This window comes from Rosa rugosa, chromosome 1, assembly GCF_958449725.1.
Source record: "Rosa rugosa chromosome 1, drRosRugo1.1, whole genome shotgun sequence".
In the NCBI taxonomy this organism is placed as follows: Eukaryota; Viridiplantae; Streptophyta; class Magnoliopsida; order Rosales; family Rosaceae; genus Rosa; species Rosa rugosa.
Genome location: NC_084820.1, coordinates 51715093 through 51832004, shown reverse-complemented (window position 1 = coordinate 51832004; position 116912 = coordinate 51715093). Strand labels below are relative to the sequence as shown.

Here is a 116912-nt window from a genome sequence, read left to right as displayed (position 1 = left end):
ATCTGAGTCTGAGACAGATTCTGAAGTAGAGTACTTCGAATCCAGACAAATGAATGTTTTGAAAATCAAGAACTGGGAAGAAAGCAAGACAGAATCTTTAATGTCTTCTATCAGGTGAACCCTGGTACATTCGTTTGTGACTACTGCCTCTGTCACGAAAAGGATGGTCTCCCTATGTTTTGTGAAGAGTCAAAAAGGACTTATCACAAAGAATGCTTCATAGCTGAAGCAAGAAGAAAAACCAAGAATGGTCTTGTCAGCCAGTTGGTTGAACAAGAGTATGAAGAATATTTCTCTGAGAAAAAAGAGAAAAAAGTAGAAACTTTGTTCCAAGAAATCATGGAACCTTCTTCCTCAAAAATAGAAGAAGAAAAAATAATCATCGATGAAGAAAAAATCGATGAAGATATCGAACTGGTTGAAATACCAGAAAATGTAGAACTGGTGAAACCACCAGAAACTGTTCATCTCTTAGAAAGACAAGAAGCGGCTACTGAAACATGGGATCTACTTGGCCAACCCTCTGGCAAGTTTGATTATAAAGTCAGATATGACCCTCCGTCATGGTTCAGTAATCCAGACAGCAAAGAGAAAATTCCTACAGACTGGGATGATACAAAACCTTCTAGTTTTGATAAATCTCCCACTCAGGAAAATGTTCCAGAAGAATGCAAACCATTCATTCCAAAGGAACAAGCTCAAGAAAAAGAGCTTCAACAATCGAAGGTCGTCTCTACTAGTAGATACAGCAACTACATAGAGATTGGACTAAAATTCCCTGATCATAAAAAGTATCATTTACATGCTTTTGTAGATAATGGATCAGGATTTACTGTTGCAAAGAAATTTGCAATTCCAGAAGAGCTCTGGAAAGAAGATAAGAAAAGATCTGCTACTGGTGTAACATTTGACGGAAGTCACCTCACCATGAATAAAGTAGCAAAAAATGTTCATATCACCATTGGTGGAGGAACATTTATCATCCACAATGTCTGGCAATCTGAAGGCCAAGGCTCAGATTTCTTGTTGGGAAATGATTTTATTCTCCAACAGAGATTTATTCAGGATGAAGAAGCGATAGGCTTCAGAAAAGGAGAACGGGTGTTCTGGGCAGATAGGCTTACTCAAGCCAAAAGTGTGGTAGGACCACACTTCACTACCCAATATCAGAGATCGCAACAGAATAGTAGTGATCTTACTACCTACAAACCCAAATTTGAACCCATACTCCAAATCAAACAATAAGAAGAATTGCTTGTTGAAGAATCTTCTGAAGAAGAAGAAGAAGAAACTAGTGAAGAAGAAGAAGCTAGTTTCATCCATGAGCATAATCTCAAGCACTTTCAGAATAAGCTTGAGTCTCAGAAAATTCCCACTCTTGAAAAAATCAAGAAACTTCTTGAAGAGAACATCGACACAGATCCTCAGAAGTTTTGGGAAAAAGACCCAGTGGTCTGTGAATTGAGATTACATGACATGAATGCTATCTGTCATGTCAAAGCCATTCCTCAGTACAAAGAGGAAGACCAAAGAGAATTCAGAAAAGATATTGAAGATCTCCTGAACAAGAGATTAATTCAACCTTCCACTAGCCCTCATCATGCTCCAGCATTCTACGTGAGAAATCATGCAGAAACCCTTAGAGGAAAAGCTAGAATGGTTATTGACTACAGAGATGTCAATAAGAAGACTGTCAAAGACGGCTATCAAATTGCTCAAGTACGAGTATTGATCAACCAGCTCAGAGGAGCCAAGGTCTTTTCAAAATTCGATGCAAAGTCGGGGTTTTGGCAAGTCAAGATGCATCCTGAGAGTGTACCTCTCACTGCATTTGGAACACCACAAGGACATTACGAATGGCTGGTAATGCCTTTTGGTCTCAAGCAAGCTCCCTCAATCTTCCAGAGAAAGATGGACAACATCTTCAAACATGTAGCGGAGTTCTGCGTCGTCTACATAGATGACATTCTGGTCTTCTCCAAAAACAGAGAAGAACATATGAAACACCTCTACGAGGTTGTAAAGCTGATAGTTCAGCATGGAATTATCCTAGGAGAAAAGAAAATCTTCTTTATCCTCGATGAAGTCGATTTCCTAGGAATAAACATCAAAAATGGGGTAATAAAACTCCAACCTCATATCCTTGAGAAGATCTGGAAATTTCCAGATAGAATTCCTGATGCTAAGAGTCTAGAGAGATTCCTTGGTGTCATAAATTATGGGAGAGATTTCATTCCTAAAATTTCAGGGTTAACAGCAATGTTATCTCCTAAGACGAGTTCCAAAGGAAAATGGAACTTCACAGAAGATGATGAAAAAACGGTGAAGCAGATAAAAAATCTCTGCAAAAACCTCCCACCTCTTCAACAACCAGAAGAGAATGATGAAATTATCCTCCAAACAGATGCGAGTGATAATTACTGGTCCGGTGTGGTTCTTGCGAAAGCGCTTGGAACTAACATTGAAAAGATCTGTAAATTTTGTAGTGGCAAGTTCAGCCCTGCAGAACTGAATTATCCCACAGGGGAAAAAGAAATTTTAGCTGTTAAGAAAACAATTTTAAATTCTCCAGCTTTTCTTGGAAAACCCTTTACTGACCGCACCGATTGTGCCAGAGTAAAGAATTTCAAAAATTTCAAACTTGATAAAGCTGCTGATAGAGGAAGATTAGCTAACTGGCAATTATTTCTTAACCAATAGGATTATGTTGTTGAATTAATTGCAGGAAACAAGAACTATCTTCCAGACGCCTTAACAAGAGAATTAGCCATGTTCAATAGAAGAGATGATGACGACGAAGGTCGCAATCCCAGAAGCAGAAGAGCTGGGAAAGAACATGAAGACACTGAGGATCACAAAGAAAAAATCCTCAAAAGATTCTTGCTAAGTCCAAAAGGACTAGCCACAACTGATCAATCCCAGGGTAAAGGATTGGCTAGCCCGTCTCAAACGGCAGACGGTAAAGGCTTATCAAGACCGTTGATGGCTGTTGCTTTGCCAAAAAGCAAACCTACTCCAACTGGAGTAATAAATGTTTTCAATTATGAACTTCGAACTTTCGATACTCCTGTGTTCAGAACTGGCAGGAGACTTGCTTATCACCAGAAGGCAATTCTGGACAATCTTTTATTTGCCTTTCAGGAAAGAAGCAGTAGTCTAATGTTCCCAGCCCTCTTTGCATTAGCTGAGGAACTCTATGAAAATGGCAGGCCACAGTTCGAAGAAATACAGCAGGGTGCTGTCAAGAAAGAAAAAATTAACTTCCTTGAAAATCCAGAAAGTGCTAGGGTCCCTATCATGGCACTCAATGAATCAGATTGGCATGAATTCCACAATCTGATAGGAAGGCACAATTCAGAAGACCTAGTTCCTCCAACTCTCTTCATTGTCTCAGGATCATATGTTGGAAGATACTTGGTAAATGTTCAGAGTGAACACCCCCAAGAACACAAGCTTTGGCTTGTTGAAAATGGTTTTGTCCATAATCTGTGGACTAAAACTAATGATGATCTTAAAGGTTTGCCGCCCATTATCGTCAACACTGTCAAAAATATCAGAAAAAATGACAGTACACTTCGACTGAAGTTTAGATCCACTCCCCCAGAATGGATCCGAAGGGCAAACAGAGAGGTTGAATATATTTCTCCATACCACTATGTGAGAATTATCCAAAGAGAATATCTACAACCTGCCTGTGTTGGGTACAATGGTCAACCAAACTCAAGCATCCCCTGGATGAAGGCCATGGCCCTGAAATACATTAAGAAGATCATCTCTGAAGATATCAGTAACACCTTCCTGGCAGCAGGAGAAAAAACTATCATCACTGCTTACGATCATCCTGACGTAGTCAGCAGTGACCTATTCCTATCTCTCACCAGAAAAGAGATAGATTCAACGATGGCATGCATGCAGTGGGTGGAAAAACTTGAAAATGACAACCACTACAAGATGTACGTTGATACAGACGTTGAAGATAATGCTACAACAGTTAGAATGGCCCAGGCAGACAATAACTCCTTTGTCTTTGGCCACAACTCGGAGACTGATGATAACATGTAGCAGCTGGTGAAGAAAAAGCCCCAAAACAAAAAAGCAACTGTTTCCTTTTCAAAAAGATACTTTTGCTTTTCAGAAAAGAAGAAGGTGAAAAACATTTCACCTAACAGCTTTTGCTTTTCCCTGACCGACCTCCATTATCAGGAGCACTCAGAAAAGCAGGAGAGCACGGAGTTATTCTGTACATTTTTAGTTTTGAATTCTAGTTTGAGTTCCGCTCTCTATATAAGGAACTTTAGTTTCATTTGTAAGGCATCGAAAAATCACCACACACCAAAAACTTCCACCATCTGTAAAATAGCTTAAGAACTTGAGCAGAAGAGTCTTCTCTCAAGAAGTAGCAGTGTGATCTTTCTTTCCTGTCTAGTGTGAAGAGTGCTTCTATTTACAAGTAAGTACAAGTACTGTAATCATTCTTATGGATAGCTAAACAGCTTTTTAGCTGTTTACCTGAGAATGAGGCTCTGAATTCTTGGCTTGTAATTATGTTTAAATAAATATTTTCAGTGTGCTCATCCACTTCGTCACGTCGTTTTATTTACAAATTATATGTTGTTATTTATGTTCTTGCCTTTATCCTATAAAACCTGTAAGTTCAGAGTTTCTGTTTCTTAGGAAGATTTGCCTCAGCTTAGGATAAAAACAAACAGCAGTGATTCCGCCTGTTAAAGTAACCGTTAGGTGAAAAACTTAGGCATGTTGAAGGCTAGTTTTGTTTTTTTCAAAAGTTTGAACAAGTTTTTCAAAAGAAAAAGTGATTTTGGACCCAAAAGTCAGCATAGGATATCCTTGGCACTACCCTAAAAAGAACTACCCTTAGGAGTCTTTTCCCCTAAAGTTTGTGTATTTGGGCAAAATACCAACTTGGTTGACTGAATGGGCAAAATACATCTTATTTTTGGGCAAACGGGCTTAACCCCTATTATTAATAAGTCTTTAATAGCCTTTTGGTGGGCTAGGGAGGAAATCACCTGTCCCTAAAACCCCTATCCCAACCCAGTCACTTGTTTAATATGCTGACACCTGTCAGTTAACCTCATAACATTCTAACTCCGTTAATATTAATTCTTTTACTAAATAAATAAAAGAGAAAAGCTTGTAAATAGAAATCTGATGTCTGAATTTCTCTTTCTTCACCTCTTCACTTTCCTCTTATCTGTATCTTCATCTCTTTTTCCAGATTTGAATATTCATGAGTCATTAATCCTAGCTATACACTTCCCCTACTCTTCAATACTCCACAACGTACTTTTTTACATTAGTTATTCTATTTGGGTTTGTGGGTTCCAATTAGATCAATTGGGTTTCATTTGGAAGGAAAGCAAAAAGACGTTTCCTTGGTTTTTCAATGGCAGATCGAATTGTTGGTATCCAGGTATCAAGGGAAACAATTTGTTACGATCTATAACAATATTTTGTGTTTCAAATCATCTTTGCTGCTCTACTTTACCGAAATCAGATTGGAATTGAAACCATGAATTCTCCAATGAGAACCAAAAACGAGGTTAAACCCCTCTTTTCTTTCCTCTTCGTAAGGCTTCTTCGTTTTTCTTTAGTCCGCATCTATGTCTCTTTTGCATCGATCTGTCTATTATTATTTACCTTTGCAATCTCTTCAACACCCCAGATCCTCTGGTGATGGGAGTTGTATTTGACTAGGGTCTTGTTCTCAAATAGTGTGAGCACAGGGATTTAAACCGATTTCATCTCTGACTCTTATTGGTATTTGAATGATAACTGATCGGGTAGATCTGGTGGATACCTGTGGAAGATTTCTGCTAATAGCTAGCTTGAGGAGAAATTGAAGTGCCTCCACTAAAACCCAAATCAAGCATTGATAGATACAGAAATATAGCAAGGAAGAAAAGCGTGATGAAGAGAAGAGGTTTTTGTAAACTGAAGATCGACGGGACCGATGACTCAATGAGCAAAGCAGCCATAGACAGAGACCTACAAAATTTAGCATTATAATTGAAAAATCTGACGTGGGTTTGATGGTGAGGAAACCCTTGTTTGGATCGTTTGGATTTCCAATCTTCCATGCCTAAAGCCTTAAAGCTTTGTTTGCGTTAGGTGGATAAAACCGAACAGAAGGAAAGATAAAGTCATAAAACTTTGTGGTTTAAGATTGAAAATAATATTTGATAAAAAAAAATTTTAAATGACAAACTTAACAACGGTGTTAAGTCCCCGTTAGTGAAAAAATAGGTGGCGATGAATTATTGGCGAGACAGAATAGGGATAGGCATTTTGGGGACAACAAATTTCAACCCGGTTTGGGATGCTAAGAGTCTAAGGGTTGTGTTTGAAGCCTATAAATATGGTTATCTATTGTAAGCCAAATCAGATTGGAATGAATTAAAATTAAATTTTTTTTGAAGGCTTCTGCCTTGGTTTCTCTCTCCCTTTACCTCTCTCGCTCTATTTCTCCCTTCTATAGCTAAGAACCCTCTGTTTCTCCCAAAATCATTCTGCTTTCTTATTCTCTCAACACTCCCAAACCTCTGGTGGACATACTCTCACCTCCTGTTGCTCTCTGCTGCATCACTAATCATTTCCTCATTTCAGCTTGATCCTTAATTCTATTAAAGAAGCATTTGACGTGGCATATGACAATGTATGTGCATTTCATTTTGCCCAGAAGTCAGCAGAGAAAACTGTTGAGAATATGAAGGCAAGTCTATATTTTACTCCAATTCCTTCAATGTAAACAGATCCTTGAAGTATCTCAAAACTTTTCAGGGTGTCAAATGTAAACAAGTGGCAAGAAGTATTGGTTCTGTAGGTCTTTATGTTCCAGGAGGAACTGCAGTTTTACCTTCTACTGCTCTGGTGCTTGCAGTTGTAAGTTGATTGTATTTCTTAAAACTTTTCTTTTCATAGTGGGTCATCTTGTGATGTTTATCAGGATTATCAATTATGAGGTTACAATGATTTAATGAATATCTGCTTTATTATGTCCACCAGCCTGCTCAGATTGCTGGATCTAAAATCGCTGTACTTGTGACTCCCCCAAGTCGGGATGGCAGTATATGCAAGGTATGATTCTTTACTTTGGGGGCTATGCATCGTGAGGACATTCTAATTTGAGAGCTGATTGCCTTTTGTTTTTACCCCTGTGGAAGTACTCTATTGTGCTAAGAAGGCTGGTGTAACTCACATCCTTAAAGCTGGTGGTGCTCAGGTATACAAACACTGCAAACTTTTTACCTAGATATTTCATTACATAAATTAGTACACTACTCTTAACTATTTTCTTCTTACAGGCGATATCTGCTATGGCTTGGGGTACAAAATCTTGCCCAAAGGTATTAGTCTCCCTCTCCCATTATCTTTGTCCTTAGAGTGTCACTAAGTTATTAACTCTTATATCCTAAGCTCATGTTGGCTTTAACAGTGATTTATGATTTCTTGTAACAAAACTGAGGATCAGTACTATAGAAAAAAGCTGAAGACCAAATTATCTATGTTGTTGTAATTTCTTCAAATCATGGTGATAGGAGCATTTTAATGTGATATTTTAGTAGTTAATTCCTCATATTTTGCTTAGTTAATTCCTTAACAGAATCGATTTTTAACTTAATTTCTATTTTCAGGTAGAAGAAATGAGTGTTAGGTCCATAATTATAATGGAGAAACATGGAAATGCACTAAAAGGTCAATTTTACACATTTTCGTACTCGGGTTAGGAGAAACCAAGTCAAGCAAGGAGGAAGAAGCGGCTGCCTGATCAAATGAACTCCAAATGAGCTGAAACATTCCAGATCTATTCTAGACATCCTAAGGAACATTTCTTATGCAGAGTGAAAGAGCCAGATAGGAGTGTAAGGCCTTCAAAAGATTAGTCCAAATTTCTGACTAAATGACGAAAACTGCAAATCGGACCTGAACGTATTCTAGAAGAATTTTCGGCCAAACCACTGTTTCAAAAGCTCTGAAATTTTACCAGAATGATCTGCATTCATGGAGAAACATTTTTTATGAAGAAGTCAAGGGAAAAATCTGAACTGTCGGTGGATATAAAATTGAAGTAAGAAATGAGCAGAAAATCCACCATCATCATCACCCAAAAAAACCTAATTCCATGTTTTAGGGTGTAATCATCATGTTCTCTCCATATTACCCAAAAGTCCACCATCATCACCCAAAAACATTCCATATTTTAGGGTGTAATCATCATGTTTTCTCCATCATTACTTACCCTAATTTACTCCATCTTTTCCATAACTTTTTCCCTTGTTTTAGGGATCCATTACAACTATCCATATTTTCTATAATACTTGGTTTCTCTCTTTTTCTTCCATTCATCATTTCACTCTTCTTTCTCTTCTCTATATAAACACCTTTTCCTCTCACTCTCAAAGTGATCTTCCTTCATACATTTCATCTTCTTAGTCTCATCATTTCCTCTCCATTTTCTTTAGTTCTTAGTTTTTCCTTACCCCTTTATTCTCAAAGTTTCGACCCCTCTCCATTGTTCAAGACTTGAAGCCGTGAAGCAAGTTCCATCCTCCATTCATCATCCTCGCTGTGAGCCTCATCATCCTCCACCACCTTTGAAGACCTTCTTGCGTTCTTGAAGCATCTTTAAAAGTGTAACCATGACTTCTACTCTTGTATTTTTGGGTTTTATGTTCTTGTAACTTTAAAAACAATTTCAATAGCATTCTATGTTTTTGTTTTGAATGGATGTTTCAACAATTTGTGAGAATAAAGTTTGTGTATTGATGTTTAGTTTCCAATAACCATGAAGCATGATAAACGTCATAGGTTTCTAGAAATCATAAATTGCGATTTCTATATGTGATGAGTTTAGATTGTTTATTTTGTGCTTCAATCCCACCTTTTATGTGTTTTGTGTTCTTTGGTTGCAAACTTAGAATATGGAGCATGTAATTGAATCCAAATTAAGATATGCTAGCGTTCTAGGTCTTAATTGCTAAGAGGAAAACCTATAGTTCTTTAGGTAAATTAACAATGAGTCTCGCATGCTTGATTAGCGTTCTAATTTGTGTGCATGGCTTAAATGAATCAAACATTCTTTGATCTTTATGTGTTAAATATGTCTTCTTAGTGAGTGTTAATGTTTAAGATTTAGCGGTAGCTAAACCTCGGTTAACGCTGGTTTGAGGGGAGAACCGCTACTTGTGATATTCTTGTTGTTCCCGCTATCTCTCAAATGAAATACAACGGGCGTCAAAGGGAGACTGCGGTTGGCGGTCTTCTCTTCTCCGATGCCTAAGTCAGTCAATGTATTTGTGTTGACAGAATAACGGTAAGTAGTAAATGCGTAATTAATGAGGAGAGAGAAGTGGACGTTTTATAGGTGGGGAAGAGGCTGACCTCTTCCTTGTTTTTCGATGTGGAACTGATATGCTTCAATTCCTAGCTTCTGATGCTTCAGCGAGGCGATCTTGGCGTGGCGTGTGGCGGCGCGTCAGCGGTGATATGGTGGTGAGTCGGGGCTCCGGTGATAGCCTGTTTGGCTGTGTTTCCGTAGGTCACACCGTTGATGGTTGTCTGTACCGCTGACAGTAGTATGAGCGTGGCTCATTATAGCTAATTATGCTTGGCAAATGCTCATGTAAGTACAGTGAGTAGCGTTCTATGACTAGCACTGCATATTTAATAGGATTAACTATGGTGCGTTCATCTAGTTAATTTAATTAAAGGAAGTAATAAGGACCTTGTATGCGTTCATCTCTGTTCTTGATTGATTTCTTTCATCTACATATTTTGATCCATGGTTTATGATTAGATTACCTGTTTTCGTGTTAATGGTTGTTAACTTCATCTTACATCTTTTCCATCCCCTCTATCTATCTTGATTCATGGTTTGATTGATCATTGTAATTAGTTAATTAGATTAGAATACAAACTTTTCAAACCCCCTTTTTTTGTGTTTACTTGTATATATTTCTTTTCTTTGTTTTATTTTTGTAAATAATACTTCTTATTGTTTAATTTCTTTATTTGTTTATGCAATTACAGGTGTACCCTCAATCCCCGGCTTGAACAATCCCTACTTATTCTATACTGACAACTACATTTTGCAGGGTTAAATTGCGCGCTTGTTTTTAGCGTATCACATGGTTGCTTAGAGATGTAATGGTCTGTTTTGGTGCAACTTATTTATATCTTGAATTGGTTGGTTAATATAGGTAACAAGTTCGATTCGATCTGCAAATGATTTAATATTTGTTGAGATTGGATTATTAAAATAATCATTCTATTGCAACTGCCAAATTGGTTACTTACGTTGTGTTTATTGAATATAGAGGTTATATTGCAAAGCTCTTACCAAATGATGTCATATAGCTGACCCTAAATAATAACAGCTTTATTATTATTACGTATTATTTGTGAGGGAGGTGATGATGCCATGATATGGTGGACACAAAAGGTTTAGTTAGATGGCCTATTTATCTCTTGGTGGAAGCCTATTCATTCTGAATTTGAGTGATTAAAAGCTGAAGATATTAGTATTAGGTTATATATTTCCAGAAGGCATGTAGGTATGCATGATCTGGAGTATGAGCTGAAACTTAGAACCAAGTCTCACTATTTGTTTCTTTGTGGGAGCAGGGCATATTTTATTCCCTGTAGAGCTGATCCAATCCCAACAGTTGATTGGAGAAAATCCATCACCCATGAAGTACGTTGCTACCTCTAACATACTCCCAGTCCCATAGGTTTAGCATCAACAAGTATTCTGCTTTTGAAACTGTTGGGAAGCTTCCATGGGTATTACCCTTTCTTGTATACTTAATGTATAAACAAAATTGATCACATAGTGCAGTCAAGTAGTTGTTAGTTTCTAGATTGCTTCATGACCTTCTCTGTTGTATTAGCCTCCATTTTGACACATTACATATGATTCTCCTCATTGGACTGCCATTTTATGCAATGCTTTTTCCGTCTCTTACATTACGATGCTTATTTGCTATATTTGCATTTCAAGGTAGAAGAATATTGTATAGATTGAGACATGTTATTTTTGACATTTGAGTGTATGGTGTGATTACTAGAAAGATTCTTTCGGGTGTTAAATTGTATCTTTTCCTCATGTTTTTGATTTTGTCTTCAAAAATCCTCTGCCCCGCTTAAAGAAAAAGAAGCATTGGTGGATTGACCAAATGTACTCAAATATAGAGTACGCAAATACTTACAAGTATGATTAGAGGAGTCAAGCTTTTCCTTACAAGCATTGGTCTTATACCCTAGCTTCATGAAAGAACTGGTCACCTTAATGGCTGAACATCTGCTTTATTATGTCCACCAACCTGCTCAGTATGCGTTACATGAAAGAAATTGTGGAGGACAACATGCATCGAACTTGGAGTTTGGTATTAAGGTAAGACTGATCAACTGCTTTCATATGGACTTTATTGTTTAATGATATAGTGCATGCCCCGTGCCTATAACTTTCATATTTAATTTACTGCATTCCTTGTTGCCCTTGTTGCAGTGGGAAACGAGGTCAAATATGGTTTACACAGACAAGGAGATTGACGAGATCCGAGAGGAATGGGCTAAACATGTTTTGAAGTTCCCAGAAAATTAAGTATCAGACTTTATATAGCTGCTTCTGTTTCTGGTAGGATCTGAGCAGTAGTGTTTACTGCTTTTGTGCATTTTGACAAAACTGATGGAAAGTGTTGAACAATATTATGCATGTAGTTGCTCTATCTACTCTATGAAGCCTACTAGGTTTTTGCCTTAGTTAGATTAGGATCAAGATATTATGCTGATCGATCACAACAATTGCAGTACTTGAAATTGGCTAATGTAAAAGCTAGCTGCTAGCTAGTTTAGTATTATGGTACTGATGGGATTGTATTTTGGTGGGTTAATTGATGCAATGAGAAATTTGCTGATTTTAGGTTCTATAATATGCCTTTGATGACTATTCAGAATGGATGAGGTTTGATATGATTCAAATCCAACACATGCAAGTTTATGATATGTTGTACCACAAATACAGTAACAGCAAAAACGAACAACTGTCTGTCGTTCCTACATACTTGTAACAACATAAAACTGAAGTTTAATTCATTATCAAACAATAGAAATACTTCTAATAAACAACAGAAAAGCGAAGTTCATTTAATTATCACACAACAGAAAAGCTCGATACAAACAACAGAAGAGTGAGTTTCTGACCTTAATCAAACTACACAAGTAGTTTATTACACATAGTTATACTATCCATCTGACAACAGAAATACTTAAAACAGTGGTTGGAACACAAGACAAAAGACATAAAACTAAATTCTTAAAACTATTTAGACAACAGATGAAGCATAGTTTACCCAGTTTTAATTGAATTTCAAACAACAAAGTACATGTAGAATTGAGGTTGGAAAAACCAATCTAACCACCGTGAGTAAATTTTGTTGTTGTTCAAGTTCTTTCAAACAACAGAATTCGATTTCGTAGTGACGTTGTTTTCAGCTTATATCAACAATTAAATGTCTTTAAAAATACATTCAAACAACAGATTGTTGAACAAACCTTTATTTTGGTAACCTCAGACAACATATAAATGTGTTCTTATTTAATTTCAGACAACAGCAGTTTTATTAAAACTGTAGTGTGTAATTGATTTGAACAACATTAATGTGTCGATGTATATGATTAGTAACCACAGAAAGTCTCAAATCCTTCAAAGTTGGGTTGTTCAGACAACAGAGCCTTGCGAAACTTCTGTTGTCTGAAGAAGGTGAGACGACGGAGGATGTCTGTTGTCTGATGCTGTAAGAGACGGCAGTCGGATACACAACAGAAAATTTGCATATCAGACTACATATATCATCTGTCGTCTGAAGGCATTATTAGCATAGTGTATGTTGCTATCCCTGCTGTACTAATAATCGAAAATCACACAGAAAACACAGATTTGTTTACCCAGTGAAAACCTCAATTTGAGGTTAAAAACACTGCGGGGCTCTAACTCTTAAGAGCCCAAATGAAAAGCAATCCACTAATCACTACTACAGAAATTGAAACAGACGACGGGCAAAAACTGTCGTCTGATATGGATGCTGACCGTCGTATATCGAGGCGCCGTCTGATGAAGGTTGATTATAGGGAACCGTCGTGTGAAGGGATCGGCAGCATGTCGGCAGCATGCTGGCAGTCTGTCGACAGCATTAGCTGTTGTGTGACTATTCTTCAGACAACGGGCGACTTTAAAAACTGTTGTGTGATTGCGATTCAGATGTCGCTTTATTTTATGGCCGTTGTGTGAGTTTTATTCACACAACGCTCTTTACAAAGCATCCGTTATCTGTTTTGAGTTCAGGCCACAGTTGTTATTTTGTGTCCGTTGTGTGACTTGTATTCACACGACTCTTTTTTTATAAGCATATGTTGTCTGTTTTGAATTCAGACGATGGTTGTTTATTTTTGTGCGCGTTGTGGGACTTTCATTCACACGACTCTTTTTTTATAAGCATATGTTGTCTGTTTTGAATTCAGACGATGGTTGTTTATTTTTGTGCGCGTTGTGGGACTTTCATTCACACGACTCTTTTTATAAGCATTGCATTGTCTGTTTTGAATTCAGACGACAGAAAATTAGCCAAATGTAGGCTTTCACACGACACGCCGAAATCAGAAATTACCAAATGAACAGTAATTAGATTAATATATAATTTTATCTAATATTGTTATAATCCACATAATTGTACCTAAATGGATTAGACAATGCAAAATAAGGAGCACATCTATATATGCTACTCCAATAGCAAAAGAAGGAGCACGTGCATCTGTATATGCTACTCCAATAGCAAAATAAGTGAAGAAATGTACTTTAAATTGTCACTTCAGACCACAAAAACACATTTCTAGCCTATTTCACTTCTGAGCTTCTAGGCCATGAGCAACTGCAGACTACAACTTGAGGATGTTCTTCACCACATAACTTGCGAGCTCATTACGCACTTCATCAATTTCCACTTGACAATAAACATGGTTGGCTCTCCTACCCCACTGTAACAGTTTAAAAATTACAAATTTAAACTCATGCCATGCCATTTGATAAACTGAAACAATACTACTTTGAAAACTAAAAGCAAACATGCAGACTCTGTCATTTTCAAAATGAAAAGTTTCATGAGTTACCTTATCTGCAAAACCCAAGTTTGTATCATATATGATGTCCCTCATATATCTCATCACAAAATAGCCGCACTGTTTGTCGTTTGGCTGTGATGGAATACCCTAAAAAAATACACAACGTGCACCATCAATCAACAACATACATATATATACTAATTATTGACTGAATTATTATTCAAAAGGAAATAAATATATTTAACACATACTGCCATGTTCTTCCATTGAATAGAACCCCGTCCTTTCTTGTTGCGGTCCCCTCTAAACATTGATATGGCACTATATATAAGCAGACCAACATTAGAAAAGACCAACAATATATAATTAAGCTGACCAACAATAGAAAGGACCAGCATATATAGTGGAACAAACTTCTAGTGAACAATTCAGTTTCGAGCAACTTACGTGTCAACAATATCTTTCCATTCTCCGTTACCCCCAAGGCGTCTTTTTAATGGATCCATGTAATAGACAGTCTCATTGTCCGGATCAATCACAGTTAATATCCAATGAGCACTACAATTCATTCAAATCATTATAGGAAAATATCCATGTGCATGTAAAAGCGGCAATCATATGAATAACAAAGGTTTGGTTTAAGCACACATACGATGCATTGTAAGGCAACAAGAAAATCTGATTTGGAGAAGCACTTATCAGGCGATCTTTTATACTTCGGGACCTCGTTGTTGCACTCCCACACCCTATCTCACCAATCAATGCTGGGTCAATGAAACCAACCATGTCTAGCATCATAGACTCTTTTAGTACATCATATAAGTACCTAAAGCACAGGGAACATGCATACATCACATACTAATAAATTAATAACCAAGAAAGGTTCTGAACTTGGGACAACCATACATAAATATCATGGAACTTCATGTTAAAAAAATAAATTTACCTCATGTACAACACTATAAGGGTTCCTGTTACTTCTGCCATGTTTGCAAGCCTCTTAACATCCAAGTCAAGTAGATAGCTCTTAGCATTAATACCAAATACCCGCTCTTCTTTATAAAAGCAAACAGCTTTCCTATCTTTGAATCCTTCTTTTCCCCACTGACATAACTTCTGCAATGCGGCTGGCAAGCTTAATTCGAGTGACTGCAAGTCAAACTCTTCTTCTACATCTTCCGTAAACTGATTCCTTTTCTGCTTCCTACTTGCTTTACCACTTGCTTTTTTCTAAATGAAGAAACAAGACAGTTAACAATGGAAAAAACCTCACATTATCTAAATAAAAACTCACTGTTCATATACAAATATATTTACCTTTTCATCAAATATGATCAGGTTTTTCGGCCACATTACCCAGCTCCCCATAGCTTGCTTTACTGTCGTAATCTCATCTTCTACAACAAATGGAATCACAGCCTTTTCCTCCAAAGCAGCATAAACAGAAACACGTAATCTGTCATCTCCCAATGGAGTCCCATGACAAACTTCTAATGGACCATCGCTTGTCATAACCGTTGCAAGAGCAACAATATGGTCAGCTGAACCCAATGCTAACTTGCATTTCTTCTCAGTAGGATTTACCTACACCAACAATAAGTAAATAATAATACACATAATCATATGAACACAATGATATGCAGAAACTTGTGCAACAATGAAAGAACAATCAGTTTTGAGCATGAGTTGTCAATCTACAAATTTTGATTGCTAAACAATTCAACATACATACTATAATCGAAACCTAGCCACTAAATTACTGATCAAGGATTGAATCACACGTACATACAACTAGAACAATATGTAAATAATAATGCAACTAAATATACCTTTGTTCTTTTATCTAGCAAGGTCAAATCCACCGATTCCATTTCCTCATTATCATTTATCACCCCATCAACATGCACCTGATTCTTTCCGGCATTATCTTCATGGGCAACTTCTTCAATTGCTGCTTCAAAATCAATGTTGGACTTCTTGACCTTTGAAGTCTTCTTCCTCTGATTTTGCAGCAACTGTCTCTCCATCACATCCAACAGATTTGTCATTGCACCATCTTCCACAACATTGTCTTGTTTGTTAGCAGCCTTGAGACATGAATCTACCGCATGTGAACAACTTGCTTGCCCAGATGTGTGGTCATTGACTACAACTTTTGCTTCTCCAACAGTGGTAACTACCTCATGGCTCCTTACATCAACTCTTGCTTCCAATTGTTCAATCCTAGAAAGCAAGAATGCCTTTTCAGATGCCATTATCTTTTCCCTCTCATGGGCTGCTATATTTTCTCTCTCTTCAACCGCTATCTTTTCCCTCTCATGGGCTGCTATCTTTTCCCTCTCTTCAGCCGCTATCTTTTCCCTCTCTTCGGCCACTATCTTTTCTCTCTCTTCAGCATATATCTTCTCCCTCAACTCATCCTCCAACTTCTGTTTCTCTTCTTCAATTATCTTCCTCACACTTTGTCTCATTGACTCATTAACGCTCTCCTTTCTGCGTTTTGGGAGGTGGAAGTATCCATTTGGGTTACAAACATAACCCCCTATGCCTCTAACTCTGCCCCTGTGCTCTGGAGTCCCCAAAGCTAATGTCAGCACATCGGTACTTCCATTTACGGTCAGTTCGCCATCGCGTTCCTTACGTTTCAGTGTCTCCTACCATATGCAATATAGGTTTCAGGTTAAATTTAAGAAATTCAATAATGACACCAAACTAGAATAGCAAAATGAAACAAGTATAAGGTACATACAATTTTTTCAGCAGTATCTTTAATCACATCATGTTTAAAAGTTCCTTGTTTGGTTTGGCGTCCTTTGACCCAAAGCGTTGCTCTATCGATTTCCTCTTCTGGCACAGTTTTAGACTATATATATATCAAAAAAGCTCTATCAGTTTTACATTAAAATGATATATGATGTAGCCTTACAATTAAACATATCTGACACTTGTACTAACCAGCTCTTCTCTCAATCCCGCGTATCCCTTACGCGACATATGGTGATCATACACATTTTTGTGACGCCTTGCCTTTTGTTCCTCATGCATTTTCTGCATTTCATTTACATAAATAAGCACACATAAATACAATCAGTCTTTCTGAAATACAGTTAAAAATGCGATCAGTAAACTTACCAAAAATGAATCGCTTGTCCTTTCCTTTACAAAAACATTCCAATCATCAACAGTTATAAACCTATAGTCATCGGGGGGAAATTGTAAAGATTCAGGAGCATCCAAATATGGCAACACATACAATGTTGTGAGTCTTGACTTAAATTCTCTCCATTTCGTTCCAGCAGATTTTAAAACCATCTTCTTGCATTCAGGTCCCAATACGAATGACGTCTATATAAAAAGAACCATCAGTGCATAAATAATATTAGAACATGCTTCTAACATGAATGTGAATTAATAAAAACAAGCTTCAGTTGCATAAATAATATTAGAACATGCTTCTAACATGAATGTGAATTAATAAAAACAAGCTTCAGTTGCATAAATAATATTACAACATGCTTCTAACATGAATGTGAATTAATAAAAACAAGCTTCACTAATAATTAATCAACCCTTACCAGAACGGTCTCCCAAAGATTGCTTTTTTTTGTCTTCGATACTTTAGGCCAAGATACTATTGAAATTGGGATATTAGTCCTTGCCAAAACACCGATGTAGGATTGCAATGCATCTGCATTATTCCCTATTGGATCCCCATTCTTATCAAACTCGACTATAAGTCTCTTCTTTAGAATCCTGCTCGTTGTCATCCTTGACATTGTAACGCGGTGACGCTTGAGCAACTTAAGCCCTCCAGTACATCCATCATCCTCCTCCTGCGTCTTCTTCTTCCCGCGCTTCTTTGATTTACTCACACTTGCAGCAGAATTATTTGAAACAGATTCCCTATCCTTGGTCTTTGAAGACTTCGACTTCCTTACTTTATGTGTTTTTGAAGTCTTCTTTGTTGGATTTGAGACAGCCTTTGAATGCACCATTATCTATACCAAGCAAAAAACAATCAGTTGTAACTTAGCAACAATCCATTTTATATGCTGCCACAAAGTTTAAGCATTCAACAAAATATCTTATCAACCCCATTAAATTAAGCAAGTTCAGATAATCAATTGTAGAGTTGAATTGACTTACCTTGTTTTGCAATTAAAATTTTCCAGCAGCTTTTTGAGCTCCCTTTCTCTCTCACCCTTGCAATCAACCACAAGTTTCCTGCCAAAATGTAACAAAAGGGGTACTTTAGTACAAAAGTTAAGCAAAATGGACGCTTACCTACTAATCATTTTAATAAAAACAAATCAGTCATCATCCAAGTACATTCAAATTTCATACTAATCATACTAATCATCCAAGTACATTCAAGTAAAATCAAATCAGCCATAATCCAAGTATATTAACTTCAACATAAACATGAACAAACAACCATAAAAGGCACCGTAATATGAAATTCCTTACATTAACAAACATAATCATTCTTCAAATAACATTACAATGAGCAATTCTATTATTCATTAACCAAAATAGTCTCATTGTCTGCTCTAATGTATCCTATTTCTCCATCTCCACTCTCAATAGATGGCATTCTATCAGTAAAGGGCTGGTGATCAATTATAGTGTCCCCAAGCTCATCATCATGAGCCAAGTCATTGTAATCCCTTTGTGGGACTCTTAGAACAACTGACCACCTAGGATCTACCGGATCTTGGACATAAAAAATTTGATAGACAGATGTAGCCAAAGCAAATATGTCATTTAGATGGCCTCTCCTATTCAAATTCACTAAAGTGAAACCAATGTCGTCCACCTTGACACCCTTTGAACTCTCAACCCAATCACACTTAAAGAGGGGCAGCCTAAACTTAGCATAATCTAGCTCCCAAATTTCATCTATCACCCCATAGAAGACCATATCGTCATCTACAGGTTTTCTGTCCCTAGCACTAGCAACAACCATAGCTTCAGCCTCTAGGTAAACGCCACTATTCTGACACACTCGAACATTGTCAAGTGACTTTGTGTAAAATTGAACTCCATCAATTTTGTAACTGTTGAATTTTGCTACTTCATGGCTTGGTCCATCTGCAATCCACCTAACTGTTTCAGATATGTTGCTTGCAGGATCATCCAGTTGTTGCCCCACCTGTAAAGATAAATTATTACTAAGTCAGGTCTACATAAACAAGCATCATTTAACTAATTGAAAGCAACTAACAAGATGATATAGAACTTGATACATCCCATGACTTACCCTTATCTTCACCCAATCTGCAAATGAATTGTTTTGTTTGTCCTTAAGCCACTTCTTATTCTTTTTGAACCTCGGAAAAGCTCTCTTCAAATATTCCGTATGCTCGCTGCAAACAAAAAGCCAAAGAAAAGTTGCAGGGTTACTTAGTGCTTATGAAGAGATTAATATTAAATATATAAAAGAGAAAAGCTAAACAAAAAGTTGGACTTACATAAAGTAGGTTCTGAACTCTTCGGTGTTTTGTAGAACACAAAGATGCGCTTGGTTGAACTCACTGCCATAGATAGAGGAGACTTTAGCACCAGAAGTCGGTTTGCACTCCTTAGAACGCTGTTTTGGAATTCCAATAGTTTGGTCGGACAATAAGCGTTCGGCTAAAAACTCCACAGCTTCTTCTGCAATATAATTCTCTGCTATACAACCCTCAGGCCGATTTCTATTGCGAACATAACCCTTGCAAACCTTCATGTATCTTTCAAAAGGATACATCGACCGATAGAAAACTGGTCCACATAATTCAACTTCTCTAACTAGGTGAACCGTCAAATGTACCATTATATCGAAGAATGAAGGAGGAAAATACTTCTCAAGCAAGCACAATGTCTCAACAATATCACTTTGAATTTTGGGCAGCTTAGATACCTCAAATGATTTGCTGCAAATCTCAGTGAAGAAAAGACATAATCTGATAACAGCAACTCTAACCGGTTTGTCTAATACAGCCCTTAATGCAACGGGAAGGAGTTGTTGCATTAACACATGACAATCATGAGACTTCATCCCACTAAGCCTTAGGTCATCCATTGAAACCAGATTATGTATGTTAGAACAGTAGTTTTGAGGGACCTTCATACAACAAAAACAACCACAAACTGATTTCTTCTCATCTAAGGTCAGATTCCAACTCGCTAATGGCAAGCGATTTTTTTTCGAACCATCAAGATTAGGTGCAAGTTCAGTTCTAATACCCATCTCAACCATATCCAAACGGGCCTTGATGCCATCTTTTGTTTTTCCTGGAATGTTTAACAATGTGCCTAAAAGACTGTCACAAACATTTTTTTCAATATGCATCACATCTAGGCAGTGGCGAACCGGAAGAAATTTCCAGTATTCAAGTTCAAAAAAGATCGACTTCTTCTTCCAACAAGGTCTATTTTCATCCTCATCACCCTTGTACGGAGGAGGAGGATGTTTCTTCCCAAACGGCCAAATTAACACTTCTTCTTCCATCTTTTTTAGAACTTCTTCTCCACTCAATGGAACAGGAGCAGCTTCAAGTTCTTGCTGGTTATCAAAAGCAGCCCGTTGCTTTCGGTAAGGATGATTTCTTCCTTTCCACCTTCTATGCCGTATATAAGCCATCTTCCCTCCATGGACCAGCCTCTTTGGTAATGTCTTTTCAAGACATATTGGGCATGCATTATACCCTTTAACAATGCTCCCAGACAAGTTACCATAGGCTGGAAAATCATTGATTGTCCAAAATAGTGCAGCCTTGAGAGTAAAATACTCGTTGCTGCAAGCATCATAAACTCCCTTTACTCCCTCCCAAAGAACCTTCAAATCATCGATTAATGGTTCTAAATAGACATCGATGTCATTTCCAGGTTGTTTAGGCCCGGAAATCAACAACGTTAACATCATATATTTTCTTTTCATACAAAGCCAAGGAGGGAAATTGTAGTTGACAAGAATGACTGGCCAACAACTGTATTTGATGCTTAGGGAACTATGAGGATTAAACCCGTCTGACGATAGCGCAAGCCTAAGGTTTCTTGACTCCAAACCAAACTCAGGCCACTTCTCATCAACTGATTTCCAGGTCAACGCATCTGCCGGGTGACGCATTAACCCATCTTTCGGTCTATCAGTGGCATGCCAAGTCAAACTACTAGCTGTTTTTGTAGATTGAAACATTCTCTTAAACCTAGGAATTGGTGGAAAATACCAGAGTACCTTAGCGGGTACACCCTCTCTCTCCTTCGAATTTTTTCCAACTTTCCACCTAGAGACACCACAAGTAGGACAATTGATATTATCTGTGTACTGTTTTCTATACAAAATGCAGTCATTAGGACATGCATGTATCTTCCTATAATCCATCCCTAGTGCCCCCAAAGTCTTCTTGGCCTCGTACACAGATGTAGGAATTTCATTACCTTCGGGAAGATGCTCACCGAAAGCAATCAGCCAATCGGAATAAGCTGCATCGCTCATTCCATGTTTAGCTTTTAAATTATACAACTTCACCAGCACACTCAACTTTGTGAATCGTACACAGCCAGGGTACAATGGCTTATTTGCATCCTCAACAAACTCTTTAAAATCATTGCACTCTGATGAAAACTCATTGTCATCATCAGACCTATCCATTGTACAATCTACCCCAACATTCTCATCCACTGATTCAGATTCAATCGAACCTGAGGCTGAATCTTCACTACTACCCGAAGACGTATCTTCTTTCTCCCCATGCCACTTCCACACCTTATAAGTTTCATCAACCCCATTATAATACAGATGAGTCTTAATAACAGAGATGGGAAAGAAATCCATATTCCCACATTTTGAACATGGACAAGCGACATTGTTAGGATTTTTCGCATTTTCTAAAGCAAACTTCAAGAAACTTCCCACCCCTAACTCATAAGCTAAAGATCTTTTATCCGCATGCATCCAAGACCTATCTTCCATCTAAGCAAAGAAGACAACAATAAACAGACTATATCATTATGCTGTCCCTCTAAACACATATGCAAATACACAGCCTTCAAAATCCAAATCCATCATTAACCAAGCAAAAAACAATAAGTTGTATCTATAGTACTTATACTTTGCACAAAATATATACAAAAAATTCTTATCAACAACCCATTTTATATGCTGCCACAAAGTTTAAGCATTCAATAAAATATCTTATCAACCCCATTAAATTAAGCAAGTTCAGAAAATCAATTGTAGGATTGAATTGACTAACCTTATTTTGCTATTAAAATTTTCAAGCAGCTTTTTGAGCTCCCTTTCTCTCTCACCCTTGCAATCACCACAAGTTTCCTGCCAAAATTTAACAAAAGCGGTACTTTAGTACAAAAGTTAAGCAAAACGGACGCTTACCTACTAAGCATTTAAATAAATCACACTTATTGGACTGGAAGACAGTAATGACACTCATAGATCAACAAAATATCTAAACTTCTTGAGCTTACTTATAATAAGATCATTACTTAGTAAGAGCAGTATGCAAAACTGATGCAAATCACTATAAAATTGAACCAATATCAATATTTGATAAGCAATTTCAACCAGTAAGTGCAATGAATACATAGGGTTGATGTATCCTCATCAACTTCTCATTGTTCAATCATTAACCAACCAAATGAAAATAGAAAATCATGACCAGTAAAGTTACCGTGTTTAATCCCAAGCCCAAGGTACCAATACTCCATCTAAGCCTCCAACTCTTGCTGCACTTGAGAAAACCTACAAATAGAACAACAATCAAGTATCTTAGTTAGAATTTCAAATAGGAGATCAAAACGACACCTAAAGATGAACTACATGTGATCTGAACAATGTTCCTAAATTCCCCGTATCATTCAATCCAAATTAATAAAGCAACAAATATCAACTCATCTAGACCATAACATGCTCATTAGGTTGCTAAATTAATAACAAACCTCCAATAATAGACCCTCTCTACACTACTACAATCAATGAGATCTTTGAGGCTTGTATTAATCATCCATTTAAAATTCCCCCAATGGCACATTACATCTTTACTGAACAGAACTTTATTTTTTCGTAAATCTTTCCCCAAACTAATTATATTTTAAATCAGATAATTTTTTTTTTTTTCAAGCCATTAGTAACTTATCTTTCAAAAACTGCACTGTAAAAATAAATTAAGGTGTATGATCGAGCAGAGGTTCAATGTGGTTCAATAAAGAAAGAGACAATTAAAGATGGAGTGATGGAGGCAGACACTTTAGCTCAGACTTTCATAATGAATCCCCACACAAAAACATATCCAACTCAACTCATCCACCTGTCCCAACAACCATCATGCAACTCTTTAGTTCCAACCCCATCAAAATTTAAGCATATATATGCAGCTTTTTCATTCCTAGCTTAGCTAAAACCAGTTAATCAGACTCTTTGATTCAAATCAATCCAAACACGTGTAACCTTTAAATCCTTTACTTTACCTCTACATAACAGTAACAACTAGCTCTTACGAGTTGGAGAAGAATAAAATTCTGTGTTTGCATGTGTATGCCCGAACTGCTAGCCCAGTATTATAATAGCTCATACGGTGTTGTACCAGTTAAGAACAACAACTCAGATGATGAAATCAAATATTCAAATCTGCATCTCATTATCATCACCGCATGTATATACATATAAACAAAAATTTAAGCAACCCAGAAGATAATTAAACAGAATCAACATGGAGGAACAGAATCAAGCATATTCACAGATTATTAAAAAGCCGAAAGCTTAGCCCATGATAATTACACCAAAAAGATCAAAACTTGAGAGGACCCAACTGAAAACAAGGCGTAATAATCAAAACCCAGTTACAGAATCGAAGAGAATCAATCAAAAGAAACGATTTTGATACCTGAGGCTGCATGCGACGGGAACCAGTCCGAGAGGCTAAACTGGCCAATAGTGCTTCGCTCTAAGGGAATCGGCTCGATCCGGAGAGGCTAAACTGGCTCAATCTCAGTTCACCGGCTCAATCCCATTCGCAGAGAGATGAGATTGGTTAGAGAGAAGAATGAGGGTTTCGGAGAGTGAGGTTTTGGCTAGAGAGTGAGGATTTTCATTTTGGTTTGGGTCTGTCGAGATAGAGAGAAGAATGAGGGTTTGGGAGAGTGAGGTTTAGGGTAGAGGGTGAGGATTCTAGTTTTCGTCTGGGTCTGTCGACAGTGAGGTGACCAAGAGGAGGGCTTTGTTTTTGGGTGTGTCAATTGACAGTGAGACGGGTCAATTAAGATAGAGCGAGGCGCTAGCTGTCAAGAGAGGGTTTTGCTATTTTGTTATATTTTTTGCTCCAAGTACTTGTTAGGGTTTCAGCTAGATTTGTGAGGCCCTAATGCCCTATCAATTTGGAAAAGGACTCACACAACAGATTTGTGTAAGAAGGTGGTCTGAATGAAGCCATTTAAATTTGGGGGTTGTATCCTATTAATTGGACTTCCCTCCTTCGGGAGTTGGAGAAAAATTGTGGCGTGGGAAATCTCCCTCCTTCAGCCAAACATACTGATCACACCACAGTTTTGTTATTTTTCGTCGTCGGATTAATACATGTTGGGGGGAAATTGGGGGTTTCAGATGGGGTTTGGCACCACTTACATGGTGGGAAAGTTGCCGCTCAATTTTTTAAGCGTCACACAACGGTTTTTTCCTTAAACGCCGTCTGAACTAATTCACAAGTCCATATCAGACGACAAATTTTGTAAAAACGACGTCTGAAAAAATAAAAATCAATCAGACGACGGAAAATTATGATACGTCGTGTGAGAGGCGTCGTCTGATTGAGTTTTTGTAGTAGTGAATGGTGAAGAAAGAGTTTCTTTACAAACATACAATAGCACTAACCACGGTTACAATCACTAGACTATCTAGATGATGTGTTTGACTCGAACTTCTTATGTGTTCTTCACATGAAAGCTTCTTGACCTTCAATCTTCTTGCATCACAGACTTCTCCACTGATCTCGAGGGAACTATGCAAGTGTATGAATGATGAAACACTTAATAAGGAACAAGTGTTTCTAATGAAGCATGTAAGAAACTCTCTAGCTAAGCAAGATACTCAATAATCTCACGCAAGAGCTCAGACTCCTTGAACGCATATTTTCAGAATATATGGAGGAAGATATTCCTACTCAATCAATGTTTCGAACCTAATTGACTCCTATTAATTAGGAAAAAAACCTTTTAAGAAAAGATTGTCAATTAGAAAAAAACGATCCTAAATCAATTAAGACTGATATACTTTAAATGATACGAATTAATCAGCTGGAAAATATCTTGGCAAAATATTCTTTGAATAACATAAAGATACTTTTCGAAAAAAGACAAGCAAAAAACCAGGACAGACTCGAGGATCGCAACACAGGTTGCAATCCCAGTGCCTTTGCAGATACATTAAATGCATTTACCTGAGACATCTCTAAGATCAGTTTTGAGGTACTTTTCCTGCTTCTTCAGTGATGAATTGTCATGATATACTTCACTAGCTTTGTATGGGAATGCCAACACAACCATGTACAAATCTTGTACTTGCAAATTATCAGTCTTGCATTAGTACCTCGCCTCTCATCTAAAGAAAAGAAAAGTTTTGAGATAAAAAGAATAGATTTGAGTTTGCTTGGTCTGCTTGGTTCTCGTTAAAAGAAATACTACTTTGATCACATTTTATAAGCATCTATACTAACGATGTGAGAAGTCCCTCTCGGATTGAACTTTCGAAACCCAAACTGTATTTGGTGAATCAAACTGATAAACTTCATTTTGTAGGGAACAAATAACATCAAGAAAGAAAATGAACATTAAACTATTTTGAGTACCACATATCATGATCTAGGTTGAGAAAATTGGTTTACATGGTAAGAGCATCTTTAGCAATGCTAGCCATTTTTTAGTCAAATTTTAGCCAAAGTAGCTAAAAAGTCATTTTGGCGGAAAATTCTAGTGTATGTTAATGTATGACATACACCAACTTTTTTGAATATTTTAAGCCGTTGGATATAATTAAAATATAGAATAAATCTAACGGTCTAGAATATTCAATTGCGGTAACCTGTTTAACCGCCTGTATAATCTTTTTTTTTTTTTTTGGGGAAAAATTCTCAGTTATGTAGTCTTAATAAACTTTGAGCTACTCTAAAAAAACCCTAGATTAAAGAGGAGAAGACTAGAGGAAGGAGGAAGTGCGTTGAGGAAGGATTTGTCACAGAACACTCGTAAGTTTCCTACTAAGGATTAATTTTTTTTTTAATATACCGATTCCTGTCGTTCTTCCTCTCTCTTTCGGAAAAACCATGAGTCTTTGGTCTGGGCAGGTTCCCCACTCATTCCTTGTTAATCTCTATTTCTTATTCTCTCTTGCAAATTTCTGATTTCCTTCCTTCCTAGCTTATTGCTCTAATTTGGTTTCACATGATATGATTCCAGGTTTCTGTATTTTCTTTTCTTTTTTACGATAAGTGGATTAAGCTTTCACCTTTAGATCTATGAAATCTTCTCTTTTAGGGCGCTGGAAATCGAACCCAACCAGACCTATTCCCGCTCAACAATATCCTAACCACCATGTGGATCGACCTCAGCGAATGGTTCAATGTCAATCTTCAGAGGCTTGTCTTCATCGGATTTTGATTTCCAGCTACTATGGAGCTTGCAACCAATGTAAAGTTGTAAAATATGTAAAGAATAATACCCATGTGGGTGATGTGGCCACAAGTGCAAGCTAAGGTTTGCAGATTTTTTTTACCTGTAATATATACCGTTCTTAACTATATTCTAAATTCTAATATATATTTGCTGAAATTGTTTCAATCTATGTTCAAGTTTTAATTTTTTTTTGCTGTGATGCCAATCTTGAAATATGGTATGATTTCTTAAGTATCCCTCGAGATTCCATGCACAAGAGATGTGCCACTGGAGGAAGAAGGCGAGGAGAAAGAAGCGGAATAAGTAGGATTCTTTCATTGTTCCTGATTTGATATATATGTTAGATCTTTCAGTAGATTACTATGGGTCATGTATGACAATGGCTATACTTTTTTTTTATTTCTTTTTTCTTGTGTTTTGTATATGTTCAATGTATTTGCTGTGTGATTATCATTATTTTTAACTCGAAGATTAATGAACCCTTTTGATGATTTTGCTGTCCACTATTTTTGAAATTTTTTGGTTAGTTACCAATTATAATTTCTTAGAAAATAATAAAGTTGCTAAAGATTTGATTTGGTACTGGAAAGAGGTTCACTCTTTAGGTTGTTCAGTTTCTTTAATTGAACCAAGGCTTTGAAGCTAATTATTGTACAGAGTCTTTATGAGCATGTCTTGTATTATTTTGTGGTTATTTACAGTTGATGAATGTATTTATTTTCTTTGCTTTATTTTTCATCATCTACTGTATTTCAAAGCATTTGATTTTTGCTGTCGATTGATATGAATTGTAAGACGCAGTGGCTGATGTTTTTGACATTCATTAACAAGTATGTCATTGATTTTTCTTTTTCTATCGTGGATGGGACAGTCTCGGTTTCATCTGTTTGAAATGATTTACTTAGTGCCAATTGCTACTTGCATGTCTCCACCCAAGATTCCAGAGATTCATATTTCAGAGAAGCCGTTTCTACGGATTGTCTCAGCAATTACATTTGGTGTAGTTTATGTATTCCAGACTGGAATGTTTATGAGTGGCATTTTGTAGTGGTAGTGCATTCTTGTACATGTATAATCATACCTTAAATATTATTTATCCAAACATTGTATCTCAAATTGAATTATCTTTTGAGACTCTTTTTTTGAAGAATATCATGTCGATATATTAATACTCAGGCCAGAAAGGACCATTACATATCCTCCATCTACCATCTATGGGTAGATAAAGAGTTTGTGGTAAACCACATCCGATCATTTGACGGTACCCATGCTCACTTATTCAAGAAAGCCTATAAACTATGTTACAAAGACAAGTAAATAGGCATAGTTCAAAATACAATCAACTAAATTTTCTCCTTGCCCCAAAGAGGGTTTTCAACTTTTTTGGGGACGTATATGGTGATGATGGGTGCCCTCTCTTGACAACAGATTGCACCGGTTCCACATGAATTAAGGCTAAGGCATTGTTTGATGCTTCAGGCCTTAGGTCATCATGCTTGATCATAACAGGACGACAAGGTTTGTGCATGGTTGGAGTGCCAAATAGGTTTCGAGAAATAGGTGGCAGGATAGGGATCTGTACTCCCTAAAAATGAAAAGCTCCATTTTGAAAGCGAAGGTCAGATAGACCTGGGAAGTGGTAGGTCAGAGAGGTTCCCATAGCAGCCTGTCCCTCAGTACTGGTTTGCACACTTGAAGTACCATTCATAGGGCAAACCTCCTGTTCATGGAAAATCATATTGCAATCCGTGCACTTGCCATGTAAGTTCTCAAAGAAAAAGGTGATTTCTTTCACCACATCTGGGATAATTTTCAATGAATGTTTCAGAAAGAAAGGGTGAGATAGACATTGGTTGCAAATTTCTTCTTTGTCAGTGGTTTGGCCAGAAGAAAAGCCTGAGAGGTTGGCCTATTTCTGGTGCCATTCAGCTGAGAGATGTCAGCAACATCCGAGCCAGCAAGAGCGAGAGAAGTAGCAAAACTTGTAGTTACATCGTCAATGGATGCCATGCTTCCAATAGAGGATGGTGCGCTGCCGTGAAGAGGAGACTAGGTTTTGTTTTTTGGGGAGCGGCTACTGTAGACGCTCTGGGGTTTCTTAATTTCGATTATCTTTGAGACTTTGTTAGCTCTGTAGTTATAGATAAGCTTGTTTGCAAATTAAGTTATTGAACAAAATGTCAATCGTATATGCTAGGTCCCGGAGAAAGGTTGACGAGAGATTAAGACAGATTGAAAATTTTAGGGTTTGGCAATTCCGAATTGGGGGTTTTGGGGCTTCTTCGATTAGATTTCTCTAAATTCAAACACAAGAGAAACTAAGGATGGAGAAAAACTAAGAATTGCAGCAGAGAAGTGATAGCAGAGCGGTGGTCAGGCCGCATATGGCTCTAATATGCTAGAATTTCAACTATGGACCAAGAAGGAAGAAGAAAGAAGAAAGGAAGAGAAAGGAAAAGAAAGGCATATAGAACGGGTCTTTCCAGGAAAAAAAACTTATTTAACTATATTCTCTTATAATAGAGGTCAAAAGTAATAATGAAGGTTGTAATTTTGATAATGCTTCGATATTCCAAGCCTAAGTTATAAAATTGATGACAGAACGAATTATTGTAAAAAGTGGTAATCAAGTTGTAATTAGTGTTAATATTTCATAATAACAAGTTTGAGAACCATTTTACCGATAAAACAACGAATTGTGGTAAAAGTGGTAAAAAGTGGTAATCAAGTTGTAATTAGTGTTAATATTTCATAATAACAAGTTTGAGAACCATTTTACCGATAAAACAACGAATTGTGGTAAAAGTGGTAATCTAGTTGTAATAGGTGTTAATATTTCACTACTACAAGTTTTCGGAACCATTTTACTAATAAAACAACGAATGTGTTGCTATACTCGTAAAACTTCATATATTTAAGTAAATTTGCGGTGAGTCCTTTATGGTGTAATAAGGTTGTTTATCTTGTAACTACTATCATTTAGGAGTTATTTACTTATTTGACGATGTTTTTTTCCTGATTTTACGACAATTGAGGTCCAAAATAGTAACAAAGGTTGTATTTGTGGTAATTCTTCAATATTACAAGTTTGAGAACTATTTGACTGATGAGACAACAAATTGTTGTAGAAGTAGTAATCAAGCTCTTATTTGTGGTAATTTTTTATATTACAAATCTGAGAGCCATTTTACTAAATTTTTTTTTGAACCAAATCAATCATTTCATTCAACTCAAGCCAGAATGGCACGGATACATACCTTCCCTTGCCATCTTTAGACAAGTTTAGGACGTGGTATGCTAGCACCACCCATTAGACAACCAGTGCTCACTTATTCAAAAGCGAGCCTAATAACTATGAAAAGCAATACATAGTAATTAGGCAAAGTTTAGAAATAAAAACAAAAATTAAATTTTCGCCTTGCCCTTAACAGTGGGTAGGCCTGGGACTTTAGACCCGAAAAACGGTGGAACCGTCCCGAACCGAACCGGAACCGACGGTTCGGTGCGGTTCTTAAAAAAAAAAAGAGTTGTTTTCTGTTAAAACCGAACCGAGCTATTTTTTACGATTCGGTTTCGGTTCTTGTCATTCAAAACAAAAAAAAACCCGAACCGGACACTTGTCCTATTACTATTGGCTTATGAGTTATGAGTCATCAGTTTAGGGCTTTAGTCATCAGTTTAACGCGTTTAGCCTCAGTTCCCCTCATCAGTTCTTCTTCTTCCCCTCTTCAGTTCGACCTTCGTCGACCCAATTCATCAGTTCCTCATTTCGTAAACCCTATCCTCAATTCTTACCCAATTGATCAGTTCCTCATTTCGTAAACCCTATCCTCAATTCTTACCCAATTCTTACCCAATCAAATAAACTTGTGTTTGAAAACCCTAATTTCTCCAAAAACCCCAAATCCCCAATTGGAGAAATGGAATCTGATTCTACTCATTCTACTAATTCTAGTCATTCAACTCATTCTCCAGAAGCCGGCAATGAGATTGTGGCTGTTGAAGCATCTGAACAACCTGGAGTTGATGAACACACTGGTGAAGCACCATCTCCCAGGCCGACGGCGACGGCGGCAACTCGTTCTTCGAAACATAAAGGGAAGAAGAAGCTTGTGAGCAGTGTGAAGAGAAAGTGGGAGAAGAAGATGAAGGCAGAGAGATCATCTGTTTGGGAGAACTTCACCAAATTCGACCAGCCATTAGTGGAGATTGTTGATGGAAAGGAGACAGTAGTCGGCAATACGAAGCGAGCTCAATGTAAGTACTGCCCGACTCATTTGGCTTGTGATTCTAGGAAAAATGGTACTAGTTCGCTTAGGAAGCATATAGAGTTGGTTTGCAAAGGGTACCCTGGTAGGAATAACCTAGAAGAGAGTCAACAAATCTTAAGTAGTGATGTGCTTGATCAAAAATCTACTTTAGTTTCAAGGCATTGGTCAGAAGAAGCATGTCTAGAGGCTGCTTGTGTGATGATTATATTGGATGAGTTGCCTTTTAGTGCTATTGAAAGGCCAGGATTTAGGCATTTCTGTAAAGTGGCAGTACCAAGATGGGATGTACCTTGTAGGAAGGTGGTGGTTAAGAACTTTTTGCTAATGTATGATGCAAGAAAGGAGACACTTAAGAGAGAGTTGAGAGGACATTCTGTCTGTTTAACAACAGACACATGGACCTCATGTCAGAACATAAATTATATGGTAGTCATTGCCCATTTCATAGATTCTGGGTGGAATATGCACAAAAGAGTGCTCAATTTTTGTGTTGTTCCAAACCACACAGGCATTACCATAGGAAAAATCCTTGAAAGTTGCTTGATTCAGTGGAACTTAGATAGGGTTTTGACTATATCGGTCGACAATGCTTCAGCGAACAAGGTTGCCATAGAGTACCTTCAGAAAAAAATGAGTGGATGGCCAAGGAAACCACTGTTTGATGGGAAGTTTATGCATGTGAGATGCTTAGCTCACATTGTAAATATTATTGTGAGGTCTGGCCTACATATAATGGATAGGTCAGTGGCTAGCATTAGAAATGTTGTTCGATATGTGAGGAGTTCAGGGCAAAGACTTGATGTATTCAAACTATGTGCTGAAAAAGAGATATTAGATTGTAGCAAAGTCTGTGTTTTAGATGTGCCAACAAGGTGGAATTCCACCTTCATCATGTTGGACACAGCTTTAGAATTGAAGAAGGCTTTTGACAGAATGGCAGATGAGGAGGATGCAAAATATAGGTCATATTTTGATGAAGAGGATGATTTACATGAAGAACTTGATGAAGCTGAAAATATTAGGGCAGCAAGACACTCTAGGAAGAGGGTAGGGCCCCCCGTTGAATCTGATTGGGAGAAAGCTGCAGTTTTTGTAAAGTTTTTGAAGGTGTTCTATGATGTCACAGTTGAAGTGAGTGCACAACTCAAGCCTACAGCACACAAAGCCTTCCACGACATAGTTACAATCCGGGAAGAGTTGGATCAGCTGTTTCACAAGCCCATTGACAATCAATCAACTGAGTCTGACAAGATTTTGTTTGGAATGGCTAATAAAATGAGGAACAAGTTCCAAAAATACTTTGGCTCCATAGAAGACATCAATCAGCTTTTTTTGGTTGCACTTGTGTTGGATCTAAGGTACAAGTTGAAGAATGTTGAGAGAGTGTGTGAAATGTACCTTGCCATGGACTCGGTTGAGATTAAGAAGAAATCAAATGCATTGAAGCAGCTTGTGGTCACTCTATGTGACATTTATGCAGGTTCTAGTGGTGGTAACAGTGCAGTGGGCGCACAAAGCACTGCACAAAAGAAGAAACAGGGCAACAGCAACGCAACTGCCACACCAAGACCAAAAGGTCACAAATGAGGAGTGAGGGCTGCAATGCTAGCAGATTGGAACAAGCAGCTTGAAGGTGAAGCAGTGGTGGTTGGAGGAGAGGTTGATCGATACTTGCTAGATCCTATTGAGAAGCCTGGAGATGATGAAAATTGGAAGATTTTGGATTGGTGGAAATTGAATGGTGATAAATATCCTAACTTGCAAGCTGTGGCAAAGGATGTTTTAGCAATCCAAGTCTCCACAGTAGCTAGTGAGAGTAGTTTCAGCACAGGGAAGAGGGTGATTGATCCACATAGGAGTTCTTTAACTCCTAGAACAGTAGAAGCCCTCATCTGCCTCCAAAACTGGCTCAAGTCTGATGCAATTATGGGATTGGAATATATTCCAACCATTGAGGAAATGGCTTTCTTTGAAGAGGTTGAATTGTTGAAAAAGGTATACTTGTTGTTGTTATTGGCTTATTTGGCTCTCTTTATTTTTTTTTCCAGCTTTCATTATGTGTAAAACTTGTGTTTATCTATTTCTAATTTTCTATTTTCTGTGCAGAACAAGCAGATGAAGATAGAAAAGCAAAGGAGCAAGCAGCTGCATTGGCTGAACAGACTGCTGCCACTCAACAAAGCAAGAAGGCTACAAAGGTTTCCAAAGTTTCAAAGGCTAGTGATGCTTCAAAAAGTTCAAAGACTGGAAACACTAACAAAAAGAAATGACCTTAGGTTTGTTTTTGTCGTTTAAGTCTTTAACTTAAATTTGATTGATTTGTCATTTCACTCATTTGTGTTGTTGGAATTTGGAAGTTGGAACAAGTTGTGGTAGTTTGCAGTTTTTGAGTTTTTGACTGTTTTTGTGTTTGATGAATTTGTGGAAATGAAAATTGGATTCTCGCATTCTGCACAAATGTGATTTTGTGCTTTTTTTGGTTTTTTTATGCAGGTTTGATCTTTCATAAATATGCCCTGTGATTATGGTCTGCAGCTATGGTGCTTTGAAGTTTGAAGTTTGAAGAATGCAGCTGGTTTATATATATATATATATATATATATATATATATATATATATATATATATATATATATATATATATATATATATTTTCAGTTTGGACTTTGACAGTTTCAGTTTGGTAATTGGATGATGTGATTGAGTCTTTGACAGTTTCATAATTTGGTCATTGGTACTTTTTCAGTTTTTTTTTTTTAGACAATTTGAATGTTTGATCACTTGATGATTTTGATCATATGGTGCTTTCATATTTTCATTCATTTGACAGTTTCAGACTTTCAGTTTGGTAATTGGAATATTGGATGATGTGATTGAGTCTTTGACAGTTTCATAATTTGGTCATTGGTACTTGTTCAGTTTTTTTTTAGACAGTTTGATCACTTGATGAGTTGATGACTTTGAAAGTTTGAATCTTTGATCATTTGATAATTTCATATTTTCATTCATTTGATTCTCAGATTGATTGGATGCTTCTCAATTCTCATTTGATCTTTTGTAATTGTACCTCATTTGCTGTACTTGAAAGTTGAAATGGTCATAACACATTTCTAGGTTTCTCATTTCCTGTACTTGATTGGATGCTTCTCATTTGGTAATTTTGTTTATGGAAATTTGATAACAGCTCAAAAGAATGCAGGTTGAGCTTTTGTTTCGGAACCGAGGAACCGGCATAACCGAACCGAAAGAATACGGTTCGGTTTCATGTCGGTTCTAGCTTACGGAAATGCAGAACCCGAACCAATAAGTATAGGTGCGGTTCGGTTTCGGTTCTTAGAGTTTTTTTTTTTAAACCCGAACCGTCCCAGGCCTAACAGTTGGGCTAGGAGGTTTGGAGAGATAAGCAAAACAAGTCTCTTGCGCATCCGCAACCTTCTTTGACTTTGGAGGATTTTTATTCTTTGCTCCCAGAGGCCTTCCTCTTTTCTTCTTTGTGCCAGAGCTTGTTGGCATCACATCTTTAGGCACTAAAATATTCCCAGGAGCTTCAACCATACCCAAAGATCTGGCAGAGAACTTACTTGTAAACATAGGCAGTTTTTGCTTCTTTGCCTGGATATCTGGCAGCAACAGATTGCTGTCAAAGCGGAAAAACTTTACATATATATAGTAAATGAGGCGCAAGTCCTTAATTGTGTATTAAACTTCTCCATTTTGTAACTAATACTTTTCTTGTGTAAATCTCATCATCCATGAGATAATTACTCGTCTAACAGTGCATTTTACTATAAATTACAACAATTAAGGTGTAAAGTGATAATTATGGTCGTTTTTATGATAATTACTTGAAATATGATTCCATTTACAAAAAAAAAAAGATCACTTTACCAATGTTACAACAAATATTTTGTCGATATGGTAAATGATCATATTAGACCTAAAAGTTCTCAAGTCCTTATTCTTGTAATCCAGTTGTTCTTTTTGTAATTAACCAGAGTCCTTTCTTTTGTAAATTATATTATCGATGAGATATTTTACAACAAACCACCACATTTGACGTATTTAGTAATAATTATAGTTGTAATCAAAGTAATTATTATATTTACGATCTTTATTACAAGTTTTTGAACGATTTACGTACGTATAAAACAATTAATGAGTACTTAGTATGGTAATTTTTTTTTTAAAGTACACATTTCAAATTATAAGGGGATAACCTGTTGACCTGTACAACAGGTTTCACCAATTAATTTAATTTAATATATATTTATTAAAAAGTTGATGTATGACAAACATCAACACACCTTAGACTTACCCCATTTTGGCTAGTCACTTTATAAATTCATCTGTATCAGTGCTCTCTATTTAGCTAATTTTGAATTTATGTGATTTCTTAAATTAAGATTAAATGGTTTAAGTATATTTATAAATTACATAAAATAACTCGAAATGAATATTTTAAATTATAGAGTGCCTCATCTCGCTCTCTATATTTAGGAGCGAGATAGCTAAAAGTTATAATAGAAAGCTACTTAGCAGTCTGGTGTAGCTGCTAAAATAAATAAAAAGCTAAATATGTTCTCTAAAATAGCTAAGGAGCCAAAATAGAGAGTCGGCTAAAAATGCTCTAATGTATTGGTTTATATAGTTGACATGCATGTTTTTCCCTTGTAATGAACAAGCACAAGTGTCCATTGTGTATTGGATGAGATTAATACTTATAAATGCCATGTGATTGGCCAAGATCATATAATGTGTGAGATCTTTGCTTTGTTTCTCGAGAGGTGAACTGCAAAATGGATGTAAGTAATTTAATAACTACAAGTAGGGAATCATATCTTTTAAATACTAAATCAATATATTTCAAGTAATTAGATAATTAAATTGCCCGTTGAATTAGGCTAAGTGGTGGAGTAGGGTGAAAAATTTGGTTAGTAGTAGCAATGGAAGGGTTTTCATTACAGTAGATTGTTCAAAATGACTGGCCTAAGCTAGTTGGAATGATATATATCTTATCAGTTGATCAACTACTAGTATGTCAATGCTAGGGTTTACAAAGCTATTAAAAAAATAGGTTAGCCTAGTTAAACTTGTTGCTGGAGTAGATTCAAAAAGCTAGTTGCTCCAGTTGTAGCTGTTTAGTGTTCAAAATGGTTAGCCTAGCAAAAGTTGATATTGGAGTTGGTTCAAAAAACTGGCTGCTCTAGCTGCAGCTGTACAAATGCTGGTTCCAGAATAGTTACGACTGTATACTGGTTCAATCATTTTTTTTGCTTGCTAAGTTTTGCTTTGCTGGGTTCTTTGGTCTCCGTTGATGATATTATTAGCTCATGGTCAGCTTGCCTGTCACTCTGAAACAAGGAAAACATAGTCAGAGGTATTTGTGTGTGTGAATATTAATGAAAGTGTTATGAGTATATACTCTTTTGTAGGAGTGACATCAATGTATGGTATGCTTATATGCCTACGAGCATTAGTGTGGAAGGATATTTATAATGAAGGTATATTTTATTGGGGCATTTCATTTTACACCCAAATTTGATTATACTTATTAGATTAAACCCATCCATGATTTTTTTTTAATATACACCCAAATCTGTTGATTAGGTTGATTACATAAATAAATTCTCATTAAGTGACATAGAAAATAAAACATGTTTTTTGTCAAAAAAAAATTTAATATGCCACAAGCTCTAAACAAATACACTTGATGAAACTAGACCCTTGATTGAAGCTCTCGTAATTAATACCTGATTTTCTCTATTTCGTGGCCTGTTTTTTCTATATAGAAGGTATGTTATATTTTTCATATAAACACTTGAATGGAAAGCAAACATTGGTTAATAACATATTATACAATTGTTCTATTTGTAAGGTATGTACTAAAAAGGTACCTGATCGATCATTAGAATACTTTTTTCTTCTTCTAGATAATTTGATTTCAGGTATGTATCTAACATATAGGAGGCTTAGTTTTTGGTTTATACATTCGATTACAGCCTAAATGTTAATAGGTTTTGTATAACATCTCTGTATTAGAATTTATTATTATTTTTTGTATCATACCTCTTTGTTAGGTTTTCTATTATATTATACGGTTTATACCTATGATTGTATAAACAAAAATGCTACACCTATGATTGTGGTATATATCATTGCGTGTCGATCTCTATTAAGCTTGAACGTTTCTATTATTTAAGCCCTACCTACATATACATATTTAGTAGGTACATTAGACATGTATTATTTGAGAAAATATAAAAGGGCAAATTAGATATACATGAAAATAAGGAAAAATATTGATTATAAGCATACAGTCTATATGGAAGGTTTTATTTTTATTTTTTTATGAATCACTCTATATAGAAGGTTTATTAATGTGATTTGGGTGTAAATTAAAAGAAAAGTATGTATGGGTTTTTTTCTAATAGAATGTTGAATTTTTGGGTTTATATCTAATTTTCTCTTTTATTTTCTGTTTACTTTTCAATGTAAAGATGGCTCAAGTAATTTGAACTGTAAGTACTCTTTGCTATATGCCAAGGCTTTCAATCTAATTTCTTTTAAGTAGGTTTGCAAAATTATGCCATCAAAAGTCTCTGAAATTACAACAACTTGAAAACAATTACAAAAGTGCAAATAGGCCTATTACCACTCCATATTACCCTTCGCTTCGTGAAGGCTGTTGAACCACTGCTATATTTCTCCTCCAAATTGTCCGTTCCTTCTGACCTTTCTATTTTGAAATTCGGTATGTTTGCTTGTGATTCTACATGAGCATTACTTTCCTCTTTAGTAATGTCTATCACCACATTTCTGTTGTTTCTGAATGCAACTTGCCAAAGGTTCTTGAGATTATCCATTGTGAGTAGCTTAACAATATCATATACAGCCCCTTTGAAAAGACAACCTGGCATTCATATAATCATCATCAGACATAATTGAAATGTAAAGTAATTGTTAAGAATATAGAACCATGGAGGAAATCAAGTGTTGGATACGATTATTCTAAGTATTTTCAATTGGTCTTGCAATGGTTGATCTATTTTGACATGGTATAAAAGCTGGAAAAAAATAGTAGTAGTCTTTGAGACTAAGAAAATACTAACCACAGGTAAATTGGAAACTGCTGTCATTTTTTTCTAGGAGCTCATATTTGTTCATGTCTAAGCAATCCAGAGAGTCGGTCTTGCAGCATGTCTTCTTCTTTATGACCTGAAGGCACCCTGCAGTATCATCTGAGGGTTTTGGATCAATCAGGTTCGCTTAATTATTTCCTATTTGAAAGGGTGACTCAGTTTCCATTTGATTATCGTGGATTAGAAAAATACTCACCAATGCAGCATCACAGGGATTGATTCGATTGAAGGATGAGGCGATAGATCCTAAGAACATTCCTGATTAACTGCGGAATATCAACATGGTCTCTGTTAGTGCTATAGAAGATGTTTAAGCAAAGAATAATCCAATAGATTTCCACTCAAATTGCTAGAATAAGCACATTCAAGCACATAAAATTAGGGAATAAGATTATAATCCGAGCACAAAGATATTAAATACTATCTTCTTATCATACAAACACAATATATTCAGGGAGATCGAGCAGTAAACAACAAGAACTTCCTGCGTGAAGGGTAAACAACATGCTTACCTTTAATTATATGTGAATGGTATGGTCCTCTGACTCTATATCTCTACTAACTCATAAGTAACAATTCTAGCTACTTTCATTCATATTAAGGTGATTGCCCGATTACCTTATTCATCTCTTGGTTCCTCCCTAACTATTGCATATTTACGTTTCCTCCCAGAGATAGTTGAACCCTTGCAATCTTGTGCCTCTTAATCGTTATCAATTTCCCTATGTCTACACTCTCCTCTGGTAATCTGACGAAAAGAAAAAATTAAAGTAAAAGTTAGAAACACAGTTCATCAGTCTTCCTGATTCTTGCTAAAAAGAAGCACTTCCTTGATTACATATATAGTTTTATACTATTAGAGGTGTTCATATTCCTTCCTTTATGTATTAGAGGTGACATGAGAGAATTTATCCATGAACTACTCATATGAGAACTGGGAAAGAAAGAAGAAAAAAAATTGAACAAAGTGATACCTCAATCTGGTAAATCATGGATTCGATGCTCTGAACCCTAAGGGAACAGAAAGTTCAATAAGAGACCCCCATCTACCTCCTCGTCCAGGCCTTCAGACGCCTGATATGCCCCCACCATTCTCTAACCAAAACCTAATCAGATGATTGGAAATGAGAAATAGGTTTGTTGTGTGGCTACTGACACGATCTGTATGTTAGTTTTATAGAAAAGGTGGAGGGTTCTAGAAGGGTGGTTTTGGAAAACCAGTGGGCCGGCGTTAGTCTGGTTTTGATGCTCCATCCCCAGTTCCAGAAAACAGGCCAGGTGCAATGTAAGATCTGCTTTGTTGGGGCTAGCCTCACGTTTTAGTGAAATGGTCGATGGTAAATAGAAAGAAATATTTAATCAATTTAAAAGAAAAAGAAATTAAATAACAGCAAAGGTTCATGGATAATCCGGTTATGGAATTGTTCTATGGGTGGTGTGAGGAATCAAGCACAGAGGCTTGTTAATTGGTGCTTTTGCGGAGCAAAGAGCAGGGAAGTTGCCAGATGCTTGGTTTGCTTATTTCAGGGATATCAAAACTTTGTTACCGTTAGTTTTACTACCCCAAAAGTGTTGAGAATATATACATCCCACATGGGAAAAATAAGACCTTGCCTTTGAGTTTATAAGGGTTTGGGCCACTCCATCCATTGTCAATTGGTTTTGGATGTGAACCCCATACTACTTTATCATGGTGTTAGAGCAGGTTATCCCACATGTGGATGCCTCGCGCCCACATGGGCTCCACGTCACCTAAAGTTGACCACGTGTATGACTTGAAAATTCGTCACACATGCGGGGGCGTGTTGAGAATATATACATTCCAGTGTTGAGAATATATACATTCCACATGGGAAAAATGGGACTTTGCCTATGAGTTTATAAGGGTTTGGGCCACTCCATCCGATTTCTTTGCTTAATGATCGAAGATATGAAACTCTTATTGAAGGTTATTTTGATAATTGACATCAGCACAGACAAAATACGTGCATGGCCATTCACGTACTAAATTGAATGTTTTACGTTGTCATAAATTTTTGTTTAACATCTAAAATGACTTTTTAGTCTTTTTTAACTTTGATATGTAAGAAGAAATTTACAAATGAGACTCGTTTACGTGCATATGGTTATTTGTAAGTACGTAAGAAACAGTATCCTTATGTGCGTTGTAGTCGTTTGGTTGTTGGGGTGATAGTGTTTGACCAATGCTTGTATCTAAAGTTGTTACGAGTATTTGACTAGTAGTTGTGATACTTTCCATTAGTTGGATATGCAGTTGTTTTGAGTTGAAGAGTACCTAGCAGTTATTGGTTGCTTAGTGATGGAATTGTGTTATAATGGAGCATTAATTCATTCATGCACAGTTGTTTGGTGTTTAGGATAGCTTCTTTATATTAGCTAAATGTTGGGGTGTGGTCTGAGGTCTGCGGATGGTATTGGAAATTATTGTGGAGTGCTGCTTCACTGACTATTGTTGAGTAGTAATGCATGATTCGTTGTTACTATGATGGATTTTGTGTATGGTTTGACTTATGGAAAGATTGATATGACCTCGTGATAGGATTGACTGTGAAGAGACACTGTGTTGATGTATGAGCTTAGGTAATAACGTTGTTTTCAACCCTAGGAGTGCTAGTGTTGTATAACTAAATTATGAGGCCGGATACTGTTGTGAGGACAGATTATGGATTGTGACGTGGTTAGTGTAAGGTGCTATAATTACAGAATTATGACCCACTAGATGTTGACTTACCACCAAATGAGCAGTTATGTGATTCGTGGGTGAGATACTGAGTGCTGTACCAGTATCGATTAGTGGATGCTAAGATGGTACAGATTGCTTGTTGAACAATCTAAGGGTTGAGATTATGGATACCTACTAAGACATGACGGTTTGTACTAACGCAGAGAAGAAGAAGAATATAGTCAAGGTGAGATATTAGGTGCTTTACCAGTATTAATTGATTGGTGAATCAAATTGTGTCTTACGTAGGGGTGGAGACTAATCTAGAAAGCTTTAAGAATTACTAGAAGTACGAGTGTTGTGTTTGGTTTAACTCAGATGATGCTAGCTAGATCTCTGTGTGACTTAACTGATTGTTAGATTCTGAATAATTGTTTGTGATACATCAATATGAGAGATGTGTGCAGCAGAGTTGGCTAAGGTTTTGAAAGAGCAATGGGTGACCAAGGTTCGATCCTTGGTGTCGTCGTAGGATTAACATAAAGGAGACGACATACATTCAATCTTATTGATTCAGTTACATTACAAAAAAAAAAAAAAAAAAAAAAAAAGGGGACTACGCTATAGTAGCCATAGCCGCTACCTCCGGAAGGATTGAGGCTGAGCTCAAGAGAAACGTGAGAGCCACCGTCGTAGCCGTCCGAGCCACCGGAATAGTAGCCATAGCCGCTACCTCCCTCGGAAGTAGTCTTTAGGTTGCCAAGGATGTCCTCACCGGGCATGGGGAACAAAGGAAGAGTTTCAATCTCCTGGTGATCTTCTCCTCGTTGTTCCATGGAAGTTTGTTCTTCATTCCTGCCAAAGAAAGTAGTACTAGTACTAGTAGTGAAGGGTGAGGAGAAATACGGGTCAACACTGCCTGGCCCAAAATTGAGATCAATGGATCCACCAGCACCAGTAGAACTAGTGGACCCAAAATTGATGTCAATGGATCCACCAGCTGGCCCAAAATTGATGTCGATGGATCCACCAGCACCAGTAGAACCAGTGGACCCAAAATTGAGATCAATGGATCCACCAGTACCAGGAGAACTAGTTCCCATGGGCACTTGAGCAGCCTGATTGCACCTCTTCATCTGCTTCTCTCGAGCCCTGACGTTCTGGAACCAAAAGTAAATGTTCTTGCCCTCAACCTGTCCATACTGGTTCAGCTGGAGACAGATCTCGTGAATGTGCTCTGTAGTTGGGCACTTAACTCCCTTGTCGTAGTAAAGATCCTTGAGGATTCTTATTTGATCTGGAGTAGGAATCCACCTGGTACGGCTTCGCCAGAAATCCGTGTTGGCACTACTCCCGGCTGCTTGGTTGTTTCCTCCATCCTTGATTTGTTGCTGGGTTTGGAGCTCCATTAGTTGCAGAGTTCGTGGTTCCATGGTGTTGGGTTGAGAGGAAGTGAAAATTGAAGAACGATGATGTTGAGAGTGGTGTTGGAGATCTGAACTTCTCAGATGAAAGAAGGGCTGAAGATCTGAGAGAGAAGGATTGAAGATTGGTGAGGGAAGGACTGGAAATTTGAGAAGAGAAAGGTTGAAGAGTTTGAGAGAGAAAGGCTAAAACTCTGGAGAAATTTCTTTTCTTTGGTGTGAACAGTTTTTCTCCAGAATGCACCTATTTATAGAACAAGGTGAACAGATCTCCACCGTTGGATGGACGATCTCTGAGATTCAATCTACGCGTTGGATTAAAGTCACCCGAAAACACGGAAAAGCTGTTGGCGCGTAGAGCGCGTGGAGAGCGTGTAAGGGGACCGAGCGAATCTCGAGACGCTGTGGCAGACAGCTTTCGCCGAAAGTGATCTGCTTTCCGTAAATCACGGAAGAGACGTGTCGTGGCACGTGGAGTGTACCGACAGTTTGTTTTTATTCTATCGCTTATTATAGAATAAATAAAAGGAGTTGCATGGATAGTAATGAGAGCAGCTGGTGCTCTAGTGGTTGAAGAGCAAAGCTCTTGTACAAGAGGTCAGAGGTTCGAACCTTGCCTCTCGTTTATTTTTATTATGTTCGCTTATGACATAATAAGTATAACATTTGTACACATTATATTAAGCACAGCTTGTGCTCCAGTGGTTGGGGACAAAGGTTTCGTGCAGCAGGTTAAGGTTTCGAACCTTGCCTCCCCCGTTATTTTATTTATGTCGCTTATGACATAATAAATATAACACGTGAGCATATATTAATAAAGGCAGCTCTTGCTTCAGTGGTTGGGAGCAAAACCTTCGTGTTCGAGGTCGGGAGTTCGAACCTTACCTCCTACAAATATTTTTGGATCTCGTATATGCTTGATATACGGACGCATATACGGTTTGTACGGTATGCATACGTATATACGATCTATACGGTATGCATACATATATACGGTATACCTACGGTATGTACAATTTCATACCGTAGTCGAGCTGAAAGTTGGTGGGCTGATTGGTAGGCCCAAATAGTAAGCCCAATTGTTCGGCCCGAATGGTAGGCCCAAATAGTAAGCCCAATTGTTCGGCCCGAATGGTAGGCCCAAATGTTAAGCCCAATTGTTCGGCCCGAATGGTAGGCCCAAATGTTAAACCCAAATTGGTTCGGGCCGGTTCGAAATGTGGATGGTTCGGTTTCTTCGGCCCAATTGGCCAGCCCTAATGCTTAGCCCAAGGATTGAGCAAGCCCAAGTCATCATCACTGGGTGACATATTTTATTGGCGTGCTTTTGAGAATGATTTGTTTTGAGTGATGCTAATTGAGAAGCGAAACGCTTTGTGGGAGTGTTTACTATGCTTGTATGCCAGTACAGGATGACGATCTGTGTGAAAACAGCTATATGTGCAATGTCACGTGGTGATTTGAGTGTGGGTTGCTTGAGGCAATTGTTGTGTTGTAATTTTGAGAAATGATGCGGTGAAGGAATGTCATGTTGATGACTTAAGTGGGAATGAGGATTTCATTTGTGAATTCTTGTTGTGTGAGTTTACGTTTGTGATGAAAGGATTTAGTGGCCATAGGAATGTATTTTTATACAAAGGGCTGTGGCTTTGTAGATTACTACAGTTTTGGGAAAGATGGAGATTCGATGGTTAGGTTAACTGTAATCGAGAGCAATTAACTTGCGCTTAAATTTCGGGACGAAATTTCTTTAAGGAGGGTAGATTGTAATACCCCGAAAAATCCAAATTAAATTCCGTGGATTTTTAGAAATGATTTCACGATAGTGGGAGCGAGTACGAGGCTCGGAGAAGTTGTGGATTTAGTTCGAACGATTAATTTTCGAAAACGAACGTTATTTAGGGGCTCGCGAAAGTTGACTTTTTATACGTTCAAAATTTGGGAAAACTTCCTTCATGAAAACTTCCAATTTAGTATAAATCTTCCATTTTCGGAAATTTCCGAAAATAGTTTCAGAATTTACAAAAGTAGAAAAAAAGCTGCTGCAGCCCTCGTCCCCGCCGGAAATCGCCTCCGATTTTCGTTTGGCCATATCTTCCTCCTCCGGTCACCAATCCTCACCAAACTTCTTCCATTGGCTTCGTATGGTCCTTGCGCACCTGTCTGTGGAAGCCTTGCACGACGGCGCGGCCTGTAGCGGCGGCGGCAAGCTTGGTCCGATTTGAGTTCGATTTTGAGTCAACGCCGATATCTTGAGTTTCCGGCCACCTTTCTTTGTGATTCTTGGCTTGATGAACTCGCCTTGAGTTTCTGAACCAGTCTCCAGGAGGAATCGAAGCGAGTGGTGGACGTTTTCACGCTGATCGGAGCTCACGCCGGATTCTGGAAAAATTCCGGCCACCGTGACTGAGTTTGGTAATTTTCGACCTCTTCTTGACGTTTTCTGTTAGCAAGCCTTTAGACTTTTTTGTTAAGCATGATAAGATGAAGAAGAGCAGCCCGGCCCCGACACCATTGGTGGTGGTCGGCGGCGGCTCTGCCACTAACTCCGGCGGCCCTTTCCGGCCACCTCCGGGGATCAAAAATATGGTTTCTGTACATTTTCAGATTCTATATTTCAATACGATCATTTTGATATATTATACGCAATTTTTGGATATCGTATGATGAAGTTATGAATTTTTAAGTTTCGATCGATTTCGATCGTTAGATTTGTGATATGTGAAGTTAGGACCGTCAGATGGACTTGTAGTTTTGATATGATGATCTTATGACTGTCCCAGTGGCTTTGTGTGGTCATGGGCGAAGATCCGACCGTTGGATCTTCGTATAAATGCAAAACAGTGATTAGGGAGGCGATTCGTGAGAATCCGACCGTCAGATTTTCATATAATTTTATGGAGATGTTTGTTAGAGTGATTCAAGAAGATCTGACCGTTGGATCTTCGTGATAATTTTGGAGGATGATCCTAAAGGCGATCCGTGAGGATCCGACCGTTGGATCATCATTTAATTTCGATCCGACCGTTGGATCGTCGTATAAGTATGCTTGTGAGTTGTTGGCTAAGTTAAGATCTTGTTGGATTAGGTGATCGATGGATTTATTTGGCGGACGATTCAGATTGATATTTGGCTTTTAGAAGACGCAGCGGGAATTGGAGGTGAGTAAACCTCACGTGGTTCATATTACGAACCCAATACATTTAATTACGTTATTTTATTGCAATCATATGAACTATAGTTGGTATTAATAGGCATTCCTGTGTGAATGTCTGTATATATATTATTTACGTGAAATAATATGTATTGTTGGAGTTGTGTTGAGTTATTGTTGAGAAACAATATATTGTGCGAGGTATTGAGTTTATTGTTGAGAAACAATATATTGTGAGAGGTATTGAGTTTATTGTTGAGAAACAATATATTGTGAGAGGTGTTGAGTTTTATTGTTGAGGAACAATAAATTGTTGTGATCTGTGGAGATCACTAGGTCACAAGGTGACCATGGCATCTATTAGTGAATCACGCTCTTGTACCGGGCTGGTGGTTATTAATAGTATTAAATCGTAATCACGTCTGTGGCCGGACGAGTGGTTACGTTCAGTTAGAGCTCTAGTCTGTCTGCCAAATGTGGAGTGACCTTATGAGTGAAATTGAGAGTAACTCATAAGTGTCTATATATATGTGGTAACCTTATGAGGGAAATTGAGAGTAACTCATAAGGGTCTATATATATATATGAGTCTGTCTGCCAAATGTTGAGTGACATTATGAGGGAAATTGAGAGTAACTCATAATTGTCTATATATATATATATGAGAGTGAGTGACCTTATGAGGGAAATTGAGAGTAACTCATAAGTGTCTATATATATATATATATGAGAGTGAGAAAGTAACGTGGGTTTGTGGTGGTCTTGTAATTTAATAAATCACAGTTCTTTCTTGTTTACTCATACTAGCTGTCAAAAGCTTACCGGGTTTGGTGTTGTTGCAATCCCGGTACACTATTCAAATTGTGTAGCGGGTACTACTACAGGTCAAGAGAATCAGGATGGAGATCGAGCTGCGTAGAGTAGCTGCAATTGTGTCGATCTAAATTACTTTGTGAGGTGTATTATGCTCATTTAGAGCTTTACAATATTGCTTGTGAGAGTGAATTGTAATAATGAACTCGAGGTTTCGAGATTTGGAGTTTGTGTACCGTGTGGTGAGGTTATATTGAGAAAAAAATTCAGAACGTTTATTTGATTAAGTGGTTTAATTCATGTTTCGGATTTGAATTTATTATTCAAAATTCGGGGCGTGACACTCTCAGTTGTGATTAGTACGGTGTATGTACAAACAAGACTCCACGTGCATGGATATTTATGTCATTATGTGTTAGCATTTTAGACATAGTGATGTTTGTTCTTAGTAGTAATCAGTTACGGCGCCAAATAAATTACTGTTACGGCTACAAAATAAAAAATACGATCATTAAATCATCTTTATTAGATGAAATGAAATCCATGGTAACCTCAGAGTTACGTTGGTGGTACTAAGAGACATAGCTCAAGTACACCGGCCATCACTGCAGCCAAAAGGACTCAAGCCTCCGCCTGCGGTCATAACCAAATATCACACCATAGAAAGAGGTCACAAAGTTGCTTGCTATGTCAAGCCTAATAATTTGGTTTTGTCCAAATATTATCAGTCTTGCATTAGTACCTAGCCTCTCACTAAAAAGAAAAGAAAAGATTTGAGATAAAAAGAATAGATTTGAGTTTGGTCAGTCTACATGGTTCTCGTTAAAAGAAACACTACCTTGATCACGTTTTTTAAGTATCTATACTAACGATGTGAGAAGACCCTCTGGGATTGAAGTTTTGGAACCCAAACTGTATTTGGTGGACCAGACTGATAAACTTCATTTTGTAGGGAACAAATAGCATCAAGAAAGAAATTGATCGTTAAACTATATATTTCTCTCACACCCTCCACAGGTTTTGATCATGAATTATGAATCTTTTTGATTTAATTATATGGTTCAAATGTCCAATATTGCCGTTAATATATGCCCTTGAAATATAAACTACTTTGATACAAATAAACCCTAAATCCAGAAACAAAAGCTGTTGTTCATCTAATACTGGTGCAAGCGACCATTTACGTACATTTAATTGAACTGCCATCAGTGACATGACCATTTATAACGGAGCATGGTAACCCCCAATTTTTCTTCATTGTTTTAGGTGTCGGAAATTGTCTTTAACAGTTTAACCTATTTATATCAACAAAATTGTATGTAATTAAGATAGATGGGAATTCGTGTGAAAAATGTATATTCATAGAGGATCAAATTTCTTTCCAGATCCTGATCTAACGTAGAGGAGAAAAAGAAAATTACATGGGAGGAAGGAAGTCTATATCATACAAAGTACTTTCCCAATAGTGAACATTCTTGCTAACAAGGTCGTCCATTTCTAGATTTGGTTGCATTTAGCAATTGGGTTCCGTAGACCAACTGAATTTAAGCCTTCATACATGAATCATGATCAACAAAGTTCTCCTTGGAGCAATTGAAGCTCTGTTCCCCTTGTGGGACCAATTAGCTTTCTTTCTAATTTTCATGGTCTGAAAATCTGGTGAGTAGATCGGAAGCTGGTATTCCTCAGCTTATTCTACATATCGCATCATATCTTCATATGTGATGGAATGGAGACCACTTCTGGGACACCAGTAGCACGGGATTTCAGATCCATCCTTCTGGTGTTCAGTCTTAATCTCCCAGACATCAGGAATTGGGCCTGGCAAGTTCTTATCCACCATATTGGAGAATGATGCTTTTCTTTAACGGCGCTCTCAGCAATCTCTCCCTTCTACTTCCTCTGCGATTGAGGGTCGATTCTTGAAAGAGGAAAGATGCCTCCAAGTCCACGTGTTCCCATCCTCCTGATCCAAACAGAGGTGTTCATATTCCGACATAAGAAAACTATGCATGAAGCACACATATGAGAATTGGGAAATAAAGGAGAAAAATATCAAACAGAGTGATACCTCAATCTGGTAAATCATGGATTCGATGCTCTGAACCCTAAGGGAACAGAAAGTTGAATAACAGACCACCATCTACCTCATCGTCCAGGCCTTCAGTCGACCCCTGAAATGCCCTCACCATTCTCTCACCAAAACCTAATCAGATGATTGGAAATATATATTTGTTGTGTGGCTACTGACTCAATCTGTATGTCAGTTTTATAGAAGAGGTGGAGGGTTCTAGAAGGGTGGTTTTAGAAAACCAGGTGCGTTAGTCTGGTTTTGATGCTTGATCCCCATGCCAGTTCCAGAAAACAGGCCAGGTTCAATGTAGGATCTGCTTTTTTGGGGCGAGCCTCACGTTTTGAGTGAAATGGTCGATAGTAGAAAGAAAGGGAAAATGATAAAAAATGTCATTTTGAAGTGCCTTATTATAATTTAAACACCACAAATGTCCCCATGATAATTAAGGTCACCTGTTCACAACCTACCACTAGAGTTCAACTTAATTACAAAACCTGCCACCGTCAGTTTCATTACCAGTTAACTGCAAATTTCCCAACTGTTTATCTTCTCCAAATTATAATTCCGAATTTCAAAGTTCCAAAACCGCTCAAACCTACTCCGTCTCATCTTCATCTCCGGCGGCCACATTCTGAGACACATACATTCTCCGACGACAGTTTTGCTCAACGGTGAAGCAGCGCCGAAGCAAAACTACTTCACAGAAAAGCCCCAAATTTTAGGGATTCGAAGAATTGCAGAACTCGAATCGTCTACCTCGACCGGGTAATCTTTCAGTCTCGATTCTCAGAAACTTCTCTTACTTAATTTCGAGTCATTGATATAGTATTTAGTTTTGGAATTATAAGTCGAATATGATATAATTATTTCTGCATTTGATTCTGAAACAAAACAATTCGATTCCAAGTTTTGGTTTGAGTGAAGATTTAAAGCTTTTTTGAGTGGAGATGATCAATGACTGTCTTCAAATTTTAGTTTGATGCTGTAACATAGCCAGTGACATAGGTTACTGACTGGGTATCATTTGATTTTGGAGGGGCTCTGTTTCCATTTTGGTGTGATTTGATACAGAGACATGGACAGTAACATAACCATTTATATGGAGATAATGACTATGTGTCATGCTGTTTAGGCTTTAGGCTTTACTTGAATGGAAATTCTGCTAGTGCAAATACATATTTTATAGGCTCAAATAATGAAACTGGCCAGTGAGGTCACTGGCCAGGTCGCTAGACAACTCAAAAGGCCAGATAAGTCACTGGAAAAGGCCAACTCATTGGCAACGTGTGTTAACCTCCTGTCAGTGATCATGTAACTGATCATGTAACTGGCCATGTAACTGGCCATGTAACTTACAATGTATATAACTGAACATGTAACTGATAATGTAACTGATCATGTAGCTGACCATGTAACTTACAATGTATGTAACTGAACATGTAACTGATCATGTAACTGACGTTGTAACTTACAACATATGTAACTGGCCAAGTAACTGATCATGTAACTGACGTTGTCATTGACATGAGCTGTAACTGACCATGTAACTGATCATGTAACTTACAATATATGTATCTGGCCAAGTAACTGACTACGTAACTGATTATGTAACTGCAAACTCAATGCTAACCTTCTTATTTTTTCAACAGAATTTAAACATCAGAAATGGCAAGAACAAAAAGAAAAGAAAGGGAACCAAGCGATGATGACGAAGACTACCAAGAGGTGGAATCAGAAGATGAAGAACACGATCGAACGATACACAGAAAGAAGAATTCGGAGAAGAGCTTGAAGAAATCAAAAAAAAGGAGACAGGAAGAAATAGAAGAAGAAGAAGAAGAAGAAGAAGAAGAAGAAGAAGAAGAAGAAAAAGAAGAACCAACACCGAAGAAGATCCCCAAGAAGAGCTTGAAATCAAAAACAAAAAGACAGGAAGAAACAGAAGAAGAAGAAGAAGAACCATCACTGAAGAAAATTCCCAAGAAGAGCTTGAAATCAAAAAAAAAAAGACAGGAAGAAACAGAAGAAGTAGAACAATCACCAAAGAAGGGTTCCTCTTTGGTGCTGTTTCAAAAAACTGAAGCAGCACCAAAGAGGAAGAGAAATGTGAAACCAGGACATGTGCAGTACAGGTGCACATTAATAAGTTTCTTGAACACAATTAAAGATAACAAGAAGAATCTCAGTGCAAGAACATTAGATTTGCTCAGGCAGTCACCATTTGGAAATATTGTCGATGCATTCCATGGTGGCTACATAGAGGAGAAGTCAGCCAAGAAATCTGATGATTTCATTCCACTCCTCCTGCAGGCCTACGACCATGAAAATGACCTCTTCTTCTTTGGAAAGAAGAAATTCAGGATCTCAACAAGAGATATTTCAAAGATCCTAGGAATGCCAGAAAAAGGTCAGTTGGTCCCAAAGACTTCTGAGGGTGCATATCAGTCCGACTTTGTCCAGCAGTTTTTTTCAAACACAGCGAGAATTAACAAGAGAGCCGTGGAGAAAGCTCTGCAAGATGCGCTCAAGGACAATCCAACAACAGAGGAAGGGATTGAGAAGAAGGACAAAAATGTGGCAAGATTAATCTTGCTGGACTTGTCCATCAAGTTTCTGTTCCCAAACGCAGGAGGAACAATTTCATGGGACTACGTCAAAGCCTGCGAAAATTTGGATAAGATCGGATCTTATGACTGGGCAAGGGAAGTTGGAAGCTTCTTAAAAAAGTCTATAAAGACTTTGAAAAAGAAAAAGGAGTCAACCAGCCCATATGGTAATACGGGAGGCTGCGTTCTGATAATACTGGTAAGTTACTGTCAGACTGAAATGTAACTGGTCAAGTCACTGATCAAGACAAACTGCATGTCATTCGTCAAGTCACTATGACTAATTTTTTTTTGTTTTTTGTGCAAGCAGTATTGGTTCTGTCAAAAGACTGGAAAAATCAAGCCAATATCTGGAAGGGAGAACGAAGATCATGGGATGAGAAAATGGGACATCCAGAAGCTGATACAGAATTGGACAAGTTTTAACAGCTTGAAAAAACTAGAGGTATTTTCTTCTCTGTCAAAGTAGTTGTCACTAGGCACGTCACTGGCCAAGTAACTATCTTGGTTAAAAGTCACTGATTAAGTCACTGTCACACTGCATGTTCAATGGCCAAGTCACACTTCATGTCACTGGCCTTCATAACTGTTGTAAACATGTCATTGCTCATGTCACATAGCATGTCACTGACATATTGAATATGTTTCTTTCAGAAAATCTTTGAAAACCTGAAGGAGGATAGAGAGGAATCAGAATCCGAGGAAGAGGAGAATAGATCAGATGAAGCAAAGACAGTTCCGGAAGGAGAGGAAAAAGGAGCTGATGATCAGAATTGTGAAAACGAAGAAGATAACCTACAAGTTGAGGTGGCTGAACAGGAAACAACTTCAGAAAAAAAACAAGTGGGAGAAAGAGCTTCAGAAAAAGGAGGAGGAGATAAGATATATGACTGTGGAGAAAGATAATTTGAAGAAAAACTGAACGAAAAGGAACAGGAACTAAGGAAAATCACGGAGGACATGGTGAATCTGGAGGAACGAAATGCTACACTTGTGACCGAGAATTTCTGCCTTGCATCATCGGTGAAGGAGTTAGAGATAAAATTGAAGGAATTGGAGCAAATGTTGAGCCCAAAGACTCACACATCAACAGCAGCTCAGCAGCACAGCTCCCCACCACCTAACTCAGCAGAAGAAAACACAGAAAAGAAAGATCAATCGACTGTTGAGGAAAGTCAGTCCCAAGGGATCTGCACAGTCGAAGAATCTGCAGTAGCAGCAGCTCAATCTCCACCTCACTGCACAGTGGCAGAAGAAACTCAATCGACACCTCCATCACACAAGGACTCACAGTTCCAGAGCCCCACAGTCCACATGCTCACAGTGGCGGAAATGGAACAACAAGCTGACATGTTTCAGATAGTGAAAAGTCCTATAGTTGAAGAAGCATCTCAACTTCGTACGTTGAGCATAGAGAAAGAGAAGAAGACACCAGAGCAGAGCAAAAAGGGCCAGTTAACAATGCACCTTACACAGCAACATTCTGGTGAAACGGTATCATCAATGGGTCTCTACTCTTACGTTGTGAGATTAAAGAATAGGAGAAGAACATAGAAAAAGGACAACATTTACTGGTGGGGGGATGTGAAAGCAAAACGACAGAAGAAAGCAAAGGAGATTGAAGAGAGATTGAAAGAGGCTGAAAAGAAAGAAAAAGAAGAAAAAGAAAAGGAGATGAAGGCCTCACTGCCAGATGCTGAACGTAAAAGGCTAGAACAGATGGTAGCACAACAGAAGTTGGACGATGTACCAGAGGATGTTCGGGAAGCAATAAGACAGATGGACGCTGCAGAAAATGCACAAATCAATAAAGAGCAAGAAGAGAAGCAGCTACCTCCTGAGGTCGTAGACTGGGAGGAGAGCAAAGTATACAATTTTATGGACCAGGACACCAAGAGGAGAGTCCAGAAATACTGGCAAAATGCACCATCAGGGTAATACTTTAATTAAGTCAAAATTCTATTTTAAACTTATTGTCACTGGCCAAGTAACTGTTTATGTAACTATCAAAGTAACTGGCCAGGCCATCTTTCATGTATATGGCGAAGTCACTGGCCATGTGAAGTCAATGGCCAAGTCACTGTCCATGTAACTGACAAAGTAACTGGACAAGTAAAGTCGCTGACCAAGTCACTGTCCATGTAACTGCGGAAGTCACTGGCCAACGAGTTGGGCAAGTGAAGTCACTGGGCAAGTCATTGGCCATGTGATTTTTAAATAACCAACATCACAATCTATGTTACTTACACTATTCATTCTTTTGCAGAGTATACTTCTGGGATGGAAGACAGTATGGAGCACAGGTTTCAAGACAGGATTTAAAAGACATGATCATGGACGAACCGATAGCAAGAAATTGCATCGAATGTTATGGAATTCTCTTGACTGATCAGCTGTTGGAGAAAGAATCACAAGACTTGGATGTCCCAACTTTTATGAATCCCTTATGCTGGGTAAGTAGTGGAACGATTATCAATCTACAATCAAAGCAAATAATTCTTAATTGATAATAACTTGTCTTCTTTTTTTCTTACAAACAGAATTCTACAGAAAATTTGACGGTGTATTATGTACATCTGTACCTCTGCGAACCACTGTTCCAGAATCTGGCAAGATCCAACTATATATTCTTCCCAATCTCACATGAATCAGGATTTCATCATACACTGCTCATTTTTGACAAGGAATTAAATGAATGGTACCACTGTGATTCAAAAAGACCGAAAAAACCATCAACTGGAAAATCCTTTCAAAATGTCCAAAAAATGGTATGGATCACTTTCGTCATACTAATTTCATATATTTAATTTAAGCAGAAAGCATATTATTGATTATGTTGCGATGTTGGAAATGCAGGTTGACATGGTCGAACTTTGGATGACAGCAGTAAAACAACAAGCAGATGACATGCTGGAACAGGGATGCAGAATGAAATTTGATGAAAAGAACAGTTCAGAAGAAGAACTGAAAATGATAGAAGTTCCATTGACTGAAACCGAGAGAGAAAGCATAAAGTGGATCAAGGATAACTATAAACAAAAAATGGCAGTGACAGAACTCAAAGACAACCCTCAGCAAGGAAAAGATTCGTAAGTACACAGCTCTTTAAAAATGTCAATATAATCATTATAAAGTTCAAATTCATTTACTTCAATTTTTATATGATGAACAGATTGGATTGCGGACATTTTGTAATGTACACAATGGAGATAATTTCGAAAAAAGGGAAAGTTCCAAAGAAGCTCGCAAAGGATGATATTTTGAATTTTAGAGCTCATGTTGTAAAGTCATTTGCAGAAAGTAGGCACAGCTGGAACTCAAAACATAATGAAGTGTAGAAATTTGTTTAGGCAATAGGATAGGTTATATAGTTTTTTCGAATTGATTCATCATATATATCCATTCATTTGTTCAATCGGAATTTCCATTTTTTAATATTTTCTTGCAGATATTGCTTCAGTATATAAAAGTTTGTTTGATATGATCTTCTGAAAAGTTTGTTTGATATTGCTTCAGTATGTAAAAGTTTGTTTGATATGATCTTCTGATCGAAACTGAATGTCACTGGATATGGCAACCTGAATGTCATAGACCAAGTCACTGGTCAAGTAACTGTAAAAAAAATTCATGTCCTTATGAACCCTATAAAGTAACTGGCCAAGTCACTGGCAAAGTAACTGTAAAAAAATTCATGTCCTTATGAACCCTATAAAGTAACTGGCCAAGTCACTGGCAAAGTAACTGACAAAGTCACTCACTAGCAAAAGACAAGACATTACCAAACTGATCTTTTTATTTTTAAATGCAGCGTGCCGCTGCACTGCAACTGCAGCGTTCCGCTGCACGACAACAAACAAAGTTTAAGTTTCAATTAAAAATCTGTAAAAGGTAATGTCATGAGCCAAAACATAAAGCAAGTAACTGTAAAAAAAATTCATGTCCTTATGAACCCTATAAAGTAACTGGCAAAGTAACTGTAAAAAAAATTCATGTCCTTATGAACCCTATAAAGTAACTGGCCAAGTCACTGGTCAAGTAACTGTAAAAAAAATTCATGTCCTTATGAACCCTATAAAGTAACTGGCCAAGTCACTGGCAAAGTAACTGTAAAAAAATTCATGTCCTTATGAACCCTATAAAGTAACTGGCCAAGTCACTGGCAAAGTAACTGACAAAGTCACTCACTAGCAAAAGACAAGACATGTTTGGTAATCTTTTTATTTTTAAATGCAGCGTGCCGCTGCACCGCAACTGCAGCGTTCCGCTGCACGACAACAAACAAAGTTTAAGTTTCAATTAAAAATCTGTAAAAGGTAATGTCATGAGCCAAAACATAAAGCAAGTAACTGTAAAAAAAATTCATGTCCTTATGAACCCTATAAAGTAACTGGCCAAGTCACTGGCAAAGTAACTGTAAAAAAATTCATGTCCTTATGAACCCTATAAAGTAACTGGCCAAGTCACTGGCAAAGTAACTGACAAAGTCACTCACTAGCAAAAGACAAGACATGTTTGGTAATCTTTTTATTTTTAAATGCAGCGTGCCGCTGCACCGCAACTGCAGCGTTCCGCTGCACGACAACAAACAAAGTTTAAGTTTCAATTAAAAATCTGTAAAAGGTAATGTCATGAGCCAAAACATAAAGCAAGTAACTGTAAAAAAAATTCATGTCCTTATGAACCCTATAAAGTAACTGGCCAAGTCACTGGACAAGTAACTTTTAAAACTAATGCAGCATGCCAATAAATAGAACAAGTAAATGTAAAAATTGAAGTCACTGCTTATGTCACTTTCTATGTTTGAAATTACCTATCTAACCATTCAACTACAAGTAAACTGCCAGTGGCAGTTATCTAACCCGAGGGCGACTATTTCTCTTGGTTCATTTTACAATATCTTTTCACAATTTCAAAACTCAGAGAAACTTTATACGATTTTTGCCCTAAACTCAGAGAAACTGCTCAAAAATTTTCTCTCCGACTAAAACAGAGGACAACGACTGATTTCCTCCACCGTGAACGGTGGGTAAGCAAGAGTGATTCACCGACTAAGCCCCAAGTTTTACGGTTCTTCAAATTTACCGAAAACATTTGAAAATCTGTGCTCGTCAGACAGCCGCCGGTAACTTCCTCCTCCTTTCATATAATTTCGATTTGAATAGCTTGCGTTTTGTTTGAATTAGAAAAGATATTTCAATTACATGTGGAGTCTCATCAGAGAATGAATTTGCATGCGACATTTGTTTGACTTACATGTGGAATCTGATGAGAAAATGGTGAGACTTGTTTAAATTACATGCGGAATCTAATGAGAAAATGATGATTTCTGTTTGAATTACATGTGGAATTTGATGAGAAAATGAATTTCCATGTTAGTTTTGTTTGAATTACATGTGGAATTTGATGAGAAAATGAATTTCCATGTTAGTTTTGTTTGAATTACATGTGGGATGATGCGAGAAAATTTCAGCCTTTTGTCATTGTTCAATGTCTTTGTCACTGCCCATGTCGCTGCACTGGTCACTGGCTATGATCATGTAACTGGTCATGTAACTGGGCATGTAACTGTTTATGTCACTATCATAAACATGTGCATAAATATGTCACTGGTTATGTAACTATTAAAATAACTATTGAATTCTAATTTTCATAACTGTTTACAGGATTTTTTTTAAAAAGTTCGAGGAATGGACCAACTAAAAAGAAAACAAAGTGAGGAATCCGGAGAAGAACAATCTAAAGAACAAAGTCCAGAAGAAACAATTGGGGAAAAGTTGAAAGAGATAAAATGGAAGAAAATGGAAGAGAGAAAAAAGCGAAAGAAGAAAACTGAAGATGAAGAAGAATCAAGTGAAGTTGAGGAAGGAACAACTGGAGATGAAGAAGAATCTGATGAAGAACAAGTCCGGGGTAAGAAGACGAAGAAGGAAAAAAAGAAGAAAACTGGAAAGCAGAAAAGAAGAAAACTGGAAGGAACTGAAGATGAAGAAGAATCTAATGAAGAACAAGTCCGCAGTAAGAAGAAGAATAAGATTAAAAAGGAGAAAACTAAAAAGGAGAAAAGAAGAAACAGGGAAGAAAATGAAGATGAAGAAGAAGTTCGTGCCAAGAAGAAGAAGAAAATGGATAAAAGCAAGACAAAAAAAGAGAGTACAAAGAAGAAGGAAGAAACTGATGAGGAAGAAGATACAAAGGATGATGAAGAGGAAAAAGTCCCAGGGAAAAGAAAAAGATATGTAAAAGAGGGTTATGTGCAGTATCGCTGCACAATGCTTGCTTTTCTGAAAACAATTGCAGAAAACAAAAATAACTTGACTGAAGGGACTTTAGAGCTGCTGCAGAAAACACCCTTTGCAACGCTGATAGATGCATTCCATGGAGGTTCAATTAAAGAAAAGGATGCAAAGAAATCGGATGATTTAATCACACTTCTGCTACAAGCATACAACAGCGACACAGACCTTTTTGTGTTTGGGAACAGGAAATTCAGAATGTCAACAAGTGATATATCTATGATTTTAGGAGTGCCGGGATCCGGGTTATCAGTACCAAAGACCAAAGAAGGGGCATACAGATCTGAGTTCGTGACTAAATACTTTGACAAAAAGCAGAGGATCAACAAGGCGGCTGCAGAGGAAGCTTTGAAGAAGGCATTGGCAGAAACTCCAGAAACAGGGGATGAAAAAACGAAACGGGACAGAAATGTTGCCGTATTAGTACTCTTGAACCTTTTCATCAAACTCCTGTTCCCAAACTCTGGAGGAACAATATCTTGGGACTATATAAGAGTCTGTGAAGAGGTGGAAAGTCTGGGAAAATATAGCTGGGCAAAGGAAGTTGGCGACTTCCTTAAAAAATCAATTAAACGAAAGGCAAAAGAATCCCAAAACATGGCAGGTTGCGTGATATTGGTGATGGTAAATTCCCGTACCTTGTTAAAAATTTGTTTATGCATCATTTTGCTGTCCCATAATTAACTACGTATGCTGTTGTAAGTACAAAAACTAGATCAGTGTCATGTCATTGGTCAGGTCACTGGACAGGTAACTGGCCAGGTCACTGTTAATGTTACTGTCAAGTTTATGTCACTGACAATGTCACTATTTATGTATTTGCATATGTCATTGGTTATGTTTGTGATATTCATATGGCTAAGCAGCTGTTTGAAAAATAACTAACTAGTTTTCTATTTTTATTTTTTATTTTCCAAACAGTATTGGTTTTGCCACAAGACGGGAGTAGTGCCGCCAATCTCTGGAAGAGAAACCGAAAAACACGGAATAAGAAAGTGGCAATTAAAGACCCTGATAGAAAAAAAAGGGGATTTCAACACCATGGGGAAGTTGAAGGTATGTTAATTTGATGTAGATAAACTAGGTCACTGGTCTTGTCACTGGTCCTGTTAATGTCGTAGGGTTCCAACTGGTCAAGTCACTGAGCAAGTCATTGACTATGTCACTGCTGATGTTATTGTTATATTTTCATGTCACAGTGCATGTATCTTTCCATGTCTATGATTGTGTTGTTGTTTTATTTCTGTCACTGCTTATGTCACTGACAACTTTTGTAATTTTGTTTCAGAAAATCTTTGATAAAGTTAAAGAAGATGCAGAGGAAGAAGATTCTGAGTCTAATACAGACACAGAAAGTAAAGAAAAAAAGAATGATGGGCAAGAAGATAATGTTGAAAATAGAACCAGTGGAAACATTAACAATGAGAAGATGGAGAGAGATATAGGGAAGACCAATGAAGAGAAGAACGAATTACAGAGAAAGCTGGAGGGAAAGGAAGAAGACACTACTACAAAAAAAACATTTAAGGACGTTCGAAAAACGTCTTTGAAAACTTTAGATGACACGCAAAAAAAACGTCATGTATCAAGGAGTCATTGTAAGTGCCTTTTAAGGACGTTGGAAAAACGTCCTAAAATGTCTACTAGGACGCGTGAAAAGTGTCCTTGTATCTCTAGAAAACGTCATCTAATGTCTTCTAAGACGTTTAAAAAACGTCCTCTAATATCTATTAGGACGTTCAAAAAATGTCCTCTAATGTTTACTATGACACTAGATAAGTGTCCTTAAATCTAAAAAAGATGTCCTTGTATGTATTAGAGGACATCTAAAAAGTGTCGACATATATGAAAAAACGTCCTCAAAACTTCCATATGAAACCCAAAAAAAAAAAATATTGGCAACCAATGATCTATGAATGCCATATACCAACCAAAATTATATATTATTGACCAAAGTGCTGTTTGAATGATACCAAATACAAAATTCCTAGTAAGTTCCTATCTACATCAATTTCCTCACGGCTGCACTACATCCAAGTTATCTTTGAACTGCAAAAACCATTAAAGAGTATTACAAAATTTGTCAATGCTAGAAGTAATGCTAAAAAGAAGATAACATGCACAACTAATTCATAAGCATGAAGTACTGTCTTAAAAGAGTACATGTCCTAAACATTTTCTAACTACTAATAATTAATACTCGGTGGTTATAGTGTAAAGGCAAGAGCAGTAGGACTTTTCTGGACAGATAATATGAGCTCAAGACAGTTCAGACTTATGTGGTTATAGTTCTAAGTTCCAAAGCATATGTATAAGCATTTTTAAAGAAGAAACATGAAAGACAAGTTAAGTGATCAAAATACTGCATAAGAACAAACACACAGCGTTGACCATATTACTAATCAAATTACCAATTATGATCTTGAACTTACATATCTATGTGAATAGCATCCTTCCATACCCAATGCTGCTCATATTTTTCTCACCAAACCTGCTCAAACGTTAACAAGAAACCCAAATAAGAATGTTAATTTCAGCCTTGAAATTCAAATACCCAAAACACTAAGACGAAATGTCTAAGAAGCTTCTTTCTTATCCAAGAACACAAATACATATAAGTAAAATGTGTAGAAACCCACTAAATAAAAGGTGAGATTCACATTTAAGAGAGAAGCCAGATGAATTATGCAAGCTATAAATTTAGATCTCAAGTTGAGAAACAAACCAATATTGCTGCACTAAGTACAAGTTAGGAACTGCAATCCCAACTGAGAAACAAGCCAATATTGATGCACTAAGTACAAGCTAGAAACTGAGATCCGAATTGAGAAACCAACCAATGTTGGTGCACTAAGTATAAGCTAGAAACTATATCCAAATTAAGAAATAAGCCAACAAAATTATTTGTCTTTATTACCAAACTTGAACTAGCCTTCATGTATAATACTTAAATTAAACAACACACAATACAAGCATATAGACTAGAGAAATATGAGAATACCATGCAAGCTGCCAATATTTTCAGGGTGGGTAGAAATCCTTTGCTGGCTAATGGCATTATCCCTTTGCATAACCACTGTCTTTTCCTTGTTTTTTCTTCCTCACCAGAATTTTTTACCACTACCCTGTTCAGGAACAAAAAAAGCCAAAGAAGGAATGCTAAATCACCACACAGAAAACTGAAAAAGTACAATTATAATAGCATCAATCACTAAACCCTAACCAAAATAATACAATTAAGGAGTTACAATAGCCATAGAAAACGTATTGAAAATATAGATTATACATACATTAGCCCATCGACATGAAAAAGGAAAAACTGTGCAATTTGGGAAACTAAATTAGTTACATGGAGAAGAAGGGTTACCTGGAACCATAATTGCTCAAATACCTGCAAACTTCAAAGAAAAACACAGGAAAAAATCAATTAGGTAGGAAACTCCATAGTATCTGAGAACTTCTTCCCAGGTTCACATAAGCAAGAACATACTATCAGATACCTCGCTTGTAAGTGTTAGATCTGACCCAGCTAATCTACTATAGGGCAGAGCCGGCCCTGGGATTTCCGGGCTCTAGGCGGAAAAAAAAAATGGGGGCTCCCTACCTTTAAATATATTTTATAAAAAAAAAAAAAAAAAAAAAAAATCTCTTCTGTACTCTCATTCACATTATCATTCTCATTCTCATTCTCTTGTACTTGTTCAGCATTTGCGTTGAAGTACATCCGGCTTGAAGCTTAACCAATGCCTCTCTCTTTTGCTTCTCTTTTCTTTTTTTAACCCCAGAAGGATACTTCCTAATCGGAGCCATCATAACCTATAAAAGATAAAACAGATATGGAAATTTTGATATAAACATATTGCCATATAATAAAAAATATCAATGTATCAAACCAACAAAACCATTTTCAATTCAAACTTACTGTCATAGTGCCATACAAATTATACAACACCATTATCTTATTATTAAACAAAGCAAAAGCAAAGAAAAACAATTTTCAATTAAAACTTTAAGATATGTTTACAATACTTTTGTAAACGGATGAATCATGAAGTTTCTAGTTTTTCATAATTGAGACCTTAATCAATGTGCCTTGTACTATTTTTTTTCTTTTCTTATATTGCTCGGTTCTCATATCTATGGTTCAGTTGCTCTTTGACCAATAAAGAGCAGCAGAGATGGGAATGAGAAAATAATAAACATATAATGAAGCTACAGAACAATGATCATAACTAGACAACCTAGAAATGAACTACATAACATTATTCTTATTAAGATTAGATCAGCACAAATGAACCAAGAGATACGAAGCACAATAGTAGCACAAACAATCAATTTGAAATTAAAGAATAAAGGAGAACCAGAAGCTTTCATCTCTTACATTCCTACAGACCCACTCACCAACCCAGTATCCAAACGCAAATTATCATCACCCAGTACCCAAACACAAATCATCATCACCCAGAATCCCAGATCTCGACCTTTCGTTTCTACCCAATTGAAGAACTAGAAGAGACATGGAATTCGAGCAAGAGAGAATTACCTGGAGAAATTTCTGGACGAATTTCGTGACTTTCGTCTGAAAGTGAGGAGAGAGATTTGGGAGAGCACTCAAAGCAGCAGTCGAGATCCTTTTCTTTTTTTTCTTCCCTGCACCTGCCAATACAAATACAACTGAAATTTTCCAAATTGCAAAGACTCCAGATTTTCTACAAGAAAATTCTGAAATTTTGAACAAGACACTGAAATCACTAACACTAAAACCCAGCCTGAATTTTCAACTTTGATTGACTAAGGATTCTACTCCTCAGCTATTCTATGTCTTGATTTTGAATGGCAAGGAAGAAGATTAGGGTTTTCTGGGTGATGAGAGAACAGTGATGATGGATGCAACGAGGTGAGAAGAGTAGAGAAGTGCTGATTGATAGGACGAAATTCGGTGAAATATTTCCATTTGACGGGAAAATTTGATAATGAAAGTGAAACGGAAGGGTTTGCATCTAAGAAGGAACACAAAAATGGCTAAAGCAATTTGGGGGAAAATGAAAGATGAACGCGCGTGCATTGGATTGAATTCCTAGAAGGGGACTTTTCCATTATTTTTATTATTCAACTATTAAGGTTTTTGGGTATTGTGTGAATCGAACCCCACACCTGGAGGACGTCTAGACGCGCTAGACTTAAAGCAGCTTCTCCTGTTTTTGCTTTTGAAGAGGTAGTCATGAGTTGACGTCCTAACATTTATACAAGGACATTAAGTTTCAAAAAACGTCCTTGAAAAAAATTGTGGGTGTCCCGAATCATGTTTTCTGTAGTAGTGAGAGCTAAGTGCTTTTAAAAAAGAAGTTGAGGAGAAAGAAAAGGAAATTGGCAGAATAAACGAAGAGAATGAGGATGTGTTATTGGAAAATGAGGTGCTGAAAATTGAGAAAGCCTCACTGATTAAAAGAGTGAAGGAATTGGAGGGCATAGTGATGGCACTAACTGAGAAGTATGAGTCGCCAATAGCACGGCCAGGTGATGACAACAAGTCAACTCCTCCTCCCCCACCACCTAGTTTCCCTCCACCAAAATCAAAGGCCCCTCAGGACAAGCCAACTGACACCAAGCACTCCAAAAACACAAAATCTCAAGGTGGAATTCAGGGAACTCAATCACAACCTGCCTACTCCACAGCAAGCGCATCTCAGATGACATCTGCGGAACCTCACTCTACCGACCAAGGACATCAGTCACCACTTCAATGCCTTGCCCAAGTAGCTGCACAAGTTCATTCACCAACCTCTCCTGAGGTTAAATTGAGAATGACGGAAGATGCTTGCACACCAAATACTGCTTGGGTTAATGCATTGTTTGTGTTTCCACCTCCGGGCGTGTTTCAAACTCCTCCTCCAAGAAAAGTCAGTTTGGAAGATATGCAAGCAGAGCCAAACAAGTATCAGATCATTATATCACCAGAGGTTCAGCCTGTTTTTGACGTCGAACCAGTCAATTACATTTCTCCTACACAACAGATGACAAGAGCTGAGTTCATCAAGCCAATTTTAGAGGAGATATCAGGGCAGGACTCAGAATCTATTGGCCTCTATTGTTATGTGGTTAGGACGAAGAGAAAGGAGAGAGTACAAAAAACACATCATATTTTCTGGTGGGACGAGGTGAAAGAGCAAAGGCAGAGGGCGAAAATGACAAGATTCACAGCACTAGAAAAGAAAAAAGGACAGACAACTGAACAGCAGCCACAGGAGGAAGTGATACATGATTTGACGATTAATGTGGATGACGAGGAACAAACAGAAAAAAAACAAAATTGAAGTGATAGATTGGCAAAACCGACAACTGTACAAACTACTTGACAGCCCAACTAAAAGCAAATTAGAGAAGTACTGGAACAAGGCAGAACAAAGGTAATGTTTCATGTTACAGCTCACAAGATAGTGACTTAACTTGCCATGTAGCTGTCCTAGTCACTGGCCAAGTCACTGTCCAGATCATGGCAATTGCCATGTAGCTGGCCTAGTCACTGTCCAGATCATTTTCAAATGCCATGTAGCTGGCCTAGTCACTGGTCAAGTCACTGTCCAGATCATGGCAATTGCCATGTAGCTGGCCAAGTCACTGTCCAGATCATTGGCAAGTGAAAAGTAACTGGCTAAGTCATAGGACTAACAACGTTCTATGTTATGCAGCGTATTATTCTGGGAGGGAAAAGAGGCTGGAAGCGAAATCACAAGGGCAGATGTCAAAATGTTCATAAGCAATCAATCAATAGCAAACAACTGGATTGATTGCTATGGGGAAATGTTGAAGGATGAACTGCAAAACGAAAGTTCACAAAGTTTGGGAAGATCTGCTTTTATGCATACCATGTGTTGGGTAAGTATGACGAGCACTTTCTATAAACATTGAATCCTTATCTCTCATTCTTTGTTTATTTATAACTCGTTCTATGTATTTCTTTCTTTCTTTTTTTAAATAGTATTCGACAATACATTTAACTGTGAGAAACCTCCATCAATACTTGTGTGAGCCGCTGTTCCAAAACATGGGAAAATGCAGCATGCTTTTCTTCCCAATTACCCATAATGAAGAATTTCACCACACGCTCTTGGTCTTTGACAAGGACATACCGCAATGGCTGCATTTTGATTCAATGAAACCAAGAAGAGCAGGAACAGGGGAGTGCTTTAAAAGTATAAAAAAATTGGTAAGAAACTTCTTACTGACCATGTAACTATCACTTACTAATCTGTTAAAAAATACAGGTTGAAATGGTCGAGCTGTGGATGAGAGCAGTGAAAGATCAAGCAGACGATATGCTGCAGCAAGGCTGCCGAATGAAATTTGACAAGAGTCAAAGCACTCACACAAAATTAAAGATGGTTGAAAGTATTTTGAGCGATGACGAGATAAGAACAATAAGGTGGATAAAGGAAAATTATGACGGTGGAAGGATTCCTTTGAACCATGCCAGAATCTGCCCCCAACAAGACGAAGGATCGTAAGTCTATATTCAAAAATTTAAAATGATAACTTTACTGTTACTAAGTTGGTCAAAATCATTAACTTGAAATTTTTAATTGACAACAGATTAGATTGCGGACCTTTTGTAATGTATTACATGGACAGAATGGCAAAAGAGGAGAAGATACCAAACAAAGTCACCAAAGCTCAGATGATGAAGTTCAAAGCTCAAATATTCAAAAAATTTGCAGAACATAAGCAGAGCTGGAACTCAGCAAATTAAGAATTTTAGAAATTTGTTTGTTTAGTTCAGAATTTCAGAAATTTGTTGTTTAGTTCAGACTATGACTTGTATGGATCTTTTTATTCAAGATTAATGCATCTTCTGAATTCATAGGGCAAGTCACTGACTATGTAAATATGAAGGCCGCATATAATTGAAAGTGTCATTGTTAAATTCACTACTGCCCATTATGTAACTGCTTAAGTCACTGGCCAAGTAAAAAGAAAACTGAATGTCATTGGCCAAGTCACTAGGCAAGTTACTGTAAAACTCAAGTAACTGACCAAGTCACGCACTGATAATGTAGCTGACCATGTAACTGACCATGTAACTTACAATGTATGTAACTGACCATGTAACTGAACATGTAACTAAGCATGTAGCTGAATATGTAACTGGACAAAAAACATTAAAACTATAAGTCAATAGAGAAGTCACAGCCAAAATGATATTTCTATTTCAGTTTGCAGCGTGCCGCTGCACCGCAAAGGCAGCGTTCCGCTGCCAATTACCAAATCTATATGCAGTGATCCAACTACAAGTCATTAAACAAGTCACTGCCAAGATAACTAAAAACTAATGTCACAGGACAAGTCAATGTAAACTAATGCCAAAATGGTTATGTCACTGTACATGTAACTATTAAAAACCTGTAGACACAAAGAATACTGATGGATTTATAAAAGAAGAAAGCAGATACACTGTCTCATAGTCAAAAAAAAAATTCCAATGAGTAAGCACCTTACAAGCACTTCTTATCATTTATTGAAAAAAATGAAAAATCAAAACAAAATTTCAAACTGTATTGGAGTCACTTGCTATGTCACTTGCCATGTCACTGTTAAAGGCATGTAGGCAGAATTGAACCTATATCGGAGCTGTACAACTCTTTCTGTTGTGACCATCACATTTTCCACACCTACCACACTTGATCACCCTGGTTTTCTCGCTCCTTTTTCTGAACCTCTTCTTTCTAGGCCTTCCCGGTGGTCTTCTAGTCAAAGGCGGCTGCAATATCACCGCATCTCTACCAAAATCATGCACTTGCTTCGAAATAGAGGGAAGAGGATTAATTGGGAAAGAATAAGTTTCTTGATATTTCTCCACCTTGTACAGCTCATTGACATACAAATACGGGGAAGAACCATGTTGTTGGATCACTACAAGGGCATGGGAACATGGGAAGCCATACAGCTGCCATTCTCCACACGAACAAAAGCGAGTTTCCAAATTTACCATGCTATTGTACTTCTGGCAGTGAACTTCATACACATAGGTATCAGACCTGCTCACTCTCCAATGCCTTCCGACTTCCAAATTCTCCTTCAGCTTCTTTTCAATCACCGGGCACAACTCAGAGAACCATTCCTCAACATCCTGCTTCCGAGCAGCAATTGAAGCCATGGACTTCACTCTAATGCCATCATTAATATCAAGAATAGGAAGACTCTTCAAAGGCAACACCCAATTATTGAAAGACTCAGCCAAGTTATTTGTCATTTCACCAAATCTTTCGCCGTTAAAGTAAGCCATACACCAGTTCTCCTTGGGAAGATCCTCCAGAAATTGAGCAACTATGTCGCCGCCTTCACTCCTCAAGATTTCCATGTTGAACTCATACATCTCCGGTGTTCGAGAATAAGCACAACACATAAACAAGTAAGGAATCCGATCCTTGAGGTAAGAACCAGCTGGAAATTTGTCAGAAAGGTTAGCCATCAGGTGTCTAAAACAAAACCCATGTGGATTATTGGGAAACACTCTAGGGAAAGCACTAACAAGCCCAACATGACGATCAGAAATAAACGTCACCCTCCTCATAGGGTGTTTTGCAAACTCTTCAGCCAAAACCTCAAGAAAAAATCTCCAATTACTCTCATTTTCAGAATCCACAATAGCATAAGCAACTGGATACAAGCCTGAACAGAAAAACAAAATAATGTCACTGTCATGTAACTGTTAATGTCACTGACCATGTCCCTGACATAACTGCAAATTACTTGACAGTGACATGGCCAGCGACATGTCATTCAAATCACATAACATTTAGGTCATTGGACATGTAATCGTCAATGAACATGTAACTGACCATGTCATTAACTATGTAACTAACCATGTCACTTACATTACAAAAAAAACAGAACATGGCAGGAAATAGAAAACAAGAAAAATAAAAAACTACAAATAATGAAGGAGATTCAACCTTGATTGGCATCCTTTGCCGATGCAGCAATAATCTGCCCCTTGTACTTGTTGGTAATGAATGTAGCATCAATGAAAAGAATAGGTCTACAAGATTGAAAACCCTTCATCCATGCACCATAGGTCACAAACATACGCTGAAACCTGTGTGTTTCTCGATGAAACTCAACCACTATCCTAGAGTCGGGGTTTGACTTCATAACAGGCTCACTGAACCAAAGTAGCTGAGCATAAGACTCAGCTTCATCACCATGTAGGGCTGTTTTTGCCAACTCCGTACCATACCAAACTGTACGATAAGCAACATCCAAACCATAATCACTCTTGATCTCATCAGCTATATCAATTGGCTTTTTGTTTGGATTGGCACGAATCTTATCAAGCACAATAGACTTGACAACCTTGGATCCCATCATCTTACTCTTCTGCAAACGAATCACACCATGACAAGTGTGAACATTAACCAACCTTTTAATCATAAAGAAACCATTAGCCCTGCATAAATGAGCCTTCACAAGCCAATTGCAGCCTTGAGAATGTTTCTTAGAACACTGAGCAATAACACGAACCTTGTCATTTCTAACAAACTCATATGAAAAGCCAATTTCTATGGCATACTTACGCAGCTTATCCCTAAACTCAACAACCCCACCCTCAAACTTTTGGCCTTCAGAATGAATATAACTCTCCCAACCTTTCGTCATATAACTCTTCGGTGCCTCTGCCCTATAACACCCCAAATAATCATTCTCATCAAGCATGGTACTAGAATCCTCACACACTGTATTACTCACCACACTTTCACTAATAGAAGGCAAATCAGTAACAAACACTTCAACAAAATCAGAATTGTAACGAACCAAATTCCTAAAAATCATTCTCATATCAACTTCACTCTCTAGAAAACATGAAGTAGAATCCGGAGGAATAATGTACCTCAACATGAAATTGCCTTGAATCAAATCCGGAAAACGAGAGCGTATGGAATTGCATAGGTCAACAAACGACCAATTATGCAACAATGGAACTGTTGCTGCTTCACCAGAATAAATAAACTTGACAACATAGCTTGTATCCATAACAACTGCACAAGAATAAAACAAATCACTATCCATGTCACTACTAAGGAAATCAACAGAATCAACACAAACAAGTCACTGCCAAAGTAACTGTTAAAGCCTGAACAGAAGAACAATATTATAAATATAACTGACCATGTCACTACTAAGGAATCAACAGAATTATCACTGCCAAAGTCACTATTAATGCCTGAACAGAAAAACAACATCATACTCGCAAAATAAATGATAATTCCTGAACAAAACAGCAGTATTAAAAATGTAACTGGCCATGTCACTGATAAAAAAATCACAGTATAGAACAAATATAGTACCGCAATAGCACAAAACATAATCAACAATTCAACATAGCACTGAGTCGACGAAGGAGAAGAACACAGTAATCCAAAACGAACAATTCAACAATTTAACACAAACAACAAAAATACACTGCAAAATCCAAAAACGAACAAATTCACAGAGAGAAGGCTTACCGATCAAATCAGAGAAAACCAGAGAGAGGAAAAAATAGAGAGACTGTAACTAAGCACTGAGTTGACGAAGAAGAAAAACACAATAACGTGATCAAGACGAACACCGACGAAGCCAGTGATCCAGAAAAAGAGAAAAGAGCTGAGGAAGCTCCAAAACCACTTTCAGATCGTCGCAGAATCACAAAGAGAAATCGGAAGCTTCCGACGGAGAGGGCGGCGAAGAAAGAATCTCGGAAAGAGATCTCCGATCAAATCGAATCGGAAGCTTTCTGATCAAAGGAGAGAGAAAATTTGAGCTCCCAGATTTTGAATTGGAAGGTTATAAAGGTTTATTACCTTAGGGGCAGAATCGGAATGATAAAAATTAAAAACTGACCTTTTTTAACATGACCTCATTATTCATAAGGACTAAACTAATATTAATAACAATTCACAATGGACCTTTTTATCAAGTGGGAAACTAGGTGACCTTATTATCATTTCACTCTCTAAAGTAACCTTTTCCATCATTATGTGGTTTAAACCAAATGTAATAAAAAGAAATTAAATAAAAACAAAGGCTCATGTGTGGTGTGAGGAATCAAGCACAAAGGCTTGTTAATTGGTACTATTGCGGAGCAAAGGGTATTGAAGTTGCCAGATGCATGCTTTCCTTATTACAGGGATAGCAAAGCTTAGTTACCGTTAGTTTTACTACCTTAGAAGTTTGCTACAAATATCGGGAATATAATCGAGTTGCACATTTCCTAGTGGAATGAAATGTGTGTATAATTGGTTAGAAGTAAGTTCTATGTGAGTTTTAGTGTGTGAAAATAAGCGATTTCTCTGTTTAATGATTGAAGATATAAAACTCCTATTAAGGTTATTTAGATAATTGATATTTTTGTGGAAATAGCACGGACAGAATACGTGCATAGCCATGCATGTACTAAATTAAACGTTTTACGTTGTCATAAATTTTAACTAACATCTAAATGACTTTTTAATCTGATTTGCTTTAATACATGAGAAGGGATATTCACAAATGAGGTTCATCTATTTATAATAGTATTCTAGGCACATTTAAGTTTGTTATCAGTGAAATCATGTATGTACAAATAAGACTCTTCCACGTGCATGGTTATTTAGTAACTTTATAGGCACAAGTGCACAACCAAATTTGCTCTATACATAAATGGAATTGATGAATTTAAGAATTGCATTTCGTTTTGTAGTTAGGAATGTATTCTTTTCTCATATCCGTTGACACACATTAGATTTAACCTATAAAATTTAAATAAGATTACTAGTTGAGACGAAATTCACTGTTACAAATTTGCTAGAACACAAAGAGATGAAGACAAAGAAGAAGCATCGCAGATTGAGGTCTTGGAAAGTATGTAGAAACTGTAAAGTTAATATGCAGACTGGAAAAAATGAAGATAAAAATATGCAAATACTGGAAATTTGTAAGACTCAAACGTGTTCTAGTACATTCTCAAAAAAAAAAAAAAAAAAAAAATTCTACTCTTTGTAAATACAAAATACAAATAAAAGATGTTGTACAAAACCTTACAATCTACTATAGGAACAAAGAAGTAAAAAGCAAATACAAGGGAAACAAAATTGGTAACTGTATATCCTAGACTGGAAATTCTGAAACTCATAAATTACTTTTTTTTGAGAATGAAAAAGTTTTATTCAAACTGACCAAAACTACAAAACATGGGAATGACCGGTGGTGGACAAGAACTCCCCACTCTCCTCCCTATAAAAATAACCAGTTACGGGTCCGTCATTACCAATGACATCCATGAGCCAAGAAGGCCCAACCCCTAACCAACTACTCCGCCCATTACCCCGGGCTACAACTCCAGCAACAGCATGAGCCGCCATATTTGCCTCTCTAGGAACATATTGAATATTGTGGATATCCAATGCCCCTAGTATCTCTCTGATTCGCTCCACAATAGTACCCTCACTTGCAAGGCATTCATCACTTCCATTTACCATTCTCACAGCCTCCAAACAATCTGTTTCAACCACGAGTCCAGTCCAGCCTCGTTCCATAGCCCATTCAACACCCCTCATCACAGAGAACAACTCAGCTGCACATGGCTTTAATCTTCCAGCGACCCTCTCTCCCATAGCTGCTACCATATTCCCATCGCTATCGCGGCATACACTGCCGATCCCAACCTGTTCTCCATTTGCAGCCACCGATGCGTCATAATTTAACTTTAGACTTCCACCTGGGGGTGGAGCCCAATGTACATCATTCCCAGCTATGATGCAATCATCCACCTGACCCTCATGGTTGCGACCCCGTGCATGCTTTATACTCTCCCATATGGAAAGACCCATTTCATATATCACCATAGTGGGTTTGACTTGCTCACCATGTTGAACAGCATTTCGTTCTTTCCAATTAAGCCAAAGAAGTACAATTAAGAAACATACCTCATCATCCACAAAACTTCCCCATGCACCATGACCCAACTTAGAGAAAAAACTCACCTTTTCCAACACCGCAACACTTGAAGGACACCAATATGTTGCGTGTAAAGGCGTTTCATTTGCTTGTTGGCATCTAGTACATAGAGGAGTATTCACAATACGCCTCGTACACAAAGCACTCATACATGGTATAGTTCTGGTTGAGCACCTCCAAATGAAATGCAGCATCTTTGGAGGGAGTTTGAGCTTCCAGAGATGGCGCTAGTAATCAGAAGCCACTGGTGCCGGGTTTTGATACCCACTACGTTCTCGTACATCCTTAAGGGCCAACCAGTACCTACTCTTCACTGAATACTTACCATGCCGATTTTGATTCCAGATAAGCTGATCTCGGCCTCCCAATCTCACAAGTGGAATACTTAGAATTGCATCAACTTCTTGAGCCGTACTAATCTGCTCCAGTTTTGAAATATCCCACACTCCTGAATCCGAAATCAGTTCTGAAACCTTCATAGACATATCCAAACCACTTTTGTAACTTACACTAAAGCCGTCCAAATCAGGAACCCACGGATCAAGGAAAACCCTAATGTCTTCACCACTACCTACTCTCCATCTCAATCCTTGGTTCAGTAACTCACCACCCCAAACAATGGCACGCCATATAGAAGAAGGGTTCTTACCCACCTCAGCCTCAAGAAAGCTGGTTTTTGGAAAATAACGAGCTTTGAGCATTCTGCTAACTAGAGAATCCCGACTACGCAATAACCTCCATCCTTGCTTTGCCACAAGGGCTTTGTTAAACTGTTGGAACTCCCTGAACCCCAGACCCCCCTCATTCTTACTCAGACACATACGATCCCATCTCCGCCAATGCATTCCTTTACCACCTGGCTTACTCCACCAGAATCGGGCTAAGTGTTTATTAATTTCCTCACAAGTACCAATTGGTAGCTGAAAAACACTCATAGTATACGTAGGAATCGCCTGAGCAACAGCCTTAATGAGTATTTCCTTACCACCCTTTGACAGGATCTTACCTTCCCAACCCTGTACTCATTTCCAAACTCTATCTCCCAGGCCACGGAACGTACGTTTCTTATCTCTACCAGTAATCGTAGGCAGACCCAAATATTTTTCATGGCAAGGGACAACCTTCATGTCAAGCACACCACTACATTCCTCCTTCACCCAAGTCGACGTCCTCGGACTAAAGGAAATAGCAGATTTGTCTGTGTTAATCTTTTGCCCCGAAGCTAATTCATACCTCCCAAAGACCTCCTTCAACCTAATACAATCCTCCTTTGAAGCATCACAGAATAATAAACTATCATCTGCGAAGAACAAATGCGAAATGGAAGGAGCCCCTCTAGCAATAGCAACCCCATGAAGATGATTGTCAACCTCCGCTTTACGTATCAAGGAAGAGAAACCCTCTGCCACAATAATAAACAGGTACGGGGAGATTGGATCACCTTGCCTAAGTCCACGCCTAGGTGTCATTTTACCAAAAGGTTTACCCTTGAGCAGAATAGAATAGGTAACAGTCTCAATACACTCCATAATCAGACCCACAAACTCATAAATTACTTTGGAAACTAAGAGATTAGGAATCAAGACCATTGGAGCCTTTTTGATATACAGGCTTGCTCACCTAAGGGACTGTGAGGGACAAATGCATCTCAACCACATGTATTAAATATAAAAGCAGAAATTATAACAATTTAAAACTGTGCATTTATTTTCAGCCGTCAGATTCACTTGTCTCTCACAGTTCCTTAAAAACTGTCCCTTAAGTGAGCAGGCTTTGATACATATATATATATATATATACTATCGACCATTCACAAAATTGAAAGACCCAAAAGACATCTGATGCAAGAGGGTGTAAATGAGCCGAGCCGGAGCGAATACCAAGGTGATCATGTTCGGCTCATTTGTTTTTTATCGAGCTCGAGCCGGGCTAAAGCTTGAATTTTTTTTTCCATGCTCATGCTCGGCTCGGCTTGAATATTTTTCTTAAGCCCGAGCTAGGCTCGGCTCGGCCCGATTTATTGGACAAGATCGAGCTTAAATAGGCTCGGCTGGGTTCATTTGACTTTAAATTTAAAAAATAAAAAAGGAAGAAAGAAAATTTAAAATAATAATCTAAAATTTGATGTCTAACCATCACACAAATCCCTTTTGACTTTATTGTAATATATTTTATTTAATTCTCAGATTCTTTTTCAATTGAAAAGGAATGTAATAAAAAGAATTAAAGATTTGAGATCAGAAAAATTATATTTTTATTTATACTATAAATTTTCATGAGTCGAGTTTTAACAAATGTCAAGGTTTAACAAACTCGAGCTACTCATGAGCTTGACGAGCCGAATATATCCTTGTTCAAGCTCGGCTTGTTTTTTTGTCGAGCCTAATATTGAGCTCATACTCGGCTCATTTATCTTACGAGCACGAGCCAAACGAGCTAAAATCGAGCCGAATACGAGTCGAACACGAGCTGTATCGAGCCTATTTACAGCCCTAGATGCAACCATTAACCATCTAGATCATGGATGAGGTTCGTCTTTCCAACCTTACACCACCCGGCTCCCCGGCAGTTAAATACTACCACAACTCCAATAAAATCATTCAGATATATTCCATATCTTCAGAATTTCCCCCTAAAGAATTTTTATTTATTTAAAGAAATAAATATAAAATAACGGAATAACCATATACCCCTCATATTTGGATGGAAAACAAAATTTAAAAACTTTGGTACAAGCGGGGAACAAAATTTTCCCACCTGGCTTTGACTCATCAGAGGAAGGCGAAGAATACGGTGGCCACGGTGAGCCCACCCCGGTGGTCGGAGATCGGTGACTGAGGAGAGAGTCCTCTAGATCCACTTTCTCTCTCCTCCCTCTCTCTTTCGTATGTGCTTTTCTCTCTTCCTAGGTTTATAAAGGGGGCCATTCGGCACCAAATTCTTATTCATTCTCTGAATCGCTTCTTCTTCTTGGCGACGGAATATTCTAAAGTAGGCCCAGCCACACAGTCCAGCCGACGTGGGTAGCCCGGGTCCAATGCAAGAGGTGGCGGTGGGGAATTACCGAGCGTTCATCGCCGCTTCGGACGCGTTGCTGGTGATTCGAGACGAAGTGTCCTCCATTGACAAGCATCTTGAATCTCTGGTAATGATTCTCACTATCTCTCTGGTTTGTTTAGGTTTTTTGATTGGATTTTTGAGTTTTGTGATGGATTTTGGTGTGGATTTGGGTTTTGTAGATATGGGAGATCCCAAAGTTGACGAGTGGATGCACTGAGTTTGTTGAATCGGCGGAAGAGATTTTAAGAGGAAGATGAACCAGACGTTGCTAGCGAATCACAGTACATTGCTCGACTTACTTGAAATTCCGCAGCTTATGGATACGTATGTGCTTCAAATGAAATTTACGAATTTTGTTTCGCTACTCTAGATAGTAGAAATCCTTGCTAGGCATTATCAATTTGCATGATTTGGATTTACTTTGCCCAACTGAAAAGTTGTTGATGCATTCATAATCTTAGTGAACTTGGATAGAGTTCCTGTTATGGCTTAGAATCTCCTTTGCTCATTCTAGTGAGTTGGTTTTTGGTTTCCCTGACTTCAAAATTCATAATCATTAGTGGTGAATTGTTTAGAGCCGAACTGAAGGGTTTCGATTGTGATAGGAGCGTGGTTATTAAGTTCAAATGTTGTATTTTTTTAACGGCAACTGATTAATGTATAGGACCAGCCTCATTCATTCCCCTGTTTATGCAGATGTGTGAGGAATGGAAATTATGATGAAGCTCTTGACTTAGAGACGTTTGTTTGCAAGCTTTCAACCATGCACCCCAAGTGAGTCTTGCCGCGCCCTTATTCTTCTATCAACTTATAGTAATTTGAACTGTCAACTTTGTGAAAGGCCATGAATTGAGCTTTCTTTGTTCTTTTGGCCTTTTTGTTTTTCCCCTTTATTCTATAAGGTTGCCCGTTATACAAGCTCTGGCTGCAGAAGTCAGGCAGACCACCCAATCTCTTCTTTCTCAGCTTCTTCAGAAACTTCGCTCAAACATTCAGGTATTGTGTAATTATAATGCACAACCAGCTATGTAATGTGGTTTGTCTATTACATGGATTGTAGAATTTACTAATAATCTTTGTGTATTGCAGTTACCTGAGTGTCTCCGCATTATTGGATATCTACGTAGAATAGGGGTATTTAGTAAGTATGAAATGCGTCTGCAGGTAAGGATTAGGATTTTTTTGTATTGTTTACATTTTTTAATAATCTGGCGCAGAACAGTTGAAATGAGCATCTCGTTGCTTGTATCTAACCTGAATTTTCTGTGTTTTAGTTCCTGAGATGTCGGCAAGTATGGCTTACTGGAATTCTTGAGGATTTGGACAAGAGGAACGCTTATGAGTACCTGAAGGGGATGATTAACTTCCAAAGACAGCATCTATTTGATGTTGTCAATCAATACAGAGCAATATTTTCTGATGATACATCAGGCAATGAAGAAAATCATGATGGCGGTCTTCTGTTCAGTTGGTCTATGCATCAAATTACCTCACTCCTTAAGACTCTGAAGATTATGCTTCCAAAAATAACTGAAGGCGGATCACTGTCGAACATTTTGGATCAATCCATGGTGAGTTTCTTTTGTTATATTTTTGCATTTGGGAATGTAAAGCAATTAAAGGAAATACATACTAGGATATAGTTGGTTTTTTAATGGTCCATGATTTGCAAAAATATCGTCACTCAGTCAACTTCTTCCTTAAATTACATATTGTATATTGAACCAAAGCCTGCAATTGCATGATTAACTTGTGTTTATGCTGCAAAAGATATCCCAATTTTTTTATTTTATTTTTTTCATCCAGGAATATAATTTTCTTGAAATTAGATAATGCTACTCTTGCTTGCATCATTCAAAATTAAGAGGAATACTAGAAGCTCTGCTAATTTATTCTAACCTTTTTACTTTTTTGGTTGTCGACAGTATTGTGCTATGGGGCTTGGTTGGGTTGGGCTAGATTTCCGGGGACTGCTACCATCACTTTTTGAAGAGTAAAGATCTTCAACCCCTTTTTCTTGATGACTATTTATCTTAAATGAGTAACATACATATTCTGAATATTGAACTTGGTTGCTTTTCAGGGCAGTTCTCAACTTGTTCACAAAAAATATGAGTACAGCAGTTGAAAATTTTCAGGTGAATAGTGATGAATTTGAATTGCATTAGTCTGCGAGTTTCAGTTTGCATCAACCAACATGTTGCCTTTATAACTTTTTCGAGTTTTTGGTAATGAGTTTTGACTTGACGTTTTGCTTTATTCTAGTTGGTCTTGGATTCACATCGTTGGGTCCCACTACCAGCAGTTGGTTTTCCAGCAAATAGTGTTAATGATGAAAGTCTGGATGATGTAACTCCGCCATCTTATCTTATGGAACATCCACCTCTTGCTGTTTTTGTTAATGGTAAAAAGTAACTTATACTCTTTTCTTTTTATGGTCTCTAGCATCGATTTCTCAGAGGGCACGCTGGAGTTTAGCATATGATGGGATAATTGTTGGTTGTTGTTTATGATAATTTGATTAATAGGGGAAGATTTGAAAGTGCAGTTTCTATATGTGAAATTTTGGTCAAGTTTCCTTAAGGAAAGTGCTTGTGATACTATAGATATTTGTTTCTAACCCATGCTCCAGATTTGGTTTCTTTTTTCTTTCTGGTTCTTAAATAGAGGTATGATTCATTGGATTGGAGAAGCTACAAGAGCTTAACTTGTCTTCCAACCTGTTGGAGTCAGTGTCTGACACCATTGGACTGCTGCAAAATAAGGTTGTAGGTGTCTTTGGCAACAAGCTTGCTGCTCTTCTTGACTCTTATTTGGCAACAAGATCCTCTAGTTTTGTCTTCATATGGTTTATTTAGGAGACTTCAATCTTGTTCTTTTCTTTTGCTATTGTATATGGAGAAGTTTAGGCCATATGTCCCCTTCTCCCTACTCTTTGTACTGTTTTTTATCAATAATATTAATGAGAATTTTCTTTTGCTTACCACTGGTATTCTCATTGTGATACTTATCTAGTGAAGAAACTGATTTAGTAATCACTTCTAAACTATAAATTGAAGCAAAAAGAATGAAGACACAACAATTTGAAATAACAAACTGATGTTATAAATGACTCAGGACATCAGTTCTATCTATAGAACATATGTCTAATACTGACATATAAATTAGTTTCTTATGTAAAACAATGTCTTAGTAGGAAACAAAATCAGTTTTTTATAAATCAAACGATGTCTAGAGTCATTTTATACATCGGGAGCTTATAAGAAACTGATGTCTAGAGTCATTTTTAACATCGGCTAAAAACCGATGTCTGGGATTTCCGATCTTTAACATCACCCACTAAGACATCGGTACATTTTTTTTTTAACATCGGTTTCTGGCCGATGTTAAAGGCAAAAATTCTAGTAGTGAAATTTCATCCAATTATAAGCATTTAATTAGAAAAAGAAATAATAATCATCCTATGAAAATCACGTCTAGGGCTTCCACAAGCCCGAACCTAAGAACTTAGTTACACATAATAAAATAAATTAAAGAAGTATGAGGAAGGAGAGGGAATAGATGGGAGGAGCCATTTTTAGGATGTTGCACAGCCTTTTTATATTGCTCTTCCATTTCTTTTTGGATTAAGATTCCTTGAATTGTAGAGAAAACCATTTTCTTGATTTTCTGGTTGAATTAGGATTCTCTACATCACCTTGTCCAGTGAGAATGTGCCATGTCATCATCAATATTTTCTGAATATTTTCTCCTTTATTGCTACATCATCTCCATAGATTGGGCTCCTCGATCCATCAAGGTCACTTGCTTGGACCAGGAATTCAAGTTTTTCTTTATTTGAACATATTTCCTCCTTATTATCTCTTTTTTGTATATTTGGTCCAAAAAACCTAATAACACAAAAGTAAATAAAAAAAGGGAAAATAGAATAAACTAACAAAGATTAATATAGGGGTTAACATTATAAACGTTGCATAAAATGCTCCTATCACAATAATTTTTAGGTTTACTCCCGACGTGAATAAGCATATTCACCCTTTATTGTGATTAATGCATTTTAACTTTATAATTTTCTAAGGACAATTCTTAGGTTCACCCCTAGGATGAACGAGTATATGTGATCCATTGTTGAGTAACATACGTATACTTAATAAATTTATAATCCAACGGTCCATATTTTAAATTAGCCTTTAAAGATCATCTATGTAAAAAATCAATCGAATCGGAAATCGTTTAATTATCAAATTAAATCAAACAAATGGATGGTTTTAAAATACTTACCACTATTATGATGAACCGTCCATGTATTTCATAGAAATGAATAACTAAAAGGTCTTCAATTTAATTGATTTTTTACAAAGCTAATCTTTGTATTACATTATACAACATGAATGGTTGGATTAGGAAATTATAAAGTTATTATGCATTGATTGCAAGAGAGGGTAAATATGCTCATTTACCCAAGGGATGAACTTAAGAATTGTCCATTTTCTAATCCAACCATTTATGTGATGTAGGACGAAAACGGGCCTGATTTAGCTAGAAAACCATAAAAACAAAGAAGTGGCATAGAATCAAGAAGAGTGATTGGAAAATAGGTAACTCACGCGTAATGATGTTACTAGCCGCTGGAATATTCAAGAAAATTTGGTTTTGGACTTTTCGGGTTACTCGTGAATCAGATTTGATCAACTTTTGGCCAAAATGTCCGTTTGAGGCGCATGATACCTTTCCGGAATGGGAACGACGAGATCTTCAAGACTCACTTTGGTGAGCCCTATCAGATTTAGGCCAAAATATATCGTATTAATTATCCGATTCAGCATTTAATATTTTTAGGCTAGTTTTACATTTGTTTTAGAATTCTTTTATTTTAGGTTTTTAGTTTCTTTTTAAATTTGGATTCTTTAGGATTTCTTGTTAGATTATGATTTTAGGTCTTGGATGCCTATATAAGCACCATCATGTTTTGTACAAGAATCAGTTTATCATATCAAATTTAATTGATGTTTTAGGAAAACTGAAATTGGGATAGAATAGAGTCGTACTTTCATTGATAATAGGGGCCTCTTTATATAGAGGATTACAAACATAGAGATAGAGTTGTACATGGAAACATAATCGTACATTGATTGGATATCTCCTAAGATTCTCCGAGAATATCTCTAATATAAACCCTATTTCAACTAGAGCAAGTAACCTCTAGTTTGGGCCAGACACATATTCTGGATTTACTTGAACACTCCCCCTTGTGTCGCCCAAACGTGGTGCTTCTCTCGTTGCCTCATTAAAAACCTTGCCGAGTAACAAAAACCCAGTGGGACAAAATAACTTCGGTCGAAGGGGAAAAAGAGCACAACACACCCTTCACGTTTCGAGACCATACATGTAGACAACTCCCCCTGATGTCTCCATCTCCCCCTGACTAGTATGGTCATTGGAATTCGGATAACTTCCGCAAACGATGCTACTAACATGTTTCTCGAAAGTGGAATTTAGGCAATGACTTAATGAGCAAGTCTTCCATACTGTCCTCAGATCGAACCTAGTTCACTTTGATCTTGAGGAGAGTTTGTGGTTGCTGATTATCCTTAGTGTGGTCGCTTTTGATGTAGCCTTGCTTCAAAACAAGCAGCATTATCTCATATGCTCGTAGGCTCATCTGTGGTAGACTTCAAACCACAATTGTTCGAACATGCGTAACTATGGATCCAATCCATATACATTCACGAATCACTTCGTGAAGAGCAATAATCTCTGCATTGTTCGAAGATATAGCGACTAGCTAGGGTCTGTTCTGTAGACCTCCAAGATATCACGGTCTTTACCTATGGTGAACATTTAACCAGTTTGGGAACGACCTTTGTGTGGGTCAAAGAGATACCCAATATCAGCAAAACCTTCCAAAACACATGTCGTTTTGGGATGGGGATAGAGGACGCAGGCCAGTGTTGGCGGCGTTCCTGCTGTGTGATGGGTCCGAATCCATCATCTCTCTGTAGGGATAGAACAAGCCCATATCAATCGTACATCTCAAGTACTGAAAGATATCTTTTACACCAATCCTACTGGCGTCGCGTTGGCGCAGAGCTATATCTTAGCTAACAAGCTTACTGCAAATGAGATGTCCGGTTTTGTGCATTTAGCTAAGTACAATAATGCGCCTATTGTACTAAGTAAGGCACTTCTGCCTCTAGCATATCTTCGTCATCATCCTTTCGACGAAGAGGATCCTTTTCAGGATCAAGACTACGGACGATCATGGGGGTGCTTGAAGGCTTGACCTTGTTAAAATGCCTAAGCATCTATCGACACGATGCTCAAGTTCCAAACCGAGACATAATCGTGTTCTCGCAAAATCCTTCATCTCAAACTCGGATTTCAAACGTTCAGCGGTTTCCCTTAACTCTTTAAGGGCTTCCAATGAAGATCATGTCCAACATGAACAGCGATAGAATCCGAAACTTGTTATAGAAACGCGTGGGCATATCCCTTCCCAATCAAGTAGTCACTTTAGTGAGCGTTTCAATCTTATTGTAAACGCGCTCCGTGGTCTAGAGCCACTTGACTTGGGTAGATGAAGTTCACCATGAACCTTCATGTATATTCCGTATCTAGATCCCCATAGAGATACGTAGTGACCACATTTGTACGCTGCATGATCAGTTATTCAGAAACTACCAAAGTGACAAGGTAGTGGAGTGCAATGACATCCATTACGAGAGAATATGTCTCATCGTAGTCGATTCCAGGGCGTTTTGTGAGAAGCCTTGCGCCATAAGGCGAGATTGCCATCTCTTTTTCTCATCACGCTTTCTAACGAAGACCCATTAGTCAATAGGTTTTATGTTAGGAGGTGTTGCCATCACTGGCTCGAAAACCTTCCTCTTCGTTAGAGAATCCAACTTAACCTGGATCGCATCTTTCCATTTAGGCCAAATCTCTCTACGTTGGCATTCATTCATCAACGGAGCGTTGTTCGATATCATCTGACTCAACAAACTCATGCGCAACGAAATGTGCAACTACATCATCAATTATGATAGAGTTTCTATCCCACGTCTCATGTACACTAGTGTAAGTTTCATAGAGCTCTATATTCTCAGGAATAGGTTCTGACGTTGAGGCATCCCCCAACAATAACCATAACCCGGAAGATACTCATGAGACGGATTTTGAGTGTCGATGATCCAAGGATTGGTTTGTGTCAAGGTATCCTTCGAACCCACGGCCCTCCCACGCATCCTAGCTGGGGCCATTGTTTGTAACCCTAGAGTGCCACTCTCTTTGGCATTGGCGCCATTCCTACCTCCGTGTAGGGTGGTGCTACGTCCTCTCGTAGGGACGTCCTTCCTTGCAGGCATGTTTGCAGCATATTTGTGTGATCTCATCACTTTAATAGGGATCGAGATGAGACATAGTGGGGACAGACCACGACAATTCCTATCATTCCTGCTGAACATTCGTGTTCTTATCTCCCCCTAATGACAGGAAGACTGTCTCATCAAAGTGACATCGGAAAATCTAGCGGTAAGGAGATCGCCGTGCAAGAGCATTAAGTGGCGGACGATTGTTGGAGTCTCAAATCCAACTGAGTTGCCTATTCGTCTGTAAGGACCTATCATAGTGCGCTGTGGCGGCACAATTGGCACATAAATGGCTCACTCAAATGTGCGTAAGTACAAAATACTTGTACCTAGTCACTAGCTGTAAAGCAGAGATACATTGAGTGGCGGTAGGTCGTAGACGAATTAGCATAGCTGCATGCGATATTGCATCACCCCAAGCGGATATAAGGAGAGTGGTGCGCATTACCAATGTCCGGACTATCATCGTAGTCGTTTCCGCGAGACCATTTGGGTGTGTACATGGGAATGTGATGTCCAACATTAGTCCCATTGCAATAACCACCGAAAGTCTTCGATGTAAACTCTCTAACATTGTCAAATCTAATTGACTGGATAAGATGATCCGGGGAGTGAGCCCATTGTCATATGATATGTGCTAGGAGTGTAGTATAAGCAGCATTTACAGGTGGACAATGGCACCACACGTGACCAGCGTGTTTGCGTGTCAACCAACATCATGAGATATTTAAACGTCTGCAAGTTGGTTGAATCAGTCCACAGAATCCTCACGGATTCGATGTAAGAACAGAATGAGTATTTTCATATCCTTTGCGTAGGACGGTCTTAGTCCTAATGTCTCGAAGGAACTGGCTTTGCAAAATGAGCGAGAGGCCTTAGAAGCAACCAATGAGGATTTTGGTTGGGCCTGAGCGTCTGTAGCGCTATTATAAGAAAAATGTGTGACTACATCTCCCATCATGGCGTTGGAGCCATGGAAACTAGCATGTATGGCGTCATGGCCACTAGGAGGAACAACCATGGAGTTATGCTCATGGTTGGCGCCATCTATGGCGTCATCAGATTCTTGCTTCGTTTTGCTCAAAAGGATGGATGTCCGTGTGAAGTCTTCAGTAGACGGATCATCATGTCATGACTAGGATGATTTATCCTGTCGTGACAAAGCCAATATGTGTCTAAATCCAAGAGATCTTCTCTCATAACTTTATTGGATTTTATAGCTCGAATAGTGACATAGAGTCCACTAGAGAGACACATAAACTTCTCTAAGATGCGCCCTTGTTCGCAATCATTAGAGGTATTGCAAAGTAACTCATTTCCGTTCTCTACATGCGTTTTCGCATGGAATCCGTTTGGCTATTCATAGGTGCGATTGGCCCTAGGAGCGTAGAGAGTTTTTGTGACAGTGATTAAGGTGCCATTTGGCAAGTGGAACTTGGGCTATTCCATGTCCTTGAATTAATACTGATGGTCCAGCCATCGTAGTCACAAAAGTCATATGCTCAGAATCAAAATGGAGTCATAAAGAACTCGAAATTTTATTCATAAGCCAACATAGTTACATCATTGTCTCTTTGACCAAAGAAAATCTAATCCAAAATGCTAGCTAATGCAAAACAATGGTAGTTGTCTAACTTCTTTCGGTAATTCCAAAATAAATGTGACCAGGTGAGTAGAGAGATGTTGGTGGAGCAAGGCTCGCTTAAGTACCACTAATCTCAGAACCTTCCTAGACATCACACTTATTTTGGGTGAGCCTACTTTGAAGAAAGACTTAAACAATTGGCATTTACTACAAAGTATATGGCAATTGCCTATTACATCTCTTGGAAAAATAAAGACTTAAACAGAATTGGCGATCTATTGATCCCAGCCAGATTTGTAGTCTTCAACCCTTCACTCTAGATCATCTTCTTGATCTTCTTGTTCCATATAGTGAGCCTCTCTTGCTTCACAATATGCTTTGTAGGCGGTGAGAAGTTCTTCACGAGCTCTACAAATGTGTGCCCAATGATCAGACACTCCACATCGAGAACATACATCTCTTTGCTCAAACTCCATTGATTGAGGCGCTTTGAAAGCGTCATTTAGATGGCTCTTAGTGTTGGTGGCGCCACCAACATGGCCAGAGGCGTTGCCTCCCTCTCTCTTTCCACGATGACCTCTTCGGTTCCGTGTTCGCCTATATTGGCGGTTACCTTCCCAAGTAGAGCGATTATATGGACCAGAACGTCCAGAAGTATCCCTAAGGTTAGGGTTTCGCTCTTGGCGCCTTCTCTTAGGGGCGCGACTATAATTGGATTCCGGAATTTGCTCTATTTCCACGGATCTCGAATTATAGTTCTTCACAAGAATGTTGTCATGCTTTTCAGCCACATTCATAGCTCCAATGAGCTCATGAAACCTTGTGATCCGTCCTGCAGTAACATTGATTCGATAGTTCTTAGCAACCATCAATGTAGAGACGGGGAAGGTAGAGAGAGTCTTCTCAATCAACATCGCATCTGTGATCTCTTTACCACAGGATTCCATTAAGGATTTAATGCGAAGTGCTTCCGAGTTGTAGTCAAGAATTGTCTTGAAAACACATGAGCGGAGGCTATGCCATCTCACTCCTAGATCAGGAAGCAGGGAGTCACGGACGTTGCCAAATCTTTCTTCGAGTGAGACCCACAGCCTTCTGGGGTCTTCTTCATTCATACACTCGTACTGGAGCGAATCATCCATATGACGAGTCATTAGGATGATGGCTTTCGCCTTATTTGCCTCTAAGGCTGCTCTATTTGCTTCCAAAGCTTGAGCTTGCTCAACAGTTAGCACGTCTTGGCTAGGCTCGAGAATCATATCCAGGATTCCATCGGCCTTGAGATGCTGGCGGACATCACGAACCCACCTGTGATATTCAGAGCCAGTTGTTCCCAATGGAGCAAAGTCTAATTTGTTCAGGTTACTCATCCTGAAAGAGAACAAGAAAAAGGGTTAGTTTCGGAGCGGAAAAAGCTACCACGAAAACATATAAAATTTCTGAGCGTAGTCGCTTCTAAGAAATTAGGAATTTCTGAGCGTAATTGCTTTCAAGAAATTCAATTCCAAGAGGTATTGGATTAGATCGAAACAATGACGTAAGTGGTCGATCATAAATTCTCTACAAACTCTAAGTTTGGAGATCTCAACAAGCTCCAAGCTTGAAGTGAGCACGAACCCCCACAATTCGGCTAAATTAGGTCTCCCCTATGATGAAGAAAGGGGGGTAGAAGAAGGGATGTTGCAAGTCCCCGATAAAAGAAGAGAAATTGAATTTAAAAACTCTAAAAAACGGGAAATTTTAGAAAAAAAAATACCTCGAAATAGAGCGCCTGAAAATTTGGCCGAAAAAGTGGTCGGAAAAAGTCGCCGGAAAGTGGCCGGAAAAGTCGCCGGAAAGTGGTTGACCGGAGTTGACCAGAGGGTTGACCGGCGTTGACCAGAAGGTTGACCGTCATTGACCAGAGGGTTGACCGGAGACTGACGTGGCACTGATGCTGACGTGTCAGGATGAGGTGGCGCTGTCGCTGACGTGGCAGGCTGATGTGGCTGTCCTGACGTGGAAGATGACGTGGCGGTGGGTCATGTGGGTTAGGTGTGTCAGTGGGCTTCTGGGCTTTTCTTCTTTGGGCTGGGCTCCTTCTTCTTTTCCTTTTCTTTTCTTTTTCTTTTCTTTTCTGCCGGACGATGAGGCGGCCGGTTCAGCAAGTTTTAGGCCGGTTTTTTGACTTTTTATTCCGGTTCCTGAAACTTCAGATGAAGAGGCTTCTGCTACCAAAATTTGGTGGAAATTGGAGGTCCGGAAGATAGTGAACCAGTGGAATATTTGCTGCGAGTTGTATGGAGCTTCCGGTGGCCGGTTCGGTAGGTTTCCGGCCGGTTCTTGGGGTGCCGCCGCCGGTTCTGGACTCCTGGAATCGAGTTCTTCAAGGTTTGAGGTGGAGGCAGAAAAGGCTTCAAGGTTTTGTATTCGGATTCAAGGTTTTTAGCTTCTTGAATCAGGGTTTGACTATTTGTTTCAGGGTTAGGGCTTCGTGCTGATAACGTGTTTTAGGAAAACTGAAATTGGGAGAGAATAGAGTCGTACTTTCATTGATAATAGGGGCCTCTTTATATAGAGGATTACAAACATAGAGATAGAGTTGTACATGGAAACATAATCGTACATTGATTGGATATCTCCTAAGATTCTCCGAGAATATCTCTAATATAAATCCTATTTCAACTAGAGCAAGTAACCTCTAGTTTGGGCCAGACACATATTCTGGATTTACTTGAACAAATGAGAGATTTTTCTCAAATTCTCTAGTGGACTCCAGATTTATCTTTTTAGGGTTTATTGCTTGTAAACTCAGGTTACTTCCGACTGCGTCATTATGTTGCATAACATCATACAAAAATTAGCTCTGTAACAAATCAATCAAATTGAAAAGTTATTCATTTCTATGAAATACATGGACAGTTCATCATTATAGTAGTAAGTGTTGTTAGAACTATCCACTTGTTATCCCTTGTTAGAACTATCCACTTGTTTGATTCAATTAGATAAGTAAAAGATTTCTGATTCGATTGATTTTTTACAGAGATGATCTTTAAAAGCTAATATATGATATGAACCTTTGATAATAAATTTATTAAGTAAAAGTATGTTAATCTACAATAAAGGTGAATATGCTTATTCACCCAAGAAGTGAACGTAAGAATTGTTCTTTGGTGAATCACACCTATAAACTTCATTTTGTGGGGAACAAATAGCATCAACAAAGAAAGTGATCATTAAACTATATATTTCTCCCGCACCCTCCACAGGTTTCTATCATGAATTCAGATTGTGAATGTCATGAATTTAGTTCCAATATGTCCTTGAAATATAAACTACTTTGATACAAACAAACCTCAAATCCAAAAACAAAAGCTGTTGTTGTTCTAATACTGGTGCAAGGCGACCATTTAGATTTAATTGAACTGTCATCAGTGCGATGGCCATTTATAACCAGAGATGGTTGTTAGACATACAACTCTTGCACTTCAGAGTCCTTTACATACTGTCACTCAACAAGCTTCCAGTGACATGGCTTAGCTGATATGTATTTTTATATTTCATTATTTATCTCTGTATAATTCTATAGCTTCTAGAGTTGGATTCTATTAGATAAGCGCACTACTCTCTGTTATGTATTCAATATACAATTAATGAAAACATAATCATTCAGTTCTCAATCTTTTCAGTGGTAAGTTGTAACCCTCAATTTTTTTTTTCATGCTTTTAACCTATATATAATTATATATAAACAAAATTGTATGTAGTTAATATAAACAGGAATTCGTGTGAACACTGTATATTCATAGAGGATCAACTTATTTTTCAGATTCTAAAGTACCGGAGAAAAAGAAAATTAGAAGGGAAGGAAGTCCAAATCATACGAAGTAAGGACGTCCATTTCTAGAATTGGTTGCATTTAGCAATTGGATTCAGCAGACCAACTGAATTTAAGCCATCATATATCATCATTCATCAGCTGAATGACAAAGAACCAGAAAACGAAAACCTCCAAGGCTGTGATTCTACAATTAAAAACACTAAGAAATACAACAAATAAATAAATTGACCTTTCGGTCATCAAGACCTCCAAAACACACTGAACCCCTGCGCAGACTTCTCATATTCCTCTGGAGTCAAATAAACAAAATCTCCAAAACACACTTGCCAGACAGGTTCCACACTCGTGTTCGTGATCCGCTTAACCGCTGACTGACAGAAATACTTGACTTCTGAGTAGTTGGCTGTGTAGCACTATGCTCTGCATTAGTATTGATGATGACATAAGAATAATCTATCCATGAAACATACATATATGAGAAATGGAAAAGAATCAGAAAGATCTGATACCTCAATCTGGTAAATCATTGATTCAATTTTCTGAATCTTACGAAACAGAAAGTTCAATAGAAGAGCACCATATATGATCTACCTCTTCTTCCAGGCCTCCAGACGCCTGATATGCCCTTACCATTCTCTCACCAAAACCTAAATCGATGATTGGAAATGAGAAATAGGTTTGTTTTGTGGCTACTGACTCGATCTGTATGTTAGTTTTAAAGGAAAGGTCGAGGGTTCTAGAAGGGTGGTTTTAAAAAAACAGTGGGCGTCAGTCTGGTTTTGGTGATCGATCTTCAGTCCCAGAAAACAAGCCAGGTGAATTGTAGGTTGTGCTTTTTGTTAGAGTTATAAGAAAGCTTGAAGAAGATGAGGGAAAAACCCAGAAAAAGATAGAGTTTCGTACATAACTATGATGATGAAAATTACAGTCAATTTTTGTTTACAACAAGATATCCTATATTGACTTGACTGGGGGTAATTTACCCCTTTTACCCTTAACATCCCCCCTCAAGCTAATGGGAGGGAACCAGCATCAGATTGCAGCAGATGAAAGAGTAAGATCCATCATATCTTTGACCCTATGCTTGAGTATAGAAACCTGCAGCATGATACATGTGATAGCTGTGACTCCACATATTGTTGTAATGTAGATAAAAAGTGATTGACTTGGTGCCTCATTTTCACTATTGCAATAAAACGGCTCACTTCCTTTTCATAATGCTCAGAGTGGTTATTCCGACTAATCAAGTGGACCAAATCCTGCATCTTCAATTGGCACCACACAGCAGTCATTGAAAACAGAGCAAGTTTCACTTGTATCAGGAAACAGAATATCTCGGCATATATTTTCAATGCACCATTTCTAGAATGATCAATCACAGGAAAGCCTTCATACAAGCCTTTGTTGAATGCATCACCAACAACCTTTGAAATAAGAAGAACTAGCATGATAAGAGGCAAAAATTTCAGAAATTTCAGATTATTTGTGATTTCAATCATTCACATTGAACCTCCAAGAAAAGAAGCTCTTCCAAGTAATGCATATGTCCCCTCTTCTGGACAAAGAATTTTACCACCAACGTGGTTCCAAGTAGTGCATATATCTCCTGGCAATTGTTCAGTTCCAGAAGTTCTCGTCTTTGAACCCACTGAAGATTATCTCAAAGCATTTCCAATTGCACAATGTTCAACTTTTCCACACATAATATCGTAACCTAGGCTTAATCCTCGCCCAACCTACAAGTTCATGTTAATGTTCCTAGATTCTATCCCACAAAATTCAGTTTCTCTGCATTCCACTTTTCCATCAGCAGCATTAGTGTCATATGTATCAGAACCATAATCAACAGGTTCTCCTCCCAATAAGGCACATCTGATTCCCTCAACTCTCCATCTTCAGTGTCACATGCCAGAACTATTAGCTCCAAGCAGCTCCAGGAAACCTCTACCTTCTTAGCACATACATTTTCTAAATCACTATGCATCTGAAGATCTCTTTCCTGCCTTAAAGTCTTTTGAGTTTCTTGAGCTAGACAAGTCTGTTCTTCTTTTCCTTCACAAACTTCAACCTCTTGGAGACCAGTATCATTGTTATAATTCTGAATGCTGCAAACATTGCCAGCTGCCATACTAGTTCTAGGTGCATCCAGCTTATGAATATAATCAGTGGCCCAAGCATTCTGAGGCATGTCTAAATGCAAATTATCTGCATTATGTTCTGATGCTGAGATGGGGGCAGTCAAAACATAACCATCCACACTCACCAATATAAATTCTGGGTTTAAATTCTGTGATTCCCTAAGAAGCTTAGTATCACAACTATCATATCGAGACCACTCATACTCTGATTCTGCATTCTGTTCTGATGCTGAGATGGGGGCAGTCAAAACATAACCATCCACACTCACCAATATAACTTCTGGGTTTAAATTTTGTGATTCCCCAAGAAGCTTAGCATCACAACTATCATATCGAGACCACTCATACTCTGATAACTCAGCATCTCCGTCCAAGTATTCAACAACAGTCTCTGAGTTTTCTCCTTTCCAACCAGAATCAATAAAACTAATGTCATCCAAAATAAATTTTCCAGAATCAACCGGAACAACTTCAGAACCATCGTATTCAACACAACCATTTGAAACACAAGTAGCCAATTTAACATCATCACATATGGAGGCATCAAGTGATTCAAGAATAGCTTCAAAAGCTTCTTTCTGATTCTTTGAACAAAAATTGGATGAATAAACAGAGTTGCCTTGCTGTGAAAAACCTTCACCTCCGGACTGAGAAAAATCCGCATTGTTATTGTAGCTATAGTTCATATTTGGAGAACCACTACTTTAGGACCTTTGATACTTGATAATGTGCTTTTAATGTTGAAAGTTCTAGAGAGAATTTGTAAAAGCAAGAAGAAAATATCTGGGAAATGCTTAATTGAAAAATAAGTCGTACATGATGGGGTATATATAGTAGCGGTGACGATATCCTAAGCTTGACACATGTCAAGACAGCTGTGGAGCACTAATGACTAGCTCATGCAACTAATAGTAATTAACCAATTGCTAATTACTCTAATTGTTTATTACAGAATTAACAGAAATTAACATAGATTTAAGCCTAACACCCTCCCTCAACTTGATGGTGAGACATGAGCATCAAGTTGGAGCAGAAAAGAGTATGCATGGGAGCACACAAGCCCTTGGTGAACAAGTCAGCAAGCTGATTCCTTGAGGTAACAAACTGAAGCTTAAGAGAGCCTGCTTTTACTTGATTCCTTGTAAAGTGAATGTCAACCTCAATATGCTTCAGTTTAGAGTGAAACACAGAGTTAGTGGCTAAAGCAAGAGCTGAAATATTATCACAATATAGTGTAGGAACATCAGCAAGATGGATATACAGATCATGTAGTAGATGAGAGAGCCAAAGGATCTCAGATGTAGTATCGGCCATGCTTCGATATTCAGCTTCTGTTGATGATCTGGAAACTGCAGATTGTTTCTTACTGCACCATGAGATGGGAGAATCATTGAGAAAAATCACAAAGCCAGTGGTTGACTTCCTATCATTGGGGTCACCAGCCCAGTCAGCATCACAGAAGGCACTTAGGTACAGGCATTGAGGATCACTGGAACTTGAAGCTCTCTTAAGATAAATTCCATGTGTCAGAGTTCCCTTGACATATCTTAGAATTCTCTGGGCAGCAACAAGATGATCAGTGGATGGTGAGTGTAAGAATTGACACACAGAATTCACAGCGAAAGCAATGTCAGGCCTTGTGAAGGTAAGGTACTGCAGGCAACCTACAAGACTTCGAAACATGGAGGCATCAGAGTCTGAAAGTGGGAAAACTGAGTCTTTCATGAGTCTAACCCCAGATTTACAGGGAGTGGAGTGAGTGTGACAATCTTCAAGTCCAGATTTATGTAATAGGTCTCTTGCATACTTGTGCTGAGACACAAACAAACCAGACTGTTGATAGTTGATTTCAATGCCAAGGAAATAGTGTAGCTTGCCAAGATCCTTCATGTCAAATTCTCGTTGAAGAGCAAGTTTAATATCAGCAATAAGATCATCACAATTGCCAGTGAGAATAATGTCATCAACATATAGCAAGAGAAAAACTTGAGCTGATTCAGAATGTTTAACAAAGAGGCTAGGATCTGCATATGATGAAATGAAACCAAGAGATGGGAGGAAATTAGTGAATCTCTCATTCCAAGCCCTTGGTGCTTGCTTAAGACCATAGAGAGACTTATTTGGTTTGCACACAAGAGTTGGGGAATCCTGATTTACAAAGCACCTGGTTGAGTCATATACACTTCCTCATTCAAAAGACCATGCAAGAAGGCATTCTTAACATCAAGTTGGTGAAGTTGCCAGTTGAAATGAGCAGCAAGACTTAAGATAAACCTGACAGTTGTGTGTCGAACCACAGGTGAAAAAATTTCTTCATAGTCAACCCCAAATTCCTGGCTAAAGCCTCGAGCCACAAGCCTAGCTTTGTGTCTAGCAATTGTACCATCTGCATTTCTTTTTATCTTAATCACCCACTTGCAAGACACAAGGTTTTTACCTGATGGCAAAGGAACTAGAGTCCAAGTATTCTGATGCACTAAAGCATTATATTCTTCCTCCATAACATGCTTCCAGGTAGGGATTTGTAGAGCATCTTTGTAATTGCGGGGTTCAATTGCCTCAGGATCAATAACTGCATTGTCATGACAAGCATTAGTTAGCAGACTATGAAAGCACTTTTTCTTTTGTATGCCTCTCTTGGCTCTGGTAAGCATAGAGTGCTTATTGATGACCTGACTAGATAGTCCTTCTACAGGATGAAGAATGTTGGAATCGGATACTTGCCACAAAGGTGGCCTGGTATTATCAGAGTTGAGTACAATGGAAATTGAACCACTTCCAGGTTCAGCATTGATAGTCAACTCTCCATTAGATTCAGCAAACTCAACTTGTGTGGATGAAGTCGGAGCAAAGATGGAGGCTGATAACGGCATTGAAGATGTGGAATGATGACTTGGAGGTGAAGATGTTCTGATAACAGGCTCATTGTCAACATAATCACACTCATGATGAACTGCAGGTGGTGTGTGATAAAGATCATTGTCATTGTTAGGTTGTGCAGAGTAAGGTATAGATGACTGATCTGGAATTGATGTAGTGTGCAATAGTGATAGAGTGTTTGAGTTATTAGGGAGAACTGAAGACACAAGATGTTGACATAGGAGAAGGAGGAGACTGCATAACAGTGTGTTTCTGTTTTGAACATAATGAAGAACCTGTAGCTGAAACACATGATTTGACAGCATATGGAAAAGATTGTTCTTCAAAGAAAACATGTCTTGAAATGATATACTTCTTAGTGGTAGGACTAAAACATATGTAACCTTTGTAACCAGCAGCAAAGCCAACAAATACACACTTGATAGTTTTAGGTTGAAGCTTATCAGACTTGTATGGTGCCATCAATGGGTAGCAGGCACAGCCAAAGACCCTAAGTGTATCAATTTGAGGTGTGGAGTGATACAACTTCTCAAATGGGGAAAGCATTTTAAGCACTGGAGTAAGCATCCTATTTATCAAAAAAGTAGCAATAGCACAAGCATGATAACAAAACTGGGGTGGCAGATAAGCATTTTGCAACAAGGTAACTGCTGTTTCTCTAATATGCATGTTCTTCCTTTCTGAAACTCCATTCTGCTGTGGAGTATAAGGACAAGAGATATGATGAACAATGTCTTTTTGTTTTAGAAAGTCCTGAAATTTTAAACTCATGTATTCACCACCTCCATCACTCCTAAGAGTTTTAATTGAACTGTAAAATTGAGTGGAGACAAAGGCACACAGAGATTGAAAGTAACCAAAAACTTCAGTTTTATTCTTCATGGGATACATCCAAGTGAATCTTATACAATCATCTATGAACAAAACAAAGTATTTGTAGCCATCAATGGATAGATGTGGGGATGGCCCCCAAACATCAGAATGTACAAGTTCAAATGGAACCTCACTTCTAGTAACAGAACTAGAAAAGGGAAGTTTATGTAACTTGCCTAGAAGACAAGGCTCACAGACAAAGGACTCACTATCATTAGCTACTGAAATGTGACACTTTTCCAGGATGTGATGAGCCACCTCATTTGTTGGATGACCAAATCTTTGGTGCCAAACCGAATTCTTGATTAACTGTCCCACAAAAGCAGTTTGATGTTGAGAAGGTGAAGCTGAGGCAACTATATTAGCCTTATTTGATGAGAATGGTAACTTTTGAATAACAGGTGGACTGTTCACTATAGGTAGCTGAAAAGGAATTGGATAGAGACCTTGTTTACATAGTCCCTGATAGAGAATGTTGCCCTGCACTTTGTCCTGAATCACACACATAAATTCATCAAACCAAACAGAACAGTTGTTCTGCTTGCATAGTTGATAGATGGAGAGTAAATGTGCAGTGAGTTCTGGAATTAAAAGCACATTATCAAGTATCAAAGGTCCTAAAGTAGTGGTACCAGAATGTGTGATCAAACAGATTAACAATGAAGGGCGGAACTAAGGTTGTGGTTGAGCCCTATAGACATGCTGGGGTTTTCCTTGCTAAGGGTAAAGAAGATGCTCTTGTGACCAAGAACATGGTGCCCGGAGAAGTTGTCTACAATGAGAAGAGGATTTCCGTTCAGCAAGAGGATGGAACAAAAGTTGAGTATAGAATTTGGAACCCTTTCCGTTCCAAGTTGGTAGCTGCTATTCTTGGTGGTGTTGATGAGATCTGGATTAAACCTGGTGCCAAGGTTCTCTACCTGGGGGCTGCTTCTGGTACCACAGTCTCTCATGTCTCCGACATTGTTGGCCCTACTGGATGTGTCTATGCAGTGGAGTTTTCTCATAGAAGTGGCAGAGACTTGATAAACATTTCTAAGAAGAGAACTAATGTCATACCAATTATTGAAGATGCTAGGCATCCAGCGAAATACCGTATGCTTGTTGGCATGGTTGACATGATATTTTCTGATGTTGCACAACCCGATCAGGCCAGGATTCTAGCTTTGAATGCATCATATTTTCTTAAAGCCGGAGGGCACTTCGTCATCTCTATCAAGGCTAATTGTATTTACTGCACTGTTCCTGCTGAGGCAGTGTTCCAATCTGAGGTGAAGAAGCTGTAGGCAGAACAGTTTAAGCCTTTTGAACAAGTGACTCTTGAACCTTTTGAGCGTGATCATGCTTGTGTGATTGGTGGTTACCGCATGCCAAAGAAGTCAAAGGCTACTGCCTAGAACGTCTCTAATCCATGAATCAATAGCTTAGTTTGCCTATGAGAAAAGTTACCATTTTGTTGTGGGAAGCCATTTTGTTGCATGAGACCTCCAATTTGCCAAAAGTTGTGTCCTTGCTGAAATATTCCATTTTGCTGAGTAATACCATAATCAAATGCTCCAAAGTTGTATTGAATTCCACCATCATATTTGGCATTTGTAACATGAGTTGGTGCAGGAGAATACCTATTGAAACTATCACCATGTGCCATCATTTCAGTCTTGAACCTCTCAAGCATAGACTTCATAGTTTGTTCAATCTCACTTTCAGCGATCAACAAAAGAGATCTTAATTCTTCCATTGAAACAGAGGAGCTTAGTGTTTTGATTCTTATTATAGTTTTAATGGTAGCAAACTCTGAGGGTAAACCATGAAGAACCGAGTCTACTATGTCTTCATTAGCCATATAAACTCCCATCGTAGCAAGCTGATCACAAATTGACTTGACTCGAAGTAAGTACTTATCAATAGAGTCTGAGCCTTCTTGGATGCTGTATAAGGAGGCCTTGAGATTCATTATGTTATACACTGAATCATCAACATATCTCTTCTTAAGTCGACACCAAATTTCCCTAGAGGTCTTACTTCCAACAATGAAGGAGAGAGCATCACTATACAGAGTAGCTGCAAGAATAGACATAACAGCAGAATCATTCTGCACCCAATCCATGTACTCCTTTGTCATATCAGACGTAACCCCACCTTCTTCTATAACTATGTACTGTGGTGGACGAGGAAATGATCCATCAATATATCTAATGAGACCACAACCTGAAAACATTGTCTCTACCAGAAATTTCCATAATACATAGTTTGAGTCATCTAGGCGAATTGTAATTAGATTGTAGAAGTTGGATAAGAGACAATTTTGTAACACAATACTGTTATCCATGATGCAATGCAACACAGAATGGTAAAAGAATCTGAAAGAGACTCACAAATCTTCACAACCTGAAAGAGACTCACAAATCTTCACAACCTGAAAGAGACTCACAAATCTTCACAATTCAGTTTTTTTCTTTCTTGACGATACATCAAAATGCACTTATTTCTTTCACCAATTTTTCATCGATCAACAACCAAATTCTAGAAGAAACCCCAATTCATAACAAAGAGAACCTCTGAACTAAAATCCCCAAAACTTCTAGGGTTTCGAAGTATCAAATGCTAGAACTTGCAGAGATTCTTGTATCTTCAACTATAATTTCCAGTAATCATATACTCAGAACTGAAATCCAAAGCTTCGATAGTATGAACAATAGCTAAAATTTCAACAAAAAAACTCCCAAATCGATGATGAACTTATCTGAATCTTAAGCCAAAATTAAACGAACGTACAGCTTGCTACTTTGATCAATTGTAGTGATTCTGAAGAGAAACTTGATTCTTGATGACTTTTTCTTGACGAAATCTAGGTCACAGATCGACCTGAACTCTTGATACCATGTTAGAGTTATAAGAAAGCTTGAAGAAGATGAGGGAAAAACCCAGAAAAAGAGAGAGTTTCGTACATAACTATGATGATGAAAATTACAGTCAATTTTTGTTTACAACAACATATCCTATATTGACTTGACTTGGGGTAATTTACCCCTTTTACCCTTAACACTTTTTTGGGGTCAGCCTCACGTTTAGTGAAATGGTCGATAGTAGAAAGAAATATATGATTTGTGCCAAAATAAAAGAAAAAGAAATTAAATAAAAAGCAAAGGTTCATGGATAATCTGGTTATGGAGTTGTTCCACGGGTGGGGTGAGGAATCAAGCACAAAGGCTTGTTGATTGGTGCTTTTGCGGAGCAAAGGGTAGGGAAGTTGCCAGATGCTTGCTTTGCTTATGGAAGGGATATCAAAGCTTAGTTACAGGTAGTTTTACTACCTCAGAAGTTTGTTAAAAATATCGGGAATGTAATCGACTTGCACATTTGCTAAAGGAAGGAAGGGTGTGTATAATTGGTTAGAAGTAAGCGCAAGGTGGGAGTGAAAATACCCTACTTGTAACCGATTCCTTTGTTTAACGATCGAAGATATGAAGCTCTTATTTAAGGTTATTCACATAATTGACACTCTTATGGAAATAACACGGATAGAATACGTGCATGGCCATGCACATACTAAATTGAACGTTTTATGTTGTCATAAATGATAATTTAACATCTAAAATGATTTTTTAGTCTTTAGAGCTTTGTTATGTAAGACGAGATATTTAAAAATGAGGCTCGTCTATTTATATAAGTTTTTTTTTTTTTTTGTGAAAATGTGCTGGTGCGGCTGCCCTCAAGCCTTGATTAATGAAATTGCTTAATACAAGGGGGGGACGGAAAGCTTAAACCCCAGATTACAATAAGCATAGAGAGAATATCCTGAAATAATATCAAGACTCTCCACAAGATCTATGTATTCTAACAAGTTTTTTAAGCACATTTAAGTTTACTATTAATTGTAATCATTGAGACTCTTTCACGTGCATGGTTATTTACGTAGTAGTTTTTTAGGCACAATGAAATTTGCTATACACATAAATGGAATTGAAGAATTTAAGAATTGCATTTCATTTTGTAGTTGGGCATGTATTCTTTTATTCTCCCCGACATACACTCAATTTTAACCGGTAAAGTTGTAATGAGATTCTTAGTTCTTGATTCATTCTTACAAGTTCTTTCATCTTTCAAAAACGATGATCTTGTTTTTTCTTTTTTTTTTATTATAAGAAAAGACACTATAGATTAAATAAGCAAGCCTGAGCAACCAGTGTTTACAACATCAAAGAGTAAAGTTCTTGATGCAAAACTCAGGATACAATTGGTTCACTGAAGACCAAAAGGATGATCTTTCATGTGTGTTAAAGGAACGAATTGCAAATACAAATTTTCATGCTTATCGGGGTACTTCTGGTTGAGTCCTCAATTTGGTGACAAATTGGTTGGGAACCTTCCCTTACAAACTCGAAGGCCATAATTAACATGATGTCTGATACTAACCAACTATATTCTAGACTAGAACCAAAAAGGTTAGCCAACTATGTTGACTTTTGTCACCACAAAGAAATGAAGACAAAGAGGAAGCATCGCAGATTGAGGTCTTGGAAAGTATGCAAAGACTTTCCGAACTGGAAATTAAAACTTAGCGAGCAAGCATATATACACTTCTTTTATTCATAAAATCAACGATGTCTTCACCCAACTTCTATTCATTGGTGTAATTATATAATTTCTCTTCAAAAATTACTCTTAACACGCTCAGAATACCTCTATGATATGCAATGATAAACAGTAGACCTTCATCAAAACTCAAAATGGGGCTCGGTCTTGTTTTAACGTCAAAATTCAAACCAACACACCCCCGATCAGTTCCCAGTTTAGTAATCCAATGGGAATGTAGACATCCCGAACAAGCCCAAAACTCTCAAAGGGAACTCTTAGCTCTTCCGTTCTGCAACCCAAAGGAATGTTCCGGACCAAAAGGCTTCCATTATTCTGCTCCCTGGGCTGTTGGAATTTAGCTCTTTGCTTGATCAATCACATGCATTCACACAATTTCACAACAACAAAATATGATCACTGCAGTGATAGTAGATGAAGAGAGGCAGAGAGAATGAAGGAGTCGTGCTCTACACTGTAGCAACGACCTATTTTCTTAATCATTTTGCAACTGATTTGTGAGGCTTAGAACATCTCTCTAAGTCAACACTCAAGATGATCAGAGCCATACATGTGGCATATAATTTAATCATTCAAAATTCAGTGCAGTAAAACATTGTAACCATAGTAAACAGTTAAGATTGTAAATTTTAACACTCCCCTTACATGATTAACTGTTTAACACCAAGTAAACCTCTGAGATAGACAAACCTATCTTTAGGCAATGCCTTTGTGAAAATGTCAGCAACTTGTTCTTCAGTCCTGCAGTAAAGCACATCTATTTCTTTTGCTTGAATTGCATCTCTGATGAAGTGGTATCTCCTTACAATGTTCTTTGTTCTGTTATGAAACACTGGATTCTTTGTCATTGCTATTGCTGACATGTTGCCACACAATAAAGGAGTAGCTTCTAGCTGCGGTTGACCAAAATCTTCAAGAACAAATCTTAGCCAAATTACCTGAGAAGTTGCTTCTGCTGCACTAACATACTCAGCCTCTGCGGTGGACAATGCAACACTTTGTTGCTTGATTGAAGCCCATGAAAACACTCCTGAGCCAAATGTAAAGGCATATCCGGATGTGCTCTTCATATCATCTACACTTCCTCCCCAATCACTGTCCCAAAAACCAATCAACTTCGGCTCTTGCTCTTTCTCATATTTGATGCCAAAATCAATAGTCCCTTGAATATATTTGAGAACTCTCTTTGCTGTTCCATAGTGAATTTGAGTTGGATTGTGCATGAACCTTGACAACAAACTAGTAGCATACATGATGTTTGGTCTTGTTGCGGTTAGGTATAGCAGACTTCCCACTAAGCTTCTGTATATGCTAGCATTTGCAGCTTCACTTCCATCTTCTTTGGAAAGTTTCTCATTCACAATCAAAGGTGTCACATATGACCTACACCTTTTCATGCCAAATTTTTCAATAAGAGACTAAGCATACTTCTTTTGAGAAATACAGATGCTGCCATCTTTTTGACAAACACCAATACCCAAAAAATGATGTAACAGACCTAAATCTATCATCTCATACTTTCTCATCATCTCTTTCTTGAAATTTGATATCATTGTCTCACATCTTCCAATAAACATAAGATCATCCACATAAATTGAAACAATAAGGATATCAGATTTACCTTCAGTCTTTGTGTACAGAGTGGCTTCACTCAGGCTTCTTTCAAAACCATTGCTGATGAAGTAAGAGTCAATCTCTCCATACCAGGCTCTAGGTGCTTACTTCAACCCATAGAGAGCCTTCTTTAGCTTGTACACTTTCATTTCATTTTTTTTTCTCAACAAAGCCTTGTGGCTGATCAACATAGACATCTTCATCTAAAACTTCATTTAAGAAAGCTGACTTGACATCTAGTTGGTGTAACAACCAACCTTTTTGAGCTGCCAATGCGATTAAGATCCGAATTGTGTCTAGTCTTACCACTGATGCAAAAGTCTCATGGAAATCTACTCCAGGTGGCTGCGAGTAGCCTTTTGCAACTAGCCTTGTTTTGTTCTTTTCAACTGAGCCATCTAGATTCAACTTTGTCTTGTAAATCCACTTCACACCTATGACATCTTTGTCACTAGGTCTGTCAACTAATTCCCATGTTGAGTTCTTCTAAATCACTGCTATTTCATCTTCCATAGCTGACTGCCAAGCCTTATCCTTCACTGCTTCTTCAAAGTTTTCAGGTTCAACCACACAAAAGTTGCATGATGCATACACATCACTAAGTCTTCTCACCCTCACAGGAGTTGAACTTGGAGTAGAAACTTGTGATTGTGCTGAAAAGGGACTTGCAGCTTGTGAAGATTGAGCTATTGGAGATTGTTGAGTTGCAGGGATTTCCACTGCGGGGATTTCTTCTTCTTCTTCATCTACTGCATCATTGTCAAGTGATGAAATTGTGGAGTACTACACTAAATTGGTTTTCCAATCCCAAGATTCCTTTTCATTGAAAACAACATCTCTTGAAATGACAATCTTTTCTGTCTTCAACTTGTACAGTCTATAGCCTTAGTATGGCTATTGTATCCCACAAAGATACATCTTTCACTAGCTTGCTTCCTCAAGCTTGTGTCTGAGTTGATTAGGCACAAGAGAATAACATATTGAACCAAATGCCTTCAAGTGGTTAACCGATGGTTTTCTTCCACTATAAGCTTCAAAGGGAGTCAATTTATCCACTGCTTTTGTAGGGCACCTGTTCATCAGGTATACTGCGGTGTTCATAGCTTCTCCCCAAAAAGTATATGGCATCTTCTTCTCATGTAACATCGACTTTGCCATTTTGACAATAGTCTTGTTCTTCCTCTTAGCTACACCATTTTGTTGCGGTGTATAAGCAGCTGTGAGTTGCCTTTCAAGTCCCATATCTTCACAGAACTTGTCAAACTCGTGTGAGTTATACTCACCACTGCGATCACTTCTTAGTTTCTTGATCTGTAGGCCACTTTGCTTCTCTACCATCATTTTGAATTTCTTGAACACATTGAATACCTCTGATTTGTGCCTTAGGAAATATAACTAGACCATTCTTGAATAGTCATCCACAAAGATAAGAAAGTACTTGTTGGCGGCATGAGTAGTTGTCTGCATAGGACCACACACATCAGAGTGGATGAGCTCCAAAGGTTTGGAAGCTCTCCATGCCTTCTCCTTTGGAAAGGATTCTCTGTGTTGTTTTCCATTGCACAACCATCACATACTTCTCTAGCTTCTTGAATTAATGGTAGACCGAAGACCATATCTTGCTGCTGTAATTTCTTCAAGCTTTGAAAATTCAAATGACTAAGCCTCATGTGCCATAGCCATGATGATTCCATCACATCCACTTTCATTGCAATGGAAGTTGAATATTTCATAATGAGGGGAAAACTTTTGTTCCCTTGCATTCTCACTCTCGCAACAAGATTCTTGAAGTTCCTCTCTTCATATATACAGACTATATCATCTCCAAAATTGACATATGAGCCATTTTCCATCATCTGACCAACACTCAACAAATTTTAATCCAATCCTAGAACTAGCATCACTTATTTGATAAGTCTTCTCCCCTTCCTGGTTTCAACTGCAAGAGAACCTTTCTGACTTGCTTTAACCAATTCTCCATTCCCCATCTTCACTCTTGATCGAAGTCACGGAATGATCAAAGTCAATTAGGATAGACTTGTTTGTTGTCATGTGGTTACTGCAGTCGCTATCAATGTACCACACATTGTCATTCTGTTCAACAGTTGCTGCATGACAAGCATAAAAGAGTGTGCCATCACCATCCACTTGTTCTGAATAATTGGCTTGTTGAAGTTGCAGTCTTTTTGTACATGCCCAAATCTTTCACACTTTGAACATTTAGGCTTGCCGTGAACCAACAGACACCACTGTGGTATTTTCTACAAATCTTGCACTCTGGCAGAGAAGAACTACTACTGCAGTCATTATTCTTTACTGCGGTGTTAGTCTTTCCTTCCCATTTTTTGCTTTTTCCTTTCCAGTTCTTTTTAAACTTGGAAGAGCTACTTCTGTCTTGATTAGAACCACTCTGATTCTCTCTTGAACAATGCTAAGAGATTGAAAAGCACTCTCTGTTTCATTCTCAGCATGTGACTCTAATCTCTGATCAAAAGCTTTCAGAGATGCTTTAACAACTTCTTCACTCAAGGACTCCATATATATCTTTTGTTTCTTCAATGATTGCAACTATCGATTCATATTTTTTAGTTAAACCGAGAAGAATCTTTTGAACTATCCTTTTCTCTGGGATTACTTCACCATAAGATTTTATTTGATTCACAACAAAGCTGAGCCTAGACAAATAATCTTTAAGCAATCCATCCTTTTTCATTCAGGTATATTCAAAATCCCTTCTTAAAGACTGAAGCATAACTTGTCTAACCTTTGTTGTACCTCTGTATTCTTCTTGCAGTATTTCCCAAGCAGCGTTTGCTGTCTCCTCATTGGAGATGCGGGAAAAGATCTCATCGGTCACTGCACCTTGAATCACAGCGAGGGCTTTAGCATCCCTTTTGATGTTGCTCTTCAGAACCAATTTCTCTGCTGCGGGGAGATTTACTACGTCTTCAGGCACAACATAGCCTTCTTCGACAAAACTCCAAAGATCATGTGAGATGAAAATTGTTCTCATCTTGATCCTCCAGAAGTCGTAGTTCTCACCGTTGAAGATCGGAGTACGTATATCACCACTGCTACTTGTGTCAGCCATGATTTTGATGAAATGATTCCAGGGTTTTGCTGTTTGAAATCTCCCTAATTGAGTCACAATACGCCTAAAACTCTTGGATCAGATTAGAGCTCTGATACCATGTTGGAATTTAGCTCTTTAATTTCTTGATCAATCACCTGCATTCACACAATTTCACAACAACAAAATATGATCACTGTAGTGATAGCAGATGAAGAGAGGCAGGGAGAATGAAGGAGTCGTGCTCTACACTGTAGCAACGACCTATTTTCTTAATCACTTTGCAACTGATTTGTGAGGCTTAGAACATCTCTCTAAGTCAACACTCAAGATGATCAGAGCCATACATGTGGCATATAATCTGATCATTCAAATTCACTGCAGTGAAACATTGTAACCATAGTAAACAGTTAAGAGTGTAAATTTTAACATGGGCTTCCTCGGCAAGCTTCTTCAGGAATTAAGAACTCGCAACATCCCCAAGATTGGCTATCCCACAATGTATGCACTGCTGAGTTTGTCGCTGAATTCGACTTGCCTAGTTCAAGTTCAAAGAATAAAAATACAAGTGTTTTCGAGACTGGTAGGCCTTTTAGCTCTGCCATGTTTGAAGGTGTTCTTAAAGTTTTCACTTTAGAAGAATAAGATCCTCCATCAATCATCTTCCCTGTTCTTTTAGAAGGTGTAATAGAGTTGCTGCCTTCTGAGCCAGTTTGAACATCAGAAATCCTTCCATTCGACGTAATTTTTTTTTTTTTTTTTGATAATATGAAATTTTTCGTCAGTAGGTTAAGATCGTTAACCACAGCCACAAATATGAATCATCTATACAACTACAGAAAGACAATAAACTCATTAACAAAATTCATTACAATCGGTTTGAGATAAAGTAGTTCTCTGAAGTCTGAACTGCAAATTACATATATATGGAAGTATGGAACCTCAGTAGCAAGAATACTAGTAAATTACTAATCCAATTTCTACACCGTATCCTTTATCCCTCTTTCTCTTCGAAGGTCAATGGTGTCCTATATATTCGATGTAGAAGTTGTCAGCTCTGGCGTCTTCAATTTTCCCATGGCAGAAATCCATATGTCCCCCTTTCATGCGCATGATCAATCTCTTCAGTTATGGCATTATAACATGGTGGCGGTGTACGTTCATCACTCTGCTTTTGAACACGATCTGGTGCTTTAGGATGTTCTTGGACAAATGCGATATAAACACGAGTGTTCAACCTGTCCAGCGACAAGCGTTGTATGCAGAATTCCTAACAAATGGTGAAGAAAATAGTCAAAATACATGCCTCATTTGTATTTTTGGGGGGAAGCTCTTATGGGTGGTGTGATGGAAAAGCATGCAAGAGAGATTCTACAATTAAAAACACTAAGAAATACAACAACAATTAAATAATTAAATTGACATTTCAGTGATCAACAATACCTACAACAAACATCAACAAGACCCCAACATTATCAGAAGTGAAATCGTTGGGCTCTTTAACTTGCCAGACTGGTCCACACTCGTGTAGGCAGCGTTGAACTATGCTCTACATTTGTATTAGAGGTGACATAAGAATAACTTATCCATGAGACACGCATAAACGAGAAGTGGAAAACAATCAGAAAGATGTGATACCTCAATCTGGTAAATCATAGATTTAATTTTCTGAACCCTAGCGGATCAGAACATAAAGTTCAATTATGAGAGCACCATGATCTACCTCTTCTTCCAGGCCTTCAGACGCCTGATAGACCCTCACCATTCTCTTACCAAAACTTAATCAGATGATTGGAAATGAGAAATAAATTTGTTGTGTGGCTACTGACTCGATCTGTACGTCAGTTTTATAGGAAAGGTGGAGGGTTCTAGAAGAGTGGTTTTAGAAAACCAGTGGGCGTCAGTCTTTGATGCTCAATCCCCAGTTTCAGAAAACAGGCCAAGTGCAAACTTTGTTCTAATATTCAAGGCAACTGTGTGATGCGTCATGAATATGCTACCGGAATGTATGACAACTTCTTTCTATCTTAATGATATTATGATCAGTTTGTGTTCAAAAAAAAAAAAAATCACAAAGGCTTGTTGATTGGTGCTTTTGCGGAGCAAAAAGGGTATCGAAGTTGCCAGATGCTTGCTTTGCTTATTGCAGGGATATCAAAGCTTAGTTACTTTTAGTTTTACCACCTCAGAAGTTTGCTACAAATATCAGGAATGGTAATCGAGTTGCACATTTGCTATCGGAAAGAAGGGTGTGTATAATTGGCTAAAAGAAAGCCCTAGCTAGGTGGCTGTTGAAACTCAATATACTAAATGCAGACAACGTACTGCACTCTCACACGATTCAAGGAAACCATAAGGTATGGCTTATAAAGCCTTACAAAGAAAACTGAAAAGCAAACAGCCTTACATAGAAAACTGAAAAGCAAACAGCACTCTAGAAACATGGAGCATGAAACAAGGAAAAGCAAACAGCACATGGAATGAAAAAGTTCAAACCCACCGCACTACCCTATTTAAGGGAATATTGACATAAAGCAATAACACAAAACATATTTTAATAACCTTGACAGCTCCAACAAATCCTCCCTTAAACTGATGTTCATTGCATCGCATCAGTTTATACCTGGCACCAGACACATTCCAAGCAAGTCTCGAATTTTTTCGAACACCTCTAGCTTCAGTGGTTTAGTCATAGCATCTGCAATTTGATCTTGTGTGTTGCAATAAACCAGCTCCACAGTTCCATCCTTGGTAAGCTGTCGAAGAAAGTGAAAACGTACATCAATGTGTTTACTTCTCCCATGCATTACTGGGTTCTTCGAAAGTTTTATGGTTGAGCTATTGTCACAATACACTGTAGTACACCCTCTTTGTGCATGACCAAGCCTTTCAAAAATTCTGCGCATCCACACTCCTTGACAAGCACAGTAAGCAGCAGCAATGAACTCTGCTTCGGTGGTAGATAAAGTAACCACAGGTTGCTTTTTGGAAGACCATGAGACTGCTCCATCACTAAACATGAAAATATACCCTGATGTACTTTTTCGATCATCCGCATCACCTGCATAATCACTATCAGTGAATGCCTCAAGCTTCTCTTCACCATTCCTTCTATATAGAACTCCCAAATTGATAGTGCCTTTAAGATACCTGAGCACCCTCTTAGCAGCTTGCATATGTAACTCAGTTGGACTTGACATAAACCTACTAATTAAGCTTACCACATACATGAGGTCAGGCCTAGTTGCGGTCAAGTACATGAGACTCCCCACTATTTGCTTGTACATGGTGGCATCTACCTTCACACCCCCTTCATCCTTCATTAATTTGAACCCAGGAACAATTGGATTCCTCACTGAGTTGGCGTTCTCCATTCCGAACCTTTCCAAAATCTCACTTGCATATTTCTTTTGGCAGATATAAATACCAGCTTCATTTTGAACAACTTCAACACCAAGAAAATAACGCATCATTCCAAGATCAGACATATCAAATTCGTCCTTCATCGACTTCTTGAATTCCTCAAACATATATTCATCATTGCCAGTAAATATAAGATCATCAACATATAAACTAACAATGAGAATTTTACCTCCTTCACTCGACTTCACAAATAGAGTGTGCTCATGAGGACATCTTTCAAACCCTTCTTTGATGAAATATGCTTCAATACGACTGTACCATGCACGTGGAGCCTGCTTGAGTCCGTACAGGGCTTTATTTAGCTTGTATACCTTTAATTCATCTCCTTCCTTCACATAGCCTTGCGGTTGATCAATGAATACTGCCTCAGTAAGCTCCCCATGTAAAAACGCACTCTTGACATCTAGTTGATATACCTTCCAACCTTTTTGAGCAGCAAGAGCAATTACCATTCTAATGGTGTCCCATCTAGCCACTGGTGCAAAAACTTCAGTGTAGTCAATCCCATATTGTTGTGCATACCCTTTTGCCACAAGTCTGGCCTTACATTTATCAACTTCACCATTTTCATTCAACTTAGTCTTAAAGATCCACTTCACCCCAATTGTTTTTGCTCCAGCCGGCAAGATTGTTAACTCCCAAGTATGATTCCTTTCAATTGCCTCAATCTCTTGATCCATTGCAGCCTTCCACTTAGCACTCTTGAAAGCTTCTTCAAATGTGGTTGGATCAGTGACAGAAGTAAACATGACAACGTTGTTTGTTTCTTCCTCTTCAGATAACCCTTCTCCGCTCACATAATCTTGCATCCACACAGGTTGCATTCTTGTCCTCCCTTCTTCTAGAATTTCTTCTTCTTCTGCATCATCATTATTCACATTTTCCTCTTCACTTTGAGCAGACTCATTTTCTTCTTCTTCACCATCACTCCAATCTAACACATCAAGCCTCACCTCTTCAGCAGTCCTTCCCCAATTCCAACTTTCATCCTCTTCGAAAACCACATCTCTACTTACCACAATACGTTCAGATATAGGATCATAAAGCCTGTAAGCTTTTGATTCTTTGCTCACACCCAACAACACACACTTGTAGCTCTTATCATCCAGCTTCTTTCTCTTAGCCTCTGGAATGTGAACATGTGCAATGCAACCAAAAACCCTGAAATAGTGAACAGCTGGTTTGATCCCACTCCATGCCTCTTCAGGGGTCATATCCTTCACTGCCAAGGTAGGGCTCCTGTTGAGAATGTGGATTGACCAATTTACTGCTTCGGGCCAGAATACTTTTGGAACTTGTTTCTCTGACAACATGCTCCGAACCATACTCATAATGGTTCGATTTTTCCTCTCGGCTACCCCGTTTTGTTGAGGGGTGTAGGCTGCAGTCAATTGCCTACTAATGCCATGTGTGCTACAGAAAGTGTTAAACTCTTGAGAGGTGAACTCTCCTCCTCTATCAGTTCGTAAACATTGAATATAATCTCCTGTTTCCTTCTCAACGAGGCACTTAAAACTCTTGAATGTTGTAAAAGCTTGGGACTTCTCATACAAGAAATATACCCAGGTTTTTCGACTATAATCATCTATAAAACTGATTAGGTACCTTTTTCTGCTATTTGACAATGGCTTGATAGGTCCGCATATATCTGAGTGTATGAGCTGAAGTCTGTGTGAGGCTCTCCACATGCTCTTCCTTGGAATTGATTCCCTGTGCTGCTTCCCTACCATACAATCTTTGCATAGCTTGGATGGCATCTTGAAGTCTGGTAAACCCTTCACCATCTTTCTGTATTGAAGAGTTCTTAGCCCTTTGAAGCTTAGATGGCCATATCGACAATGCCACAAGTGAGTGTTGTCTTCAGACACTGTTTGGAAGCAAGCTGAGGCTTGAGGCAACATGTTTGCACGTATTACGAACATCCTGTTAGCTGACATCTTAGTTTGCATGATCAAACCTTTTCTTGGATGATAAATCTGGCACATTCCATTTTGGATTAGAATTGTAACTCCCTTTTCTTGCAATTGTCCAATGCTAAGCAAGTTATTCTTCAGCTCCGGGATGTAGTACACATCTGTGAATACTTGTGTGACTCCATTGGCTTGTAGTCTTACATTACCCTTCCCCATGACTGCCATTTTGGAGTTGTTGCCTAGTTTTACAGACTGTCGAAATTGCTCATTTAGATCAGTGAACCATTGCTTGTTGCCACTCATGTGGTTGCTGCAGCCGGAATCAAGAAACCAAACCTCCTCCATCTTAGAATTGTTGAGCTCAACGTATGCCATAAGTAACATCTCCTCATTCTCATCGTGCTCTGCATAGTTTGCACCTTTCTCCCATTCAGGGCACTCATGCTGAAAGTGCCCTAATTTGTGACATTTGTAACATTCAACCAATGCCTTATTAAACTGTTGTCTGCCCCTTCCTCTTCCTCTTCCTCTAAAGCCTCCTCTTCCTCTTCCTCTTCCACCAGTTCTGTCTTCATATGTGACTTTCAATGCTTGTTCCTCTCCTCCATGGCTTCGCATTCTCTGCTCGTGTACAAGAAGGCTGCTTTGCAGTTCATCGATGGTCATTGTAGATAGATTATTGGATTCTTCAATGGAGCACACCACATAATCAAACTTGGCAGTCATCGATCTCAGGATCTTCTCAACAATAACCAGCTCTGTCATATTTTCACCGTGAGCCTTCATCTTATTTGCAATTGTGAGGGTACGAGCAAAGTATTCATCGACTATTTCTCCTTCTTTCATTTGAAGCACCTCGAACTCCCTTCGAAGTGCTTGCAATTGAGCACGTTTCACCTTTGTAGAGCCCTGGTACTTCTGCCTCATTGAATCCCATATGTGCTTTGCTGTTTCTTTGTTGAGAATTGTCTCCATAATTGTTCTGTCAATGGCTTGAAATAAATAATTTTTCACCTTCAAGTCTTTCAGCTTTGCATCTTCAATTTGCTTGCGTTGGCCCTCTGTAAGTTCAGCTCCTTCTGCTGTAGCAGGTATCCCATTCTCCACTAAACTCCAGTACTCTTTCGATCTCAGAAAGTTCTCCATGAGCATAGACCAGTGGTCATAATGCCCATCAAATCTTGGTATGGCAGGTTGCACAAAGTTGCTCTCAGTTGCCATGTTTCACTCACTCTCTATCTCTAAGAAAACTACGGTTTCTTAGCTTTGAAACTCTCAATCAGGCCCCGTGAAGGGCTCTGATACCAAATTTGTTGAAACTCAATATACTAAATGCAGACAACGTACTGCACTCTCACACGATTCAAGGAAACCATAAGGTATGGCTTATAAAGCCTTACAAAGAAAACTGAAAAGCAAACAGCCTTACATAGAAAACTGAAAAGCAAACAGCACTCTAGAAACATGGAGCATGAAACAAGGAAAAGCAAACAGCACATGGAATGAAAAAGTTCAAACCCACCGCACTACCCTATTTAAGGGAATATTGACATAAAGCAATAACACAAAACATATTTTAATAACCTTGACAGCTCCAACAGTGGCTGATTGTACGTAATGAAAATACCCTGCTTGTAATTCGAATAATTCACATTCTCGGTGAAATAGTATGGACAAAATACGTGCATGGCCATGCACATACTAAATTGAACGTTAACTCTTACTTTAATGCATGTCATAAATTTTGATTTAACATCAATCTTAAAAGATTTTTTTAGTCTTTAGCACTTTTATATGTAAGACGGGTAATATACAAATGAGACCTGTGTATATGAATATGATTATTTGCATTAGCTTTTAGGGAAGGACAGCAGGCTGCTCAGGGTATGTTGACGTTGGTAGCCTCAGGTCCGACTGTTAATGTTGGAGGGCCGGTGACAATGGAGATGGATGCTTCACATAACCAGTCCTCAGTGATAGGAGATACCATGCGTACTGCTTCTATATTTGCAGGTTTTAATTGATCTGCTTTTTTGGAGAATTGGACGTCCCAGACTACTAAACCTTTTGGGTCGGTGAATATGGGGAGTGGATTCCCTCTGGCTGTTGTTCAGCCTTCGAGATTGGAAGGTTGTAATGATACAATGGTGGTGGAATCATCCATTGGTCCAAACTCGGTGCTGGGGACTAAGCGAAAGGCTGTGGAGGTTTTGGGACGCATAGGTAAGAGGTAATGTATCTAACTCAGAACCTTTGTTTCAAGTTGATGATAGTATGCAGCTTGTCTTGCAACACAAGAATGGACAGCTGATTGTTTCGCCACGAAAGAAGAAATTGAGAATGCCTAAGGGAAGTAAGGATAGGCCTAAGTGTGCTAAAGTTCTTGAGAAAGAACTACAGGGAAGGAAGTCTAAGAAGTGGAGACTTCGTGATAGTGATCGTGAAGAAGGCGACATGTAGGGATTCGATCTGAGACTAAACAAATGGAGGAGCTGCATACAAATGGTGGAACTGTAGGGGATGCATGTGCATCATCCTCAACTAGCAATGTTTAAATTTTACTTGTCGCAAGATCTAGATGCTCGGTTGATACATTTATTTAATTTGCTTATGAGTTTCTAAGTTTTGTTAGAATAAAGGTGCTTGATTGTCCTTAAAAGGTGGGTGTACCCGGGAGTGCAAGGTTCTGTTTTTCTTAGAATAGGTCCTTATTTGTACATATGTTCTAAACTCTTTGACTCCCTTTTCAAAGTCCTTTTCATCTTTCCCTCGCGGTACTTGTTTGCTATCGGTCTCTCGCCTATATTTAGCCTTGGACGGAATTTACGGCCCGATTGGGGTTGCATTCCCAAATAACCCGACTCGCCGACAGCGCCTCGTGGTGCGACAGGGTCCGGGCACAACGGGGCTCTCACCCTCTATGGCGCCCCCTTCTAGCAAACTTGTTCCTGGTCCGCCGCTGAGGACGCTTCTCCATACTACAATTCGGACGCCTTACGATGCCAGATTCTTGGTCGGCTCTTTCTGTCAGCCCCTCAAGGGTGTGTCGTTTCTGGTACTGCTTGCTGAAATATAAATTTGACTGACCTTTTTCAATCCAAATTTTTTTTGCTATTAATTGTAATAAGTGGCTCCATATATCATATATGTGTGTTCAATGTGACTCTTCCACATGGATGGTTATTTACTTGGTAGATTTATAGGCACAACTGTTTTTTTTTTTTTTTGTGAAAATAGGCACAACTGCTTTATAAATAAATGAAATTGAACAATTTAAGAATTGCATTTCACTTTGTAGGTGGGGATGTAAATAACTGATAAAGCTTAACGAGGTGACTAGTGGAACCCCGATTCACTCCTAGTAAGTCCACCCGTTGAGGTTGGCAGGTCAATACTATTCACTGATTTTTGCCCTTCATTTCCACCCTTTTTCTTGACCAGTCAGATACTGTTCACAAAAAGTCACCGAATGTCAGTTAGCAGGTCAAGAAATTGATCTAGAAAGTGACCCAAAGTAACTTTTGTGAACAGTATCTGACTGGTCAAGAAAAAGGGTGGAAATGAAGGGTACAAAGCAGTGAATAGTATTGACCTGCCAACCTCAACTAGTGGACTTGCTCTTACAAGTTCTCTCATCTTTCAAAAAGATGCTCGTGTGTTCAAGGAACAAATTGCAATTATAAATTTTCATTCTTAATGGGGAGCTGGTTCTTCTGATTGAGTCCTTACCTCAATTTGGTGACTAATTTGGTTGGGAACCTTCCCTTACAAAACTCCAAGGCCATAATTAACATGATGTCAAATACTAACCAAGTATATTCTAGACAAAAACCCAAAAGATAAGCCAAATATGTTGACTTTTGTCACCACAAAGAGATGAAGACAAAAGAGGAAGCATCGCAGAATGAAGTCTTGGAAGGTATGAAGAAACTTTCCTTACTCGAAAAGCGTAGCGAGCAAGCATATATACACCTCTCTTATTCATGAAACTGCTACATCCAATCGTGCAAAGAACCACAACTCATTAAGCAAAGTCAAAAAAATAAATATATGGTCGTTGTTTTTGTTGGGTGCCTGGGTTTAGTATAAGAAAGATGTTGGTATGAACAAGTAAATGATTATATTCTTCTTAACAAATGATTATATTCTTCTTAACCATCTAACTTGTTGACGCTAGCAATGGAATATTGAAGCAGTCAAGTCAATAGAGTTCTCACACGCATTAGAATACGATGTAACTTACCTTGATACAATTCTCTTAACCTTATAAATTAGCAATATCGCACCATTAATGGTACAACCACTCGTTCTGCATCTCCAAAACCCCCCGAGAGCCATGTCTGTCAAGAAGAGTCTTTCTCTTGACCATGGCAGTGCCGGGAAGGGCGTTGCTGTTACAGCAAAGCGCGGCCGATATGATCGTTGTTTTTCTTTCATGGAGGTTTCATTAGAACCAGGAAAGTCTCTCAAGGAAATGGATTCAGAGAAGTTGAAGGCTGGGATCAAGAGATGGGCTAAGGCTGTTGCCGCCTATGCCCGCCAGGTCAGTGGACGGTTTGGAAACTCTCGTGGCTAAATGGATTCATGAATCTTACTGCGTGCTTAAGAACTGAAGATCAAGATTGAGTTACTTCCATGTAACTCAAATTCTTTTGTGCTGATAAACGTACATTTGAGCTCAAGAAAAGGATGGGTTGGCTGGCTGAGGACAAAAATATGCAAATACTGGAAAATTTGTGAGACTCAAACGTGTTCGAGCAAACTTGCTACCCAAAATTATGTATATAGCTGTAAAGTCTCTCTACTCTTTTGTAAATACAAACTACAAATAAAAGATCTACCTTAATTTATAGAAATGTTGTATGGTCCTACACGTCTACTTACAAAATCTTACAATCTACTATAGGAACAAAGAAAAAACCAAAAACAAGAAAACAAAATTGGTGACTGCATCCTAAACTGAAAATTTTGAAACTCAAAAAATCAGCTTTTGGAGAACTGCTGTTTTTACAACTTCCAGAAGCTACCAAAAACCTCCCACCTCCAACCTCATTCTTCCTTCTTAACTGCACTAGTACCAGCTGCCCTATCTCCAGAAATATTCCTCAAAAGCTGTTTGGAGCACATGTACTCGGCATCTGTTGCTCTTTTCACACGGTTCGCCCGTACCCAAGCAGGTTCCTGAAAGAAAGTATACTTATATAAGATGATTTGCATGTTCATTTCCAACAATTACATACTCTAAATACAGTAAGAGATGTAAGCAAGTGTTCATAGGAGTGATTTAATATCACCTCGGGTACAAGGCGAGAGAAACCAAACTTAATCAACAGGAGGACATGTTCCATAACCAGAATTGCAGCTAGGCCAGGCTCTATATTCCATTTCCCCTCATGATCATATAACCATACTAGAAGGGCGCAGTTGGTGCATATAGATGTAACAACAAGAAACTGAAAATTTAATAGAACCCAACATTAGAAATATGACCATAAAAGGTGAAAAAACAAGACCAACTAGCTGCTGTAAACTCTTGGACCCTCCAAAGTATTATATACAGCTGGTACACTTACATGAATACAACAATACTTATGTAACCACAAAACATACATTACCTGAAATATGTTCAGCCAAGCACCAATTGTTGTGGAAACACGAGGAATTGGCCTCTTATGCATCACAAGCAGCTTCAATGCATCTGTCCTAATTTCAGTTATGTTGTTCTGTGCCAAGTGCAACTAAGCATTAATCTACTCCATAGTATAAACCATATAAAACCTAAAAAATTTAAAATCATGGTAACCGTACAAAGAGAAGCACAATACCACAGCCGCAAAGGCAAAAGCAGGGGGGAAGGCACAAGCAAACATCATGATCATTCCAAACTGCAATGCTAACTCTAGAAAGTCTGCAGTTCAATCATAGTTATAATAAGCATAAAGTATAAAGATATATACAGATTCTCATGATCTGATTGCTTCAAAATCATTAGTGACAAATAAATTTTTTAATTATTCAAAGTTGGATACAATCGCCATGTTACCATCATAGTTATAATAAGCATAAAGTATAAAGATATATACAGATTCTCATGATCTGATTGCTTCAAAATCATTAGTGACAAATAAATTTTTTAATTATTCAAAGTTGGATACAATCGGCATGTTACCATCGAAAAGCCCATCTTCAAGTTCCACACCAATGCTTGCAGAATAAGAAGGCTTCAAGTACTCCTTTTCCACCCTAGAAGCAAAGTGGATCTTCCCTGTTGATGATCCTCTTTCGCGTTTCTTCTTGCTTCTTCATACCAAATTGAAACAGATTCAGTCATGTTCAAGTAAGATGAAAGGAAAACTTGAAGAATAAGCTAAAATGAAAGTATCCAGGAGATGATAATACATAGTATAGCCTTACCGAACTCTGAACTTCTTATAACTGTACTTCAAATATGGTAAAGTGTTTTCCACCAAGTTTTCCAATACCTATAAAATAGTGAACAACTTAAAAGAATGAGAAAAGGAGCAGTGATAAGGAAAATGGTAAATAAGACGTGACATTTCACCTCAGACACAAGGAGGCGCTGAACCAAGACTGTGCGAAGAGTCAAAAAGTTCCGGTGTATAAGGGCATGGTAGAAGACTCCTATGTATGACTGCATGAAATAAAGACCAAACACCTGCAACAGAATTTAAGTCCATGAAGGTGCTGAAACTTTGGCACACAAAACAGCGCGAAACAGTCACTAAGGAGAGATCTAATTCCTCTCAATACCTTGTAGACTAAGCTGTCAGCTCTTTTTTCTGTGTTTTCATTATTTTCGTATTTAATAAGCTTAACAGAGATCTTGCCCCCTAGCTTCGTAAAAAACTGAATTGCAAAAAGATATATGGTTGTCAACCCAAACCTGAAAACAAATATTACAAGAAATGTGTCAAACAGTCAGCTTAAGGCTATAAATGGAAGAGAAAAAGTATCTAAATTGGACATCACCATTTCTGAGTTTACACAGGTTTTCCATTACCAACTAAGACTACTGCAACATTCAGCTCTCTAAAATCTCCCTCTTTCACCGACTTAAGTCTAGAACTATATAATAAAACTATTGACAATGAACGGTAGAATATTCTGCCTCCAAGGACCTCATAATCCAAAAGTTAAAACTTCATTTATACATTTCTCATCAACCAGATGAAATTCCTAAACAAGCTATATTTAAGTGGTCAACAAGCAAAGATACAACTTGAAGCCTAAGAGTAGTACCCCTCTCATGTCCTCCCTTTCTAAGAACATTAAAAACAAAAAAAGGAATAAAGGGATTCTCCTATAGTGGTTCACGCTCAGTTCTAGGAAGTAACCTCTTGGAAGCATAAATCCAATCAGAACCAATCTCATTGGTACAGTCTCACTTAACAGTCAACGACACTCATGCGCAAGCGATGGACAAATTTACCATATGCAACTAAAAAGCCTAATTTTAAATGTGAACTGTGGTATGGAGAATTGATTTGTCACTGATCAAACAAAACTATATGAATAAGTGTATCTGAATCAAGATTTTGGTGTCTTACTTCACAATATCAGACTTAATAACCTCGTAAAGATGAGCATATGCCAGCTCAAACGGTAACTGGAGGCATATAATACTAACTATAATGATAGCATCATTTCGGAATCTCAGTAGTCGTCCAAACCACTCAATTCTTTGAAACATTTCTTTCTCTTTTGTTTTGTCTGTCCCCCATTTCTTCATGAGTTCTACAGATGACTGCGAGGAACTCCAAGCCATGCCCAGCTGCCTATTTCCCAGGTCGGTTCTAATTGGATAACTGATCTGCCATCTAAAACACAAATTGAGAGAGAGAGAGAGACAGAGAGAGTTAAAGGAAGCCACAAAAAAAAATAATAAAAAAATCTCTGAAATTAGCACAATTGTAAACCAAGTTACCTAGTTAACAGAGCAACATTTTTGCGTTTCCAGAACTGGGAAAACATTATAGCCCATAAGGTTATGCTTATAAAGAAAAGGGGGAGCACCAGTAACTGCAACGACCTAAGGAAATTGTTGAGCGAGCATACAAAAGTTCTAATAAGTAATGACACACCAGGTGAACAGATAGAAAAATAAAAAAATAAAGATATAAAATTAAAAACAACATTGACAGCTAGCTGGAAAGTTAAGAAATTAGTGTAGCAGACCCACCCAAAATCAAAGATCTGCAGAATAAGTCCAAATGTAGCTGGAAACAGCAACCACCGTGTATACATTCCAAGAAAAGAAAAATAGATGGCAATCTACAAAGATAGCCAATTCTTGTTTAGTTTTAAGCAACATATTGAAGAAATAAAATGTCTAAATGCAACCAATTTACCTTTGTACCAAAATATGAGTAAATCTCATCTATGGGCTGGCTTGTGAAGTCCCACCAGTGCAGAGCCCAAGTGTGAAGGAGTTTCTTCCTTTTCACTTCATCTATCAGTCAAAAGTCATCTCATTTAGAGTTTGACAAAAACACAGCCAGTTTGTGAATTTGTGAACATACCATGCAAAGGAAAAACTTCTTTGACAATCCTCTGTGACTCCAATTTCTTAAGCAAACATTCCCCAACTTCCCAATAGAACTCTTTCCCATCAAATCTCAGAGTTACAGCTGACTTGCTCTTGTTCATCTGTAAATTTCAGTTCAAATTGTTATCAGTGGCAAAAATTTGAGGATAATTATCAGTACACAAACATAACCCACTGGAAAGTGTCCTAGAATTCAGTTATTTTGTATCAACCAATAAGGGAGGGAATGGATTGCCCCTACAATTGTGAGTGAGTAAATAAATCAGAAACCATAATAGAGATGGGAACAATCCAAACAAAGAGCAACACTAAAAGCATCGAGGCAAACACAAAGTTGCAATGAAAGATTAAAACATATTCAGCTACAACTTATTCAAGATGGTGAACTTATACAGTATAAAATTTAACACAAAGAGTCAGGTATTACTCAGCTAGATATTAACGAAACATTTAAAAAAAAATGCCATTTGCAAAAGTATAGAATCAGTATATGTTGATGACTCACAATTCCATATATCAAGTGCCTATAGCAATGAAAACGCTCACACCAGCTGAACAATGAACCATCAGGCTGCCTCACAAAAGCATTAACCTCCTCCCATTCAAATTGTAAATCCATCCCTGAAACCCATCAGCAGCATATCAAGTTTTACGTAAATTCCATTTCACATTATGAAGATTAATAGATGGTATCTAAATACAGGACAACTAAAGTAAAAACTACAAAAATCTGAAAACCAACTTCAATGGAGCAGCTAGATCATTACCAATTTGAGTTCGC

At 38.1% G+C, this 116912-nt stretch overlaps 7 protein-coding genes, 6 long non-coding RNA genes and 1 pseudogene across 14 annotated transcripts in view; 5 read left to right on the top strand and 9 right to left on the bottom strand.

The window, feature by feature from the left end:
* The first annotated feature begins 6645 nt into the window (after positions 1 to 6645).
* Positions 6646 to 7536, top strand: LOC133715201 (uncharacterized). The gene is made up of 3 exons (XR_009848955.1): positions 6646 to 6903; positions 7027 to 7243; positions 7326 to 7536. It is a non-coding gene; the product is annotated as an uncharacterized LOC133715201 (long non-coding RNA).
* Positions 7537 to 13902: 6366 nt separating this feature from the next.
* Positions 13903 to 14947, bottom strand: LOC133717713 (uncharacterized). Its single transcript, XM_062144430.1, has 5 exons — positions 14789 to 14947; positions 14584 to 14694; positions 14388 to 14457; positions 14185 to 14283; positions 13903 to 14052 (listed from the first exon to the last, which is right to left on the bottom strand). Exons 1-5 carry the CDS (start codon positions 14932 to 14934, stop codon positions 13954 to 13956), a joined length of 525 nt encoding a protein of 174 aa, XP_062000414.1. The 5' UTR covers positions 14935 to 14947; the 3' UTR covers positions 13903 to 13953.
* A 22274-nt stretch (positions 14948 to 37221) lies between these two features.
* On the bottom strand, positions 37222 to 39497 carry LOC133740523 (uncharacterized). Its single transcript, XR_009861279.1, has 5 exons — positions 39183 to 39497; positions 38827 to 38956; positions 38405 to 38474; positions 38179 to 38307; positions 37222 to 37979 (listed from the first exon to the last, which is right to left on the bottom strand). It is a non-coding gene; the product is annotated as an uncharacterized LOC133740523 (long non-coding RNA).
* An 8202-nt stretch (positions 39498 to 47699) lies between these two features.
* On the bottom strand, positions 47700 to 48702 carry LOC133740517 (uncharacterized). Its single transcript, XR_009861277.1, has 2 exons — positions 48354 to 48702; positions 47700 to 48248 (listed from the first exon to the last, which is right to left on the bottom strand). It is a non-coding gene; the product is annotated as an uncharacterized LOC133740517 (long non-coding RNA).
* Positions 48703 to 51158: 2456 nt separating this feature from the next.
* On the top strand, positions 51159 to 51936 carry LOC133724550 (uncharacterized). The gene is made up of 2 exons (XM_062151311.1): positions 51159 to 51407; positions 51617 to 51936. The coding sequence occupies exons 1-2, from the start codon at positions 51339 to 51341 to the stop codon at positions 51866 to 51868; spliced, it is 321 nt and encodes a 106-aa protein (XP_062007295.1). The 5' UTR covers positions 51159 to 51338; the 3' UTR covers positions 51869 to 51936.
* Positions 51937 to 59002: 7066 nt separating this feature from the next.
* LOC133740512 (uncharacterized) lies at positions 59003 to 60819 on the bottom strand. Its single transcript, XR_009861276.1, has 4 exons — positions 60623 to 60819; positions 60257 to 60380; positions 59688 to 59746; positions 59003 to 59304 (listed from the first exon to the last, which is right to left on the bottom strand). It is a non-coding gene; the product is annotated as an uncharacterized LOC133740512 (long non-coding RNA).
* Positions 60820 to 60826: 7 nt separating this feature from the next.
* Positions 60827 to 62369, bottom strand: LOC133740506 (uncharacterized). Its single transcript, XR_009861271.1, has 3 exons — positions 62012 to 62369; positions 61799 to 61911; positions 60827 to 61071 (listed from the first exon to the last, which is right to left on the bottom strand). It is a non-coding gene; the product is annotated as an uncharacterized LOC133740506 (long non-coding RNA).
* Positions 62370 to 63986: 1617 nt separating this feature from the next.
* Positions 63987 to 64760, top strand: LOC133730209 (uncharacterized). Its single transcript, XM_062157844.1, has 3 exons — positions 63987 to 64131; positions 64235 to 64462; positions 64521 to 64760. The coding sequence occupies exons 1-3, from the start codon at positions 64003 to 64005 to the stop codon at positions 64758 to 64760; spliced, it is 597 nt and encodes a 198-aa protein (XP_062013828.1). The 5' UTR covers positions 63987 to 64002.
* A 919-nt stretch (positions 64761 to 65679) lies between these two features.
* Positions 65680 to 68571, bottom strand: LOC133740494 (uncharacterized). 2 transcript variants are annotated; one of them, XM_062168448.1, is made up of 3 exons: positions 68141 to 68571; positions 67206 to 67930; positions 65680 to 66921 (listed from the first exon to the last, which is right to left on the bottom strand). In XM_062168448.1, exons 1-3 carry the CDS (start codon positions 68317 to 68319, stop codon positions 65870 to 65872), a joined length of 1956 nt encoding a protein of 651 aa, XP_062024432.1. In that variant the 5' UTR covers positions 68320 to 68571; the 3' UTR covers positions 65680 to 65869. The 2 variants fall into 2 exon arrangements, with proteins under 2 accessions (XP_062024432.1, XP_062024438.1); XM_062168454.1 differs by having other exon boundaries at positions 67206 to 67629; positions 68141 to 68315.
* Positions 68572 to 70451: 1880 nt separating this feature from the next.
* On the bottom strand, positions 70452 to 71375 carry LOC133730205 (uncharacterized). The gene has a single exon (XM_062157839.1). It carries the CDS (start codon positions 71373 to 71375, stop codon positions 70452 to 70454), a length of 924 nt encoding a protein of 307 aa, XP_062013823.1.
* A 2888-nt stretch (positions 71376 to 74263) lies between these two features.
* On the top strand, positions 74264 to 77252 carry LOC133740485 (conserved oligomeric Golgi complex subunit 8-like). Its single transcript, XM_062168437.1, is given in 10 exon segments — positions 74264 to 74371; positions 74466 to 74526; positions 74529 to 74610; positions 74983 to 75060; positions 75189 to 75282; positions 75376 to 75450; positions 75561 to 75857; positions 76212 to 76279; positions 76370 to 76424; positions 76552 to 77252. Coding segments are annotated over 10 exon segments (1068 nt in total). The 3' UTR covers positions 76702 to 77252.
* Positions 77253 to 87143: 9891 nt separating this feature from the next.
* LOC133740479 (uncharacterized) lies at positions 87144 to 88290 on the bottom strand. The gene is made up of 2 exons (XR_009861260.1): positions 87568 to 88290; positions 87144 to 87478 (listed from the first exon to the last, which is right to left on the bottom strand). It is a non-coding gene; the product is annotated as an uncharacterized LOC133740479 (long non-coding RNA).
* Positions 88291 to 93608: 5318 nt separating this feature from the next.
* LOC133740476 (rRNA 2'-O-methyltransferase fibrillarin 2-like) lies at positions 93609 to 94388 on the top strand (annotated as a pseudogene).
* A 17927-nt stretch (positions 94389 to 112315) lies between these two features.
* The window catches only part of LOC133725360 (anoctamin-like protein At1g73020), a 5872-nt gene continuing 1275 nt past the window's right edge, over positions 112316 to 116912 (bottom strand). Inside the window, exons 2-16 of the mRNA XM_062152578.1 lie at positions 116899 to 116912; positions 116637 to 116752; positions 116106 to 116232; positions 115935 to 116035; positions 115766 to 115857; positions 115511 to 115615; positions 115134 to 115403; positions 114337 to 114469; positions 114128 to 114241; positions 113980 to 114047; positions 113735 to 113865; positions 113391 to 113473; positions 113181 to 113288; positions 112860 to 113018; positions 112316 to 112746 (exon numbers count right to left, since the gene is read on the bottom strand). The exon at positions 116899 to 116912 is cut by the window's right edge and continues 56 nt beyond it. Of these exons, the coding sequence (XP_062008562.1) occupies positions 112615 to 112746; positions 112860 to 113018; positions 113181 to 113288; positions 113391 to 113473; positions 113735 to 113865; positions 113980 to 114047; positions 114128 to 114241; positions 114337 to 114469; positions 115134 to 115403; positions 115511 to 115615; positions 115766 to 115857; positions 115935 to 116035; positions 116106 to 116232; positions 116637 to 116752; positions 116899 to 116912 (1753 nt within the window). The 3' untranslated portion in view covers positions 112316 to 112614. The remainder of the gene's footprint in view (positions 112747 to 112859; positions 113019 to 113180; positions 113289 to 113390; positions 113474 to 113734; positions 113866 to 113979; positions 114048 to 114127; positions 114242 to 114336; positions 114470 to 115133; positions 115404 to 115510; positions 115616 to 115765; positions 115858 to 115934; positions 116036 to 116105; positions 116233 to 116636; positions 116753 to 116898) is intronic.

Bases quoted from the DNA above. Each gene is read 5' to 3' on its own strand.
- LOC133730205 (XM_062157839.1), bottom strand. From the start codon at position 71,375: ATGAGTGCTTTGTGTACGAGGCGTATTGTGAATACTCCTCTATGTACT.
- LOC133717713 (XM_062144430.1), bottom strand. From the start codon at position 14,934: ATGATGCTAGACATGGTTGGTTTCATTGACCCAGCATTGATTGGTGAG. The intron at 14,695-14,788 runs GTATGTGTGCTT...AATGAATTGTAG, and splicing joins TTGTTGCCTTACAATGCATC to TGCTCATTGGATATTAACTG. The intron at 14,284-14,387 runs GTATGTGTTAAA...GTATTTTTTTAG, and splicing joins TTCAATGGAAGAACATGGCA to GGTATTCCATCACAGCCAAA.
- LOC133724550 (XM_062151311.1), top strand. From the start codon at position 51,339: ATGAGAAAATGGGACATCCAGAAGCTGATACAGAATTGGACAAGTTTT. The intron at 51,408-51,616 runs GTATTTTCTTCT...TGTTTCTTTCAG, and splicing joins ACAGCTTGAAAAAACTAGAG to AAAATCTTTGAAAACCTGAA.
- LOC133730209 (XM_062157844.1), top strand. From the start codon at position 64,003: ATGTTCATAAGCAATCAATCAATAGCAAACAACTGGATTGATTGCTAT. The intron at 64,132-64,234 runs GTAAGTATGACG...TTTTTTAAATAG, and splicing joins TTATGCATACCATGTGTTGG to TATTCGACAATACATTTAAC. The intron at 64,463-64,520 runs GTAAGAAACTTC...TAAAAAATACAG, and splicing joins TTAAAAGTATAAAAAAATTG to GTTGAAATGGTCGAGCTGTG.
- LOC133740494 (XM_062168448.1), bottom strand. From the start codon at position 68,319: ATGGATAGTGATTTGTTTTATTCTTGTGCAGTTGTTATGGATACAAGC. The intron at 67,931-68,140 runs GTACATTATTCC...GGGGTGTTATAG, and splicing joins CAAGGCAATTTCATGTTGAG to GGCAGAGGCACCGAAGAGTT. The intron at 66,922-67,205 runs GTTGAATCTCCT...TTTTCTGTTCAG, and splicing joins GGCAAAGGATGCCAATCAAG to GCTTGTATCCAGTTGCTTAT.